The sequence below is a fragment of the Balaenoptera acutorostrata genome, chromosome 15 (assembly GCF_949987535.1).
Source record: "Balaenoptera acutorostrata chromosome 15, mBalAcu1.1, whole genome shotgun sequence".
Classification (NCBI taxonomy): domain Eukaryota; kingdom Metazoa; phylum Chordata; class Mammalia; order Artiodactyla; family Balaenopteridae; genus Balaenoptera; species Balaenoptera acutorostrata.
In genome coordinates, this window is record NC_080078.1 from 67,148,639 (window position 1) to 67,290,920 (window position 142,282).

The following is a 142,282-nucleotide window of genomic DNA, read 5'->3' on the forward strand; positions in this document are numbered from 1 at the left end:
CACCCAGTGAGGCCAAACAAACCAAAACGCTGGAGTTCGGAGCAGACAAAGATCCATTGCAGGGCCAAGCAAGGAACAATCGACCGGTGCTCAAAAGACCCAAACTCCCTGATGTCTTTCAAAGAAGGAATTTTAAAGGCAACATTTGGGGTGAGGGCTGCAGGGTGCATAACTTTCTTCTGAGAGCCTATATAAAGACTTCAGCAAGGGATCCTCTGAAGGGAGTGACACCAAGACATTTACTGCAAATAAGGGATTGTTACATAGATTCAGGAATATTTTGTACTGAAAATAGAAAAATTACTGGAGAGACTGAGTCTGCCAATGAAGAAGTGATACCAAGCAGGACCCTGTGGGGCTCCTGGGCACAAAAACCTTTCTGTGTCCCCTATATCTTTTCTTTTTTTCTTTTTTTTTGGCCACACTGCTCGGCTTGCAGGGATCTTAGTTCCCCAACCAGGGATTGAATCCTGGCTCTGACAGTGAAAGCACGGAGTCCTAACCACTGGACAGCCAGGGAATTCCCCCACCCGCGCATACCATTTCTTGGTTATAGGAAATAGGCTTCTTTCAGCCTCCATGACCTTCCTGAGTTGCAAAAGCAGATTCAAACAGTTGCTAATTAGGGAAGGGACAGTCAAAACAAACAATAATGCAGCCTTGGGGCAGGGTCCTGTTTCCCACTCAAGGGATATACATAACAATATCTTGTTATCTGCTATTTTGCAGACACTGAAACCCCCATCAGGTGGGAGAAATTAACTGTATGCTGCCCACAAGCGCGTAGATCCCAGACTGGTTGGAACCAGAAGGTTGATGATGCTGACTCCCACTTACCTCACCACCAACCAGTTAGAAGATTGTCCACGAGCTGATCACACCCTCCTTGAACCATTACGATAAAACTTCTCACTACCCCCTCCAGGTTGAGATACACAGTTTTGAGGGCATTAGCCCACTGTGGCCCTTTGCCTGGAAAAGCAATAAAGCTATTCTTTTCTACTTCACCCAAAACTCTGTCTCTGAGAATTAATTTGGTGTCAGGGTACAGAAGCTGCATTCAGCTTCAGAAGCTGTTGCCACATTTCCAGTAGAGTTGAAGAATTTGATTGAAGAGAAAGGATACCATCCGAAGCAAGTCTTCATGTGATGAAACTGGGCTTTTCTGGAAGAAGATGCCCAATAGAACCAAAAACCATCTGGGAGTTCTGGTTTTTTTTAAAGCATGAGCCACCCATTCTCCTTGCTTGGCCCTTGCAATAAAACTTTCTCTGCTCCAAACTCGGACGTTTGGGTTTGTTTGGCCTCATTGTGTGTCAGGCACACAAACTTGCATTCGGCAACAAACCTACCTTCATAGAAGTGCAAAGGAGGCACCAGGTCATAAAACATGGAAGAACAGATTAACTCTGTTACTAATTGGCAATGCTGCAGGGCATATGTTAAAGGCAGGAGTTGTGTACAGAATGAAGCATCCACAATCTCTCAGAAACAAAACCAGGAATTATCTGCCCAGTATTCTGACAACATAATCAGGTGAAAGTTATCTTGTTTATGAAATGGTTCCACCAATGCTTCTTTCCAGAAGTGAAAAACATTTGGAAAAGGAAGGGTTGGAATTTAAAATCCTATTACTAATAAGACAATGCACCTGGCCATCCTGAATCTGCTATAAAAATGAAAATGTCAAAGTTGTATTTTTACCTCAAATACAACCTCATTGCTTCTTGACAAGGCATCACTTGGTTTGTCAAGGCCACATACACCCGCCTGATATATGATCACATTTAGTCAGCAATTAATGCAGACTTTCATCTGGACATAAAGCAGTACTGGAAATCATTCGCTATTGCCAACGCAATAACATTCATCAAAGCTACAGTGAATGAATTAAAACCAGAAACTGTAAATGCCTGCTGGAAGAACTTATGAAGTCATGAATGATTTTAAAGTTTACTGAGGCTCGATGGAGAAGTTAGGAAACTCATTCACGTAGCAAGACAAGTTGGTGGAGAAGAATTTGCTGACATGCTTGATGAAGAAGTGGAAGAACATATTGAAGGCCACTGAGAAGTGTTAACAAGCGAGTTATTGGAAGAACTTGTGGAGTCATATGTGCAGAGGAAGAGGAAGGTGAAGAAATGAAGCAGAATCAGCAATGTGGACATTACTGAAACTTGCCAAAGTGTTTCGAATTTCACAATCAATTTCAAAATTATGGAATATGATCCTCAGATGAAAAGAAGCACTGTAGCCATTCATGATCACCAAAGGATTACAAACTCTGCAGCAACACTGTGATGAGTTAAAGAGACAGCAACTCCAATTACAATGTTCTTCCAAAAGCTTTCAGCAAAAAACCCTTCAACTATCTTATCGTGGATCCCCAACCATCAACATCGTCTGCTCCTGACATCCAACCATTGACATTGTCATGGCTTGATTATCCTCCTTCTGATGTATGGTCAGAAGGTAAATAGTAGCCTAATGCTATGTCACAATGCCTCACTTCATTTCATCACATAGGGGTTGTATCATCTCACATCATCTGTGAGAAGGGTGAGTACAAGACAATACAATATTTTGAGAGTGAGAGACCACCTAAATTTTATTACAGGGGACTTCCCTGGCAGTCCAGTGGTTAAGAATCCACGCTTCCAATGCAGGGGGTACGGGTTCGATCCCTGGTTGGGGAACTAGGATCCCACGTGCCGCATGGTGCGGTCAAAAAATTTTTTTAATTAAAAAAAATATAAATTTTATTACGGTATATTGTTATGATTGTTCTATTTTGTTATTGTTGCTGTTAATCTCTTAATGTGCCTAATTTATAAATTAACTTTATTGTAGGTGTGTATATATATAGGAAAAAACTTAGCACATATCGGGTTTGGTACTATCTGCAGTTTCAGGCATCCACTGGGGTCCTGGAACGTATCCCCCTCGGTTAAGGGGGGAGTACTGTAGTTTTCTTGCTGTGGAGTCTCCCTGGAGAACCTTAAACTAGAACTGCCCAGAGGGAGGGGAGTTGAGTGCTGTGTCTGGCTGGCTTCTCCCACTCTGCCGAGTTGCATCCTTAGGAAGCCCCTAAGAGCTCTTTACAGCAGCAGGCCCCAACCTTTTAGGCACCAGGGACTGGGTTCATTGAAGACAATTTTTTCCACGGACGGTGGGGGGTTGGGGGGTGAGGATGGTTCAGGCGGTACCGGTCTGCGGCCCATGGGTTAGGGACCCCTGCTTTACAGGGCATAGCATCCTCCTTTGACATGGGCCCTGAGAGGTACCCAAGGTCACATGGCACCTAGCACAGTGTTTGGCATGAGGAAAGGGCTTAGTAAGTTTCTGGTGAATGAACCAGTAACTTAAGAACTAGATATAGGACAGGGAACTCTACGCAATACTCTGTAATGACCTATATAGGAAAAGAATCTAAAAAAGAGTGTATATATGTATACGTATAACTGATTCACTGTGCTGTACAGCAGAAACTAACACAACATTGTAAATCAGCTATACTCCAATAAAAGTTAAAAAAGAAAAGAACCAGAATCCAAGACAGGGCTCCTAATTCCTAGTCCTCCATTGTATCACCTCTACTACAGCCACCAGCCACACCATCTCCTTTTTAGAGCGCAACATGAGAAATGGAATTTTTTTTCCCCAGAATGATTACATTAAGCTTAATTACACCCAAATTTAAAAAACACCAAAATGTACAGGACATACTCCCTTCCTTGAAAGAGCTTATAATTTGATCTATTATTTCTTTAGGGTTAAGTATCATTGACTAAAAGCAAGATATTCTCTTAACTAAAGTAGGGCAAATGGAAGAGTATTACCAAACATCTCAAGGGCTGCAACTGTCTATAATATTCATCAAGTGCAATTCCTGAACCAAATTTGGGGAGAGGGAAAACTAATACTGAGCACAGCCTTTTATTATATGATTTGTTAACATTTACTGAGTGCCACATGGGTTCTAGTTGACCCTCCACTCCTATCTATATGTTCTTTTTTTTTTTTTTTTAAACATCTTTATTGAAGTATAATTGCCTTACAATAGTGTGTTAGCTTCTGCTTTATAACAAAGTGAATCAGTTATACATATACAATATGTTCCCATTTCTCTTCCCTCTTGCATCTCCCTCCCTCCCACCCTCCCCATCCCACCCCTCTAGGTGGTCACAAAGCACCGAGCTGATCTCCCTGTGCTGTGCGGCTGCTTCCCACTAGTTATCTATTTTACATTTGGTAGTGTATATATGTCCATGACACTCTCTTACCCTGTCACATCTCACCCCACCCCCTCCCCATATCCTCAAGTCCATTCTCTAGTAGGTCTGTGTCTTACTATATGTTCTTGGTTAGATTATTAAGCCCCTCCATGCCTGAGTTCCTCATCTATAATGACAAAAAACAGAATTTATCTCATAAAGTTGTGGTCTGTATGTGTATAGAATGTTCAGAGCTTATTAAATATTCTTTTTCTGTGCTCTATCTTGCATAGCTGTTGAAGACACAAAAACATACTTGTTATCCTTGGGCTTAAATTCTTATCAACAAAAGATGTAATACAATGTAGTAGATAAAATGGGGCTGGAGAGGTACAATCACCTTTGGAGAGAGGTGATCTCTCCCCATTTCACAGAAAGGAAATTGAGGATAAGGATGAAGATTCACTCCAAATTCTACACTCTTTCCACTATACTATTCTGCTTCTGAGAGTAGGCAATTAACACCACTCCTCTGATTCCTAAAAGCTTTCCTTGGGTCTGTCCAGTTTCCCTTCTTGCTCTACTCTGGACAATATTATCTACTCTTAAGGCTTTAATAACTAGATATCAGTAACTTCCAAATTTTATTTCTAGTCCAGGTTTTCCTACCCAGTTTTCCACCTGTATATCCAACATTCTAGTTGACATGTTTGGCATTCCAAACAAGCTTTCCCATCTCATTATCTGCTCTATTATCCACCCCCTCCATCATATTCATACCACTGTTCTAAACTTACGTTATTTAATCTAACCCTTATAGCATCCCTGTGATATAGATTCTATCATTCCCCCAATCTTACAAATAAGAGGTTAAATAACTTTTTCTCGGTCAGTTAATACGTGGCAGTTAGGCGTTTAACACGTAGGTGACATGCCTGCTATGTTCCAGACACTGTGGACGACTCCCCACACTCATCCATTGCCAACTCCCAGCACAGGCTGTCATTCCCCACCTGATGACTACAATAGCCCAACTGGTCTCTCACACCCACACATACTTGCTTCTGTCTGTTCTCCAAACAGCAACTGGAGTGATTTTTTTTGGCTGCTGCCGCGTGGCATGCAAAATCTGAATTCCCTGACCAGGGACTGAACCCGTGCCCCCTGCAGTGGAAGTGCAGTCTTAACCACTGGACCACCAGGGAAGTCCCTGATCTTTTAAAAATAAAGCTCTGATCCCTTCTCTCCCTCTCTCAAAACCTTCCAATGACTTTCGATTATCTTTGTCTCACGTGGCTCTTACATTTCTCTCTCTCCCCTCAGACCTTTGTAAATGCTGCTCCTTTTACCTCAAATAACTGCCCTATTTAACTCCTTTCTCCTTCCCAAGTTAACTAAAACATCACTTCTGTGGACTAGGGCTCTCTTCTTGTTCCGTGTCTTCTTGTTCCCTTGTCCCCACTAGACTGTGAGCATCATGAAAGGAGGTCCCGAGTCTGTTTTTGTTCTTTGCTCTCTTCCCAGTTCCTACAACTGTGAGTGGCATACAGCAGGGGCTCTGCAAACCCATGAAAGAATAAGGAATGCAGGTCAAAGCAAGGAGATATCACCTCTCACTAACTGGTGCTTAGGCGAAGGCTTAAGACTTAGGATAATGACTGGGTATTTAAGTGAAATGGATTTTGTCCTAATAGGATCAGAGAATAAGAGACACTAACAATAAATTAGCTGGTGTTGGGCTTCCCTGGTGGCGCAGTGGTGGAGAATCTGCCTGCCAATGCAGGGGACACGGGTTCGAGCCCTGGTCTGGGAAGATCCCACATGCCGCGGAGCAAATGGGCCCGTGAGCCACAATTACTGAGCCTGCGCATCTGGAGCCTGTGCTCCGCAACAACAGAGGCCGCGACAGTGAGAGGCCCGCGCACCGCGATGAAGAGTGGCCCCCGCTCGCCGCAACTAGAGAAAGCCCTCGCACAGAAACGAAGATCCAACACAGCCATAAATAAATAAAAAAAAAAAAAAAAAAAAAAAAAAAATTAGCTGGTGTTTTACTGGTAGTTAATGCTGAGGCGTATCTCCACACTACTGTTCACTTCCAGATCCTGGCAAAGAATCCTATTTTCTGCTAAGCCTTCCCTGCCTTTTCATTTTTTTATACACTCAAAATATACACAAAGACAAGGGAAAGCTTTTAAGTATGTGCAATCTTATAATGCATATTATTAACAAATATGGAGAACAATGAAAAGAGGTACTTAACCCCTTCTTGCCATGAATCCAGGATTTAGGATGTCCACTCAATATTAAAAGCTAAAGCACACTATAGACAACAGGATATAGAGAATGAGTGGTACTTCCTTCAATTTGGACATGTTGTGATGTGATTTATGTATCCACACGATGCTAAAACACGATCCTAAAATCACCTTCAAAGCCACACTAGAAATCAGTCTCATTCCCTTTACAACCAGGACGACCCCTAAAATGTTTATCGGATTTGGCCCTGAATGACTTTGCGTTGTTTCAAAGCCTGAAAAACATCTTCACAAGAGGAAGGTTTCTCATCACAAAGGATATTTAAAAGAATGGGCCACTAGTTCTGAAGGTCATTCCAAAGCAGAAGTCTCAAGCACTTTGCACATTCTTGGAAAAAGTTTCTATAGGACATTCTTTCAGATGCATAAATTCCATCATTTTAAGAAAAAAATCGAAGTGCTTTATAGTCAGCCAGTTATCTTCAAAGGCAACAGGGCAGATGTCACAGCTTAGCCCGCTGTGCAGCTGCCGTGCACCGGGGCACTCTTCCTGTTTCTCTCCTCTGGAGCATCCTGTGGCAGAAAAGCTGCATAAGGTCACTGACAAGATTTAGAGCAACATGTGCTAGGCTGCTTCCGTAGCTGAAGCTTGAGCAGTTTTCGAGCTGGTGAAGGATCTAATTGTTGCGTGCTTCTCTTCCCTGCAGAGAAAAGGAGCCAAAAAATAAATTTCAATTGAATTCAAATACCATTTATTGAAAACTTACTGTGTGGACACTGTGCCAGACACACAGAAGGGCATTCCAACAACAAATTAGAGCACGTGCCCTCTACGAGATGGCAGTCTGGCAGGAAAGCCAGCTGCAACTACAACCACAATACCATCCAATGAATAATGAAATGAAGGTATGTATAGCACATAATTTAGGGCTGGAGGTGGTCAGGAAAAGTGGTGGATAAGTAATGTCAGTGTCACTTAGTGGATTCTTGAAGAATGAAAAGGGAAAAAAGGCAATGGGTATTTCTTAAGTCTTGGATTTACCCAAACAACACAGTTTGTGGAGATTTAATTCTCAGTCTACTGTGCTTCTGTGGAATTTACATCTACAAATTTCCCATCAACTTTGAGTACCCACAACGTAATAGTTATTGTGAGGGGAAAAGAAACCCCACCAGATATAGGCCTTACCCTCTGAGACCATATGTTTTGAAGGGCAGTGTGTATCCGAAGGGCTATGAGACATAAAACAGTACAAGCTCTGGTCCCCTTCAGACAGGCTTACCGAGCTGTACTGACACCTTCTGGAGGCACTGGGTACTTTCCTCCATAAAGGCATGCAGCTGCTTCATGGATCCCTGCAGTTCGTCCATCTGCAGACAAAAGACAGCTGTCAACTGTAAGGGTCCAGGCATCTTTGAGGCTCCTCAAACATGTCAGGAGAGCTCCTGCTCAGGAGCTTTGCTTTTGCTGTTCTTTCAACCTGGAATGCTTATGCCAGACATCCCCACTCCACTCTTCTCCACACTGCTCTATGCCCCAGCGGGCTGACCTGCACAACCTCCAACAAGATCCCATGTCCTCTGGTTTCTGGGTGGGCTTGGCCAAGAAGGAGCCAAGTGCGAGGGAGCTGAATGAGGCCAGGGTATTTTACCCAGGCCTGCTTCCAGAAGGGTCATCTTGAGTTGGCTGTGTCTCTCAACTGAACGTCATGGCTCTCTCAAAGCATCCCACTATATGACTCCCTGCCAGGTACCACAGTAACTGTTCCTTCCTCCAGCCGACAGGTAATAGCTCAGCTGCCTCTAAGCCCCAGATTACTTTTGGTTTCCTGAAACCCACGCTTTTGTACTTAGCCCCTCTGTAAACAGACTCTCCTTGAATTATCCTATATCAAATGCCATGTGCTTCCTGTTAATACTTGGGTTGATACACTACTCTTCTCCAAAATGTCCTCATGGATCATTCCTCATTTCTTTCAAGTCTTACTAAAGTAGAACCTTAGCAGGACCTTCAACCCCTCTATATAGCAACCTACAGCCCTCCCTCCACCTGATTTATTAGCACTTATCACCATTTATTCGTTTCTTTTCTTCCATTGTCTCTCCATGTTTCCCCAAGGTAGAGTTGAATATCTCTTATCTCATCTAATTACGCATATTCTCCACGTCTTTTAATTTCCAAGGATGACAAGGTAGCAAAGCTGGATAACTCAACAAAAGAAACATGACCCAACTTACCACCAACTCCATACAATCAAAGACTTTATTCTGGTTCTGTAATATTTTCTGGTAGTCAGGCTTTGTATTAAGGACTTCACTCTGGGAAGACCCAAGATATGCTGTAGGTTCCACTTCAACTTCAGTATTTTTGGTTTCAGTTGATCCTCTAAACACAAAACAAAAGAGCTTTCAAATAATTTTATAATCATTTTCTGGGGAAAACAGTAAAGATTACCTAGGGAAAAAACCTCCTAGAAGGCTTTATTAACCTGAATGAATATTCTTCCACCCCACTGAAAGTACAGGCTCTCTAACTAACAGGAGATTCTGAGATCATTATCCAATATTAATATTTTTATACCCCTGGACTCCAGGAAATGCTAGAAGGTTAGCTGACTCCACCTAACAGTAAGGTCCATTTACAAAAAGGACTACACTTGGGGTAAAGCCAAAGCCTGCTATCCTGAAGTCAACGTCTATAATCTTTTACCAAAGAGATGCTGGCCCACTTCAATTATCTAAAATAACTGAATATAGGGAATTCCCTCGAGGTCCAGTGGTTAGGACTCCGTGCTTTCATGGCCGAGGGTGTGGGTTTGATCCCTGGTTGGGGAACTAAGATCTCGTAAGCTGCACGGCGTGTGGCCAAAAAACCCCAACAACAACCACAAACTGAATATAATGGACAGTTCACGAAAACTGATGATGACTCTTTAGTAACAGCTACTACAATTTACTGAGTGCTTACTGGGTGCCAGACACAGCTAAGCACTTTCCATTTAACCTTATTTAACCCTCATAATAACCCAACGAGGTATGAACTAATATGATCCCCATTTTCAAATGAGGCACTTCAGATTGCCTAAGGTCACAGAAGTAAGGAGCAGTTAGGATTTGAATAGAGACAGTCTGCTTCCAGAAGCATTCCTCTTAACTATTAAGCTATGCCCCATCAAAAGTTTTTATTCTGAAACTGCCATCTTATACATTATCTATCTTCATAAATAGAACATTTAAAGGGTGAAGAAAGTAACTAATAACCATCAATGCTTAGACTGGGGGAGTTTTTCAAACTGTGTTCCTCAAAGCACCTCTCTACTAAGAGGCCACTTTTGCAATTACTATTTTGGCTAATGTTTTATAGTTACATTTCTAGCTAAGATTCTGTTTGGGAAAAAAAGCTTAAAATCACTGGTTTGGATGGTAAAATGAAATCAAAATCTAGCACTTACCCATTTTCTTATGCCTTCAAGACCCAGACAAAGATCCTCTCTCTCCTACACATCATCTTCCATTACCCATTTCATGTCTGTATCTCCGTGAAGGCCCTGGCCAGGGTTCTCACCCATACCTGCAGCTCAAAGGCCATGTGCTCACTGAAGTCCCTTGATACTGTTCTTGGCCCAGCCCCAGGTTGCCAGGTACAGGGCAGAAATGTGCCTGTCTACCCCAGGATGTGGAATGGCAGCCAAGGACACAGAACAGAGGCAATTCTGTTCTTTGACTGAAAATAGTGACAACTCTTCCTTCCCTTCCCCCTCACTCTCCATTTACAAAGTGCTAATATACACGTTACAGGGATTTGGTGAGTTGATTGGCCTCTAAGAATGGATTCATCGTTCAATTTGTGCTAACAGAACTGAAATCAATTCAAATCAAATTCCACAAGGTAAAAGCTTCCTATTTCCTGTCACAGATCTAACCTGGATATGATCTCTTCAGCCTCCTCCTGGTAGTGCAGCAAGAGCTGATCCCAACTCTGACGTTCTAAAGAAAACCTATAGGAACAGAAAAAAATTCAGTTAATTTTTTATCATCTCACTCTGAATCACTCAGGGCAACAATAAGTGTATTAGGTGTCTACTCTGGTTCTAAGATATGAATAAAAAGGTCATAAAAGGATGAGAAAGCATGACCAATTCAGAGGCTATTAATTTAATCAAATCAAACATGAGTTCTTAATATCAAATCCACATCTTTAGTCTCTAGACTCCATTCTATGAAACTGGCCATCAGTACAGCCCATAAAATCCCAGTGTGCAGCTGTCTAACTTCCAGTGTGGATAAACTAGTATTGACACACTGAACAGGATGTTTACTATTCCTTTTTCCCAGGTTTAGTTATTTTTCCCAGATGAATTTAGATTTTCCAACAAAGGTTCACTCATTTTCACTTACTTGGTTATATATTCCTTCATCTCAGCCACTGATGTTTCCAGAGACAAATCTGGTGCTCTTCTAGAATACAGACAGGATGATGAGATTAACACAAACCTTCCAAGAGCACTTGCTATGGACACCTTACATAATTTTAATGGCAATAAAACATGTTCAGAATTTATCTTTTTTTTTTTTTAAAACGTTTCTGAAGATTTAAATTTATTTATTTATTAAAAAAGTTTTCTTTAATTTATTTTTTTTGGCTGCGTTGGGTCTTCCTTGCTGTATGCAGGCTTTCTCTAGTACCGCTGAGCAGGGGCTTCGTTGTGGTGTGCGGGCTTCTCATTGCAGTGGCTTCTCTTGCTGCACAGCACGGGCTCTAGGCACACGGGCTCAGTAGTTGTGGTACACGGGCTCTAGAGCAGAGGCTCAGTAGTTGTGGTGCATGGGCTTAGCTGCTCTGTGCCCATGTGGGATCTTCCTGGACCAGGGCTCGAACCTGTGTCCCCTGCATTGGCAGGCAGATTCTTAACCACTGCGCCACTAGAGAAGTCCCAGAATTTATCTTTCAACAAATATTTATTCTTGGGCTCTATTTCACTTTTGCACCAGGTAACAGCTTTCTCAGTGGTCTCTTCATCATTTATTTCTCTCACCAATTCTAATTCGCACACAGCCAGATTAACCTTTCTTAAAATGTTCCTTTAATTTTTTTCCTTGCTTAAAAATTCTGTGACCCTCCACTGCATTCAGAAGAAAAGCCAAAACTCCTTAACCTGGCACTTAAGGTTCACTTAAGGTTCTGGCTCTGTCCAGCTCATTAACTTTGATTCCAATTACCCTTTATCTATTGTCTCATATAATGCCATTCAGCATCAAACATCTGAGGGTTTCAATCTCCAAAGTTTTGTTCACGCCGTTTTTTAGCCTCTTCCCTTCCCAGTAATCAAAACCTTAACATCTTTTAAGAATCAACAATACTTTTCCATATAACCATCTTGTATTTCCACTTAAACTGAAGCTACTGGTTGGATATGTTTTACTTAAACCAATGCCTCGGCTCTGCAGGGCGATTAATCCTAAAGGAAAAGCAGGAGGCATTGAAAATGCCAAAATTTTGCAGATGTACTTGGTACTCTACCTGGCAAAAGCAAATCAGTTGTGTCACAGTTCGTGTTTTTTCTACCAAGGCCTGTGAAAAACAGCCTCTATCACCTCTGGCTGAGATGCAGCAGCCTGTGGCTTAAATATACTGCATTAAGTTATGGGAATTTAAACCTTATTGCTGTTTCATTACCATGCAGAGGCCAAATATGAGCAAAAGAATAGCATCCTATATTAATCTTCCAAAGACTGGTTATGGGTAACCCAAGTGATTGTATTATAGTTTAATTAATGGAATAAGAAGGGAATAAATAGCTTCAGTGCTGCCTGATAAATGTAATTCTCTCATGGTAAGATATGTACAGTGAAGAACAATAAAGGAGCACTGATGGAAAAAAAAAAAATATATATATATTGTATTAAAAGAGAAGCTACGTTGAACTAAAATATTTTTCATTTCCTGAATAGTAATGTTAATTCTAAGGATCCACAGAAAGGTAGACCTTTGTGAAGTCAAAAGTGTAAGCCCAAGTTACATGATTTGTTACAGGCAGTGGGTAGAGGGTTGGGTGCTGCCCCTGAAGAGGAACGACCAGTTTGGGGGTGCGACTGCAAAATTTCTCCTAATATTCTTGCTTGCCAACAGCTAAAGAACATAAATTTATCTCCAACTTGCATGGCTAGCGAAGACCCGAAGAGCACTTTTCCTCTCATCTTTCCATGGCTGGTTCCTTCTCACTATCCAGGTCTCATAGGTCTCAGTGCAAAGGTCAAATCACCAGAGGACTTCTCTGAACACTCTAGCTAAAGTTGCCCACCCCTCAAGTCACTCTCATATTTACTGACTTCTTAGATTATCACTATCTGAAATCATTATTTTCTATGTATTTGTTTGACCGTCTCTCCTATTACAATGTATAAGAAGAGAGATCTTGTTTGATTATTTACCACTATTTATCTCCAGCTTCTAGAAGAGCCTGGTACATAGGGGATGCTGGATAAACGTTTGTTGAGTGCATGAACAACTGTCTAATTAAAATAAAAAGTTTTATTTCTCCAAAGAAGACATACAGATGGCCAACAGGCACATGAAAAGATGCTCAACATCGCTAATTATTAGAGAAATGCAAATCAAAACTACAATGAGGTATCACCTCATACCATCAGAATGGCCATCATTAAAAAGTCTACAGGGAGTTCCCTGGTCTCCTAGTGGTTAGGATTTCACTGCTGTGGCCTGGGTTCAATCCCTGGTTGGGGAACTGAGACCTCACAAGCCGCGTGGTGAGAAAAAAAAAGTCTACAAATAATAAATGCTGGAGAGGGTGTGTTAAAAGGGGAACCCTCCTAACACTGTTGGTGGGATGTAAGTTGGTGCAGCTACTATGGAGAACAGTATGGAGGTTCCTTAGAAAACTAAAAATAGAATTACCATATGATCCAGCAACCCCACTCCTGGGCATATGTCCAGAAAAGATGAAAACTCTAATTCAAAAAGATACATGCATCCCAATGTTCATAGCAGCACTATTTACAATAGCCAAGACATGGAACCAACCTAAGTGTCCATCGACAGATGAATAAACATGTGGCGTATGTGTATACAAACACACACACACACACACACACACACACACAATGGAGTATTTACTCAGCCATAAAAAATAATGAAATAATGCTATTTGCAGCAACATGGATGGACCTAGAGATTATCATACTAAGTAAGTCAGACAAAGAAAGACAAATTCCATATGATATCACTTATATATGGAATCTAAAATACAACACAAATGACTTATTTACAAAACAGAAACAGACTCACAGACATAGAAAACAAACTTATGGGGGACTCCCCTGGTGGTCCATTGGTAAAGAATCCGCCTTACAATGCAGGGGACGCGGGTTTGATCCCTGTTAGGGAGCTAAGATTCCACATGCCGCAGAGCAACTAAGCCCACGCACCACAACTACTGAGCCTGCGCGCCCCGGAGCCTGTGCACCACAACTAGAGAAGAGAAAACCTGCACAGCTAGAGAGAAACCCGCGTGCCCCAATGAAAGATCCTGCATGCCTCAATGAAGATCCTGCGTGCTGCAACTAAGACCCAACACAGCCAAAAAAAAAAATAATAATAATAATAATAAATGTAAAAATCTTTAAAAAAAGAAAAAAGAAAACAAACTTATGGTTACCAAAGGGGAAAGGGGGTGGGGAGAGATAAATTAGGAGTTTGGGATTAGCAGATACAAACTAGTGTATATAAAATAGATAAACAAGGTCCTACTGTATAGCACAGGGAACTATATTCAATATCCTGTAATAAACCATAATGGAAAAGAATATATGTATATGTAACTGAATCACTTTGCTGTACATCAGAAACTAATACAACATTGTAAATCAACTATACTTTAATTAAAAATTTTTTTAGGGACTTCCCTGGTGGTCCAGTGGCTAAGACTCTGCAACCCCAATGAAGGGGGCCCGGGTTCGATCCTTGGTCAGGGAACTAGATCCCACATGCCGCAACGAAGATCCACACACGGCAACAAAGATCCCGCGTGCCGCAACTAAGACCCAGTGCAGCCAAATAAATAAATATTAAAAAAACAATTTTTTTAATAAATAAATAAAAAGTCCTAATTCAATTATAATTTTGGACAGAAGGGGAATTGCTCTTACCCTTCTGAATCTTCAAAACATTTTTGTAGAGTTCCATCACTTTCCAGTCTGTCTGCAAAATGTTTCAATTCTTCAGAAAGAGAAGATGCTAGACAGAATAGAATAAAATTATATGTTATAAAATAAAGAGAATATAAATTTTCACAGTGAGCTGCTGACAAAGATATAACATACTTAATGTGGTCCCAGCTCTAGGGTCCCCTGTTACATTCTCACCCATTTAAAAAAGTGGTATAAATATGCAGGAAGATTTTATCTTTTTCCTTTGGATAGGTATAGATAAAATGAAAGACAACTCCTCTTTATAACATTTATAATAGTGTTTTTGACACTTGACTGGTGAAAAAGCAGTTAAAAAGATGTATCTGCACGGACATTTCATTCTTTTCAAGAGATTTGATCTGCTGGCACTGGGTGGAAGAACATATTACAGAAGTCAGGCAATGGGCAAGAGTGTAATGAGAAATGTTGGAGGCAAATAAAGAATTATGGGCATAATAAGGTAAAAACAGGTCTCTGCTTAAATATGGAAGAGTTCACAATTAAATTCAGGTGAGGAATGCAGAGGGGAAAAGATATGTTAAACAGCTATCAAAATAACCTGGGCATATCTACTCTAATTATGGTGGTAGTGCAGTTCTGAGATAAATAGCTTTAACTGACTAAGTAAGTTAAGTCCGAGTTCATGTATTTTCTAGGTCTTTTAAGTGGGTAACACTGAGTATTTCTGACCTGGATGATTGTGTAATGACACTGTAAGGAGAATAGCTACTTTCTGGAAAGCTGAAAACTGATTCCTGGGAAAGAATATTTGTAACTTACATCACAGACAAACAGCTAATTTCCTTAATATATAAAGAGTTCCTACAAAATCAATATAAAAGAGCCAATATCCCAATTTTCAAAAATGAACAAAGGATATGGACAGACAATACACAGAAAATAAAGCACAAATGGCTCTCCTCTAAAAATATGAAAAAATTATTATCCTCTTCAAAAGAAAAAGAAACACAGATTAGAAGTACAAAAAAATACCTTTTATCACCAATAGTAAAAAATCTAAACTTTTAGTTACAGTATAATTACACTAGTTAATTTCCAATCTAGAAATTTATCTTACTTTTACTTGAATATGTGCCAACAGGCTTGTATAAAAAGGTATTCATTATCCATTCATTGCAACAGTAGAAGACTGAAAACAACTCTAAAAGTCCATCAGTAAAAAACTGGTTAAATCAAATATGGTACATTTATAAAATGGTGTATCATGTAGCTACTAAAATGTCAAGACAGCTCTGTAAGTGTGATATAGAACTATCTGCAAGATAAATTAAGTTAAAAAAAAACACAAGGTAAAGAACAGTGTAGAGTGGTTTTACTCATTTGATTTCAATGGATAAATGTTTAGAAATGCAATAAATCTCTCTGCAAGGATACACAAGAAGCTGGTGACTGCAGTTTCCTCTGGGAGGAAAGAACTGTGATTGGGGTCACAGTGGAAGAAAGGCTCACTTTTTTCACTTTTGGACCTTCTGAACTTCATAAACATATATTCTTATTTTTTTAATGCAACTCCCCAAAAAAGGAGGGGAGCTGGTTTTGTGAGGCAGCAGTTCCTGTAAATGGGGATCCTGAGAATGGGGCTTCAATTGACCCTCATAGAAGGTACAGACCAAGGTCAAAGCTCACTTGTCTAGTCTTAGTAACTTACCTTTGGCTCTAAAACTTTCAAGACTGAAGCCCTCAGTGCCCCTTAGGAAAGGTTCAAGTTTCTGAACAGAGAACTAAATAAAAAAAAGCATTTTCAGTACAACAACCAAGATTTCCCAGGCCAGTCCCGAGTTCATGTAATTTTATGATGTTTAATAAATGTGAGTAAACATGATTTAATTCTACACCTAAGATTTTTCATATAAACAAAACAAAATGAGACAATCAAAAGGTAAGGGAAAAACTCTTTGTTGCCTAGACTATATGATTTGATTTTTGATTCAGGAAAAAAAATGGTCATTTAATTCACACAAATTACTTGCTTATCTAAACTGATGTGATCACCAGTCAGCCAGATAATACCAACTTAGAATGCAGTCAGACCTCAAACGACTGCTTAAACTTAGATTTGACCTCCACTCACTGTAAATTCCCATCGTTTGCTGCCAGTGAGCAAAATATACTAGATCGGGGAAATCTGACTGTTAAGTGCTCAGCGACAGCAGCACCGATGGGACTGGTAGAGCCTAGTCCAGAGACAGATCAGCTCCCGGGATTAAAGCTGGCTTTTAAATTAATCCCACTAGAGAGAAATATCTTTTACCCTTTACCGATAAATCACACAGTATTGATCTCTCTTTGGGGATGTCATAGTAACAGTTTAAAAAAAAAAAGAGGGCTTCCCTGGTGGCGCAGTGGTTGAGAATCTGCCTGCCAATGCAGGAGACACGGGTTCGAGACCTGGTCTGGGAGGATCCCACATGCCGCGGAGCGGCTGGGCCCGTGAGCCACAACTACTGTGCCTGCGCGTCTGGAGCCTGCGCTCCGCAACAGAGAGGCCACAGCAGTGAGAGGCCCGCGCACTGCGATGAAGTGGCCCCCGCTTGCCACAACTAGAGAAAGCCCTCGCACACAAACGAAGACCCAACACAGCCATAAATAAAATAAATAAATAAATAAAATTAAAAAAAAAAAAAGAAAATAGAAAAAGAAAGCATTTCCCAATCCTGAGACTCTCACCTGGAAACTGGAAAGCAGGAGACAGCCCAGCCGTTTCCTTTCTGCTATGTTGACACTGATGGATCTGCAGAGCTCTAACATAAAATATCACCATATTGAAGGAGATGGATACTTACACAGTTAGCAAAGTAAAAAAAACTGAAAAATTCCCTCCCCCTTGATGCGGTCCAACTTAAGAAAACCCAAGCAGCCTTCTCTAATTAAAGGGAGAATTCATATATAGTCACATCTAATTTGTTCAAGATCACCAAAGAATGACATTTACCCATCTGTGCATCCTAACTTTGAAAAGTTATAAGAACCTTTTGTGTACTACATTAAAATCTTGTCTTGCTAAACAACGTAGATTAAAAAAAAAAAATTTAACTCCTTTTATGTTTTATATTCACCATTTGAAGAAAGGAGGTGGGAATATTTCAGTATTTCTATGACAGGCACTGCAGTGTGCTTTAAATACACTGTCTTGGGACTTCCCTGGCAGTCCAGTGGTTAAAGACTCCGTGCTCCCAGTGAAGGGGGCGTGGGTTTGATCCCTGGTCGGCGAAGTAAGATTCCACATGCTGTGTGGTACAGCCATGAATGAATGAATGAATAAATACATACATACCTACATACACTGTCTTAAGAATCTTCTTATAAACTATGAGCTCCATTTTACGGATGGGGAAATTGAAGCTCAGAGGGGATATAACTTGTTTGAAGCCAGAGACTGGTGGAGCCAGAATTCAACCCCAAGTCCATCACCAAAACCTGTTTTCCCACTAATACCATGCTGCCTCTCTATAATGACCTAATGATACATTAACAGTAATTTGTTGAACATCTGCTATCTAAAAGGCATTTTATTAAACGCTATACACACCTCATTAAAACTTGAGGCAAGTATCTTATCTGGGTGAATCTTTTTTTATTTTTTTCCCCACACCGCCCGGCATGTGGGATCTTCCAAGACCAGGGATCGAACCACTGCCCGCTGCAGTGGAAACATGGAGTCTTAACCACTGGACCACCAGGGAAGCCCCAAGTATCTTATCAACTCCATTTGACAAAGGTTAGGTAATAGGTAACTTGCCCAAGGTCACACAGTGAGTCAGCCAGAACTGAACGGGCATTTTACATAATTATGCCACTGAATCCTCAAACAACTAGAAGACATAGATACTGTTTTTTCAATTATGTTCATTTAAAAACATCAACCATTATACAGCAAAGGAAATTTGCTTTGAGAATTGGGAGAGATACATGTCTTCTTGCCCTCCAGCTTCAGCTGGCTGTGTTTTTAAAGTTCTTTCGTGCCCTCTCTTGATTACTTCTCCTTGCTTTTAGTCATGAAAAACAGGATACCTTCTGCCTATAACCAAAGAAACTTGGCAAGTGGCTGGTAGTGACCAGGAGATAACAAATCTTATTATGCATCAGTAATTTTCTATTGCACAGGATTTTAGGCCCACGTGCTCTGGAACAGAGATGCAGGTTAGGGCAATCTTAGGAAACTGAAGTTTCTTGGCACGTCCATGGAGTAAAGTGCATGAGCCTAATCGTGGTAGCAATTTTCTGATATGCTACATGGCTGTTTTTACCCAGAATTCCTGCTAAACATCAGACCATCTGGAAGTGAGGTGATGTCTTTAAAATAATCACTACAGCTTAACACTTGAGCTATTTATTTACCGTGTGCCAAGTACTGTGCTCTATATCAACTCATTTAATTCTCACACAACCCCGTAAGATAGGTATTATTTCATCCCGTTTACTGATGAGGACCGTAGGCAAAGGAGGTTAAGGGACCTGCTCAAGATCACACAGCTAGTAAGGTCTTCCTGAAATGTGTTACTTTCCATATTAAATCTTGTACTTCAATGCTTACTGAGATGCTATTATTATAAATTCACACAAAATCACATTCAAATACAGCATGTCTAAAAAACTAGGTTTTTACCCTAGATATTTTTATGTGTCCTTCCCTCTGCGACATTTTCAGTTATAAAGCCTAAAATCAGGTAGCGACCCATCCACCTTCTGTTCTGCTTAAGGATATGAGGCCGAAAGCCACAGGAAGAAATCTTTACTTCTAGCAAAGGCGAATGTTGAACATTCACTTAGCAGAGGTGAATGTTGAACAACCATAAATCAGATTTTCTGTTCATGGTATAGATGACAGTGGGTAGCTAATAACATGATACAAATAGCAATGATACTGAATACTTACTAGGTGTTTGACATCAGTACTTATAATCTTAGGATACTCCTACAGATGAGGAAACTGAAGCTCAGAGAGATTTGCTCAGTCACATAGCTAGTAAGCAGCAAAGTCAAGTCTATCTGTCTGCCGTACCTCACTGCCTCTTATCTGAGCTGGAACTCCACTGTTTTATGTACATGGCACCCCACCTGTGATGCCCTGATGAAAGGGAGGCAGTGACTTCCGCCGGTTCGTTTCTTTCATACTTGCTCGCCGCCAGGACTGCCTCCTGTCTTGATGACGGGCACACTGTTCTTGGGGGGACAAATGAAGGGACCTGGAATGAAGTCCTTCCTGGTGGCTGAGATCACAACTTTCCCCTTTTTTAGGGCTAGAGCCAAGGTGAATCTGTTCCTTTGAAACGCCTTCAGTCATCTCCAGGGAGGTGGACGAATTACCACACGCTTCCGCAGGGTTGGGATCTGATTCCAATTGACGATCATGAGTCTTAGATGCCACTGGTTCCTCTTCTAGCACTTGTTATAAAAAAGTCAAAATACAGAATCAAACCCATCACAACTAAGTATCTGTGCAAAAAAGTGGAAAAAGGAAATGTATGCCCCAGATCATGGAAACACTGAGGAAGGATCTCTGCAAATACGTGAATAAGTGCTTTCAAATCCACCAGGAGCCAGGAAAGTATTTAGGTAAAGCTCAGGAACCTGAACCCAAGAGGTACTGAATTTCACTACAGTACTCACCTTCTACAGTCTCTGATCTAGAAGTCATCCTGGGTGGAGAACCCTGAAAACAGGAAAATGAGGTGATCTGTTCTCCACATTTCAGTCCCAGTCTTGCTGGGGCTTTACTACCCCAGAATCGGCCTTGTGCTTTCTAGTCTCTTTGAACTGCCCCACTTTGCCCCATCAAATTCTACCTGCCTGACAAGGCCCAGTCCAACCCCACCTCACCCACCTCCTCCAGAGAACATCTGCACAGCTCACCACCTCCTGTTCTCAATTTCTACAGAATTCATCACTAGAAATACTCACCTTAACATGTACCCCATCTTATTTCCCAATTATTTTGTGTTTAACAAGTGCCTAAGTGCATAATTCAGTTGATGGCATTATGATCTACATGGTCTTCAAAACATGAAAAAAATCACATTATCCTTGATTAATTCTACAGATCCAAAGGCCTGTTCATTCTACTTCCAACAGTCTCTAAAACTCTTCCCCGTTTCCAGTTATCGATTTAGATCAGATCTCGTAATTTCTACCACTCTCCCCCACCTCCCCCAAGAATCTAACAGTCTCTCCACTGGTTTTTCCTACATGCAGCATTGCTCCTCTCCAATCCATTCTTATTTATTTTACTTTTGGCCGCGCCGTTTGTGGGATCTTAGTTCCCCCGCCAGGGACTGAACCCTGGCCCTCACAGTGACAGCGCGGAGTCCTAACCATCGGACCGCTGGGGAATTCCCTCCAATCCATTCTTTAGACAGCAGCAGAGATTCCTCCAGTGTACTCAACACCTTCCAGACGCTAGTCCTAACTAGTACCCATTCCTGCTTTCTCCTGCCACTCCCATTCCACGCACCACTTTGCACTCTTTGCACACATTGCCTGTAAAGCTTATTCATCCTTCCCAATCGAGCTCAAGTGTGAAGCTTTCACACCACTTCTCTTTGGCAGAGTTGGCTGCTCCACCCCTAGGTCTCCCTAGCACTGGCTGTAAAGTCTGTTTACGTGTCTGCCTCCCCGGCCAGACTGTATTTCTAGAGCCTGTTACAGACAACTAACGGATTGGAAAAGGGCAGGGACATGACTGAGGCATCTCTACATCGTCCATGCTTCCCCCGCCCCCATCCCCAACAGAAATTGGTACGTTGCGGGGTGCTTAGTAAAGAGAAATGAATATATGCGAAGGGACAACATGGCAAAGATAACAAAACAACGAGGGGGAGATCGAGGATCTACATCGCCCCAGTTACGACTGTATCACTCAGATGAAAGCCTGGATAATAGCAGCAATCACTGTCGCCCGTTAAGCGCTTATTACATTCCAGGACCTGGGTGTGTATGCAAACAATTTACTTGCATCACTATCCTGTTAATCCTTTCCACAGCTCTGTAAGTACCATCATCAATTCCACGTTGCAGATAGGAGAACTGAGGTTGAGAGGGACAAAAGCCTGGCCCAAACTTGTTGTGCGACCAGCCTGGAGCAGAGGCTAAATTCCAACCCCGGCCTGCGACCCACCCCCAGCCTTCAACCACTGTTCTGGAGTTTAGACCGCTGGCTCGGCAAACAGGCCCCGACCGAGAGGCGCCTCCCGGCCTCGGGTCTCCTCTTACCCGGAGGTGGCTGCAGAGCCCCCCTAGTCCCCGTTGTCGGGGGTGACGACGGGTTGGGTCTGGGCTGGGCCGAGGTGTCCGACCCCAAAGAGGATGGTGCGCGGGTGAGCGGGGCCGCGTCCAGGGAGACGTCTGCGACTTCCTGACCTCAGAGCGACGCCCGTCCAGCCCAAAGCCTCCGTCCCCGAAAAACAAGGTCGCAGGCCACTCTCCGCGGCCCCGGGTGACCCCCGCACGCCCTGCACCAAAGCGGAGGCTCCTTCCTGGTCTGGGCCCGCTGGGCGATCCGCCACCCGCGCCAGCCCCGCCTCCGGTAAAACTCCCGCCAGACGAGGGCGCATGCGCGGCCGGCGGCCGGCGGCCTCCAGGGCTCGCGCACGCGCACGCGCAGAACGCCGGCTTCCCTCAAGGTGCATGCGCAAACTGGTGTTCAAGACGTTGCCCCGCCCGCTTTGTCCAAGTTCTTCCCACCCTAGACTTTGCCATGTTACACCTCTTCAGCTACGCCACGCCCAGGGAGTCACTAACTGGGTCCCGTCACACCAGCGTATCCTTTGCGCCCAGTATGCTTAGAGCCTTTCTAAGATGGGGAACAGAGGTCCAGAGAGGTACTTGCCAAAGGAATACAGTGCATTAGCGGGTGGGCAGTGATGCCTGCTCCGTCGCTAGGCCATGGTCACCCCTCCTTTTATCTTCTTAACGCTGAAAATGTGGACCATGACTCTCACACTTTTTCCAGTCCTGCTCTAGTACATGTTCTCCCCTTGTGGTCCCTTCTATACTTGACGAAGTTCAAGAACTCTCCTTTGTAACCTCACTGCAGGCCAGCCCCTCCCCAAACTGCTTGCCTCTCCTCTCATCATCCCCCGTTGCTTCTACTCCTTTGCTCAAGCCATTCCCTCTGCCTGGGAAGCCCTTCAAGCCTTTTGTTTTTGGCAAAATTCTCCGATTTTAAGCCTCAGCTGAGGATTCATCTCTCTCAGCCTTCTCTGAGGCGCCAAGCTGAAAAGCAGATCCCCCTTCTGTGCTCCCAGGAGCCCAGCCTGTGCCTGGTCCACTATCCCTTGCTGGCTTGGGTGCTCCCAGATAGCAGACTGCTGCTTCAGCATCCAGCATGATGCCATCAGAATGTCCCCTTGCATGTGCAGTCCTTTGGGATCTGAAACCTGCAAGTGTTGAATTACAAGCAGTCCACAGAGGCTGAAAGAAGGGTTGGTGAGCAGCAGCTGGAACGTGACTGTGGTCATCCTTCTATAGCAGCTGTGGTCCTTGGAAGAGTTTTCTGGTGGTAGGCAGAAATCTGCCTTCCTGAAATTTCCACCATGTGGTTCCAGCATGTTGGCTCCCAACAGACATCTGAAAGCAGAGATTTGCTCTTTATTCCCTGAATATCACTTTCTAGAGCCCAGTTCCTTCTCTGCTCACCCCGCTCCTTCAACTACTACTTGCTTGTCAATATCCCAAGAACAGAACACAGCCAGAACTGGCCGTCCTGGGGCACAGTGGGTATACTGCTTCATGGCATCCAGACCCAGTACATCCTCTATGTCCTTTCCCTGCTTTCAGTTCTTATGTGGCTCCCGACTGTCCACAGGATGTGGACACTCCTTCACTCATAAGGCCCTGCGTGATCTGACCCAGCCTCTTTCATCGCGCCAGTGACTTCTTTCAGTTCCCCAGTTCTGCTCTTCTTTCTACTAGGCTTTCACACATGCCGTTCCCTCCACCTGGAACATGTCCTTTCCGTCTCCTGCCTACAGCACGCCATCATCTCCTTCATCTGGTCGTCTCAACCTTAGGTATCAGTTCAGATGTCCCTCTGCAGCCTTTGCTGATTCTTCCTAGCTCCCTGAGCACCCTGGGCTCCCCCTGGCCATTGACATTTGCTTTCCTGTTTTTCAGGCCCATATATTGTTATCCTCAATGCCTAGCACAGGCCTGGCTATTGTTAGGCCCTCAAAAAAGAGGAGATCTGTGTAATTTTCATGTGGTTGCTGGCTTCCAAGATGGCCCCTAATGTTCCCCACTTCCTGGTCTTCATACCCTTGTATAATCCTCTCCCACAAGGAATAGGGCTAATCTGTATAACCAATAAGATACTGCAGAAATGACAGTGTATGATTTTCAAGGTTTAGTCATAAAAGACATTGTAACTTCTACCCTCCTTTCCCGTATATCACTTGCTCTGGGGGAAGCCAGCTGCCATGTTGTGAGGATGCTCAAGCAGCCCTATGGAGAGGGCCACCTGGGGAGGAACTGAGGCCTCTTGCCAACACTGACTTGCCAGGCATATGAGTGAGCCACCTTGTGGATCTTCCAGCCCCAATCACGCCTTCACATGATTGCAGCCTGACTGACACTTGACTGCACCCTCAGGAGACCCTGAGTCAGAACTACTCAGCTCCCGAATTCCTGACCCACAGCATCTGTGATATAATAAATGTTTGGGGATAATTAATTCTACTGTAATAGATAATTAATCCATGTCCTTTTCTATGATAAATTTTTGAAAGTCTTTTGTAGAAAGTTTCAATTCCTTTTTTTTTTTGGCCACACTGTGAGGTTTGCAGGATCCTAGTTCCCTGACCAGGGATTCAAACCTGTGCCCCCTGCAGTGGAAGCGTGGAGTCCTAACCACTGGACCTCCAGGGAATTCCCTCAATTCCATTTTTGATGACTCTGCATTTGTTTCTCAGTGGCCATATCACCCTTCATGGGAGACTCTGAGGTGTCAGCAGTCAGTAGCCAGGAACCCCTGGTGGCTCCTCCCAAGTGACCCCAAACCAGCCAGCTGGCTGTGGCATTCCCAGGGCTCCTTCATTCCCAGGCAACTGGGTGTGGGGTAGAGTCAAGTTTCCAATCTGCTGAGCACCCCACCCACCCAAAACGAGAAATCAGAGAAGAGGCCAAGTCCATGGAAACTGTTCATATGACATACTTTATTTCCAATCTACAACCATTAAAAACGCTTTGTAAGTTTACACTGTACAGTTATTCTCATGTCTGAAATAAGACACGGGGGCAAGGAGAGCTGGCGGATTGGACCATGGTTGTCCTAGCACCCAATCCATCCTGGGAAAGAGCCTTTTGAAGACAGGAGTGGGGAGGAGAAATAGCGGACAGGAGAGGTGGACAGTTTGGCCCAAGGATGCCCTTAGTCCCTTCCCTCCCAAAGGCCTTTCCCTGGGGAACCCTTAGGGCCCACAGCTGCAGGGTCCACACCAGGAAAACAGGATGGTCAGGAAGGGGGCTTCACAGTATTGGCGGGGTTTGGGGAGGGGGTCCAGGATGAGGAGGAGGGACAGCTTCTGGCTCTCTTCCCCAGCTGCTGGGGGTCGGAGCTGTTTTTTGGCACTGTCTACAAGGTCTCCCTAGAGGTGAGAGAAGGAGGAAGAGGAGCTCGCTGGGGATTTAGGAGTCTTTCTTTGAGGAGTTGTTTCTTTCCATTTGAAGAGAGGCCATAAGCCTATGGTGAGGTTCCCAAGGGATAAACGGTCAGGGTCTTTTGTCTCCCACCCCCTCCCCAGGACGCCCACCTGCTGCCTGGCTGGCACAACCCTACACAATCTTTTGTAAAACCCAGACAAGTAGGAGAAGTGGGTAAAACTGGAAACAAGCCAGGGGCAAGGAAAGGAAAAATGTATGCCTTCTCCCAGTCCCCCAGTTTCCAGGAAGAGGAGAACATAGTTTTGTTTTGCTTTGGGTAGGGGCAGGGAGGGTTCGCAATCTCTCAGGAGTCCAGATGAGATTGGTGTTTCCTGTTCCTGGTCAGGGCCAGCCTCAGTCCCTCACCAGGCCACACTATTTGCTGGTCTAGATCAGCAGGTGGCAAACTCCTGTGTATATCAGAATCACCTGGAGGGCTTGTTAAACCCCAGCTTGCTGGCCATCCCCCGCCCCCCAAGGTTCTGTTCCATAGGTCTTGAGTGGGCCCAATACTTTGCATGTCTATCAAGTGCCCAGGTGATGCTTCTGCTTCTTTGAGAACCTCCAGGCATCTCATCCTCAGCAACCTGGTTCCCCAAGACAGTGCCAGGGAGCTGGGCAACAGCTGGCAAGGCCCTGCCTTAGAGGCACCAAAATATCTGGGAAGCTGCTGGGAACAGACTTGTGGTGAGCCCCCCTGTGCGGAGAAGTAAGCTAAGGCACAGAGATCAGTGGCGGAGCTGAGAGAGGAGCCAGGATACCGGGGCCCAGTGGACAGAGGATGGTGATGCAGGACTCCAAAACATGAGGGGTGCTCTGGGGCCCTAAGGATCATCCCCGTGCTTATTATAAAATCATACAACCAGCCAAACACAGAGAAGTTAAGACATCTCCTGGGCCAGGTCTCCAGACTCCTGGCTGAGGTTCCTTTTCATGAGAGCAGTTTGAGTGGTATCAGAATGGAGAGTGACAAGGTGGCCAGGCCCTGACGACTTCAGCCCTTCAAGGATGCTTAGGGGAAACCAAAGCTCCTTTCCTTAGACCCTGGGGTCCAGGGGTCTAGTGAAGGGCAGGAAGGGAGTGGAGTAGGGCTGATGGGATACACAAGGTAGGGTCCAAGAAGAGTGCAGGAGGGGTGGGGAAGAGCCCTGGGCAGGGGACTCAGGCCCAGCATCATGTCACCAGTCCCCTTCCGTTCTTGGGTCTGTGGACTTTGCAAACACTCTTGGGAGGGGTAAGGGGTAGTGCCAGGGTGGCCTACAGGTTCTGCCAGGGCAAGCTGTTCCAGAGGCCGTGAGGTCCAGGGGAGAGTGGAGAGTATGGGGGATGTCAAATGGACAGACAGATGGACAGATGGCCAGGGAGAGAAGAACCCAAGCCAGGCTGTATCTACTTTCCAAACAAGGCCATGTGGGACTGGGCAGGATAGAGGAGGCCAAAATGGGGGATCCAAGTTCCCCCCTAATTCCCAGTGGAAAGTGTTGGGGTCTTGCTGGGAGGCTGTGGACAGAAGAAAATAGGGCTCAAGGGTGGGATGGGGGGATGTCTTTCTGGGCTTGGGGGGGTGGTCACTGGGGCCAAGTCCAGCCTGAGGCATTGGGGAAAGGTTCCCCCTTCGGTGTGAGGAAACACAAAATAAAACAGAACCCAGGGAATACAACCAGATCTGCAAGCAAACATCCAGAGTTGGGAGACCACAGACACGGGAGGATGGGTATGTGAGGCTGAGGGGACAGGGAGGGGTTTGCTGAGGTTACAGGGAAATCCACGGGAGACGCGTGGAGCTGGGGAGGCCGTTCTGGGAGGGCTGAGGGATGGGTGCTACCAGGAAGCCTGGTGCTCAGAAGAGGAAAACCTGGCCATGGGTCAGGGCCACTCAGTCTGCTGGTGGGAATCAGCTGGAGAAGAGGAGGCAGGAGGAGGGGAAGCTTTGGAGGAAGATGATAAAAGAGAGGATGGGTGGGCAGTGGGGAGCGAACAGACTGAGCCCAGAGAGAGGAAGGGGTTCAACCAAGACCACGGAATGGTAGGTGGGGGGTGTCTCACTCACCACTCGGGATGCAGAACCTGATGGGAGTCAGGAAGCCTGGGTTCTGGTCCTGATTCTGCCTTTAACCTGCTGTCTGACCTTGGGTGAGCCACTCTCTCCCTTCTCTGGGCCTGATTCCTCATCCAAAAAAGTGAGGGGGTTCGACACAAAAGGACAAATACTGTATGTATGATTCCACTTATATGAGGTGCTTAGACTAGGCAAATTCATAGAGACAGAAAGTAGAACAGAGGTTACAGGGGCTGGGGGGGAGGGATGGGGAGTTATTGTTTAGTGGGTATAGAGTTTCAGTTTGGGGTGATAAAAAGTTCTGGAAGTGGAGAGTGTATCAATACAACATTGTGAACGTATTTAAAGCCACTTAAAAATGGCTATGTCTTATGTATGTTTTGCCACAATTTTTTAAAAAGTGAGGGGGTAGGTCCAGTTTATTTTTCTTTCTATTCACTAAGACTAGTGAGGGGTGTATCACCCCTAGGGCCAGGGCACCAGGAGGCTGGTGTGGGAACAATGAGTGTGATCAGACCACTTTCCATGGGTGTAGAACCTTATGCTTTCCCAGGCGTATTCACAGGCACAGTACTGTATTTGGTCCTCAGCACAGCCATGCAAGGACATTCTCCCACTTTATAGCTGGAGGAACTGAGGTACAGACTAGCCACATGCTCCGGGGCCAAGGTCGTTCAAGTTGGTGGCCGTTTATTATTATCTTAAAAATAGTGACCTGGAAACCATCTTTGCATCTTAGGTTCACACTGCAACCGGCTTAGTGGACTTTGAAGGAAGGACACATGCTCGAAATTAGCAGCAGAAGAGTTTGTCTCCTGGGGCAACTATGGTTACATCCCATGACTGGATGATGACATGCTTCCCTTTTTACCGTGATGTGCTTCCCTTTTTACTGTGGCTGCCAGGAAACTCAAGAGTAAAATTTAATTGCAGGATTATGGGAATCACGTCAGATAGATTTGGGGAATGATAATTCCTCTTGCTTTTTGACTTTCTTTGTTTTTTTGTTTTTTGTTTTTTTTTGGCTGTGCCGCGAGGCATTCGGGATCTTAGTTCCCCAACCAGGGATCGAACCTGTAACCCCTGCAGTGGAAGCACAGAGTCTTAACCACTGGACCGCCAAGAAAGTTCCTGACTTTCTTTTTTTCTGTTGTCTTACTGATCCTTATGACTAAGATTGTAAATTGCCTCCAGTGCTTTTTGGAAATTCTCAGCATAATTAACCCAAATCAGAGCTGGCTTGAGGACCAGGTCCCCTAATTACCAGCTCAGTGCTCTTTTTAAGATATAACATCATGGTTATCTGGTTAAAAATAGATGGCCTAACGGTCAGGGCTGTGAACCTCAATGGTGTGGCCACTGGTACTCAGGATCTCCCTGGGAATTTGTTAGATACGTGGATTCCTGGCCCAGAGGCTGAGGCGGGTCCCAGGAAGCTGCATTTTGGACATGCCCTAAGAGGATTCTGATGCAGGGAGTCCCCACACCACCCTCTGGGACACACGGGTCCAGTGATTCAGAGTGGACTGGTTTTATGTCTGGGTTGGGCAGTGGCATATTCTTGGTGTCCTATACCCACACAAAGCCCCCAGTGGGGCAGTGGGTTGACACAGCAAGCAGGACAGAGTTGGGTTGGGGGATCCAGTAGACCCAGGCTCTAATCTAAACTTGATGACTTCCCAGTTAGGTGACTCAGGGATGAGACCTGCACTTCAGTTTCCTCATCTGTAAAATAGGAGCACTAACCCCTATCCTGCCGAGGTTGCCTCCCAGAGTTGGCCCTTAGAAGTCTGAAGGAGATGTGGCATGGGGAAGCAATTTCTAAATAGCAACGTGCTCTAGGAGAGGTGTACGGGGTCGGGGGGGGTGATGCTGGTGGGGCTGGAAGGCTGGCAAAGCTGGGGTGGGGAGGACCCCATTCTAGATGGGAGAGGAGAGGGAGGAAGGGCCTGGAAGTTGGATGGGCAAGAGGAGAACAGGCCGGGTGACGAAACCATGAAAGGTGCATGGGGGCAGGCAAGAGGGAGCCGTGTGGCAATTAGGGTGTAAGAGGATCAAGTCTTGGGCCCTCAACTTTGTCACCTGGGAGAGCAGCTGGTAGAAGGGCGTCCCTGGGGAGACCAAGGGGCGGGGCCATTTTGAGCAAGACCTCTTGGAGGAGTTTTTAAAATTGGTCAGCCTTTGGTGGGGAAAGAATTAGCAGGGGGCGGGGAAGGGCTGCCAGGGTGACAGGGACTCGGATACTGATGCTTTGTACATGCAGGACACTGATGCACCAAAGCGGTTCAACTTTCATTTCAAATACAGACGTCATTGCCCCCAGGAGGGTTTAATTTGGCTCTGGGAAGAGGTCAGACATAGGAAACACAAGATCGTCCAGTTTGGGGTCAACCATGCCAACTGGTCTCCCATTTCCCCTCAACCAACTCGTGCCAACACAATGGATCCAAGCCTAGGGGTCTGTAGGGAATTAGGACCCCAGGGTTCCTTGGGACTTTGGCTGCAGAGAATAGAGATGGGGAAAGGAAAAAGAAGGCTAGAGGAGGAGGAGGAAGAGAAGGAAGAAGAAGCTGCTAGGAGTAAAAAGGTAATGGGTAGCAGGAAGGGGAAGAAAGGGGGAAAGGACAGTGTCCCTTCCTGGGACCCAATGCTCCAGGGGAGTCCCCACAGAGGGCCAGGCAGTTTTCTGCTTTGGGAATGTTACCAAGACTTAAAAAGGCATTTGAAGAAACAAACTTAGAAATTACATTCCAAAAGAGTAGAGAGTTTTTACAAACCAACCCCCCACCCCAAAAAAGAAAACACAACCGTTACTAATTAAAATGCTAAAAACCAAACCAAACCAATATTTACACGTAACATTTTCAACCCCATCAAGCCCCACGTCCAGAGGCTTCTGTAGGAACAGGGATGAGTGACCTTGCACAGTGGCATGCAGGAAGCAGAAACTGGGACTTTATTGAAAACCAAGATCTGGGGTCTCTGACACTCACTGGCTGAGGGCTGGGTGGCCAGGCTCTAAGACAATGAGAATGCAAGGACAATCTTGGGTGAGAACGACGATAAGGCTGAGCGGTCCGCAGGGTTCAGGTCTCACGAGGATTTCTCCCCAAGGCTAGAAGCACAGCCTCCCTGGCCCTCTGCAGCTCTGGGAAGTGCCAGAGGCCTCTGGTGGCTTGTGGCCTTGTGTGAATCCCCTCACTTGGAGATAACCTTGGAGGGGACCCCTGACCTCTTGGGTGGGAGCAGTGGCATCCTAGAGGGGATTGGCCCATGGCTCCATCAGCCTGCCTGCTCTGCCCACACAGGTCACTATGGCATGAGGAAGTGGCTGCTTGCACTAACGTAACCCCAAGTTCTGCTGATAGGGAATGGCGATGAAGGAATTTGGGTAACTGGTCCAGGTGCCCCAGAAAGGGCAAGACCGGGAGCTGGTGGGTGGGAGCGCAGAGGCATCTCCTGAGTCCTGGGGGCAAATTAGCCAAGCTGCTGGCTTTTGGTCTTCCTGATGGCAAATTCACAGATAAGCCACTTTATCCTGGTGTTTCCACTCTGAGCCCCCAGCCTGTAACAGGCAGATGTGTGGGCATGTGTGTAAACAAAACGGGTTCACTGGCACCAAGGGGGAGGCCATCTGAGTACACCTCCCCCATCACCACACTGCAGTGAGCCAAGGTGCAATCCATCCGATGGCTCAGGCAGCTCACATGGGACATGGGGAAGGGCGGGCAGTGGAGTTGGGGCTGGGAGGCGAGCCAGGAGAGCCCATAAGGCTAAGGAGAGAGGCTGGTGAAAAAGCTGGCAGGCTGGTGTGAACTGAGGCAGGCTGGCAGACACTCTCAGATCCATGTGCAAAGCTGCAATAAACAACATTCTCGAAGTTCAGTCCTGTTTTCCTGCGAGTTCTCACTTGGGGAACTTGGAGAGATCTCCATGCTCTTGATAAAGCCTTAGTAATCCGTGTTTGACTCATTGAAACAAAAAAGGTGTCAGAGGGAGGGAGGAAAATGAGAAAGAAAATGGAGAATGTTTAGGAAGTGGTCCAGCCCTCCACCCTGTCTGTGAGCGTTTACAGACTCACGGCTGGGGGTTGGGCAAGTACCGGGTACTGAGTGTAAAGTGGTGCTCTGAGGCCAAAGGGTCAGCAGTTTTGGGGGAGCAGGCTGCAGGGCTCCCGCTTTGTTGGGGGGCCCTCCAAAGCTGACCTGGAGACCAGAGCTCGGCTGCTGAGTTGCCTCATCCACACAGAGGACCCTGCGCCTGTCCATCGTCTTAAAGCCTTGCATTGTCCCAGTGGCGAGAGTACATGTATCAACCTCCAATAAATTACCTTAGGGGCTTTGGGGTAAGTTAAATTATTAAAATAAAGTAAAACCACCTTAAATATTTATAGTAAGAAAAATTCAAATAAACAACCTAGGCAAGAAATGTGTTTCCAGGCCCCAGTCTATTGCCATGTCCTGGGGCACTGGCTTCTCAGAATGCTCCTCGGCCTGACCTGGCCATCTGGGAGTCTCTTACTGGGAACGTCTTTGCCCTCCACCAGCTGCAGGATGTAAACACAGTGGAGATGTGGTGCCCCTCCAGGGTGCCAGGGAAAGAGACCCCAGCGATCAAGGCAGTGGGCAATTAGGCATTTATTTATCTGTGCACCAGGTCTTGAGATGGACTTTACCTATTTCTGTCCTCAAGGAGTCTCCTGGGAAGGTTGGGGCCCCCCACATCACCTTGGCAAGAAAGGCAGTTCCAGTGGCTCCCCTACCCTGAGCCCCTCGTCTTCTAGTCCTTGCTGCATCCAAGCTACAGGCAGGGAGATCCAGGGCTCCAGGATTCCAAGCAGATACTTGACCCTGGTTACTGCCCTATCATATCCCCTAGAGCCACAGCAATCCAGAGCAGCAGGGCTGGGAGGAGGAGGCGGTGGAGGGAAGAAATGGACGGGGTGATGCCCATTTCAGCTCCACCAAGAACCCCAAGTTGAGCCCTAGAGCAAAGCCTGTTCTTCTCATTGGTGTTTCCTCCCCATGAAGAGGGATGTGGTTGGCAGGGAACGTCTCTGTGAGCCCTTTTCCCTGAGGGGCATGGCCGGAAGTGTATCCTTTCCTTGGCTCCTCTGAGAAGTGGGTGTGGCTAGAACCAGGCAAGGCTCTCCCTTATGACCCAGGGATCAGCTCCCAACGGATCAGCTCCCATGGGATCTCTCTGGAGATGCTTCTGAAGCCCAGTTTTGGTCTTTCTCCCACTCGCTGCCTTCCCCTGGGAAGTCAGAGATCGCCACCCAGCAGTCAGCAGGAGGCCCCGCTTTACCTGGATGGGAAAGCTCTTCTGCGGTGGTGGTGCAGCTGCTGGCCCTCCTGGGCGAGAGATGCAGGGGGCGCGGGCCCCTCACCTCGTCTCCTCTCCGCGGGTTCCCTTTGGCTGTCCAGGGACTGGGCTGGTTGAGGTGGGGAGCTCGGCTGCTCTGTCACTCGCTGGGGGGGGCTGCCCTCTCCTCCCCACCCCAGGCGCACTCTGAAGGGTGCAGCCTGCACTTGGAAGGAGAGTGGCGGACGGCAGAGCGGGATGGCCGGGCGAAGCAGGAGGCGAGAGACTGGGCGCTACAGTCACACACGGCATCCTGGGAGGAGGGAGGAAGAAGTCGGGAGGAGCCAGGAGGCACTGCCCACCCAGGGACTGGGTGGCCAGGCAAGGAATCTGGACTCAGCTGTGCCCAGGGACCAGTTCCCAGGGGCTGTAGCCCCTCTCTGGACCAATTTTTAAAAATTATTTCTCCCATTAGAGCAGTAATGAATGCTTATAAACAACCTTCCAGAAGGTAATAAATTCTGGAATATACAGAGAAGAAAGTAGACATTGTCCATGAAAGATAAATTCTCAAAACATTGCACACACATGCATTTACCCAAATGATTTCAATCCCTACAGCTTATTTTGTAATTGCAAAACATGAACACTTTTTTGTCATGTATGTCCAGATCTCCTTCTTTTTAATGGCCATATGCTATTCCACTGAATGGAAATAGCTTGATTTATTTATCCAATGAATTTTTTATGTGGATATTAGGTAGTTTCTAATTTTTTTTTACTATTACCAACACATAATGGTTAAAAGTGCTGCAGTACATTATTTACAATTGCCAAAACCTAAGTGTCCATCAACAGATGAATGGATAAAGAAGATGTGGTATATATCTACAATAGAATACTACTCAGCTATAAAAAAAGAATGAGTGTGCTGAATTAGGCGATTGGGATTGACATGTATAAAGTGATGCGTATAAAATTGATGACTGATTAAAAAAAAATTTAAAAAACAAAACAAAACAAAACAAAAAGAATGAGATTTTGCCATTTGCAGTAACATGGATAGACTTGGAGGGCATTATGCTAAGTGAAATAAGTTAGAGAAAGACAAATACTGTATGATATCATTTGTATGTGGAATCTAAAAATTACAACAAACTCGTGAATATAACAAAAAAGAAGCAGACCCACGTATATAGAGAACAAACTAGTGGTTACCAGTGGGGAGAGGGAAGGGGGGAGGGGCAATATAGAGGTAGGGGATTAAGAGGTACAAACTATCAGGTATAAAATAAGCTATTGTACAAGGATATATTTTACAGCACAGGAAATATAGCCAATACTTTATAGTAACCATAAATGAACTATATCCTTTAAAAATTATGAATCACTATATTACACACTTGTAACTTATATAATATTGTACAGCAACTGTACTTTGAAAAAAAAAGTGCTGCTGTAAAACTCAATTGCTTAGTTCAAATCCCAGCCCAACTGTCTACCAGCTGTGTGAACTTGGATAAGTTATTTAACCTCTTTGAGCCTTGATTTTTCCTGCTCTAAGATGAGGGACGTGATACCTTTGTCAAAGTAGTTGTGAGGGTCACATCAGGTATATGTGAAGCATTTGATAGTGCCTATTAAGTATTCAATAAATCTTAGCAATTTTTATTAATAATGCAATACATTTCTTTACACACGTATCTACCTCTGTGAATATTTCCATAGGCTACATTCCTAGGAGAACTACTGGGTCAACAGGTAATAAGCACATTTTACATACTGAAAAACATTTGGATCAACTATGAAACCAACATTCAAAATACGGCCAGCTTTGTACCTCTGTTTCTTGATGTAGGTGTGGTTATGTGGGTGTGATGATTAATTTCATGTGTCAGCTTGACTGGGCCACAGGTCCAGATATTTGGTCAAATATTATCCTGGGTGCCTCTGCAAGGATGCTTTTGGAAGACAGTAACATTTAAACCAGTAGACTGAGTAAAGCAGATGGCTCTCTCTAATGTGGGTGGGCCTCATCCAATCAGTCAATGTACTGAACAGACCACAAAGGCTGACTCCCCCTGAGTAAGAAAGAATTCTTCCTTCCTGATGACCTTTAGATCGGAACTACATCAGCTACATATGCTGTACTGGAGCTATACTGTTGGCTCTTCTGGTTCTCAGACTTTTGCACACAGACAGGAACTAAACCATTGGCTTTCCTGGGTCTTCAGCTTGCAATATAATAAATCGCTCGCTCTCTCTCTCTCTCTCTCTCTCTCTCTCTCTCTCTCTATATATATATATATATACACACACACACACACACACATACACACACACACATACACACGCATAACCACAAAGCCTATTGGTTTTGTTTCTCTGGAGAACTCTAATACAATGGGTGTGTTCAGTTTGTGAGAAGTCAATAAGCCATATTCTTACAATATGCTCAGTATGTATATTAACCTCAAAAAGGGTTTTCTTAAGTTAAAAAAAGAGGAATGAATATTTAAAAGGTTTTTTTTTTTTAAATGCAGCCAGAGAGTATAGGGAAGTAAGGCACTCACCATACACTCCTGGGGGTTCTAGAAATTAAACAAAGTCTTTGGAAAGACAATTTAGCAACACTTATCAAATACCTTTAACAATTTACAGTCTTTTATTCTGGAATCCCATTTCTGCAACTCAAAAGTAAGGAAATAATCTGCAATATGGAAAAATGCTTTTGTGTCAAGATGTTCACCCCAGCATTACGTATGAATAGGGAAAAACTAGAAACCAGCTAAACATACAATACGTACAAATCACATGGGTCAATCCCAGCCCATGCCACCTCTCTGTGCCCCCACCTACAACCCTCCTTCACTCCGTGCACTGCAGACCATGATACCACCCCTGACCACAGCTGACTGGACCAAGGGGTTACACTGGACTCAAGTTACACTAGTCAGTTTCTTCCTGAAATGTGGAATGCGGACACAGGGATTTGAGTCAGTCTCCCTTAGGTGCTGGAACTGGAAGATGTTATAAAAGCAGAGTAGGCAGAGCCCACCTGGACCATATTCAAATACAACAGAGACAGAGGGAGGAAGAGGACATCAGAGAAAATGAAGCTCAAGAGAGAGGAGAGGGAGACAGAGCAGCCACTGGGGCCTTTGGGTCCCTGCCCTTGGGTTCCATGAGATCCTCTGCAATTTCCCTTTCTGCAAAGCTAACTTACATGCGTTGTTTTACTCACATGCACATAATCCCTAACTAAATCTGAAATTGGTATCAGGAGTGGAGTGAGCAGCAAAAGAGTCTCAGACGAAATGGAAGCACTTAGGGATAGAGTCTTGGTGGGGTGAGGGCAGTGGTGTGCTGGTACATGTTTAATGACTAGTTTCCCAGGAGTAAGAGGAGAAGCCCTGATCTGCAGCATTTCCAATTTTCACGGAGTAAATCCTCCCATGCAGCATTTCTAATTTTCACGGAGTAAATCCTCCCCTGGTGGCCGATCTCAAGGTACTAAGGTGACATCACTAAACACAGAGATGTACACGATTGGCTCTCATGAACCAAAGGAGCTGGCTCCCGCACACCACTGGGCAGCAGGAGGGCAGTGAGCACACCTCTTCCCTGGAGGGGATGCTGGCAATCTCTGGGGTGTGGTGGCAAAGCAGGTGGGTATGCCACCATGCTCACCAGTCTCTTGTATTCAGACTGTGCGTCCATCAGGTCTGCTGTTCCAGGTCTGGGGCCTTCCAACCCCCATCCCAGAGCAGCACAAGGACCTTTTGAAATACACAAACCACATGCCTGAGTTTGAAAACCAAGAGTGGGACCTTATAAGCCAATCTCACCTCCCAAGGAAAAGGGCAGACCCCACCCACCTACCTCATTGGGAAGGACCAGGGCTCCGTCTCCATCACGAGGGACCCCATCCTTCCCCATCTGGGGAAGCATGGAAAGCCTGGCCTCCTCGCTGCCACCTGACTTGGCTGCCTTCTTGTTCAGGATCCTGGCCATGCCCTCCGGCTGGTGGTAGCTGGCGGGGGAGATGGGCTCCAGCTTCTTGGCGCCCTCCTCCCCGGGTACAGACGTGGGGCTTGGCGCCCGGCCACACACGTTGCGGAAGAATTCCTGCACGATGCCATACTTGGGAGGCTCGGGCTTGGCCCGGGCCTCGGACACGCCCAGTTTCCAGACGGACTCGGTGCTCCCGGAGTGCTCCACCACGCTGAATAGGCTGGACAGCCCATCGTTGATGTTCCTCAGCACGGGGCTGTCCCGCGTGGTGGTGGAGCGGGCCCAGGCCGAGCCGTTCTGCTTGCCCTGATGCAGGTTCCACAGGCTGCGGTCCTTGGCCCCGTCCAGCTTGGACACGGACCGCCTCTGGAGCTTGGGCGAGCCGTACTTGGGCGAGCAGCACGGCCGCTCGATGCGCGAGTGCACCTTGTCCAGGGAAGAGGAGATCTGCTTGCTGCGCACGGACACCAGCGAGGAGCTGCGGGGCGACCAGCTCTTGCCATGCAGGCTGCTGCGGGGCGGGTCGGTCTGCAGGCCCACGCTGACCGTGCGGGTGGTCTGCGTGCCCACGCTGGCCAGGCCCACCGTCTGGCTGGACGTGCTCTTCACCTTCCGCTCCAGCGAGCCCGAGCGCATGGCCTGGCGCACGCAGTTGGTGATCTCCTTCATGTCGTCGCTCATGTTGCCCGACATCTCAAAGTCGTGCAGGGCCGCTGGGAAGCCGGGCCCGGCCGCCGAGGGGCCGCCCCCGGAGCCCCCGTCCAGGCGCTGCCGGGAGAAGTTGCAGAGCCAGCGGCTGTAGGAGCTTTCCGCCAGCCCATCCGCCTCGGCCGACTCTTTGGGCTTGGCTGTGGTGAAGAGGAAGCCGGGCTCGATGATGATCTTGCCCTCCCTGTCATGGACCACAGGGACACCCAGGCGCCGGGCCACCGGGGGGCTGTAGTAGACGCGGATGCCCGTCTTGTCGGGAGCCGTGTAGCTGCGCTGCATCTGCCTCCCCGCCGGCTCCTGGCAGCCCAGGGCACCCAGGCGGTTGCAGTCACGTGGCAAGAGCCCTGGCTGTTCCGGGGCAGCCTTCTCCGGGTCCACTGGCTGGGGGCCCACAAAGGCAAAGGCAGGGCTGTTGGGCAGCTTCTTGCCCCGGGCGGCTTCCCCTGCGAGGTAGGGGGAACAGTCCAGCAAACTTTCAAACTCTGACATGGAGGAAACCGATTTGGTCCTGGGAAGAGCAGGGGAGAAAGGGCAGAGTTAGTGGAAGATGCCTCACGCGGAGCAGGTACTCTGGTCTTCCTCCCTGGTCCGTGCACTTCACGGGCAGGGGGCGGTGGGGCAGTGGGGAGACGGACCATGACGGTCCTGCTCACCTCTTGCGGAAGACGCTGTAGGTGCCCTGCCCCTCGTCCCCTCCACACTCACACCTACACACTCAACACTGCATCTCTGAGCACCTGCCATTCTCCACCGGAGGGCTTTTTTCTGTCTGCAGGAGCACACTTGGCCTCCACCCACAGGAAGCTAGAAATTCACATAGTTTATGGCCCTAGACACAGCCCTCAACAAACAGTGAGTGGGGTTTGGTGGCTTGGTACCAGCCTCCCTGCCCGCAGGTGGGAGAACTCATGTTCTGCTCTGGCTCCCAGAGGTGCTGTGAAGCTGAGCTCCAGTTGCCCACGTGTATCCCGGTTGATAACACCTCCTTCATGGTGCCTTCCCTTCCCTGTCTCACTTCCACGCTTTTCCTGGAATCCCCTCCCAAATATACCATTTGCACTCAAATCCTTGCCTCAAGGTTTACTTTTGAGGGAACCCAATCTAGGACGCCATTTAATCTCCAGCCCAGACCTGGCACGTGTGCTGCCTGATGACTGTAAGTGCCGGGCATACGTGACGACATTGCACACGTCAGACCATTCAGTCCTCCGACAACTCTAGGGGGCAGTTCCTGTTATCCCAGTAGGTAGAAATGGGAAGTACAGCCCAAGGGCACAGAGCTAGAAATGACAGTGTTGGAATTCAAATCCCACACTATGACTCCAGAGCCACCCTCCTATCCCGGGGCCCACCTGGCTTCACGCTACTCGCACGGCCCCTTGGAGGTTCTGTTACCCTGAATCTTTTCATAATGGTTTCCTAATGGTGCAGACATGGTCCTGATAGCCCTAGGGGTCTTCCTGGCTGTAGCACAGGGCTGGGCTCAGAGGACGCTGCTCACTAGTCCCAGGAATAGATGTCCGGCTGGACTCTCCCAACTCCAGGGACAGGAAGAACCCCAAGAGGAGCTAAACAGTTGCTTTCTCAGCTAGGATATTCTGGGGCCCCAGTTTTCCACGCCCAGAATCAAAAAAAGCACAGGCTACAATTGCCATCACCCAAACTTTCCCAGCTCCTAAGTGGCTTGGGTTCCATAAAAACCATATCCCAGGGGACTTCCCTGGCGGTCCAGTGGTTAAGACTTCACCTTCCAATGCAGGGGGTGCGGGTTCAATCCCTGGTCGGGGAGCTAAGATCCCACATGCCTCTGGGCCAAAAAACCAAAACATAAAACAGAAGCACTATTGTAACACTATTGTAACAAAAAGCACTATTGTAACAAATTCAGTAAAGACTAAAAAAATGGTCCACATCAAAAAAAAAAAATCTTTAGAAACCATATCCCAGTGTTCTCCCAGTTCAGCTGAGGTGCAGTGGCAGAGGAAGAGAAGAGAGGCAAAGGGGCAGGGCAGCCTGCAGGGTGGGGCTGGGGGGGCAGAGCAGGGGGAGGGGCTGCAGAGTGGAGCATGGGGAGGGGCTGCTAGCACCTCTTTAAGCCGGTTCCCCCAAGCTCAGCTTCAGAAACAGCCTCCTTGTTGTGGATCTTCTCACTGTGTGTCTGCCATGGAAGAGAGACAGGAAAGGGTCAGTCTGGCCACTAGCACACAGAGGGAAGGTAACAGGGGGTCAGTGTGGGAGCTGGCCCCGAGCCCCACGCATGAGTCTCCTCTTGTAGAGCAGGAGTGACGTCAGCACTGATCTAGAATGCTCATTGGTCAGTTTCTGGCTACAGTGTACCTAACCCCTCTCCACACACACATAGGTATGTGATCCAGGCGTGGCCAATCAGTGGTCCGAGAGAGGACCCAAGGAAAGAGACTCTATTTAGAACTTATTCTGAATGTAGTGGCAGCAACAAAGCACCCAGTGGTCGCTGCTCAGCTGAAGGTGAAAGCAGTGACCTGAGGTCCTGCTTGGGGTTTGCCCAACCCTGGTTCAGAGACCTACACCAGTTTTCTGACCCTGCATCACCAGCCCTCTTGAGCCCCTAATGAAATCCTCTCCTGCTTCACTTGCCCAGAATTGACTTTTATTGCTTCCTCAGGCTGTCATGAGCAAGGGCCCATATGTTCACTGTTTGGTTACTCGGTGTGTGGCTATACGGACAGTGCACCTGAGGCTTAGAAGCAAACTTCACTGATTGATCTCCACAACCAGGGCTGGGCTAAGGCAGAGAACGTGATTCTCATTTTACCAATGAGGCAACTGGGGACCAGAGAGGGAGAGTGACTTGCCCAGGATCACACAGCTCTTTGGAGGCTCTGCTTTTGAGAAAGGCACAACTGAAACACAGAGAAACACCTAGCCTTTGTCCCAGGCATGGAAGGATGGAGCTAACAGGGGGCTCTTTACAGGTCTCAAGGCTGGAACCATGAAGTAGAGACCTCAGGATTGAGGAGCCCAAGGGGGTGAGGGTGTGTGACCTGTGGGACAGGATTAGCATCCTCCTTGTCACATTCCCCACAAGTGAGAGACTTTCCAGTGTAGCCAGGAGCACAGCACATGGGCAGCCTGCCACCCCACTCACCTCTTTCCAGCTGTTGTCCTGCTTCTCCAGATCTGAGTGCTTCAGGACCCAAGGGTCAGCAGCCTTCTGCAGCTGGGCAAGAGTAAAGAAGATGGTCATGTGCAGGCAAAGATGGTGAGCAGGGCCCTGTTCTGTGCAGGGCCATTCCCCAGGCTCCACTCTGCAGCCCAGATGACCCAGATCATGGACTCAGAGCCACCTTCCCAGTGGGCAGCAGCTCTGAACCAACGGAGTGGGTTTGACAAATGATCATGAAACCAACCACTTACAGGCATCCTTGTAAGTGTCATTATATCAAGCACGGTAATAGTTGTTATTACCATGTTAATTCACGCTACAACGCCTGCAACAGCTACATCAGCTAAGCAGCAGCTGAATGACATCAAAGTGGTATCTCCACCTAGGTATGCTAAGCAGCAATTAAACCGAATGAGAGTGGCCTCTGCATTCTGTCATGAACAGCTCTCTATGAAACAGGCAAAGTGTAAATAATATGTAATTAGGATTCAATTAATGATTTTTAAAAATCTGAATGTAAATTTAAACAGCAAGAAAGGGAGCGAGTGGGTTGGAGTATGCTTTTGTAATATTTGAGTCTTATATAAAGACGAAGTCCTGACTTATACAACTGAAATAAAAAATAAACAAAGGAAAAAGTCACAGTGGAGCATAGCAGCTTGATAAGCTAGGTGCATGTTAACTGTAGTGGGGCTGTAATGGTCAACGACTATTTTTCCTATTTCCCCCTTTTGGTCAGAGGACTCTAATTTTCATGGGAAACCTCTTGGTTCCGAGGTTTTGGCAGGTTCTAGGTGTGGGCACGTGACTCATACCTGGCAGATCAGAGCCTTGTGGAAAAGGAAAACTCTCTTTCCACTGAAACTGCTAAGCTGTGAGGATATGAATACAACACTAACAGAGGCCATCTTTGAGAACGGCTTGCTTCAGAATAAAACACAGAGGAAAGCAAGCCTGTGAGACTGGCAGAGAGGCAGACCTGGTCCCTACTGCAGTCTCCGAGCACACAGATCCATCTCTACCTGAAGGAGTCTTCCCCCTGGTCTGTGCCTATAGCAACTTCCCCCTTGTGGCTTAAGCCGTCTTGGGCTGGGACAGACCTCACCTGGCTCAGGCGATTCTGCAGCTCCTTTACCTGCTGCTCCGCCTGCTGCTTCTCCCCCTGAAGCCGCTCCACCAGCTGCAGCTTCTCCTGGCCCCAGTTGTGCTCACTGATCCGTAGCTGCCGCGTCAGCTCCATGACCGCACTGTAGGACTCAGCCAGGAGCTGCTGCTGCTCCTCCCGCTCCCTCTGCAGGGCTGCCTTCCAGTCGGGCCCCATCCGATCTCCAGCCCCCTTCCCAGCCTTCAGCTCCATCTGCGGAAAGAAGAGCAACCTGGCTGGCTGGCACCAGGAGGCCCCTCCTCTCTGCCCTCCCTCGTCCCTCCCCGGGCATCAGCAGGGGGCAGGGGGGAGGGTGCTCTCCTCACAGGACCCCTCACCCAGGAACCTTCACTGACCTCCTCAGTTGGAACTAAACTTTTCTCACAGGCAAGGCTTGTGTAGCACAGCTTCTACACACCAAGCTCCGTGCTAAGGGCTTTTCAGGCATTATCTGTGCCCTCAAGAAAACTCAGCAAGATAACCACCATTTTCGATATTTTACAGAGGAGGAAGAGGTTCACAGAGGTTATTTGTCCCTGGTCACATAGCTACAGAATGGCAGAGCTTCCTAGTTATTGCTTCTCATGATATTTCATCAACACTTACCCATGTTTACCAGGGTTTACGGTTAGTGGGGGACATGCACAGTCACATGAAGAATGTGGGCAGGAATCACCTGAGCGTGGTGGCTGTCTTGGCCCAAATCTTCGGGGGCAGGAGGGAAACGTGCAATCTATAGAATCAATGTACCCCACACCCCCAAGCTGTGGTCAGATTCCCATGGCGGGAGGGACACCTGGAATGCCTGGGGTTGGGGGGGCAGTGGGAGCAGGGGACACTGTGGAAGGTGCAGGTGGGGCGGGAGCTGTGAGATCAGCAGGGAGGGTTGGGAGGAGAGAACGGTGGCAACAGGAAGCCAGAAGTCTGAGAACTGGGAAGAAGGTGGGATCACGGTCATGAGGAGCCAGGAGGGCAGAGGTTTGGGGAGTGAGGGTCAGGTCTGCCACTGACTAGCTGGGTGACCTTGGGAAAGAAACTTAACTCCTCTGTGCCTGTTTCGTCACTTGCCCAACAAAGATAATCAGTGTACCCACCTCTGAGGGGCCTGTGATGCCTGGGAAGGCAGACTGCAGCAGGGGCAGCGGGGAGGGAGCTGGGCCCCGCAGTGTTCTGGCATGGGGTAGGGGTTGGGGTGGTGAGAGCATTCTCTCTGAGTGGGAGGAAGCCCATCCTCTCACTTCTCAGGCCAGAGTGGGGGGCAGCACCTTGCCTCCAGGCACACAGCAGAGACCAAATATCCAGGACTCCTGGTTAAGGCTCCTTTGATCATCTGGGTTGTAAGGAGGGGAGTCTCCCAGTTTGGGTGGAGGGAGCAAAACAGAGTCAGGTAGCAGGGGGTTAAGGGGATCCTTATGAGGACAGCAGGCAGCAGAAGTGTGGGTGTGAGGATGAAGGATGTCACCAGGTGCAGACAGGCATTTAAGTGTTCCGGCCTCACCTGTGAGCTCATGGTGCGGCGGAGGCGCCTGTGATGTCCCCAGGGCTCCTTTGCCAGTCCCTCACCTGCCTCCCCTAGCCCAGGGACCTTCAGTTCCCACTGTTGCTGGTACCCTTGCTGTGTGACTCTAGGCAAGTCTCTTGACCTCTCTGGGCCACAAGGTAAGTGAAGGGGTTCCTATGCTTCTAGGAGCATGGCTTGGGCATCCTCCTCCCCAGTCTGACAGCTGAGGCCTTGGCAGAGAGGGGAACAAGGAGGGGGATGTCTCTGACAGGTGGGAGACTCACCAGGGCAGTATGGCTCTTGAGCTCTGCCCGCTCTGTCTCCCAGGTGGCCTTGGCCTTGGCAAACTGTTGCTGAAGCTCAGTCAGACCACGGCGTTCATCCCGAAGCAGCCAGCATAGCTCCTTCAGCGTCACCTTCATGTCGGCCAGTGTCTTGATGTACTCATTGGGCTGCAGATGGGGGCAAGGCCTGGGTCAGGAGCTTTCGGAGCGGCAAGGAGGAGAGGCTGGGCTGGGAACTCATCCAGAGTCCAGCCTGGGACTCTACCAGGCCTCAGGCAAGTCCCACGACCTCTTCGGGTCATCTCCCCGTAAAACAGGCATAACAAGCCCAGCCCTGGCCACCTCTTAGACTGACACATGCCCCAGTCTCACAAAAACACAAAATTCTGTAGTTACAGCAATTATTCAACCTAAATCTGAGCTGGGCCCTGGCTTCTCTGAGGCTCTGCAGCATCTAGGCCTCCGTCTTTCTCCTTGCCCAAGATCTGCCTTCTCTGACCCACCATAGGACAGATGGGGAGTCTGAACCATGGAAGCTCCCTGACTGCCTGACTTGGACCCAGTCTTCTCTCCTGGGCCCATGACCTGTTTCCCACCTGTAACCCAGCTTACTGCGGGTGCCCCTGGGAGCCTGATCCTACTGCTCTATACTACCCCATGGCTTGATTTGATGGTTCCTGATCCTAGGCCACAAGGCCCTTCTTCATACAACTCACTCTAGCCTGATGTCCTTACCCCCACTATGCACATCCCAAGCTGCAGCCAGACTCAGAATACCTTGCCACATCTCTGTATATACAGTTCTCTTGGTACAGAATGGCCATTTCCCTATTCTCTATTAGGCAAGTTCCTATTCATCCTTCGAAACCCACCACCTATGACCCCTTCTCTGTAATACCATCCTTTATACTCTAAACAGAATTAACTGCTCTCTCACCTGAGGCCCCACGGTCCATCATCTGACCCTCTGTCACTGCCCTGGGGTGACTTACATACCCCATAGCACTGAGCATCTGGGGCCAGTGACCAAGCAATAACCCTCTGCTGCTCCAGTGCCTGGTGTAGGACTGGGGTCAGAAAGCAGCAAGATGTGATTACTAAACAGACAAAGGAACAAATGGACAGGACAGGACTGGAAATGGGCTGAGAACGCACCGTGTTTTGGGTCCAGCTGTCCCCCGTGCAGGTCTTGTTATCAGAATGCTGGGCGTTTAATTCCTCTTCCTCCATTAGCAGGTACAGCTCCTTCATGCTATTTACCTGTTTTTTAAAAACCACACTCAATAGCGGGTAGGAGGGCATCATGCCTGGGGTCTGACCCTCAGGGGGAGGGGATACAGGCTAGTGGCCCAGATAGAAAGTGGGCTGCACAGCCAGGCAGGAATAAAGAATGGGGGTTTATGGACCAAAAGTGCCCCAGCTGGGCACTGATTTCCCAGATTTTAACTTTGAGCCCTGGGCACCGTCCAGGTCAAGGAGCACAGCTGGAGAGTCAGACCCTTCTGCCCCCCACACCATCTCTTCTGCCCCAAGGACCATGAGGCATCCCTGAGAGCTACTCAGAAATAGCTATGTTGTCAAGGTAGGCACTGTGGTTGGAATAAAGGGCCACAAGGCACCCTCATAATTATAGATAAGGGCAACCAGAGGCTTGGGTGGGCAGAAGGGACCCTTCCTGGGAGCGGAGGGGTTTGCTGCTGATGGATTCTGGGCAGGAGTCCAGAGCCAGCCCAGGAGACCAGGGTCTAGTTCATGATGCGAGTGAAGCAGAAGAAGTGGGTGCTCATTCACTATTCATTTCATTCATTCATTCATTCATTTGACAAATATTTATTGAACACCTACCACGCACCAGGCCCTGTGTTCAGAGCTGGGAATACATCAGTGAGCAAGACAGACAGAAGCCCTGGTCCCCTTGAGCTTCCATTCCAGTAGCAGGAAAACAAACAAATATGTGAAATATTGATACATGAAACATCATTAAATATATGGAATGTTCCATAATAATAAGTGCTATGGAGAAAAAGAGAGCTGGAAAAGGAGCCAGGATGTGCTGCACTGGGTGGTCAAGGAAGGCCTTAGAGAGAAGGTGATACTTGGGCAAAATCCTGAAGGAGGTAAAAGAATAAGCCATGTGAATACGTGCAGGTTGAGAATTCCAGGTTAAGGTCACAGCAGATGCAAAGGTCCTGAGATGGGAACACATCTATTTGAGGAAGAGGAAGAGAGCCAGGGAGGAAGTGAGAGGTACGGGGACCAAGTCTGGCTGAACAGGCTTTGTAGGGACTTCGGCTTCTACTCTGGGTGCCATGGGAGCCCGGGGGAGGATTGTGCTGAGGAGTGACACTGGCCTGACTTTCAGTTTCATGAGATCACTCTAGCTGCTGTGTTGAGATACTTTATAGGGTAGCAACAGAGCTCCATACTGCACAACACCAGGGGGCACCATCCACGTGGAGTACACGCGGCCTGGTACCTCCCTGCTTTGAATAGAAGATGCTCGGTGGAAGGGTGCAAGGGCAGAGGCAGGGAGACCAGTTAGGAGGCTACGGTGATAATCCAGGCGAGAAGTGGTGATGGCTCAGATGGGGGTGGTGAGGGGGTAGGCAGTGCAGCTGGGTCAGATTCTGTAGATTCTAGATAGATTCGCAGTGTGCAAGAAAGGCCATGTAAGCCAAGTGCCTGGACAAGCTCCCCAAGGAGGCAGGTGAAGGTCAAGGAGAGACGCGGCCTGAGAGCTGAGCCCTCGGGACTGTTACGTTAAGGGGTCAGTTCAGGGAGAAAAGGAGGGTCCAGCCAAGGAGACTGAGAAGGAGCAACCAGTGAGGTGGAAGGAAAACCAAGAGAGTGTGGTGAAATCAAATGAAGAAGGGTTTCTGGGGTTCAGGGCAGGCACTGAGGCTGGAAATATGTGGGGTGGAGCAGGGCCTGTGTGAATAAATACCCAGTTCCCTCCCTGGTCACCAGTATCTAAACATACTGACTTTTGATTATCTGTATATGTGCACAGTTCTTTCGCTGAAATTCTTTGGGCTGGGTGTGCTTGGAATTCAGAATTAATCGGGATTTAGAAAGATAATATGATACCTACACTGTATATTGTAAAACAGCCCCGTCTGGTGAGATACCCTATGCTTGTGGACACCAATATTTCCCCTTCAAACACGTGAGTTCTAACAGGAAATGGGGTAAATAAAGGTTTTGCTGCCAAATGAATGTCAGGTCAATTTTTTCCAACTGAGTTAGACCCAACAAACCACAGTTCTCAGAGCTTCTGGATTTCAGAATTGAGGACAAGGAATCAAAGATCTTTATCTGCAGTAGAATGGGGATAATAATTGTTTCCACATCATAGGGCATGTGTAAAAGTGAAATGCAATTATCCAAACAGAGCATTTATCACAGTGCCAGGACACTATAAATACTCAAAATACGAGGGTTATCATTCATATATATAGTTTTAATTCTACATGTGTGGACACACATATTCTTTAAAAGTATGAATGTAGGGCTTCCCTGGTGGCGCAGTGGTTGAGAATCTGCCTGCCAATGCAGGGGACACGGGTTCGAGCCCTGGTCTGGGAAGATCCCACATGCCGTGAGCGACTGGGCCCGTGAGCCACAATTACTGAGCCTGCGCGTCTGGAGCCTGTGCTCCGCAACAAGAGAGGCCGCGATAGTGAGAGGCCCGCGCACCGCGATGAAGAATGGCCCCCACTTGCCGCAACTGGAGAAAGCCCTCGCACAGAAACGAAGACCCAACACAGCCATAAATAAATAAATAAATAAATAAAATATTAAAAAAAAAAAAAAAAAAGTATGAATGTACATCAAGTTTGTTATTTATATGGTTATCTGTATTTTATTATGTACTTGTTTATATGTATTTTATACACATGGGCTTTATATCATTATATCTATGTATATATGTACTTTTTACAGTGTGGGTGGTTATGTTTCTTATCATGTCTATCTCAGTAAGTATGTATATTTCTATTTATTATAGGCATGTATATTATTTTATTTTCTATGGTTACACCTTATTTTTTTCCTAAAGTAAGTTTCTGTTTCTCTCTGTTATCCCAGTACGTTGAAATGGCTAGAAAGATTTTCACCAAATATGGAGAGTTTGCCTGAGACAACCTGATTTAAAATCAGGCTACGTGGCCTGAAGGCAATTCATTTTTTTTGGTGGAGGGGGGGAAACATCTTCCCTAGCAGCCAAAAGTGTGCTTCAGTTATGGAAGACAGTATAGAAGTTTCCCCCAAAATTAAAAATAGATCTCCCGGGGCTTCCCTGGTGGCGCAGTGGTTGAGAGTCTGCCTGCCAATGCAGAGGACACGGGTTCGAGCCCTGGTCTGGGAGGATCCCACATGCCACGGAGCAGCTAGGTCCGTGAGCCACAACTGCTGAGCCTGAGCGTCTGGAGCCTGTGCTCCGCAACAAGAGAGGCTGCGATAGTGAGAGGCCCGCGCACCGCGATGAAGAGTGGCCCCCACTCGCCGCAACTGGAGAAAGCCCTCACACAGAAACGAAGACCCAACACAGCCAAAAATAAACATAATAAATAAATAATAAATAAAAAATTAAAAAAAAAAAAAAAAGATCTCCCATACGATCTAGCAATCCCACTTGTGGGTATATATCCAAAGGAAATGAAATCTGGATCTCTCTATGTTCATTGTGGCATTATTCACAGTAGCCAAGATATGGAAACAACCTAAGTGTGTGTCTATGAATGAACGGGTAAAGAAAATGTGATATATACATACAAGGAGATATTATTCAGTCTTAAAAAAGAAGGAAATCCTGCCATTTGCGACAACATGGACATGGATGAACCTGGAAGACATTATGCTAAGCAAAATAAGCCAGAGACAGAAAGAGAAGTACTACAAGATCTCACTTATGTGTGGAATCTAATGAAATCAAACTCATACAAGCAGAGAGTAGAGCAGTGGTTGCCAGGGCAGGCGGAGGGGGGAATAAGGAGTGAATGGGTAAGAGTTTCAGTTTTACAAGATGAAGAGTTCTGGAGATGGACAGTGGTGATGGCTACACAACAATGTGAATGTACTTAATGCCAGTGAACTGTAAACTTAAAAATGGTTAAAATGGTAAAATTTATGTTTTGTACAATATATTTTACTATAATATAAAAAAATAAATTTTAAAAAAGTTATTAAAAAAAAACAAACTGGGCTTCATCCAGAGGCTTGTGTGGGACTTCCAAACAGGAGGGACAGTCCTAAAGCAGACAGCGGCTTCAAATAGAGTCCCCAGGTGTCACAAAGCGTAATGCTCGAGGGGCAGCCATGCTGGGCTTTCCAGGTGCTTCTCATAGGGGTGCCTCCAGGTCAGACATTCCTGGGAGAGGGCAGCAGGGAATGTGTTCATCTAAAGATGGTCAGCAACTCTCTCTAGGGGCCCTTGGGGAGGAGGCGGGCGGCCTATGAGCCCCACTGGGGGTCGGGGAGGAAACTCCTGCTACAGATTCAGGTCCAACCACCATCCCCTGCTCCTGGGACATTCAGGCTACTCTGGGGGACCCCTGACAGGAGTACATGGGGACTGCCACTGGTCCCCATTGGCTCTGGAATGAGTAGCTTGAACCAGAGAAGGGCCAAGCCTGGGCCAGGGCAGAGGTACCTGTACCTAAAAGGCCAAGGCCAAGGTGAGCAGTGCCAACTCAGGTGGGTGTGACTGAGGTATGACGTCCTTACATGCCCCCTTCTCCTAGCAATGTCAGTGTGCTGATCGTGACAGGAGGAAGGGGATTTGAGGACAAAGGGTCCTGCACAGGCTGAGGGATAAATGGGCCACGTGAGTCCTTCCCAAGCTTCACACATTCCAAAAGCTCCACTCGTCATGTTTCCTGCCACACCCAAATACTACCTGTACTATCAGTAATGCTTTTAAGTCAACCTACCCTTTCTAGTTAAATAAACATATCTAAAAAAGGAAGTTATATTACTAAAAATGGAAAGCCAGTGTCCATTATCATTGTCAAAGGTAACATTAAAAATAAAATAGGTATATCATAAGTGAAAAATAAGCAGCAATAAAGAATCAACTACTTTTATAGGTAAAATGTGGATGAATCTCAAAGAATCATATTAAGCAAAAGCCAGACACAAAAGACTGCATGCACTTGTATGAAGTTCTAGAATAGGCAAGATTAATCCATGGTGTAAGAAGTCAGAATAGTGCTGACTGCTGGGGTGGGCATATCACCTGTGGCACCCGGGAGCCTTCTGGAGCACTGCAAATGTGCTCATTGTGATCTGGGTGATGCTATACTATGTATCTGCAGGGTGTATACTATAAAACTTCATCAGCTGTACACTTAAGATGTGTGCACCTTACTGTATATAAATTGTACCTTAAAAGAGTAGAAAATATTAATATATACTATATTTGCATATAATGCAAAAGAAACGAAACCAGATCATTAAACGCATCTATATCCTATTGCCAGCTCAAGACTCAGGTTTGTTAAAAAGGGAAACCAACAAATACCGGAGAGGTGTTAAAGACCTACTGGCCCCCAAGCAGACTTCTTCCTGGGGAGGCCGGGACCGAGTCTGTCGTCTTCACCACGGTCTCCCCGGCATCTGCCACAGCACCCAGTAAAGAGCTGGTTCTCAACAAACCGATGCTGAAGGAATGAATGAATGAATGCAAGGATGGAAGCTGCAAGCTGATGCCTCGTATCTGAGCCCCAGGGCTATGTCAACTCAGGGCTATGTCCCTCCTGTCCTCTCTCCTCTACCCCACCCCACCCCAGTCCCAGTCCCAGGGGAACCATACCTCAAGGAAGTCATCCCCCTCGCTGGGCAAAACCTTGCCCTGCCGCCAGCGCTTGAGGAACCACCTGAGCTTCATGAACAGCAGGAGGAAGTTGTGCTTGAACTGCTGGGACTCCTGAACCAACATGTTCTTCTCCTGGCTCCAGAATTTCTGCTCCAGCCTCCGCTGCAGGCTCAGACTCTGCAGCTCAAACTCCCGCCGCAGGAGTGCCCTCTGCTGGTCCTCCTTCAGCTGCAAGGGGGACAAGAGCGTGAGCTACCCCAGCTGTCTAGGGGACCCTAACTCACCCCATTCCAGGCCTCACACAAGGGCCGACAGGAAATTTCAGGCAGTGCCTGGTGGTGACCCCAGGGGTGGTAGCACCCCTGGCAGTGCTAGTGGCGGTGGTTCCGCCACTAGCAGTTCATTGTGTTGAAATAAACAGTGCCTTCTGCTACTCCAGGGGAGAGAGACTCATAAAAACAGCAGCAATCACAGTAACAATCAGTGAAAGAGCTGGGATCTGAATCTGGCTCTGTCTGATTATAAAAACCATGACATCATCTAATGAGCCCATACCGGGAACCAATGTTTCACATGAACTCTCACATTCTTTGAGGCACCTGGGAGGGTGAGCAATGATGGCAGGGAGGGGTGACCCACATGCAGAGCAAAGGGCATGCTCGGGGTGAGGAAGGCTGACAGCATTAATACCTTAGTAAGCAACGCGGTGTAATGGCTCAGAGGGAGCCAATAACCTGGATTAGAATCCCAGCCCCAGGAACTTCCCTGGTGGTCCAGTGGGTAAGACTCCACGCTCCCAATGCAGGGGGCCCCAGGTTCGATCCCTGGTCGGGGAACTAGACCCCGCATGCATGCCACAACTAAGAGTTTGCATGCCGCAACTAAAGATCCTGCATGCCACAGTGAAGATCTTGCGTGTTGCAACTAAGACCTGGCACAGCCAAATAAATAACAAAAAAATATTAAAAACAAACAAACAAAAAGAATCCCAGCCCCACCTTGCCCTGCAAGTGCAACCCTGGGCAAAGCACTTCAGCTCTCTGGGCATCAATTTCCCCACCTGTAAAATGGGGACACACTTCACAGGGGAAAACATGAGGATTAAAGGACATGATGTGTGGCAAGTGCCCTGACATACAGTAAGGGCTTAATAAATGCTTTCTACTAGCAGAGCTACCATCTTGATTACCACCCAGGCCTACAGCCTTTCTAATACAGATTTTCAACTCTGACGGGGCAATATTTCATAGATGGGAAACTGAAGCCCAGAGAGGAGACAGAATGGGCTTGAGGTCACACAGACAGTCAATGACAAGCCCAGGATTCCAGCCCAGCACAGCTAATGCATAAGCACCAGTGCAGCATGGGGCGAGAAGACACAGGTTTCCCCTGACATTCCTGCCTCTGAAGACCCATGGGCCGCTAAGGTTTGGTTCAGGGAAGACAGGTTGCAGTAGGTGCAGGAGAGCCCTGGGCACCACCCACCTGCACCATTTTCTGGTTGAAGTTTTCAGCCTCCTCCTTCCGCAGCTGCCGCTCTTGGGAGAGCTGCTCTTGCAGGCCCCGGAGGCTGTCATGTGCTTCAGCCAGCACCAGCTGCAGCTCCTTGATCTGGGGTCGAGATGAGGGACACAGATAAGGAGGAGGGAGAGAGCAGGAGGAGGACAGAAGCTGCAGTCAAAGGATGAGAGTCGTAGGAGAGCAATTGCAGTAAGTCAGGCCCAAGCTGTCCTTCCTGTATAAACCGGGCACGGCAGCTGTCCCTACCTCAGTGGGTTGTCATGACGATGAAATGAAACGGTGCACATCAAATCTAGCTATTGTTATAATTTTAGCTTGATAATTTCTTGCAGAAATTTATTTGTAGAAAATAAATACTATGAAAACTCAGTTTAATTCACAAAGATGTTCGTCTTGTTTATAATTGCAGTAATTTACAAACAACTAAGATAAGTTGGGGATCAACCATATGTGTTTAATGGGTCTATACTTATGTTAAAATCCATTCAACTGCACACTTAAGGATAGTGCCCTTGGGAATTCTCTGGTGGTCCAGTGGTTAGGACTCCACACTTTTACTGCCGAGGGTGAGGGTTCGATCCCTGGTCGGGGAACTAAGATCCTGCAAGCTGCGTGGCATGACCAAAAATAAAATTAAATTAAAAAAAAAAAAGGATAGTGCCCTTTATTGTATGTATATTATTATGTTATACTTCAATAAAAAGTTAAAAATATATATACTCAATAGAAAAACATGAAGGACATGGACACACACAAACTAAATGTTCACAGTGGTTAATTATGTGATAATCTTGTGATCTTGACTTTCTTCTTTATATCCTTATGCTTAGGGACTTTATTATAGTTATTTGTTGTTTATAATGACTATATAATAAAACCTTACAAAAAAGACAATAAAACTCTACCTTTGGTGAGGGAGGGGCGGGGGGATTGGGTTTATAAGGATTTGTAGCTAAACAAGCAAAAAAAAATCTATTTTGTTAGAAGTCAGGATGGTGACTAGATGGGGAGGAGAAGGGAAGCTTCCAGGGCCAGGTCATGCTCTGTTCATTGATTTGCTTGCTGATTACACAGTAGTGTTCAGTTTATGAAAATTATTTGAGCTGTACACTTACAATATGAGTGCTTTACTGCATGTATGTTATACTGCACTTAAGATTTCTAGGAACCTAGAAAAATGGTACAGATGAACCAGGTTGCAGGGCAGAAGTTGAGACACAGAGAACAAACGTATGGACACCAAGGGGGGAAAACTGCGGTGGGGTGGGGATGGTGGTGTGCTGAATTGGGCGATTGGGATTGACATGTATAAAGTGATGTGTATAAAATTGATGACTGATTAAAAAAAAAAAGATTTCTAAAAGTATTTCTACTAATAAAGGGAAATTTTTATGCTGTCATGTTAAGCAGGAAAACAAAAAAGAGAAATGTCAGCTCCAACACCTACATAAAAGGTTTCCAGGTATGGCAAGATGTCTCTCTGTGAAAAAACCAAACACTCGTTATCTGGCCAATAATGTAAAAATTTGGCAATGGAAGGCACTCTGGCTTGAGGTATATCCTGTATGCCTGTTTTTGTTTTTTTGTTTTTAATATTTATTTGGCTGCATCAGGTCTTAGTTGCGGCACAAGGAATCTTTTGTTGTGGTGCACGCGCTTCTCTCTAGTTGTGGCGCATGGGCTCCAGAGAGCATGGGCTCAATAGCTGCGGCACATGGGCTCTCTAGTTGTGGCGTGCGGGCTTAGTTGTCCCGAGGCATGTGGGATCTTAGTTCCCCGACCAGGGATCGAACCCGCGTCCCCTGCATTGGAAGGCAGATTCTCAACCACTGGACCACCAGGGAAGTCCTGTGTATGCCTGTTTTTTATTAAAAATCCTTAAAGGGCTCAATACTACCTATCTCTGGTGCTCTTCTTAAACTCAGTGCCCAACACGGTGCCTGGCAAATTGTGACTTCTCAGTAAAGAGTGGCTGAATGAAACAATAATTGAGGGCAGGTAGGAAATTATTTTCTCTGCAGGTGAGCTGGCCTATCTCTTTTTCTCAAAAAATAAGAACTAAGTATCTCATGCTTCCTGCCCCCTCCTCTCCTCTTTTGCCATGGCTGCTAGGACACTCAGACCACTTCAAGAGTTTGATCCATCAACTTCGAGGGAGCGTCTCCCCCTTCACAGTTGCAGACTGGCCTCCCTGGGACCAAAAGTTGCCTTCCTAGGGATGCTGAGAAGAAAAGGATGCTCAGGTTGGGGCACACGAGACTCTCCATGGTTTAGGAGTCTCAGGGAGGCCCCATCCAGTCCATACGAGCCTTTACCTGCTTCAGGTTCATTATAAAGTGCTGGGGAGAGGCTCAGTAGGCTTGGGAGGGGCTCAGAACCATCCGGAATTCCTCAAGGACCAGGGAATCCTAGAAATTCTACAGCCACCACCCACTCTAATCCTCCCATATTACAGGTGAGGAAGCTGCAGCCAGAGAGTGGGAACATGCCTGAGGCCACACAGCCTGGCAGGTCTCCTGAGGCCCAGTGATGTGTCATCCTCCTCCTCCTCATCCTCACCCAACAGGGACCAGGCCTTAAGCTAAGGCTTTTCATGTATTTAATCCTTTCAACAACCCTGTGACACATTACCTTTATTTTAAAGGTGAGAAAACTGAGGATCAGAGAAGTAAAGTGACACTTGTACAATTTTACAACTAGTATATATAGATCCACAATCTGAACCCAGTCAGCCTGACTGTAGAGATTGCTGCCTTCCTGCTAAAGAAATGACTGTTTCCATTAAATGACATAAATTATTAAATTCCCTGTGGAATTCAGTAGTATAGGAGAACAAGATCAATTTTCTGGGATAAGTTTATAAACTTCCTTTCATCAGGCCCCGAGAATGGCCCAAACTTCCTTGTTTCCCTCTCAGCCCTTGCAGTCAGGAAGCTTGGAACCAAAGGAAATACTCAAAACCCATATCATCACCAGCTAAGATTCTCCACAGGTCACTTTGTTCTTGAGCGGCCTCAGCCATTATCCTCCTACCCTCCCCCCTGCCCGCTCAGGCCTATGCCCACCTCAGAGGCATAGGAATCATTGTCTTCAGCTCGGTAAGGCCTGAAGCTCCGGCTGGGGTCGGGCTTGGAGTCCAAGTCGCCGTTGCGGAAGGCCTCTCGTATCCTGGGCTCCCATTCCGGCAGGTCCCTGAGGTCAGGTGGCTGCACCTAGAGGCACAGGCAGAAGAGACTAAAGGTAACCACGGGGAGGGGGACACGGGGGTGCTAGAAACTGCACCCACCCCAGGCCTCTGGCTCTGTAAGAGGCCTCTGACTGCACACCTGAGGGCAGGGGCCTAGGTGGATTTGCCTCCGTAGCCCAGCCCCAGCCCTGGTTGGCACACTGCGACTACCCCATGAATGTCTGTTGAAAGGCTGAATGACTAGTGGTGAGTGAAAACACTGATTCTGTGAATGCCTGTCTTGTGCACAAACCTTCTGAGCCAGCTTCAACTGTCCTCCCACACATGCGGCCCCAGCTCATTCCTAACCCAAGGAGAACCAAGAGGGAGACCCAACATAGGGCAGTCTGCTTGCTTAAGAAAAGCAAGACCGAGCCAGATGCACAAGGTGCTGATTAAAGAAATTAGTTGTCAGAAAGAAAGAGCTAAACCTCTCTGTACAGACATGGGAAGACGCCCCTCCCCCATTGCTCTCAGGATGAAGATCAAACCTCCCGACACTGAGGTCCAGCCGCACTCTTTCCCTTAGTCCTTGGACACATCCTACTCCTTCTGGCCATGATGCCTTTGCACAGGCTGTTCCCTCTGCTTAGAACACTCTTCCCCTGGTAATCCATCCTTCTGATCTCAGCTCAGATCAGAGGTCCTCCCTGATCCAGGGTCTAGGTCAAGCTTCTCGTTCACAGAAGCCAGCACCTTTCCTAGCGAGCCCTCATCTCAGTTTGTGATTTCCCATTCAATGGCATGATATTTTGATTAACATCTCTTTCCCCACTAGATGATATAGGCTGGGGGGCAGGAATCATATAACTGTTTATTTGCTTACCATGGCACCTCCAGCACTAAGAACAAAAAGCATATGAACAATAAATAGAGCATCGTAAATAAATGAACAAATAGATACACTACACAAGAAAAACAAGTTGTGTGGTAGCAGGAGGTATAACATAAAACAATTTGAGGCAAAAACAAATATATGAGAGTACGTGGAGAGTAAGAGTTAGAAGGGCATGCTGTGATGATGAAATGTTCTAGATCTGCACCACTTGACACATGCAGCTACTGAGCCCTTGAAATGTGGCTGAACTGAAGAAGTGAATTGTCAATTGTATGTATCGTACTTTTTATTAATTTAATTTTAAGCAGCCCACATGTGTCTATATGACAGCAGTGCTCCAAAACCAGTGTTAATACCAAAACCTTGAAGGAGTAAGAAGCAGGGAGGAGGAGGCTTCATCTTTTTACCAGAAGCACTTCTGAAACCCTTTGAATGTTTATGGATTACTCTTGCAGTGATGCTTTTTGGGGGGACAAGTGCTTTTGCTATTTTAATTTTTCTAAGTAGTAGTTTATAGATATCAAGGCTGGAAGTTCATTACCTTTAGAAAGCCAAGTTTCTGGCCTTTGCACAGGATCTGACCAAAGCTTTTTTTTTTTTTTTAAATAATACTCGTTTTAAAATACAGCGTTGCAAAAGAAACATGAAGAGAAGAAAGGGTGACCTGGCAAAAAGATAGGGCTTTGGAATGAATCCCTTTATCAACAGTAAATGACTAAGGGAACTGTGGTATATTCACCCCATGGGATCATATTCAGTCATGAGAACACACACATTATTGCCACCTGAGACAACAAACATAATGGTGAGTGAAAAGTCAGGCACAGGTGAGTGCGTTCTGTGTGATTCAATTTATGCAAAGTTCAAAGACAGGCAAAACCGAATCGAGAGGAGGTACCCTTGGGAGTGGGGATAGTGGCTAAAAGGGGACCTGAGGAGGGGCTTCTGGGGCGCTGGTCCCGTTCTAGTTCTTGTCCTGGGTGACGCTTACACAGGTGTGCTCACTTTGGGAAAAGTCATTAAGCTGTGTACTTGTGCTTTGCGTGCCTCTCTGTATGTATGGTTCAGTAAAAAAGCCCATACCTACATATATAAAAAAAGTAATAGGGCCTGTGACTGGGACATCTTACCTGGAAGTCTGAGCCAAGGTCTTTGGCCAGAAGAATCTCCTTGGAGGGTCCCTGGGAGCCCAAGGCGGGCAGCGTCGAGAAGGGCTCGGGCTGCTCCTTGCTGGGGCCCCCGAGGACCGAGTCCGCCTTCCGCGTGAAGGCCTGGAGCTCCTGCTGGAGCAAGCTCAGCCGCACCAGGAGGGCGTGGAACAGCTTGGTGTCCCTGGGGCCCTCGCTGTTGTTGTCGGGGGCCTCGTGTAGCCGGAAGTCGGCACACTCGTTGTCCAGATACGGGCGGAGGCCGGCCGTGAAGCCGTTGGCATCGGCCACCAGGACGTCGATGGCCTTGCTGACCAGGACGGCCTGCTCCCTCAGCCCCGGCAGCGCCTCGGCCTCCCGGGCCCTGCAGAGCCGGGCGGTGTGGGGTCCGTGGGCCTCGCCTAGGGCCGCGGGCACACACTGGGCCGAGTCCCCGGCCTCGGCGTCCGTCTCCAGCATCGGCCGCGTGCTCTGGCAGGAGGCGAGGTCACAGCGCTGGAGGTTGGACAGGAGCACCCGGTTCTCGTACTGCAGCTTCTTGACCTTGCCGCTGAGCTCGCCGATCTGCAGCTTGGCGGCTGCCAGCTCCTCCTGCGAGGGCTCGCTGAGCACGGAGCAGCTGTCCTCCGACAGCGTCACATCCAGCTCGTGCTCCGAGCGGTACTTGGCCAGCTCGCTCAGCAGCAGCTTGTTCTGGTCCTCCAGCTCGGCTGAGGAGCGCCGGAGCAGCTCGGCCTCCTCCTCCACGAACTGCAGGTGTCGCCGCAGCTCCGCCAAGCTCTCCCCGCACTCGCCGCCGCCGCCCAGAGCGGAGAAAGCCAGGCGGGCCTCGGGGCCCCCGCAGCCGCCGCCGTGATCCTTCATGTCGTCCATCTCGGCCCGCAGGCCGCGGTTTTCCACCTCCAGCTCCACGATGCGGCGGCTCAGCAGGTTGGCTTCCTCCTCCACCAGCTTCAGATGAACCTTGAGCTCCGTCTCCCGCGAGTGGGGTGCGTCCGCCAGCTCCTCGGCCGACAGGGCGCCATCCAGGTCCCCGTAGAGCGAGCGGTACTTGAGCAGCTCCTCCTTCATGCTGTCATTCTCCTTGGCCAGCTTGGTGAGCTTCTTGCACATGAGGGCCGACTCCTCCTTTGCAAAGTGCAGCTGGCACTTCAGGTCGGCACTGTCCTCCTGGGGCCCGAGGGGGAACAGGGACAGGCACGACCCAGCAAGGTTAGTGTTGGGAGGCTCAGCCACAGCATTTCAGGGAGCACTAACTAAGTGCTGGGAACACAGCCCTGACCCTCAAGGAGCTCTGGGTCCAGAGGGGAAGCAGAGAGGGGGACATACATATTGCAGCACAGATGGGGCACCGCATGTAGCCTGGGGAGTCCAGGAGGGCTTCCTGGAGTAGGCAACATTCTGCCAGGGTCAGTGTTGCTGCTACTACTACTACCATTACTACTACAGTTTTCCCATCTGTAAAATGGGGCAATAACATTCCCTCCCTCACAGACCATGAAAAAAATTAAATGAGACAATATATAAAAAGTGCCTGACACCCTGACCATCCAGGACCACTAGAAACGAACTATATTCTATGCCTGACCTGTGCTACATATAGCACTTTCTCTAGCAGAGCATGTGAGAACCATGGGCTCAGGGTGTAGTTTGGGGAAGTAAAGTACACAGCGAAGCTAAGAAAGTGAACAAGGGGAGGATGGAGTAGAAACTGGGGCAGGGTGGGCACCTCTGGGGACTCCCCGAGCCACACGGAGTTAGGCCTGGGGCCTTCAGACTGAAAGCTACTGCTGGGGGCTGCACAGAGGCTGTGGAGGCTGACGGGAGGTACCTGCATGGAAGGTTTCTTGTCCGTCTTCCCAAGGGAGCGGGTTCCTCTTTTCTTCAAGGAATGCTGGAGCGAGATTAAAAAAAACTGAACTGAAAGCTCACAAGGGTGATGCACATCCAAAGAGCAGTCACAGTGCCTAGGGTTCCGCTGAGGGCCCCTGCCCTCCCTGGCCAGCGCAGCCCAGCCACGTCCAGCCTGGACCAGCATCAACTGCTGAGCCAGAGGAGTCTCAAGACCACCCAATGGGCTGCAAATGGGGAACAGGCCAGAAGCACTTGAGACGATTCTGAACCCACCTGCCCAGGGTTCCTCCCCTCTCTCCCACCCCGAAATTGTGATCCAGTTGGGTTGAGCCCGAGACCCAGAAATCTGGGTTTCTGTCCTTGTTTGTCTTTCATTCATTCACCAAAGACTCCCTGAGCACCTATCACGTGCCAGGCATAGTTAGGCATGGAGAATACAGCAGGGACCATGACAGACAGGGTACCTGAGGGGGATGCTGGAGTGTTATGCCTACATCCTCCCTTTAGGACTGGGGCACGCATTCCCCTGGCTAAGACCTCAAAGTTGAGTCCCTCTCCCAGCGATGGCCATTGGCTGAGGGCAACCACCTCATCCAAGGTCATGTGCCCTCCCTGGGTGGGGGTGCTGGGGGGGCGGGGAACCCACATCCAGTGACTGGTCCATGCCCCCTTCCCACTCCAGCTCCAGAGCTCCCCATGGGATCAGCTGAGGCCATTGGTGTGAATGCTCTGCAGCTCAGCTTCTCCCTCTGCTTCGATCCCTGATGGTGTTATTCCAAGGGGACATTTCCAGAAGCCTCTTGTATGCACATCTCCATCTCAGGGGGAGTCCTGAGCTCATGGAACTGACATTCTAGTGAGGACTTTAATTCAGCATGGATACTAATAAACAAAATGAATATGGTAAAACAGATCATAACTGTACAAGAGGCTTAGAAATGATGAGGAACTGATCAGTTTTTACAATTTAAATGGTAGGTTTTCATGCAGATTAAAGCAAAATAAGCCTATAATAATCATCATGATTCAAAACTACAGAAGCAATAGGGGAAGAAATTGATACATTTGCTTAGATAAGCAAATTCTACATGGAAAAAAAATACCCTAAGGAAAGTAAAAATAGAAATGATTAACTGGGAAAAAATACTTGCAATGTATTACACTGACAAAGGGTTAATATCTTAAATATGTAAAGAGATTCACAAAATAGAGGAAAAAGTCCAACAAACCTATAGAAAAATGGGCTAGAGATATGAAAACCAGTTCACATGCAAAAAAAGATAGATGGCTCCAACCATAGGAAGATGCTCAACCCTATTCATGGTAGAGAAATGTGAATTAAAACTATACTGAGATACAATTTCTCACCTATCAGATTGGCAAAAATCCAAACACCTGACAACACATTCTATTGATGAAACTAAGAAGAAACAGGATCACTCATATTTCACTGGCAAGAATGCAAAATGGCACAAGCCCAATGGAGGGGAATTTGAGGAATTGTTATAAAAATCATTTCTGAACTTTCTCCATGTTTAAAAAAGTCACTCAGTTAGATGCATGAGTCCATTGAACACTTCTTCCCATGAGAGGGGTGCTTCATGTTAGTGGCATATAAAATCACCCTTGGGTTACATTTGACTTTTCAAGTGAGGCAGGTAATTTTCGAGCATGCTCCCAGGTAGTCTGAATACATGGGCTCCCGGTCCCCCACCTCTCACACCCAATCCCTGAAGGTGAGAACCACTGATCTAATCCAAGCCCCCAGTTTACTGAAGGCTAGAGAGAGGTCCCACAGCAAAACCAGAGCTGACCTGGAACCAGTTCTTTTTTTCTTTTTAAGTCTTTATTGAATTTGTTACTATATTGCTTCTGTTTTATGTTTTGGTTTTTTGGCCATGAGGCATGTGGGATCTTAGCTCCCGGACCAGGGATCGAACTGGCACCTCCTGCATTGGAAGGTGAAGTCTTAACCACTGGACCGCCAGGAAAGTCCCTGGGACCAGTTCTTGACAGAGTTCTTGTTCTAGCTCCAAAGACCTGGAAGGAGAAAATGTGCCTTCTTGGACAAGGGACAGAGTGGAGCCAGCACAGTGGTTCTCAATCTGGGTGCACATCAGAATTACCTAGGGAAACTTAAAAAGAAAAAAAAAGATGCCCAAGGTCCCCACCCCAGAGATTCTCACATCATTGGTCTGGGTAGGTCCCAGGCATCAGTATTTTTAAATAGCTTCCAAGGTAATTCTAATGTGCAGCTAAGCTTGGAACCACAGAGCCAGGGAGACAGGCTCTTAAGTTCATCTTAGAGCCCAATCAATTCCTAAAGAGACCTTTTGAAATGCAAATGAGGCAAGAAGGCAGAGGCTGATATTTCAGACGCTGGGCGCCAAGAGCAGGGAGCCAGTATTTGAGAAGGACTGATGGGGGATCTTTCCAAGGCAAGGAGGAAAGAGTAGGGAAGGCGGGGGTGAGGGCCACAAAACAAGTCCTTCCCCAAAGACCCCCTCCTACAAAAGGGGCCTGGGAAGGTGGTGCTCAGAGACCCCTCCTGGAGTGGTGAGGTGGGGGCCCGGGAGTCAGGTGGTCAGGCTTGCAGATCTGGGCCCGCCCATCACAAGCTGATAGGAGGGGCTGTGAACTCAGCTGGGACCCCCTCAACACGGAGTTGATGATCCTGGGTGAACCCCTTCCTCTCTCTGAAACTCCATTTCATCATCTATCAATACAAAACTGAGCCACGGATTAGGTGACCACTGTAGACTTTCTGGAGGAGGGAAGTGGGGTGACAGTAAGGGGAACCAGGGGTCTCCAGGGGCACTGAGAGGTCCCAGCTATCACACATAAAGGAGTGAGATAACACAAAGCCTAAAGCCATGAAAAAGGACAGAGGGAGAGTGAGATTCACTGACATGGTAAAATCTCTGAGACAGCTTGGTATGGGAAAGAAGGAAACTGCAAAACAAAACCTGCAACCCAAATGTCCACCAACTGATGAATGGATGAACAAAACGTGGCATAGCCACACAGGGCAATATTAGCCACGGAAAAGAATGAAGCCTTGCTCAATGCTACAACATGCTTGAAAACATCATGCTGAGTGAAAGAAGCCTGTCACAAAAAGCCACATAGTGTATGAATCCATTTACATGAAGTGTTGAGAATAGGCAAATCCACAAAGGCAGAAAGTAGATTAGTGGTTGCCAGGGAGGAAGAGGAAGAGGGAGTGGGGAGTGACTTGGGGTTTTCTTTCTAGGGCGATGAAAATGTTCTGGAATTAGAGTGGTGACGGCTGTACAACTCTGAATATTCTAAAAACCACTGAACTGTATCCTTTAAAAAGCAAACTATATGGTATGTGAATTATATCTCAATAAAGCTGTTATTAAAAACAAAACTAGAACGTTACCATTTTTATAAAAATAAGACGTGTGTGTGTGTGTGTGTGTGTGTGTGTGTGTGTGTGTGCATACACGTGTACATGTGCATGGTGGGGGAATATGGTCTAAGAATATGCACCAGGCTGATAATGATGAGAGTACAGGGAACTTGCACTTTGCACTTTTCTTCCCCCACATTTTTTCAGGAGGGAAGACATAGTCCTCCAGCGTTTTCTCTTTAAATTTTTAAAAATTATACAATATTTTAAAAAATAAATTAATATATAAAGACACATTCTCACTGTAAATCTGTACTGTTCTGACGAAGCAGAAGCCCCCCTGTTTACACCCCCATCCCTTCTCCTGCTGAGGGTGACCACAGCTGAGGGTCAGCTGGAGCTCCTTCTAGATCTCTGGCTCTGTGTTTAAAATACTGAAATAGATGGTGTTCTTTTAGACTCTCCTTCCTATGTTTACTCAACTCTGTGATCTTTGACTTTTATAATAAGCACCTTAAGCAGAAGAAAACCCCAAAACATCCAGCATTTAAAAAGACAGTCTGTGGTCACGCTATACTATTCTGTATGTTACAGAAACTGTGCATGTAACATAATCCCATCTTAATGAAAAAAAAATACATAGAGGAATATACATCATATAAGCATAGAGAAAGGCCTGAAAAGACACAAACCAAACCAAACCAAATCACAGGTTAGGCTGAGTCAGGCGTCGAATTGAGGGAAGTGGTTAGGGGAGCCTTTCTTTTATCTTACGTATCATTATTATTATTTCTTACATTTTGGAGAACACACTCACATACTTCAAACTTCAAAAAACCCAAAAAGGAATACAGTGAACCCTGTACCCAGCTCTCTTGCCTGAGGCAACCAATGCAACCAGAGTCTGACGTGTCCACCCTTAGAGGTATGCTAGGCATGCATTTATATGTTTTTGTAATGAAATTTTTGCTTCACTGAGCTTATATTACTTTTTTAGTAAAAAAAATGCATATATACATTTCAATATGTGTGTGCGCATACATATAAAAACATATGGGAAGTATAACATATTGGGAAGTACTCCCACCCAAATAGTAATTTGGTAATTACTCGGAGGAATTCCCTCTGAATATTGGATTACAGGTGAAACTTCTTCTTATGGCTTACTTGTAGTTCCTAGTCTTTCTCTACTACGCATATATTACCTGCTGGGTGGGAGGAGAAAGTTATAGTAAAATGTTTTTTAAATGTACTTCCCCAAGAAAAGTCATGAACACCATTCCAACACATTTTCAGAGGGTGAGTTCTGAGTGCCCACCAGAAAGGGAGGGCAGTGGGCAGAGAAGAGGGGCTGAAGCAGCAAACCTTTTCAGGACCAAAGTAGTTCCAGCCTTTTCTGGATGGAACTGCCCCTGTCCCTGCCCCCCACCTCATCTAAGCCATTTGGGCTTCCACACTGCTCTGCGGCTCTGGAGGGAAAACAAGGCAGGCTCACAGAGCATAAAGACCTTCCTCCTCTCTGCAGGGCAGCAGCTGGCCAGGCGGCCTGGGGGACTGCGGTGCCCCTCCAGGGAGCCACGGCCCGTCAGAGGCCCTCTGTCGAGCCCCCAGGGGCAGATGTTCTGGCTCTGGGCCTCAGGTGGGCGGGCTGGGGCAGGGCAGGACAGCACCCGGGCACCAACAAGAATGCCAGTCACAAGTGCCGGACCCCGAGGGCACAATCCTTGGCCTGGCACGAAGCAGGGGCTTCCCCACCCACCAGCAACTCACAAGGCCGCTTTTGAGCAGCCAGGGTGGTGTCTCTAAGCTTCCTTGGTCTAACGGCTCCTAGTAGGAGCAGGAGCTCTGCCCTCCCTTGCCCTTCTCCAGGAGATTAGAAGAGGGTACCTCCGCCCCTCCAGCCCACACGGAGAGGCTGCCTGAGCACAGATCTGGAGAGGCCCCCTGTCTTCTAACACCTTCCACGCTTCCATGCTGCCAGGAAACAAAGACCAACCTTCAAGGAATAAAATGAGCCTTCTGCCAAAACAGTTGGGTAGATTTTCATCCAACTTAGTGGGGATGTTTGAAAAGGTCTCACTGAAAACACAGACTGTGCTGTGTGTACCAAATTTACTCCAGGGGGGGAGCCTGGGGTAGGGGTGCATCTCAAAGACTGAGGCATTCTTCCTCCAAAGCGGCTGAAGCAGCTGGAGAGGCGGTGTGGCTCTGGGCTGGGGGAGGCCGTTTGGGTGGAGGAAACAGAGTGGTTTGACATGGACCCCAAATCAAAGTACAGGGGCAGATGCTGCCAACAGCAGGCGTTGATTTGCTACCTAACTGCTCCTTCCATGGGCAACTGGCAGTTTGATATGGAGAGCTCCTTGCTAGAGGCAGCAGAAGGATATTTATTGAACTAAGGTAAATGCTCCTCCAGGCCCACAGCCATTGTAGAGGTTGTGAGGGTGGTGATACTGATAATCAGTATTTACCGAGCTCTTATTCTCCACTAAGCATTTTACCTGCTTGTCTTGATTAATTCTCACAAACACCTTTGAGATCTAGGGATTCACGTTCCCATTTTTAAAAAATTTATTATTTATTTATCTTGGCTGTGCCGGGTCTTAGTTGCGGCACGCGGGATCTTTAGTTGCAGCATGCGGACTCTTAGTCGCGGTATGCGTGCGGGATCCAGTTCCCCGACCAGGGATCAAACCTGGGGCCCCCTGCATTGGGAGCGTGGAGTCTTACCCACAGACCACCAGGGAAGTCCCCATATTCCCATTTTATAAATGAACAAACTGAACACTGGAGTAGTAACATGATTTGCCCAATGCTACAGTTATTTGCAAATAAGTGGCAAAGCCAGGATTCAAACTCAGGCCCGTGTGACTCCAAGTTCGAGTTTGCCCTGCAGCACACAGGCCACGGCTAGGCTGCATCAGATGACGCCGCCAGCAGAACTGAGATTTGAACCCAGGTGAACTGATGCTATGGTGAGTGCCCTTCCTACCCCATGAGAGTGGGAATCAGGCCAAGAAGCCTGGGCCAGAGAAGGAAGTACTCGTTGGAGTGAGTGGCCTCTTCAGAGGTTCCGAAACACAGCCGGGTTCTAGGAAGGCCCCTGGATGGGGCAAGGAGGGCACGGGCATCGCCGTAAGAGTTAGTGTGGCTTTGGGAGATGGAGAGTCCTGGGTTAGGATCCCATCCTTGTCTTTCCCCTGTTCCATCTATATACAGCAAGTCCACGCTTTCACTGCCGAGGGCCTGGGTTCAATCCCTGGTCCCGCAAGCTGTGTGGCGCAGCCAGAAAAATAAATAAACAAAATAAAATAAAATGGGGACAAAAATCACTATGTACCTTGGGAGGCTGCTGGCTACACAACGTGAAGACACACACGAAATGCTTAGTGCAGTGCCTGGTACAGAGCAAGCACTCAGACACAGCAGCTATGTTATAATAAATCCCATCAACACTGATATTGGCTTTCTGCCTAAAATGCAAAGACGGGGAATGATACTGGATTGGGGGTGGCGGTGGCTCGTGTTACGATTTTTGAGCTGCAGCCCAGCTGGCAACGGTGCCACTGCAGAACACAGCTGGGGCAGGCCACCCTCCCTCCTCTCTAGCAAAGAGCCATCTCCATAGCAACCACATCAGCTCAGGCCAGGGGCTCCTGTTCCCAGCCGGGTGACAGCATCGCCACAGCAACCTGTCAGGATGGCAAAGGCAGATCTCGATGATGGGACTGGAACAACTCTGGCAGAAGAATTGCTAAGGGACCCTCGTCTCCATAGAAACCGTATCAGGAAGGAGAGGGAGGAGAGAGGGCAATCAGCAAATAAACACAGCGCCACACCTCCTTCCGCAGGTCCTAAGACACCGAGGGCCACATCAGGGAGGGCTAGGCCAGCCTCACTGACATCGCCTTCAAGAGGAAGCGAACCAGTGTTTCCTGAGCACCAACTGGGTGCCAGGCACCACAAAGGGCTCTTTACATGCTTGACTTTATTTAAAATTTCACTTATAATAACCACGCCCCCCCCAAAAACCCCTAAATACAGCAATCATAGAATAAAAAGCAAAAGCCATTGCCTACCATACTCCCACCATTTCTAATGCCTCAGTTCAGTGGGTTTTCCTCCAGACTTTCCTCCAGGCTATTCATTTGCACATATAGACACATGCTTCAAAATCAGTTCGTTCTGTATGGCTTTCCAAAATAATTAGTGGGATTGCACAATATGTATGGTTCTATAGCTTTCTCTTCCTGCTTAAAAATGTACCTTAGAGATCTTTCCACATCAGTACATATGTATCTGCCTTTTTTCTTAAATCGTGGGATAGTACACCTAATATAAAATTTACTATTTTAACCATTTTTTTCTTTTTTATGGCAGTAAAATATACATAAGATCTGCTATTTTTAGCCATTTTCAAGTGTATAATCCAGTGGCATCATCACTATTCACCTCCAGAACTTTGTCATCATCTCAAACTGAAATGCTGTACCTATTAAACAATATCTCCCTATACCCTCCTCCCTCCAGGCTCTGGTAACCTCTAACCTACTTTCTGTCTCTATGAATTTGACTACTCTCTGTATCTCAGCTGAGTGGAATCATATAATACTCGTCCTGTTGTGTCTGGCTTATTTTACTGAGCACAGTGTCCTCGAGGTTCACCCACGTTGTAGCCTGTTTCAGAATCACATTCCCTCTTAAGATTATACATACATTGTAAGTATATACTACATTTTTGTTCATCGATGGACATTTGGGTTGCTTACACCTTCTGGCTACTGTGAATAATGCTGCTATGAACATGAGGGTACAAATATCTGTTCGTGTCCCTGCTTTCAATTTTGGTATATACCCAGAAGTGGAATTGGCTTATTTGGTAATTCTGTTTAATTTTCTCAGGAACCGCTATACTACCTTATTCTTTTTAACTTCTTCACAGGGTTCTATGGTTACCCAATCTTATGAATGATCATGAACAACCTCATAAACTGGGTACTGTTATTATCCTGATGTCACAGATGAAGAAACTGAAACTTAGGGGAGGTGGCTTCAGGGTCTCAGCCCCATCTCAGCCAAGGAAAGGCTGGGTGAACTCAGGCAGGCTCGCCCTCTCGGACCTCTGTTCCCTCTCCTTTACAATGGGAACAGGCTGACATCCGAGGCACCTTCTGAAACTGTCTCTCCTTTTCACTCTCAAGGGTGGCAGCAATGAGATGTGTGAAGATGGTCCCCTGTTATCGGCCAGGCCATGGAGGGCAGGAGGCTGCCTGAGGGAGGGGGCCTCCCACGCAGCCCTGGGCAGCCCTGAGTAGCAAACACCTCCCACCTCCACACCGAGAAGCCTTTGGCACGTCACACCAGCACACCCAGCGGGGAGGGCAGCAGAAGGATTGTTATGGCCTCAGGGCCGTGGTGTCTGTCCTGGAATGCTGGCACGCCTGCCCTTGGGAAGGTGACAACTGTGCCCCAGAACAACGTTCGATCGTAGCATGCCTCATGAGCAGCCAGACAGCTGAGGCCCAGCTGTGCCTCTGGGGGCAGAAGGCACCCGGGCCGCCTGGGACACAGACCCCTGGATTCTGGAGGATTCCAGCCCTTAGGCATCACCTGGGCTGATGGTTTCCAATCTGTACAGCCCACTGGGCCCTACGTGACCTGGAGGACATCGCTCCCTCCCTCAGGGCTGTGTTTTCATCCATAAAACTGGTACAATCACAACCTCATCGGGCCTTTCTGAAAATCATGGGAAGTGTCTAGCATGGTGCTTAACATGCTGTACACCTAACACACAGCAGAAGGAAGAATGGGATGCCAGGTGGCGGGACTCTCATGATCAAAGACAGAGAGGCTGGTGCCTGGGGTCACACTCAAGAAGCATCTGTGTGCTGGAAATGTGTTGCAACACCAGCCAGAGGCCCAGACCCGGCAGTGACTTTATACCGAGTGGCAGTGCCGGGCAGTCCCTAAAGCATGTCCACAAAATCTATACCACTTAGTCCTTCCAATGACTCGAAGTATTACTATCCCATTTTATAGATGAGGAAACTGAGGCACAGAGGGCTGGGTCCCTTGCTCAGCACTGTTGCATGTTTTCTCAGGCAATCCTCTCCCAGCTGTGGTCCTTTGATGGCTGACTGTCTCCTTCGTTAGCCTGTGGGCTCCTCGAGGACAGGAACCAGGTGTCTCTCATGCACCCCTGTGTCCTTAGTAACCAGCACACAGTGAACACAGGAGGTGCTCAGGGAGCGTGTGCTGGAGCAGTGAATGAATAGACAGCTCTGCCAGGGAGGCATAACTGTGCAGAGACAGAGGTTCAGAGACACTGGCTGGATGGGGTTGGCACATGCCTGCCCGGCCCAGGCCTGGCCCTGCCGGGGTGGACGGGGCCCTCACCTCTCTCGGCCGCTCCAGCTCCGTCTGCAGCACCTGCTTGGCCAGCTCGGTCTCAATGAGCCGCTGCCGAAGCTCCTCATTCTCCTCCTCCAGCCTCGCCCGTTTCTTCTCCACCGCCTCGAGCTCTTTATGCAGCCGCACGGAGATGTCCTTAGAGACCTGAGCAAAGGTGGGTGATGAGCAGGGCATGAGCAGGCCATCCCACCTCTACCACAGAGCAACCCCAGTGTAGGCAGGTACTCTCATCACCCCCACTTAGAGAAGAAGAAACTGAGGCACAGAGAGGTCAAGTAACTCACCAAGGGTCGCACAGCCAGGAAGTGGTAGAACCAAAACCCAAACCCAGGCACCCTGTGTTTCCTATGTCCACATCATAGTTCAGCTCCCAGAAAGCTATAGAGGCAGTGCCTGTTCTTAGCAATGCCTTTACTTTTATCTGGGCCTTTTAATGCTTCCAAAAGCCTCTCCTGTCTACCCTCTTGCCCAGTCCTCACCAGAGCTTATGACAGGACCAGAAGCTCATTTTATTTATTTTTTTTAAATTTAATTTTATTTATTTATTTTTATACAGCAGGTTCTTATTAGTTATCTACTTTATACAAATTAGTGTATATATGTCAGTCCCTATCTCCCAGTTCATCCCACCACCACTACCCCCCAAGAAGCTCAGTTTAAAGAGAGGGGAAACCCAGAGCAAGATGGGCATCCCCAGAGCCACTTGAACCCCATCTCTGCCAGTGACCAGCATACGTTCCTGGGCAAATTATTTCCCTACTCTGGGTCTCAGTCTCCTTAACTACAAAATGGGTGCAATAATAACAGCACCAACCTCATGGGCTGACAGGAGGACTGAATCAGCGATTGCACAAAGGCTTGGCTGAGCGCCTGCACAGTGCGCACTGGGTAAGTGGTGGTTGCTGCTGGGAGGCGCTGAGCCCAGAGGGGGCATGACTTGCGGAGGGTCACAATGTGACACAGACCCTGAGGCCTATTTCCAGTTGTCTGGGATACAGAACATACCCCCAGTGACAAAGGCTGGGCAGATGTCCAAGTCATCCCTACAGAAGGAGCTAATGGAGCTGCAAACTCCAATCCCGGTTCCAGGACTCTGCTGCAACAGCACCCCGTTTCCTTGAGGACCCCTCTGTCCTGTCCCCTGCTGGCTGGGGTGAAAGGTAGGAAAGGGGGTCTCTTCTCTGGGGATGAGGAAGGCCCTTCTGAGCTGGTAAATCACAACTAGCCTCCATCCCCAAGTGGACTAAGTACTAGCATTTGTTGAATACCTGCTATGTGCCAGATTCATTCCTCTTCACCCCAACTCTGCCCCCATTTTACTGGCAAGGAAACTGAGGCTCAGAGGGCAAATGACTTGCTCAGAGTCAAAGAGAGCTAGTGTGGGCCAAGCTGGAGGGAGCTCAGGGGCTTTGGCTGAAGGGCCAGCCCACAAGGGGTATGAGGGCTTTGCCAGCAAGAGGTATGTGTGGGGCAGACAGCCCAGTGCCTCGTGCCTGCCAGTCTCGGAAATGGCCATGGCACCTCCTCCCTGCCGGAAGGGAAGAGGGCCCTCCCTGGCTCTGCCTTCTGCCTGGGCCCAGGCCCAACTCGGCACGGACCCCTTGGCAGTGTGCAAGGCAGGCCAGGAAAAACAACGGCCAGAAAGGAAATCGAGCCCTGCCTCCCCCTCCTCCCTCCGTTGCCCACTGCCTCTCTCAGCCCCCTGAAGATCTCCTAGGACAGCTGGAAGCTGGCCCACGAGGCTCCTCCCACAGTCTCTCTAGGCCACCAAACCTTCCTCATCCACAAAGTGGGGGGAGCAATCCCTCACTAGCAGAACGAGGACTTTGCAGGTGGGAAAACTAGATTCAAGCCTGATTCCAGCCCTCACTGGGTGTGTGACCCAGGACAGGTTACTTAACCATTTGAAGTCTCGGTTTGGTCATCAGTAAAAGGGGGTTGATATAGCCTAGTCACGAGGCCTGCTGTGAGGAATAAAAGACATAGTGCTTGGAATCCCACTCCTGGGCATATACCCAGAGAAAACCATAATTCAAAAAGACACAGGCACCCCAATGTTCACTGCAGCACTATTTACAGTAGCGAGGTCATGGAAGCAACCTAAACACCCATTGACAGACGAATGGATAAAGAAGATGTGGTACATATATTACAATGGAATATTACTCAGCCATAAAAAGGAATGAAATTGGGTCATTTGTAGAGACATGGATGGATCTAGAGACTGTCATACAGAGTGAAGTAAGTCAGAAAGAGAAAAACAAATATCGTATATTAATGCATATATGTGGAACCTAGAAAAATGGCACAGATGAACCGGTTTGCAGGGCAGAAATAGAGACACAGATGTAGAGAACAAACGTATGGACACCGAGGGGGGAAAGCGGCGGTGGGTGGGGTGGTGGTGGGATGAATTGGGAGACTGGGATTGACATGTATACACTAATATGTGTAAAATAGATAACTAATAAGAACCTGCTGTAAAAAAAATAAATAAAATAAAATTCAAAAATTCAAAAAAAAAAAAAGACATAGTGCTTGGGCTGGTGGCTGGAACATAGCAGGTGCTCAAAAGTATAATGATTTTTAATGCATTGTCAAGATTACTGCTTCACCTCTGTGCACTGACTTTATCCAGGTTGGCCCAATACCCCACAACCTCACTCTTAGAGTTTAGTGTCCGGGTGTTCAGCCCCAGGTCCCAAGTTTTAGGCTATTAGGTTACCCAGTGAGTCCCTGTCCTGATCAATACTCCATTCATTCATTCATTTATTCATTCATTCATCTGCTTAGCCCCTGGGGGCAGGAGTGGTGGAGCACAGAGGTCCAGGCCCCAGGCCATGCCGGGGCTCCTTCATATCTCTGTGTCCCGGTAGCAGCGCAGGGTCTGGCACACACTAAGTGCCTAATAAATGCTTGTTGGATGAACAAACGAATCCAAGACCCCAGCAAGCAAAAAGGGAGGGAAATGAAGGAGTGAATGACTGAAACATGGGGAGCTGCACATGCCCTAGCTTGGCTGGGGATGCTCCCCCCAACTGCCCACACCCCCAAATGTCCAGAGAGGGCTGTGTCCTTGACTGGGATGGGGGATCAGCTGTTGGTTGGACTGGGGGCTCCTCTCCCAACTATGCTCCCACCTGGGCCAGCTCCTCTCCACCTGGGGTTCACTCCATCCCCACCATGGCCTTGACCTGGGCAGGTGACCCACTCCCCACCAAGAAGTCATGATTCATGTGGATTCCTGGATCCTCTTGGGTTCATAAGTGACTCTATGGATTTCATCCCTTCCTTGAGTCCCCATTTGCCTTCTTCCCCATTCTCCATGGAACCCCCTTCTCTATCTGCTCTCTACCCCCAGGAGTGCTTTGTTAAGAAGGCCTAGCCCCAGGCAGCTTACAGAATTCCAGTGTGGACAAAAGAGCCCTTAATCTCAGATCCCCACAGAGCCCTGTGCCCCTGACGGAGGCCCACAGGAGCAAAGAGCATGCCTGCCTGGGGGGCAGGAGCCTGGTTGCCTGGGTCTCTCCCTTTCTCTCTCTGAGCCTCAGTGGTCCTGGGCCCCCTGGCTCTCACAGGTAGTCAGGCAGAATCAGCTGTTGCTCCCTGAGCACCCACCACATGCCTTTCATCCCCTGGGAATGTGCTTTGAATATCATCCCCACTCTGAGGCTCAGAAAGAAAAGGTCATTTGCCCAAGGCCACACAGCTAGGAGGCTACAGAACCAAGATCTGAAAGCAGGTGGGTCAACTCTGGAGTCTTGCTCTCAATCTGAGCCACTGTTGGCCTGAAGCTTGAAGACACATTATATTAATATCAATAATAGGAGTATTAAAAATAAGCGCAACAGTGGGCTCACTGTGTCAGGGGCTCACGGGGCCCCACCTGCTTGTCTCATTTGATCCTCTCATGATCCTTCCAACTATCCCCAAGGTTGGGGGGCTGAGATACTACAGGAGGTGAAGCAGCTGCAGCTTCTGGAAACCAGGGCAAATCCCCAAAGCACAAACAAATGCTCTCAGCCATGAGGTCACTGTTACAGCGCTGGGGCCTGGCTCCTGCCAAATGCAACCAGCAGCCTCCAGCCCACAGACACCTCGCTCATCGGCCCCTCAGCTCCTGGGCCTAAGGCTTTAAGGGGTCTCTGTCACTCTGAATCCCCAGGGTGTGGGATAGGAACCCTCACTAAGGAGCACCCCCTGTCTAGGCAGCATCTGGGTTCTGTGTGGCTAAATCCTCCCAGGAATCCCGGGAGGGTGGGAATGTCACCCCCATTGTACAGATGAGGAAACTGAGGATCAAAGAGAGAAAGTAACCTGCTCAGGTCACCCAGGGATTAAACCCAAAGCCAGAACTTTTTCTCCAGCAACATCTGTTTCTAAGAATTGTTTTACTGGTGTGTCCTCGGGCCTCCCACAAGAGTCCCTTCAGGTGGGAATTCATCCCTGATTCCCAGGACCTGACGCTCTCCTACAGGATCCCAAGCCCTGAGGGTGGGGCCTGGGAATCTCCATGGTGAACAAACCTCCAGGCTATACTTATCTACCCAGGGAGGCAGAGATTCTGGCCTCCTTCTCCACCCTGGTCCAGCCATTTGTCCCACTAGTGCCTTTTAAGTTCTTCTCCTGAACAGTAACACCCCAGGCAACATGTGCTCACTTGCTGAGGGAGCATCCCGAGCCAGACTTTGTGCTCAGCACGCTCTTTACTTGAGCTATTTCATTTCATCCTCACAAAAGTCTCTACAGGTAGAGACTTGTTGCATCTCCATTTTCCACATGGGAAAACTGAGGCTCAGGGCTGTCAAGGAGCTTTCCCAAAGCCACACAGCAAGCAAGTGGTAGAGCAGGTCTCCGCCCCCTCCACCCCTGCCCTCCTCATGCTGAACAATGTTCCTGCTGAGCTTCTGTGGGTCCTGCCAGCTGTGAGAACCAGCAGAGAGTGAGAGAGCCTGGGGGTGGGGGTGAGGGAGAGGGAGGGCCAAGGCCTGAGGTTTCTTTCATGGCACCCTCACCAGTAATCTACCTGCTTGCTTAAACCACTGGGGCTGCAAAAGCCCTGAAGATTCAGCTGCTCTAAGCCCTCCTTTTAACAGAAGGGGAAACTGAGACTCCAAGAGGTGGCCTCACGCCAGTCTACTCTTGCTGGCAGAGCAAGTCAGAGGGCCCCCGGGGATACCCTCCCAGGCAACATCCAGTTCCCTCCACACTTGGGTCTCTCAAGCCTTCCCAGGCGATGCCAGGGAAGTCAGCACTCTGAAAGCCTCCAAAAAATGCCCCAGAACATCCCCAGCACCTGGGACACAGAGAGGCGGCCAAAGCTGTCCAGCCCAGGCCAGTGCGGATGAGCTCAGCGCTCCAGCTGCAGGCGCAGGGAGAGGAGGGAGGGAAGGGGCCAAGCCACTTGCTGATTGGCTAGTTCAAATCCCAACAGAAGGGGCCGCTCCCCTCCGCCCAGACTCCAGAGGGCCTCCCCCCCCTCCCCATTCTACACACACACACCAGCTGCTCTCAGCTCCTCCCACAGAGGCAAGCCAGCCAGTCTGCTCCCAGCTCCAGCCTTCCTCCACCCCTTCCTCATCTAAGGCTGACTTTTCGGTGTCTTCGCCCCAAAGCCCCAGCTACCTGGACCCAAACTCAGATTCCTCTAAGCTTCCAGGGCTCTCCCTCACCCCACACCCTCTCAATCTGGTACCTGGAATTTGAATATTTGTATAACAATTTATCCCGAGAGCTGCCTTCTCAGGTACAGGTGCACTTTGGCCTTGGTGGAGATATAACCTTTCTGAGCTGTTTCCTCACTTGTACAGCAGACCTACAATCCCACTGTGCCCACGGCATATGCAAGAAAATGGGAGACGCAAAGGCCGGTGTGGGTCTGTTGCTCACTCTTCACCTCCCCTTACAGGGGCCCTCTTCCTTCAACATCCCTTCTTCCACCTCAGGCCTCACCTCAGAGGTCACCCCTGCAGGAAGACTCCACAGGCGTCCAGGCTGTGCCAGACGCCCCTACCCCCAGCTCCTACGTCCCTGGATAACACTGGGCTGAATTCTGAGAGCAGGGTGCTGGGCCGGCCCCTGGAGTTCTCAGCCCCCAGACCAGGGCTCATACAGACAGGCAGGGCAGACTTCTCTTCTGGAAGCCCCATCTGCCAGCCTCCAGGCCGTCCCTTTCCTGCTCTCTGAGGCCAAGAGCAGCAAGGTCAGGCAGCAAGCATGGGAGGCTGATGAGTCTGAGCCCTGCCAGCTACACGGAGGGTCACTTGACCTTGGACAGGTACTTCCTTTCTCTGAGACTCACTTTCCTTATCCGAAAAATGAGAATAATAATAATAATTATTAGCTAACCTTTTCGAGTGCCTACAGTGACCTCTTACCTACCTGATGTCATTTGATCCTCATAGAACCCTGTGAGGCAGGGGCTGCCGTTACACGTGTTTTACAGATGAGGAAACTGAAACTTAGGTGACTTGCTCAAAATCATAAAATTAGGGCATATTGAAGCCAAGATTTAAATCAGCCTTATTCAACTCCAGACCTTCACTACTCTCCATCAGCGCAAGGAAGAAACCTCCATGGAACTATGCACGGATAACTTGGAGCCCAGCACCAGGTGTGTGGCTCATACTCACACAGCAGCTGCTGTTCGTAGGTATCATCTTATGATACCACTTTGGGACAACCGTGGTAGATGGCCTATCAGTTCCTAGGGATCCCCATTTTACAGATGAGGATGTTGAGGCCCAAAGAGATGATGGAACTTGCCCAAGGACACATGAGGAGTGAGCTGACCTGGGCACTCAGGCTCATGGTCCTACCCCCCAGCAAGGGCACCTGTGAGGGTTGGGAGGGCCCTGGGCTTACCTTGACGTCCTGCTCCAGGCCACGGATGAGCTCGCCGTCCACCTGGCCAGTCTGGGCAGCGCGGAGGCTGCGGCGCTCAGCCTTGCGCAGCCGGTACTGCAGGATGCGACAGGTCTTGCTGGCCTGGTCCAGCTGCTGCCGCAGCTCCTGCAGCTGATACACATCCTCCTCCATATAGACGTCCCGCATCTCCAGCATCTCTGCCCGCAGCTCCTCAATCTCGTCCTGCAGAGGGAAGGAGAGGTCAGGTCGCTGGGCCCTATGGCAGTGGCCAGGGTACTTGAGTGCAGGGCACACTCGATGCTGCCCTAGGCACACCTCGGGGGTTCTGGGTGTGGCAGACTGCGTAATGGCCCCCCAAGATGCCCACGTCCTAATTCCCAGAATCTGTGAATATGTTACCTTACATGGCAAAGGGATTTTGCAAATGTGATTAAGGATCTTGAGATTGGGAAATTTTGCTGGATTATCTGGGTGGGCCCAGTGTAATTACAAGCATCCGTATAAGAGGGAGGCAAGGGGCTCAGAGTGGGAGAAGGCGATGTGGCAGAGGTTGGGGTGATGTATGTTGAAGATGGAGAAAGGGCCATGAACCAGGGAATACAGGCAGCCTCTAGAAGCAGGAAAGGGAATGGATTCTCCCCAGAGCCTTTACTGGGATGGAGCCCTGACAACACCTTGGCTTTCAGACTTCTGACCTCCAGAATTATAAGACAATAATCTGGGATTGTTTTAAGTCAAATTCGCAGTAACTTATAGCAGCAATAGGAAAGTAATACACTAGGGAAGCAGAAGAGGCTCATTCAACAAGCATTTATGAGCACCAACTGTGTACCAGGCTCTGTGCAGGCACAGGGGGTGGGGAAGGAGAGTGGTGACCAAGACAAACGTGGCCCTTTCTGTATTGTCTGCATGGAGCCCCAAGTCTCATTGGCAAGACACAGAGTAAACGGAAAGATAAAAAAAACCCCTCAGATACTGTTAAGAGCCGTGAAGACAAAAAATCATAAAACCAGAACCAAAACACCTGGGTAATATGAAAGAGTAATGGGGGAGGGTGTTATGTTAGAGGACAAGGTCGGGGAGGCGGCCTCTAAAGGGACATTTGAGCTGAGGCAAGAAGGAACAGCCATGCAGAGAGAGAGGCAGGGAGCAGTGTGTGCAAAGGCCCAGAGGCAGGGAAGAGCTCAGTGTGTCAAGATACAGCAAGGCAGCCAGCGTAGCTACAGGGGTAAGGTGAGGCTGGGGAAACTGACAGGGGTCAGCCATCCAGGGCCTTGAAGGGTTGAGTAAAGAATCTGAGTCTGGGTTTTAAGTGGAGGGGGTTGAGGGGGATGACCTCACTTCCTCAGGGCAGCTCCTGACCACCTCAGTCATCAACTCCCAGATGTCCTTCACTTCCCCTTTGTCATCATGGGTATATCAGCAATTCTTCATTTAAGAGTTTGTCTCCCAGAGAGACCGTGAGTGCCTGGGGGGCTTCCCCACGTCTACCTCACTCCCCGCTGTATGCCCCACACCCAGCACAGGGCCCAGCATCCTGCAGGCTCCCAACAAATACTGAGTGCATGAAGGCATGTCTTGTTAGGTAAACAATCACAAAAAGACATACCAACGTGAAACAATCATTAGACACAAAGTGTAGGGGGATGAGCAGGGAGACCCAGGAGAAGAAATGGATGATTACTATGTCTAACAGCAGATGTGAAAGCTGAGTCACAAATGGAAATAATAATATCTGCCCTTAGTGTGACTGAACGGATTAAATAAGATTGTACACTAAAAAGAGAAACCGAGTCACAGGAGATGAATGACCTGCCAAAGGCATCCCAGAGGAGTCACAGAAAGCACCTAGAAATGGTGCTGATGGGAAAGCGGGGTGGGTCCAAGAAGCAAACAAACAAACAAACCACTGTGCAGGCCCTGGAGAGGGACCGCAATCTGGAGAGCTGGGTTCACCAGCCCTCTGAGCCTCCCTTTCCCCAAAGAAAATGGGTGGCTCCCTAGGGCGGAATGGCCTGGGGTTCCCAGCGCCCCTGAGACTGGATGTGTTGGTTTAATTCAGGGTTAGGAAGTGGCACCTTCAGGCTGGTTCTTAGTATGAAAGTTCATGGAGGTTTTTATATCCATCTGTACCCAGCTACTCCTGGGACTCTTTCTCAAATGGTTCTGAACACAGGAAAGGAAGACAGAGGGGGCGACAGGGTATCTGCTTCTCTCAACCCCAACAGATACTGTCCCATTCCCACCTGGCACCACAGCCTCGCTCCTGGTTGGGGGGGTGGGTTCAGCAGCACCCCACAAAGTGAATGATTCTGCCTGCATCAAGCTGCAGAGGAATGGTCACCTCATCAGGACCCTCACCTCTACCCCAATATATACACAGACTCAACCTCCCCCCCATGTCAAGCAGACAGAACTAAAAGTGGAGAAGGAGGAAGTGGGACAGTCAATGATCACACCAGTTAAAGAAATGAGGAAGTGAGGGGTCCACACTCATTTCAGCTGGCAAGATTAAGGAAGCATAAAGGAAACAGCACTCAGGAAGTGTGGGCCAGTTGGCTAAATCCAAGCTAAACCAGCCTCCAGATGGGCCTGTGTTCAAATCCTCACCATAGTATTTACAGAACATGTTGACAGGGAGGACTTGGGGGTCGGAGTGGACCCAAAGTGCAGGGTGAGCCAAAGGGAAGTGCAGGGGATGCACAAGCTAATGATGCTGGGCTACATTAAAAGATGTATGACATTTAAATCATGGGAGGTGACATCCCACAACACAGGACCACACCCAGGGCACTGGAGTCATTTTGGGGGACCACTTACTTTTCTAACTTTTAAACAACTGATTTTTTCGGGACTTCCCTGGTGGTCCAGTGGTTAAGAAGCCGCCTTCCAATGCAGGGGATGCGGGTTCGATCCCTGGTTGGGGAACTAAGATCTCACATGCCACGGGGCAATTAAGACCACGTGCCACAATTAGAGAGCCCGCACACCGCAACTACTGAGGCCGCGCACTCTAGAGCCTGAGTGCCACAACTAGAGAGAAGCCCACGTGCCGCAACGAAGAGCCCGCATGAGCAACAAAAAAAAGATTCCGCATGCTGCAACGAGGATCCCGCGTGCCGCAACTAAGACCCAATGCAGCCAAATAAATAAATATTTTTTTTAAAAAACTGACTTTTCTGTTTATAAAAGTAAATGACGGGACTTCCCTGGTGGCGCAGTGGTTAAGAATCTGCCTCCGGGGCTTCCCTGGTGGTGCAGTGGTTGAGAATCTGCCTGCCAGTGCAGGGGACACGGGTTCGAGCCCTGGTCTGGGAGGATCCCACATGCCGCGGAGCAACTAGGCCCGTGAGCCACAACTACTGAGCCTGCGCGTCTGGAGCCTGTGCTCCGCAACAAGAGAGGCCGCAATAGTGAGAGGCCCGCGCACCGCGATGAAGAGTGGCCCCCACTTGCCGCAACTGGAGAAAGCCCTCGCACAGAAACGAAGACCCAACACAGCCATAAATAAATAAATAAATAATTATTAGAAGAAAAAAAAAATCCACACTGCTAAATTAAAAAAAAAGAAAAAGAAAAGAAAAAGAATCTGCCTCCAATGCAAGGGGCATGGGTTAGAGCCCTAGTCCGGGAAGATCTCACATGCCGCGGAGCAACTAAGCCCGTGCACCACAGCTACTGAGCCTGCACTCTAGAGCCCGTGAGCCACAGCTACTGAGCCCACATGCCACAACTACTGAAGCCCGCACGCCTGGAGCCCGTTCTCCGCAACAAGAGAAGCCACCGCAATGTGAAGCCCGTGCACCGCAACGAAGAGTAGCCCCCGCTTGCTGCAACTAGAGAAAGCCTGCATGCAGCAACAAAGACCCAACGCAGCCAAAAATAAATAAATAAATAAATTTTAAAAAATGTTAATCATAAAAAAAATTATTAAAAAAAGTAAATGACGATCATGAAGACAGTTTTGAAAACAGAAAACATAAACCACTCATCATTCCTCCACCTGGTCTTGAATCACAGTGGTTCTCAAAGTGTGGTCCCTGGACCAGCAGCATTAGCAACACTGGGGGGGTAACTTGTCAGAAATCCTCATGCCCTGACTGAGAACTACTGAATCAGAAACCCTGGAAATGGGGGCCCCCGAGTGACTCTAATGCAGGGTGTTTCCTTCCAGTCTTTTTTTTTTTTTTTTAATGGTGAAGGGCAGGCCTTTTTTGGCTGCATTGGGTCTTCATTGCTGCGCGCAGGCTTTCTCTAGTTGCACGGCCTTCGGTAGTTGTGGCTCACAGGCTCTAGAGCTCAGTCTCAGTAGTTGTGGCGCACGGGCTTAGTTGTTCCACAGTGTGTGGGATCTTCCCGGACCAGGGCTCGAACCCGTGTCCCTTGCATTGGCAGGTGGATTCTTAACCACTGTGCCACCAGGGAAGTCCCTTCCTTCCAGTCTCTTTCCTTAAATGCGCAAGAGTCACGTGTCTCAGCACACAAGTCCTCAGCCCAGAGCCTGGCACAGAGCAGGGTCTCAATAAGCATCTATTGAAGAAGTGAATGAATGAATGACCTTTCTCACATGAGCAGCTGTCTCTCCAGGCCTGCCCTTCACCACAGTCCATTTCTGAAGATGCAGGATGTTGCATTCATGCCAGCTCCGTCTCTCCGTGGTGGCCAAGGGGGGCCCAGGCCCCCCGGGGGCTTGTCCCAGCTGCAGGCAGAATGTGGTCAGCCCCTCCTGGCACCATCCACGTGAGAGGGTGAGTCCACAAAGGCTGAATTGTGGCCCGCACGGCTGGGTCTGCTGGGATGTGTGCAGCAGAAGCTGAGCTTTCGGGGTCTGAGGTGGGGGCTGGGAAAGGGGCTGCTGGGACATGGGGAGGGGGCCGAGGGTAGGACTCTGTTTCCCTCCAGAGGTTCTTGGACCTCACCGAGCCTCCCAGTCTCCCGGGACTTCATCCAGGGACTGTCTGATCCAACCGAGGGAGCTGGCAGGGAATCGCCGGCGGGTGGGGGGTGGGGAGCTCAGGCTTCCCTTCAAAGACAGCTCAGTGCGGCTTCCCTGGTGGCGCAATGGCTAAGAATCTGCCTGCCAATGCAGGGAACATGGGTTCGAGCCCTGGTCCAGGAAGATCCTACATGCCGCAGAGCAGCTAAGCCCGTGCGCCACAGCTACTAAGCCTGCGCTCTAGAGCCTGCGAGCCACAACTACTGAGCCCGTGTGCCACAACTACTGAAGCCCATGCGCCTAGAGCCTGTGCTCCACAACAAGAGAAGCCACTGCAATGAGAAGCCCACGCATGGCAACAGAGTAGCCCTCGCTCACCGCAACTAGAGAAAAGCCCATGCTCAGCAACAAAGACCAAACGCAGCCAAAAATTTTTAAAAAATAAATTAATTAAAAAAAAAGTTTCCTCCTTAAAAAAAAAAAAAAAAAGACATTTCAGTGTCCACTGAGCCTCTCACCCCAGCCGCGGGGAAATGCGGAGAGAGGGGGCCAACACCACTGAACTAAGCCAGCCCAGTGGCTATACAACAAGGTTGTTGGAGACCCCCCCAACGTCGGTGGGGAAACCCAGACTTCATCCCCCACTGCAGACAGGAAGAGGCCACACTGCCCAGCAGTACCCACCTCAGAGCCCAGGGGCCCCCGATTCTCAAACCGCCCCCCGCCCCACCCCCCCACCCCCCCAGTCAGAAAGTCCGGACTAAAGAAGCTGAGCAAAGGTGCTCAGATCAGGCACAGCCTGCCAGGCCTCCAAACCCATCCCCTCCGGCCGCTCCTTCAAGGTAACCTCTCCTCCCCTCGAAGCTTAACCTGATTATTTAACCTGGACTGAGAACAGGGAGTGAAGCGGGGAGGACGGGGGACAGGATCCGGCACCCACGCTGCTGCCGGGGTAGTCAGCCTTTCCCTTTACAGAGAATGTTTATTTTGCTCTGATTATAGAGGTAATACCTGTTTATTGGAAAAAACTTGGAAAAAAAAAAACAGATCGCTTTCTATCTCCTCCACTAGTTCCCACTGGTCTCTGCGTTAGGTCCAAGCTTCTTACCCTGGAATCTGAGCACACCCCTCTCCCACCGCCCCCCCACCCACCCCGGGTCTCCTCCCCACTTCTGTCTTGCCTCTGCCCTCCATGTCCAGGTACACCACGACCAAGAAATAGCCACCACCTATCGGGAAGCTCACTAATTACCAGGCCCAGTCCAAGCACAGTACGTGCACAATAGTTTGACCCTTACCAGTTCTGTGAGGTAGGTAGGGAAAATGTTCCCACTTTGCAGATGAGGAAACTGAGGCTCAGAAGTTTCCCAGAGCTGCTCAAGCAAAGGAGCAGTGGAGTTGGAATCCAAACAAGCCCTGTAACCCTGGGCCAGTGCATCTTAACTGTGTGTTCTACTCCCAGGGTTGCTTGGGCTATTCCCTCTGCTTGAGAGCCTTTGCCAGGCTAACTGTTAACTTTCTCATCCTTCCAGAGTATTCCCTCCTCCCTCAATCTGATTCAAACCCCACGCTCTGAACTCCATTCTTCTTGTGCTAACAACTTTAGGTCGCATTTGCTCGTCTTCAAGTCTATCTTCCCAATAGCTGGCGGGGAGGGCAGGTGCTGGGTCTGACTCGTGTCTGGTCCCCAGCACAGCCCTGGACAGGACATGGGACGGAGCAGGCACCCATCACTGTCTATGGGTGGGTAGATGAATGAATGAAAGGAGTATGGCTTCTGCCCTGCCCAGCCTCTCTCACAGCCCAAAGAGGGCAGGCCCTCCTGATCCCAGCCCCAGGTCAGCTACAAAGAGTCAGGGAGAGCCTAGGGTGCTCCAGGGCTGGCCTCGGACCCCCATGCCACCTCAGGAGGATGGGCAGGGTCTCTCGAACCTCAGCTCACCCACCCACTCCCTGCCCACAAGTACACCTCTGTCCATCCTCCCTCACATCCCCTAATGACCCATGAGGTCAGCCTGCAGGAATCAGCCTCTCAGGGGCAGACCCGCTCCCCGAAACGGATTGGTTCCCAGGAATCCTGAGGGAATTGGCCAGGAAGAGTCTTTTGGTCCACACTGAGCCGGAGGGCCAAACATGAGCTCACACTACCGCTAATAATAGCATGGCATTGCATGGCAGCACGGGGCTTCACAGTTTACAAAGACATTCCATGTGAATCATCTCATGGGTCCTCACAGAAGCCCCACGGACAGGCAGGACAGGAATCACCACCTCTGTTCTAGAGGCAAAGAGCGGCAGAGGAGCACAGGGGAGGTGGGCTGTGTCCAGGGTCACACAGAGACACCTCCAAGCGGGTCTCGGGCTGCAGACTTCAGGCTCTTTCATCTGCACCAGAACGCAGGGAGTCCATGAACTTGGATGGGAAGGGGAAAAAAAAAATCACGTCTTTACTTTCACTAATGCTAACTAAAAATTAACATTTCCTTCTATTCTGGACAAGCCACGGTTGTATCAGCAGTACTTACAGCTTTGGCACCAAAAGAAACCACAGATATTTTCATATCCCATAACAGTTGTTGCAGAAACATCAAAATATTGTATACACTCATCAGTACTTTGAAATTACAGTAGTTAACAGACCTGTTTCCAGATCTTATGAGTTAATAAACACACATATTACTATATCATAATTTAAAAAATATACTTTGATAACTATATTTCAATATGCTTGCTTTCCTTTATATTTTGTTTTAAACATTTAAAAACATCATTCTGAGAATTACTCTCAGCACAAAATAAGATGGAGTCTGTGTTCCCCCTGGAGCCGCCTCATCTGTGGGGTCTGGGTCGCCACCCCAGACTCTCGCTCTCCACCATCAGGGCATAAAGCTGGAGAAGCAGAGCTCTGCTTTCACGCCACATTTAAAATGTTCCAGGAGGGACTTCCCTGGTGGCGCAGTGGTTAAGAATCCGCCTGCCAATGCAGGGGACACGGGTTCGATCCCTGGTCTGGGAAGATCCCACATGCCACGGGGCAACTAAACCCGTGCGCCACAACCACTGAGCCTGCGCTCTAGAGCCCGTGAGCCACAACTACTGAGCCCCAGAGCCACAACTACTGAAGCCCGCACACCTGGAGCCCATGCTCCGCAACAAGAGAAGCCCCCGCAATGAGAAGCCCGCGCACCGCAACAAAGAGTAGCCCCCGCTCGCCACAGCTAGAGGAAAGCCCGCATGCGGCAACAAAGACCTAACGCAGCCAAAATAAATAAATAAAAATAAATTTTAAATAAATTAATTAATAAATAAAATGTTCCAGGGAATTCCCTGGCGGTCCAGTGGTTAGGACTCGGTGCTTCCACTGCTGTGGACCCGGGTTCGATCCCAGGTGGGGGAACTAAGCTCCTGCAAGCCGATCGGTGCGGCCAAAGCAAAATAAATGTTCCAGGAAAGAATGCTTTCTGCAGGAAACCTACAGGAATGTAAGATGATTAATCTCTGCACAATGAGGACAGAAGTGGGGGTGAGATGTGGGGCTACTGGAACACTCGCATTGACTCCAGATGCCTGGGTCTGATGCAACTGGTCTGGAAAAAGTAGATGGTGAGACGGTCTCCCGACCCATGGGGCTGGAGGTGAAAGTGACCAAACACGAAGCCCCTCTGCAGAAACACAGCAAGCAGCAATGGGTGGGTGAGCCTCAGCAACAGCTCCCAGCTGGCCCACAGGGGACAGGGAAGGAACCAGGGGGACAGGAGGCTCCTGAAGGCACAAGGAGGCAGCCTTTTACCAGCCACCAAGGAAGAGACTGTTCCAGTGCAGAGGTCCCCTGGCCAACTCCCACTCAAGAGAATCAGCCCCCACAGGGCTAGGGTGGACCCTGGGAGGGGCCTGTTCATCCAGTGTCCCCAGGGAACTCTGATCTGGGCCCTGCACAACACATTCTAGAAACCCTGGGATACTAAGGTTGGGTCGGGAGCAGGGAGCCGGGGTCTCAGCCCACCCAGCTCTGACAGGGACTCTGCACTGCCTGGGCCTCCTTCCATTCTGCATCTGTCTCCCACCTCCTCACTGCTCCACCACAAATGCCACCTCCACCAAGAAGCCTCCCTGGCTACCTCAGAGCACAGCCGTTTTGTATGAACAATTAGTGAGTAACTATGGTGGGCCAGATTCATCACCAAATCACTGGATTTAGTCCCCATGATGGTCAGTCTGCTCCCCACTAATCTGTTCTTCGCTTAGTACATGGAGTGATTTTTTGTAAACTGCTACTCTTCTGTTTAAAACCCTCCAATGATCGCCAAAATCTGGAAACAACCTAAATGTCCCTCAACTGGTGAATGGCTAAACAGTGGTACATCCATATGATGGAATACTACTCAGAAATAAAAAGGAAGGAAATGCCAATACCCACAACCACGTGGTTGGAGCCCAAATGCATTATACTAAGTGAAAGAAGTCAGACTCCGTTGGCTACGTACTGTATTAAGCCATTTCCATGACACTCTGGAACAGGCAAGACTATAGGGACAGAAAACAGATCAGTGGTTGCAAGGGGCTGAGGGAGGAGGGAGGAACTGACTACAAAGGGACACGGGGGAATTTTGGGGGTCAATGGTTCTGTCTTGATTGTGGTGGTGGTTAACAGAGCTGTGTGCATTTGTCAAAACTCATTTTATGGTATGTAAATCACCGGACCTGAAAGCAAAACAGAAGCCTGATCCTGCCTACCTGTCCATCTTCATGTCTCCCCATTCCTCCTCTTGTTGGCTACACTCTAGCCACTCGGGTCTTCTCCCAGCATCCAGAAGACACCTTGCCTGTCCTACCTCTAAGCCTCTGCCTGGATTCCCCTCCCCTGCATCTCCCACTACCGGCTCCCCGTCCTACTTGAAGCCTCCAATTAAATGTCACCTCCTCAGAGAAGCCTTCCAGACCCTTCTAAGCCCATTGTGTCCATCTCAACCCTGTGTTTCTTTCAAGGAGCGTATCACAGGTCCCAGCCCAACTGCGTCCCTGCCCAATTTCAAACCTTACCCAAATTTATCACCTCCTGCCCAGGTTCTAGGGACCCAGCCCATCAATGGGCAACAGACCCAGGAAGAATGACTGCTGAGCTAAGGGACCCAGAACCTTCACTCTGCGGGAGCCTCTGCCTGGCCCGCCTTCTCCCACACCACCCTGCCCCCCACGGTCCCTCCCTCAGGCCAAAGCCCAGGCTGCCTGCCCATCTGCCACCCTGGCTCTGGCCCGGGCCACTCACCCTAGCCCGGAAGGGCTGACCTGCAGTTTGGGCCAGCAGTGGCCACAAGGGCGGCATGCCAGCCCCCCGAGAGGCCAGGACAGCCATCTGCTGTCCCTTCTGCCTGTCCTCCAGGGTCTGTCAAGGCTCCAGATGAGATCCTCACACTTGGACCCCAAGGAGGGCAGAAGGCTCTGCAGAGCTCCACTTCCCTCCCAGCTCAAAAGCCAAGACTGTGGGAGTAGCAGCAGGCGGAGGGGAACCCAGAGACTCCATCCCTTCATAAGCAGGGACACTGAGCCTAGAGAGGGACTGGGGACAACCCCATAGTCCCCCAGACTGAACAGAGTCAAGCAGGGAGGGACTCTGGGCTCCCGCCTCCCAGCTTAGCCTCCTTGCCTGGAGGCTCGGCTCTAGTTTTAGGGGAGTCAGGGTGAAAGGTCCTGGAAGAGGAGGGCCAGGATCCCAGACAGGCACAGCCATGCTACACAATGTCCCCTCCCACTGGCATGGAGGCTGCCTGGTCCCAGTGACCCACAGGGTCATGAGGGAAGACAGGTCCTGAACTTACCTCTCAGACAGCAATAAACAGTAACAGGCACTGAGCTCGCTGAGCACTCCCTCCGTGCCAGGCACGTGCCAGGTAGCACACACTATCTCACTGTATCCCCAGCCACCCCACTGACTGGTGAGGAACTGAGGTCAGAAAGGTCAACTCAAAGTCACAGTTCAATGGCACAGCCAGGATTTGACTCCAATTTGAGCTCTAGTAAACTAGACTAGACAGTCTCTATAATGGGACAATAGTGAGAATCATAATAGCTAACATTTACAAGGATTTACCATGTGCCAGACACCGGGCTGAGCTCTGAATGGATGTCTGTTATCTCAATGACAGTCCCTTTGAGGAAAGTGCTATTACTTTATGCCCATTTTACAGATAAGCAAACAGAGGCTCAGGAAGATGAAGCCTCCAAAGGCAATCTGGAGTGAGCCTCCCAGATGTGGCACAGCTCTGTGCATGAGACCACAGACACTCTCTCTGGTGGGGAGCTGTGTGTGTGTGTGCGTGCGTGGAGGGGGTGGGCAGGGAGGAGATGCCCAGAGACCACTGCCCACCAAGGCCAGGCCTGGCTTGTCACTGCCCCATTCCAGGCCTCACGCGCCAGAGCAGGGAGACCTCCGCAGTCCCTGATGCCTCTGGGGGGCACTCACAGCGGGGACACCTGACAGTGTCCCTCCTGTCCTTTCTCTGTTGACAGGAAGGAAGGCAGCTTTTGGATCTGGATGTGTTTAAAACATCCCCCAAAGGGCTTCTGGGCTACAGCCAAATCTCTGAGCAAAGACCATCACGAGACCCCAGTCCTTCTGCCTCTTGCCACTTGTAGGCTGTGTGACCTTTGGCAAGCCCTTTAACCTCTCTGAGCCTCTTACACTTGTGTGAAAGGAAGGGGTTAAGTCCCACCCTGGTAAGAACCCTGCCCTCATGCAGAGCACACAGGGGGAGGGGCTGGAGTGAAACCTGTAATTATCCCATTAATAATCTAATTACTGTAGAGGTAAATGCCCCAAAGGAGCCTATAGGAAGCCCCTACGTGTCTAACACAGGAGCCTGGCCTGGAGCTGAACACATGAAGGTGGAGGAGGAAACCAAGGGAGGCGGGAGGGAACTACAGTACAAAGGCCCCAGCAGTGGGAAGAATGCAGGGATAGAGGCTTGGGGTGCATGGAGCACTCAGAACTTGGGTGAAGCAGGGGTGAGGTGAGGCTGAGAAAGGCAGGACCACACAGGCCACCCAGGCACTTGGGCAGGGCCCAGGATGGGTGTGGAGGGGAGAGGCTGATGCAACTGACCCAGAAGATCCCATGTGGATCTGGGGCAAAACCAGGCAAGAGATGTTTAACTGGTCCAGCCTAGCCACAGGACCCAAAACAGTTTTTCTATTGGAGCCCGAGCTTCTCTTTGCGGTGCAGGCAATGGGAGATTATTCACCCCAGTCTTAGAATGTGGGACCCCAAAGGCAACCCTCCATCAGCAAAGGAGGATCAGCATCCCCATTTTACAGATGAAGAGACTGAGGCTTATAAAGGCAAAGCTCATAGAGGAAAAGGCAGAACCAGGATTCAAGCCCAGGTGGGCTCGGCTCTAGACCACAGTGCTCTTCACCACCTTGGACCCCAGAGAAGGGAAAGGCTGGCCTGCTGCTCCCACCTTCTCTGACTCCCTGCCATTCCTCAGGGAGGCCAGTGCCATCTGCTGACCTGTGGGTCTCCAGTGAATGCCAGGGCCAGCCTGGCCCAGAACACCCCAGAGTCTCTAGCTCTTTCCTCACCCCAGCTCCAAGTTCCTTCTGGCACCAGAAGGAAGAGAATGTGACTGCAGATGAGGTCACGCCTATGGGGCACCCGGGGCAATGACCTTAGTAATAAGCTTGGCTGCTGGTCAGGCCTCTGCTTAGAACTTAGCCAAGCCCCTCCCCTGCGGAACTCTCTCTGCCCCAGAGGCTACACAGGACATGGGGCTCCCTCCCTTCCGCTGTGCCCAGGACAGTGCTGGATGTGCCATATACTTGAATACTAACCCTCCCAAGTGCTCTGCAAGAAAGGGATTAAGTTCCCATTTTACAGATAGGGAGACTGAGGCTTGATGAGGGGGCCTTGCACATGGGGTTCATGTACAGGGAGGCGGTGACAAAGCAAGGTTTGGTCCCAGACCTGATCCCAAAGGTGGAATTTGTCCACCTCCCTCCCGAGAGGCCCTGGGGCCTTGTGTCCGGTGCTACAGACATGGAAAGGAGGCAGCTCCTAGCTCTGCTATAGGTCAACACGGCCCCCTCCCAGCAAGGTGTTCACAATGCCTCAGCTCAGTTCGGCCTTCAGTGCCCTTCCCGAGCAGGCCCAACTCCCCTTCCCAGCCTCTCCCTCACCACTGCCCCCTCCCACAACTCCCTCCAGCTCTTCTGTTTTAAGCCTGCAGCCGGCCTGCAGCCCACCTGCAGACCCTGATCACTGCCTTTCATTCAACCATGCAACAAATATTTATTGAGTCCCTACGATGTGCCAGGCACGGTCCCAGCAGCTGGACACAGAGGCAGTCATTCAAGGCTAACTCCTCAACTCTAATGCCTCCTCCTCCAGGAAGTCTTCCAGGTCCCTCCTCTGAGTGCTCACATGTCCTCCAACCTTCTCTATCCTGGCCTCCTTTTCCCAGGCAGAATCAGGCACCCTTTAGGGATGGCAGTGGCATGGTCCTCCACAGTCCCCAGCAAAGGGGGAGGGGGGAGGAGGCGGGAGATGAGGGCAAGCAGGAAATTCCGAGGAAATTAGAAGGGAGTTGCCCCTGGGCGCTGGCAGGCCTGACAATTGCTCCATTTCACTCAGCTCATTGGGCCCAGGCCCAAGTGCTGGGTGTCCGGGGCCTGAGGGCCTTTGGTGCATCTTCTCCACCTTGGTGACCTGCCAGCCCCTTATCTGCCTACATACCACTCAGCCCCAGCCAGGCTCCTAGGACCCCCAGATCCAGAAGACTGCAAAATCAAGCCCCTGCCACACTCCTCACTGTTCCCAGCAGCCTAGTGGAAGGAAGCCTCATGGAGGAGCTGAAAACAGTAGTTTGTACACATGAGCTCCAGGGAGACACGGGCCAGGATTTCCTGTGTTTCTGTGTAGCTGAAATGTCACAGCCAGTTTGTGTGTGTGTGTGTGTGTGTGTCTGGGTAACCTGGTCTGTGGGTCTTTGGCTCCTGTTAGCAAATGCTACAGGTCTGACATCTGAGTGCTCTGTGCTCGTGTCCTGCTTCTATGTACATAGCTACATGTCTTGCTCACGTGTGTCTCTTGGGTGTGTGTCTATGAGCCCCGGGCGTGCAAGGACCTCTGCTGCTTGCTCTCTTTGTGGAAGAGGCAGCATGGGTGGCTGGGTGATGAGCTGTGTCTGAGCCCGCTTGGCAGGGGCGTATCTGTGGATCTCCGTGGATGCGAGCACCTGTGTGTAATGACTCTGGGTGGGTTTGTGTGTGCGTCCGCATACACACGTGTGCTTCTGATATGTCTGACGGTGTCTCCAGGGTGTGTCCATCTCTGGGACATGGCCAAGTGTGTCTGGGGGCGTGTAAGTGTGTGTTTCTGAGCCAGCAGTCTCCTAGATGGTGTGAGTCTCTGTTGTGTCTGTTTGGTAACTGCGGGTGTGATGAGACAGGAGGTGGTGTATCTTGCATGGGTTTGTGTACTTCTCTGAGCCAGTCTCCTCCCTAATAAGTCTGGAGGTGTGCTTCTGCAAACAGACAGCACAAGCATGTCCCTGGATGTGTATGTGAGACATGTGTGAGTGGTCGCGGATCTCTGAGCACACGCTGTGAATATGTGTACATGTGTCTGTGTGTGCAAGAAAGAGTGTGCCCAGGGACACAGGCCAAACCCCTCTGTAAGGAATGCTGGGAGCCCTGGTAGCTTCGTGGTCCCCCTAAGGCCTCAGCAGCAGCCGTCTCACCTTCTGCAGCTCATTCTCCATCTCGCTGGAGCTGCCCCCCTCCCCCCATGACAGGCGACCAGCTGAGGATCCTTAAAGACCCAGTTCTCAGAGCAGCTTCTTTCAGGCCACCTCTCAGCTGCCACAGGGAGGGCTGGGACTCACGGCAGGGACTAGCCAGGAGCTTTGCTGACCATGGTGACCACTCCTCTCCCCGCCACAGTGACAGATATACTGGAGTCCTCCCCCTACAGCTCCCAGGAACTGAGAGCTTCACAACTTGTGGGTTACTGCCCCAGACACCTGGCACAGGGCCTGGTACCTAGGAGGCACTTGGAAAATATGTGTTGAATGAATGAATGAATGAATGAATGAATGAATGTCTGGAGAAGCAGGTATGGGAATGGTGACAACCAGGACAGGCACTAACATTTACTGTGCACTAGATCTATATCATCACTCAGAAAAGGGTCCCCATGACCCTGGGGCAGGCATGCTTATCGCCCATTTTTCAGAAGGAAAAACAGACTCTGAAAGACTGAGAATCTCACCCAGAGTCACACAGCTTATAACTGGCAAAACCAGACGAGAACCCTGCTCTGGGAAACTTGGAGGCACAAGCTGCCTCCTGCATGGGAGAGGGTGGAAGAGAGACTGGGGAAGGGAGCTCCTTGGGGTTGTCTAGTGAGGTTCCCAAGTATATCAGCTGTGCAATCTTGGGCACATTACATAACCTCTCGGTTTCCTCATCTGTCAAATGGGTCTGATATCAGAACCCTCCACACAGGATTGCTGTGAGGAGTAAAGGACTTACTTAACCCAGAGCCTGGCACACTGGAAATGATCTAATAGCTGATAGCATTTGTGAGCAAGAACCACAGAAGGCCGGAGATCAGTGGTCTGGGGGTCTCCTGGCCAGCTCTAACATTCCAGCACTCTGGATTCCAACCTAACCATTATCTAACCCTTAAGTCTTGATCCAAACCCCCACCACTTCCTCCAAGACCTCAGATCCCTGGTCCCAATCACACTTTCTACTGGTGCAGGGTACATATTCATGTACACACACGCAGGCACATGTCCCCAACACACCGCCTGCAGGCTCCAGGTTCTCGGCCCCAGCAGATGTCATTCTCTACTTGGTCCCAACAAGTCTTAGCCTGGAGCCCTGCACACAACAGAATTCCTCTCAACAACCTATGTCCCAGACTAGACATGCTGTTAGCAACCACAAGCTCATGCTCCAGTCGGACTGTAGAAAGAACAGGACCCAGAGTTAGACCAACCAGGTTTGGAATCCTGGCTGTGTGACCAGGAGCCTCCATTTACCCAACTGTATAATGGGAACTGGAGGGGAATTAGATGCTTCCTCTGGGCCCTTCTGGCTGACATCTAGATTGGCTACACTTCAAACACTCACATGTAGAACCTCCAAGGAGGTGGGGAGGCCTCGCTTCATGAAGCCCACACAGCATGGAATGTGATCACTCCTTCCTGTCCTCCTCGGAGCAGTTCCTGATTTATCAACATCCTAAAGCTAGGGGGATCCCCCCTCCTGGCTTCTCCCAGTTCCCTCAAGAATGAAGGCTTTGACATCCTATCTGCTCATTGGCTAACAATAATAACAATTCCCTAAAAGATGAGGGATTTCACTGCTTGCAAAATGTCTTATCTATTCACACCTCCCTGATTCCTGAAAACAATCCTATGAAGTTGCCCAGGCAGGTTCCATCATCTTCATTTTATAGATGGAAAAAAAAAAAAAAAAAAAGAGCTCAGAGAGGCCAAGTGACTTGCTCATGGCCACACAGTAAATGGCAGGTCTCTAGACCAGGTCTTTGGGATCCAACGCTCAGATTCTTCCATCCACACCAGGTGGGTTCCCAGCATGTCCTCAAAAGATGCATGGGCAACAGTTAGTGGTGATGGGGAGATGGAAGACTTCAGACCACCAGGGTTTTGAAGGTCAAACAGTCCATGTGTCTGCCCTGCAGCCAAAGCTGTCTCTTAGAATCCTGGAACCTTAAAAGTTAATAACCTGCAGACTTCCTTGGCTGAGGTCAGGCAACTCAACTACAGCCTCCACATAAATATCCTCCTCAAGTAATCACAACCACCACATTTTGTGTCGTTTACCAGCTGCTTTCCACAAACCCCATGTCTTTATCCAACATGCAAGGTTGAATAACTGAATAACTCAACGGACAGCAAGCTCACTCCCTTCTCTGTAGCAGCTCCTTCTATCGTCTCACTGAGAGAGAGCTGCCCCATTTCCACTTTTTCCACTCGGGTCCCAGAGTAAGCCTCATGCCACAGGAGATCTGCCGTCACCCGCAAGGTCTTCCCCAGTTGATGGTTCCCAGTGCCGCCCACCAGCTGGGAGGTGAGCTCAAGCAGGGCCCCACTGGACTCAGTGGGACTCAACCCAAGGCAGCACGAGGCCTGCTGGGAACACACTGGGGATCTGAAGTCCTTCTCCTGGTAACTCAGATCCTGCATCTTAGAAGCAAAGTGGCCCAGAGGGGCAGGAAACACGTCAAGAGTACAAGGTACTCTTACTCCAAGCCTGGCTGCCTGGAGAACTGGCTCTGGGACCTGGAACAAGTCCCCTCCCCGCTGTGGCCACAGTTTACCCATCTGTAGAATGAACAAAACAACACCTCCTGTAATAGCCTCTGCATCTATGGCCCACATCCATGGCCTCTAGATTTTCATCTTGCCTCTGTGAGGCTGGCAGCTGGAGAGAAGTTCAGGGACTGACCCATGTATACACAGTGGTAACCGCACAATCTGGTCCTGCTCACCTCTCCATCCAATCTCCTTCCTCTCTCCAGCCTTGGCACTGATCCTCGAAATCCACGAGCTTTTTCCTACTTCCCTTGGCCTGGAATGGTCTTACTCCAGCTTCTTATTCAGCTGGCTCCATCTCATCCTTCAGCCCCTGGCCTCCCTTAGCACCCCTAGCCCCAGCTTCATGTGCTCTCAGCACACTGTGTCCCTCCCCACCCTTATCATGATCTGTACTGTGACGTAGTGTATGACTATTGTTTAATCTCAGTCTCCCCCACTAGACGAACAGCTCCATGAAAACAGACACTTCATCCTCTCCCATGGCTGTATCCTCAGATCTGCGCTAGTGTCTGGTACACAGTAGGCCTTAAATAAGTAGTTGGTGAATGAATGAACGAGGGGCTGGGACGGCTTCAGGTGGGGAGGAGGATCTATTCTGCCCCCATGGAGTCCACAAGAGAACATGATAAGCGCCCACGGAAATGTGTCACATACCACTTGAGAATAGCAGTGATGGAAATTACCCTCATCTGAGGCTCGCTACATGCCAGGCGCTCTAGTGGTGTTTGCACACATAACTCATTTAACCCTTAAGGCTGGAAGATGTGTGATGTCCCTTTATACAACGAGGAAACTGAGGTCCAGAGACATTAAGTAACTGGCCCAAGATCACACAGCCAGGAAGGCACAGACCCCAGATCTAACAGTGGCCTAAGGCCTGCACGTGAAGCCAGAAACACTGCATGAATGGGGGAAATTGAGGCTGCACCCTGACCCAGGCAGTGGGAGGTCCCCAGCCTGGCCCTGGCCCCTGTGAGACCTTAGGCTCAATCCCCAACCTTCTGGAACTATTTTCCATCTTAACAGTCACGGGTGGCTCACAGGGACTCCAGAGCTCTGCCTGCTGACTTCCTGGAATGAACAGGAGCCCCAGGGGTGGGTGCGTGAGACCCTAAAGCAAAGCTCTATGGCCCATCTTCCCTTGCCAGGGGGAGCAGTTGGGGCCAGGAGGCAGGAGTGAGGAGCTCGGGGTCCGAGTTTAGAGCAGCTCAGGCAAGGAGTACTGGAAGCAGCTCAGAGCACCAACTGGGCAGGGCCAGGCCTCCTTCTGGCTTGTCTCCCTCCTCTTACCCACCCTCCACTTGTCTTCTCCTCACCACTGGCTTTTGAATACTATAGGAGCTGACTGAACCCCTGACTGTCAACAGCGAATGGGGTCTTTAGGAAGGCTTACCCTCCCACTTAACAGATGAGAAAACTAAGCCCTGGCCTGAGGAAAGGTTAGAGGCTAAAGGGGTAGATTATTCTGATTCAGACAGACCCTGTCCTTCTATTCTACAACAGTTACTAAACGTACGCTGGAGAGCAGATGCTGGGGAAAATAGGGAGGGGGAGACACAGTTAAGTAAGACCTTACAAACTCTAATGAGAGAGAAACCCTTTTGGCCAGAAGAGCTACAGTGCAAAGCTAAGTGTTGCTGGGCAGACATAAACTAGCAGAGTGCCGTGAACTCGGTGGCTCTTGGCCAGGGGTGCTCTGGGTATTGTGCCAGGACATCAACTAATAAAAGTAGGTACATTTCAGCCTCTTCCAAACCATGCCCAGACAGTGGTGGCAGAACCCATGAAGCTTCCCAGGCCAATATCGACACACAGGGCTGGGCTGTCCCTAAAGCTGCCTCGGTGCCAGGCAGCGGGCAGACAGAGCCTGGCCTGCACCCAGCAGGTGCTTATGTCCACCGAAAGCGTGAAGGCCAAGCCTGCTCTCCCGGGGAAGCTCTCAGGTCCCCACCACCCCCAGCCAAAGGAAAGGCCCCTTTCAGATGTCAGTTTCCCTCCTCTCACTGGGAACTTGGGAAGGAGATGGGCACTGCCGTGGGGCACCAATGCAGCTGCTGTGTGTACAGGGCCTGTCCCAAACTGGGCAGAAGATAATACGCTGGGATTTAGGAAGCTGCCTCTGAACCGGTTCTCCCACGACATCATCCTCCCAGGCTGTGGGACCGTTAGGGCGGAAGTCGGACTCTAGCCAAGGGGATGTTCCCAGATGTCAATGCTTTCAAACCGGACCCGCCCTGAAAGGCAGGCAGGGACAGGCCTGAGCCAGGAAAGCCCTGGGTAAAGACTCAGGATGGTGTTCTGGCCTCTCCTTGGCAGGGGATGGCCACAGGTCTCCCTGGCAGCACGGCACACCAGTGCCTGTCCCAGAAAGGAGAGCCGCCAAAGGCCTGGTCTCTGGCTTGGGGGTGGAGGCTCTGAGCAGCTGAATCAGAGGTCCAGCCCCTCACTGAGCACCCACCCCCATCCCAAGTACCGCATCTAGGCATCCTCCAAAGTACTTTTCTCAAGCCCCCCTTCCCAAATCAGGGTCCTTTGGGCAGTCTCCTCTTCCAGGTTCCTTCCTCAGGAGAAGGTGTCCCAGATACAATGGGAAGCGGGATGTGAGGGAGCCCCTGAGGGTTTAGGCCCCTTTCCCAGCTCGTGCGGTGGGACAGCGGGCCGGCTGGTGCCTCAGGCCGGTGGGGCTGACACCCGCGCCTCCCCGCGGCCTCCCTTTCCCGCACCAGCGCCCTCACCTTGAGATAGTCGTTTTCTGAGCGCAGCTCCTCCAGCTCTCGCACGAAGCCGCCGGGCCCGCAGTCCAGCATCTCCTCGGTGAGGTCGGAGAAGGCGAGCGAGGCACTGAGTGGCAGGCGGCTGCTCCCCACCGACGACGCGGCCACCGACGGCTCCTCGGGGGAGGCGGGGGGCCGCGGAGGCTGTTGTGCGGACGGCGCGGGCTGGGACGGCTGCCCGGTGCGGGCGCCCCCCGGGCCCCCGGCCGCTGACTCGGCGTCGCTGCTCAGCGCCAGCTCCAGGCCCAGCAGGCGCGCCTCCTCCGACGCGCAGTCCGACACCTCCGAGCTGCTGTCGGTGAGGCTGGGCGGCGGTGGTGGCGGTCGCGGCCCGGTCCCCGGACGCGGACGGCCCTTGGCGCGGACCCCGGTGCGGACACCGGCCACCCGGGTCCCTGAGCCCCGCGCCCCGGACGCCACCGCACGCCCCTTCTTGTCGGGCCGCGCCGAGGACGCGGCGCTGCAGGCGGCGGCTGCGCCCGGGCCTGGGCCGCGGCGGCCCTTGGCCAGCGACCAGCCGGCCACGTCCTTGGGCCGGGCCGGCGACGGCGCGCGGTGGCTCTTCTTCCTCTCCGGAGCGGGAGCGGGCGGGGGGCCGCAGCCCCGAGCCGGGGACTCCCCCGCCGGCACCTCCATCGCGGCCTCCCTCGGCCTCAGCGAGCGGCGCTCATGGCCTGGGCCCGCCCGGCCTCCGCACCCCGTGGGAGGCTCCTGACGCCCCTCCGGCCGCTGGGGCCGCGGCTCCTCTCGGCCCACCTCAGCCCCCCGGCTGCGCTCTGGCCCCGACCCCCGCCGCACGGTCTCTCCGCTGCCCTGGGCTCGGAGAGAGCGGCCCGATCGCCTCCAGGCGCCCCGGCTCCGGCTCCGGCTCCGCCCGGCGCCCGCCCCTTCGGCCTCGCCGCGCCCCCGGAGCGCGCCCGGGCCCCGGCTGCCTGCACGCCGATCGCTCTCTCGGGCTCCGAGTCCGGCTGCGGCCCGGGCCCCGGCTCCGCCCGGCGCGGCCCGCCCCCCGCGCAGCCCCGCCAGCTCCCCGCCCCGCCGCCTCGGCTCGGGGGCGCGCGGCTCCGCGAACAAAAGGCGGACGCGGCGGGAGCGGCAGGGAGGGACACAGGCAGCGAGCGAGGGAGGGATCTGCGAAGCAACAGCGACCCCCTCGAGGGTCAGGCGGGCCGGGGCTGCCGTGGCCCGGGCTCCCTTCCCCTCCGCTCCGCCGCCGCCCCCTCCCCTGCTGGCCTGGGGAACGCACCCGGCGGAGGCGACCCTGTTCCCCTCGTCCGCGCAGGAGTCGCGCGAGCGGCGAGAGGGGGGACTCCTAGGTAGAGGCCGGGTGGACCTCAGATCGCGGGAGCCAGCATCCATATACACGCCGAGCACCTCGCCCCTCGAGGCTGTGCAGAGCGTGCGCGAACTCCGCCCCCCTGAACCTCGCAGAGCAAGACCGATTATCCCAATGTACAGATGGGTAAACTGAAGCCTAGGGAAGACAGGCGATCAGCCCACGGTTAGCGGCAGAGCCGGGATGGAAGCCAGACCTCGCGCCTCCAGGGCGTGCTCCGCATCTTCTGGCTTGGCTTCCCTCTCACAGTCGTGGGGAGCGTCGGGCCCTGGGTGCATGCCCGGCTCTGCACGCCGTGACCGGCTTGTGATCCCAGGCATACTCCCTCCTCCCCTGACCCCGGTCTCAGGTTCTGCAGGGCTAAAATGGAGGCGACCCGTTCTCAGGAGTCAGACCAGCGGATGCTTTGGGAATAGGTTTTGGCTCCCGTGGGGGCTGGTCCGAGCTGGACATGGTTGCCCTGATCCCCACGCGTCCCACACAGGAACAACTCCGGATAACCCCGGAGCCCCGGCTCTGGTGGGTGTCGTTTCTTTCCTTCCAGAACTGTGCTCCTGTGTTGTTGATTTTCGCTTGTGTCTGTCACGTCTTCCCCGCCCCCGCTCCTCGCTGCTACTCCCTATCGCCACCGAGCCGCTGCTGGGCAGAGCCACTTGAAGTCCTTTGGCTGCCCGGCTGGCAGGCGCTCACTCTCAGGGTAGCACCCCCTGGCGGGCGTGGGGGGCAAGGCTGGTGTTTACCGGTCTGCAGCCTCTTCTTCCTCCCTCTATTCCCCTTCCTTTCCTTTTCCTCCTCCTTCTCCCCCTTTCCTCCTTTCTTTTCCATTTCTCTCTTTCCCTCCTCTTCCTCTTCCCCCAAACCTGTTGCTTCACCTCCTCCTGCCCTTGACACACAGCTGGCCCAGGTCCACTCTGTTTCTGTGCCACCTGCCCCGCAGCGGTGAATACACTCCCGGGGTATGCCCTCTCCCGGTGAGGCACGGCTTCATCCCCATCTAGGTGTGTCTAGGTGTGTAAGTGCCCCCTCTATCCTCGGATCCTTCCTCTGGGTGCCCCCCACGGAGCCAGGTAAGGAGCAGGGCCACTCAGCAGGTTCTCTGCAAACACTTCTTCAGGGGCATTTCCACCCCCGTCCTGGCAAGGCACCTGCTCCCCTGCCCCCACTGACTGTCCACTCACCCAGTCCACAGGCACCAGGTGGGACCCTGAGGGACACAGTGGTGGACTTGTCAATGGTGAGTTCCTGACCTCATGGGGCACACGGTAAAGGGAGGAGATGAGCCACAAAAGACTCACCACAAACAGGATGGCATGGCATTTCACAGGGGCAAGGGCCAGGGTAAGCCCTCCTGCTTCCCGGGCCTCAGAAGACCCCACTTGGTTTAGTCTGATGTAACAGATGACAGGGTCCTTCTAGCTCTGATGTCCCCATTTCTTGTAGACTGGTTCTGGCCTGGCACAGAGAGATGCTGTGTGGCTCTCAGAAATTGTTTACCCTCTCTGAACTTCAGTTTCTCCATCTATGCAGAATGTGGGCTTGGAGATGTTGGATGGTGAGAATCCCGGCAGGGGACATGCTACATAGAGCAGGCTGCTCAGCCACTCCTGACACACCCAGGGCCACACCAGCGGTGGCCTGGATCTCCCCATGTGGGCCTGGGCCCGAGTCCTGGCTCTACCACAAACCCTGTCTGGGTCCCAACACTCATGGCTGAGCAGGGCGCTGATGGCCATTCCTGCTTTGAAGGTCTTTGGATTTGGGGAGCCATGAATCTACATTGCGGCCCCAGAAGAGCCTGGGGAGCAGCAAGGCCCTGGTGGGGAGGGGCCCAGGGCTTGGGTCAAGGTGGGGGTCTGGACTCAGGTCACACCAGGGAAACAGCGAAAGGAGTGAGACTAGCCAGGGGCCCAGAATTGGCTCCATGCAGGTGGGGAGGCCCCCTGGGGTTTCCTGAGCCCTGGGCACTCATGCCAGGCTCTGTGCTCAACACTTCAGCAGAGGATCTCAGAAAGGTTAGGAACTTCTTGTGGCTGATTATATTTTCCAAAGACAGGCTCAGCAATATATAGCTCATCCCAATTACTCTTTTTTACAGTGTGGCAGTGACACTCTTCCAGTTGAGTGACGTGGTCTATGTTCCCTCTCCTTGAACCTGAGCAGACTTTTGTAACTGCCTCAACCAATAGAGAATGGCAAAAGCAACAGTGTGAAGCTAGGTCATAAAAGGCAATATGGCTCTTACAGCTCAATTTCTCTCTGCCTCTGTTTCTCTGTGTCTCTCAGTCTCTGTCTCTCTCTCTCAATCCACTCTCCCTTGGGACGCAGCCACCATGTTGGGAGGAAACCCAGGCCTCATGCAGAGGCCACGTGAAGGTGCTCCAGCCAACAACTCCAGCTCCAGTCCCCGCTAAGCCCCGGACATGTGAGAGAAGGAACTTTCAGATGATTCAGCCCCCAGCCTTGGAGCTGCCCCAGCTGATGCCAAGTGGAACAGAAATGAGCTGTCCCAAACTGCAAAATATTGTTGTTCTAAGCCACTAATTTCGGGGGTAGTTTGTTACGCAGCAATGGATAACTGGAATGCTTGTTCAAGGTCATACAGCTTGGAAGCGGCAGGGCTGGGGTTGATTGGAACCCAGGGCCATCCAGCTTCAGAGCCTGTTGTGCTGCACTGTTGGGTGGTGTCCAGCTCAGGCACACAGTGTGTACCATATAAAGCTCTACTCCAGAAGGCACGAAATGTTAAGTGATTCTAAGAATTATATATCAGATTGTACGAAATGAAGATGCTGATCACCCAGCGGAAGAACAGTTTATGTTCTCCCATTCAAGTGGCTAAATTGACCAACATGATGGAAACTGAATGGAGAGTAGGAAGGCTCCAAAAAGGAGGTGATTTTTTTTTTTTAAATAAAGGTTCTGTTCCTTATACAAACCACTGGCTGAAGGAGGAGAATTAGAAGAATTAGTAGGGAAACCTGCTTTTGTTGTTGTTGTTGCTGTTTTTGGCCGCACCACGTGGCATGCGGGAAGGATCTTAGTTCCCTGACCAGGGTTCGAACCCATGCCCTCTGCAGTGGAAGCATGGATTCTTAACCACTGGGCCACCAGGGAAGTCCCCGAACCTGCTTTAAATAGGGTAGTCAGGGAGGCCTCTCTTAGGAGGTGACATTTAAACTGAGTTATTCAGTTTAAATGAGCCAGAATAAGAGAATGCCAGGCAGAGAGAACAGCAAGGGCAAAGGCTGAAGGAGGAACAAGCTTGATAGATGTTCAAGGAAGTAAGAAGGTCAGAGTGACCGGCACCTGATGGGTGATAGAAGAAGGACAAGACAGAGCAGGACTGGACGGTGGGAGCCACAGCAGCCCTGGGCAGGGCTTTATTGTTTGTTTGTTTGTTTGTTTTTAAAATATCTTATATATATATTTTAAATTTATTTATTTTTGGCTGCATTGAGGCTTCGTTGCTATGCGGCTTTCTCTAGTTGCGGCGAACGGGGGCTACTCTTCCTTGCAGCAGGTGGGCTTCTCACTGAGGTGGCTTCTCCTCTTGCAGAGCACGGGCTCTAAGTGCGCGGGCTTCAGTAGTTGTGGCACGCGGGCTCAGTAGTTGTGGCTCATGGGCTCTAGAGCACAGGCTCAGTAGTTGGGGCACACGGGCTTAGTTGCTCTGCGGCATGTGGGATCTTCCTGGACCAGGGCTCGAACCCACGTACCCTGCATTGGCAGGCAGATTCTTAACCACTGCGCCACCGGGGAAGCCCGGGGCTTTATTGTTGATGCAGTGACAAGCCACTGGGGACTTGGGAGTAAGCAGGGGTGAGATGTAATCTAATTTGTGCTTTAAATAGATCACTCTAGCTGATGGCAAAAAGATTCTAGAAGATGGGTAAAGGGCCTACTGAACCAGCCTCTGAGAGGTAACGGTGGCTTGGATGAGGGTGGAGGCAGTGGAGAGGGAAGAAGAGGGGTAGTTTTGAGATCTGTTCTGGAGCTTTGAAGAGTTAGACACGCTTGGTTGGAGGTGAGGGATCAGAGAAATGAAGTCAAGTTCAACTCCCAGGTTACTGGCTTTCGTTACAGGATGAGTGACGGTGCATTTAACAAGACAGGGAAAACAGCTTAAATGTGGTCGGGGGTAGAGAGACCAGGTTTAGAGGGGGAAATGGAAAGTTCTTTCTGGACCCAATCAGTTTGAGATGTCTGTGGAGACAGCCAAGTCATATAGGTAAGAGACCTATGAGTGTGGAGCCCAGGGTAGCAGTTGGTCCGGAGTCATGAAGAGTCATCCGCATTTAGACAATATTTAAATCCATGAGACCAGATAGGGTCACATAGAGAGAGGGTCTACAGAGAGAAGAAAAACCAGGAAGTTAAGAATTCCTGGTTCTACAAAATTGGGTCATTTGTAGAGACATGGATGGACCTAGAGCCTGTCATACAGAGTGAAGTAAGTCAGAAAGAGAAAAACAAATATCGTATATTAACACATGTATGTGGGATCTAGAAAAATGGTACAGATGAACTGGTTTGCAAGGCAGAAGTAGAGACACAAATGTAGAGAACAAATGTATGGACACCAAGGGGGGAAAGCGGGCGGGGGGGTGGTGGTAGGATGAACTGGGAGATTGGGATTGACATATATACACTAATATGTATAAAATAGATAACTAATAAGAACCTGCTGTATAAAAAAATAAAATAAAATAAAATATTGAAAATAAATAAAATAAAAAAGAATTCCTGGTTCTATCACAGATACAGAGAACCAACTAGTGGTTACCAGTGGGGAGAGGGAAGGAGGGAGGGGCAACATAGGGGTAGGGGAGTATGAGGTACAAACTATTCTGTATAAAATAAGCTACAAGGACATATTGTACAATACAGGGAATATAGCCAATATTTTATAATAACTATAAATGGAGTATAACCTTTAAAAATTGTGAATCACTATTCTGTACACCTGTAACTTATATAATGTTGTAATCAAGTATACTTCAATTTAAAAAATAAAAAATAAAATAAAATTTAAAAATTCAAAAAAAAAAAAGATTGATAGCTGTTACCTCCAGGAGTGGATGAGATTGGGAGAGGACAGATGAAGAGGGCCTTCAATAATTGCTCCCAAAACATCTATCATGAATTGTTTGAATCTTATTAAATAAAACTGTATCCATATATTATTTCTTTCATAAGGTAGAAAATTGAAAAAAAAAAAAAAAGGAGAATTCCTGGTTCTAGAAAGTGGTTAAGAGAGGAGAAGCCAGCCACAAAAGACAGAGAGGGAGTGGCCGATGAGGGAGGAGGGAAATGAAGACAGCGTGTCGTCAGGGAGAATCGCTCTGTCAAGCGGCATAGGAGCTGGAGGAAGATGAGAGCAGCGTCCCCTTCCTAGGGCGACACGGAAGCTGCTGGGGACCTTGCAAGAGCAGGCGTGGTAGGGACAGATGCCAAAGGCCGGGGGTTGAAGAGTGAAGAAGAGGTAGAGGTGGAGTGTAGGGAGAAGAGGGGGGAGCAGCCGTGGAGGGGACGGTTGTGTCGAGAGGGGCAAGCGAGAGATGGGTGAGGCCGATAGAAGCCGGGCAGGAGAAGCGGAGAGCGACAGAGCCAGGGAGGCCCAGGGGACCGGCTTTCGAAAGCAGCAGGGGCCCTTCCTCTGTTGTCCTGGACAGAAGGCGGAAGAGATGGGTGAGATGCAGGTGGGTCTGTCGGGAAGCTGAGGGAGTGACTGATGGCTTCTGTTTTCTCAGTGAAGAATAAAGTTGCCGGCTGAGTGAGGAACCAAAGGCGTGGAGCTTGTGTGAGGAGGGCAAAGACCGTCTGTCACAGGGAGCAGAGAAGAAATCAGACCTCCCAGGATGTGTGAAGGGGTATGTCATGCACCCATCCGAGGGTCAGAGTGAAGCCAGTCGACTCAGCAAACCACAGAGCTGAAACTGTGCCGCATATCCAGTTTTATATGCGGCTTTTTTCACTTTACAGAGTAGCAGAAACATTTCCCCGTGCATTTATGAACTCTTGGCAAACATCACTTTTAATACTTAGAAATAATCCACAGAGGGGATAGTCCATGGGTCGCTTAAACTTTCCCCCTTCTACTGGACATTGAAATTGTTTCCTGGCTGTGACTGTTGCAGTTCTCAAAGAGGCGGCCTGTGGTCTGGTGGAGAAAGGACAAGACAGGCTGCAAGGCAGAGCTGGGACATTCAACACTCTGGTGCCTAGAATCTCATCGTGGAAGCTTTTTAGGGGCCAATTACATGGCAAGTGGCTTTCCTGCCAGGTCACATCCCTAGACTTGAGGATAAAGAATGGGACAGCAAGGCACATCTCACTGGCCTCCCAAAGTGCCCAAAGGTTCAGGAATTGAGCATGGAGGAAATAGATTTGGGAGAGGGGCCCTGACAGCAGGGAAGGCCAGACGTGTGACCCCCGAGCTGTTGACAGCTCAAACACATATAGCAACAACCATGTTTGAGGTGGCAACAGGGCTCCTCACTTGAATGTTTTCCCCATAATACAAGTCCTTTTGGTATCCCACCTTCCCGGAGCGGGCATTGCCCCAGGAGACCTGGTCATGGGGAGAGGATCTGGGGACCCGAGTCTTTTCCACCAAGGCCAGAAGGAGGGGGTCTCTTTCAGGTCTGTGAAGATGGAGTGAGCCACCCGAGAGAGTGGGCTTACCCACCCAACACGCTGGGGGACCCTTGGTGGGCATATTTTTTCAGGAGTTTCTTCCCTGGGTGGAGGCCGCTTGTTCTGGGACTGGCTGAAGCCCCTTCCAAATTTGAGGTTCTGTGTTTCAACAACAGCATTCACTGAAGTCCCCCTATGAGCCAGGGATAGAGAAGTACCCCACTGACAGTGTGCCTACTGTATGCCAGACGCTGGGCTTCCTGGACATGATCTCACCCCATGGCACGACAGGCCAATGAGGAAAGAATCAGCACCCCATGTGAGAGTGGCAAACCAGCAGGGCTGCCTCCCCTCACCTCCCAGCCCCGGGCCTCCCCTGCAGCACAGGGTGATTGGTGGGGGCCCCACGGAAGGACCCTTTCCTGGACATTTGCACCCCTTAAGGAAGCGCTTTATGTGATGGGCTTCAGGCACCACGTGGCACCTAGTAGCTGTGGGTGAGAGGCTCCAGGTTAGAGCCAAGGAGCTGAGTAAACCCCACCTCTTTGGGCTGGTGGTGGCAGAGCTGGGGGCCTGAGGTGACAAGGTCTTGTTTGTGGGATTTGAGTTTCTGATGGATGACAATGACTGCCAGGCCTTTCCAGCTGGAACCGGAGCAGGCTCGGGGCCAAGGCCTGCCACCCTCTGGGCAGGTATAAGAGCTGGGAGGAGGGCTGGAGCCCGGCTGGGGCAGAGGTGCCAGCTGCCCGCTGGGGGACCAGGGTGCAGAGCTAAAACTGCTTTGTACAGACCGCCAGGTGGACAGGGTCAGTTCTGGAAGTGGCCCCTTCTCTGTGGGAACCAGGAGATGCACTAGGGAAGCCATCCGGCTGGACAGGCTGGAGGAGGTCACCTGAGGCTGAGACTCGGCAGGGTGAGTACGTTCTTCCACGGTTCCTGCCTTTCCCTTCTCCACTGAGCTACTCACCCCTGCAAGTGACTGAGTGACTCTCTGTCCCAGAGGTGCCCAGGTGGAGACTGAGTGGCCATTTGTCAGGGACTTGAGCCCTGAATCTCTCAAAGGGGCAATGTGGCGGGGGGGTAGCTGTCATTTGTCCAGTGCTCACCAAACACCAGGAACCGTGAACAGGAAGATGGAGGCCTGGCTCAGCATCCTAGTTCTTCAGGCATTATCTTCATTTACTCTTACAACAGCCCTATCAGGTAGATAGGTATTAGTATTTTACAGATAGGGAGACGGAAGCACAAGGATGTTAAGTAACTTGCCCAAGGTCACACAGCAAGGAAGTGGCAAAAACCAGGAATTAAACTCCCTGACTCCAGAGTCTGTGCTCTTAATGACTGTGTTATTCTATCACGTGGCTGTGGTTAGTCCCTTCTACTTTCTGAGTGGCAGTTTCCTTATCTGCAATTTAAGGGTGTAAAACATGATGATCAGAAATATATTGTCCTGAGATTCCTGAAAGATATCTGGACATGGATCAGCCTTAAGCACTGGGAAGCCGTGTTGGAACATTTATCAAGAATGTGTGAATGGGGACTGCCCTGGTGGTCCAGTGGTTGGGACTCCGTGCTTCCAGTACAGGGGGTGCAGGTTTGATCCCTGGTCAGGGAACTAAGATCCCACATGCTGCGTGGTGGGGGGTGGGGTGGGGGGGGAAGAATATGTGAATGCCCTTTGATCCATTATTCAACTTTTGAAATTTATCATAAAGGATATCATCAGATTTATGAACAAGGAGGTTCATTACGGTTTTGCTAATAATCACAGAAAATTAGAAGCAAACAAAATGTCAGATATTTGAGAAATGATGTACATCCTGTGATGAAATAATATGCAGCCATTAAAAATCCTGTGTTCAGGGCTTCCCTGGTGGCGCAGTTCTTGAGAGTCTGCCTGCCGATGCAGGGGACACGGGTTCGTGCCCTGGTCTGGGAAGATCCCACATGCCGCGGAGCAACTGGGCCCGTGGGCTGCAATTACTGAGCCTGTGCATCTGGAGCCTGTGCTCCACAACAAGAGAGGCCGCGATGGTGACAGGCCCGTGCACCGCGATGAAGAGTGGCCCCCGCTTGCCGCAACTGGAGAAAGCCCTCGCACAGAAACGAAGACTCAACACAGCCATAAATAAATTAAAAAAAAAAATTATTGGGCTTCCCTGGTGGCGCAGTGGTTGAGAATCTGCCTGCTAATGCAGGGGACACGGGTTCGAGCCCTGGTCTGGGAAGATCCCACATGCCACGGAGCAGCTGGGCCCGTGAGCCACAATTGCTGAGCCTGCGCGTCTGGAGCCTGTGCCCCGCGACGGGAGGGGCCGCGATAGAGAAAGGCCCGCGCACCGCGATGAAGGGCGGTCCCCGCACCGCGATGAAGAGTGGCCCCCGCTTGCCGCAACTGGAGAAAGCCCTCGCACGAACCGAAGACCCAACACAGCCAAAAATAAATAAATAAATAAAAAAAAAAAAAAAAAAAATTATTAAAAAAAAAAAAATCCTGTGTTCAAAGGGTACTGAATGTAACTGGAAATTTTTCATTTGTTAAGTTTGAAAAAGCACTTTATAAAATGATACACAGTATGATCTATTTATAAATGTGTGTATATACTTATATATGAAATAAATATAAAAGATGGGAAAAAATACCCTTAGGGGTTGAGAGTTTATCTCTGAGAGGTGGAATTATGAATATTTTTGTATTTTTCTTTATTCTTTTCTAAATTCCTCAAATTTTCTATAGTAAACATGTATTGCTTTTTTAATTAGAAAAGTGACTTTTTTTGTTTTCAACATCTGTTCTTTTGGTCTAGGTTGGCCCCTTTCAAGCTTTGAGAGGAAACTGAATTGCAGGCTGTCAGTCTTGTAGGGCCTCTGAAATAATCTGGTCTCAGAGAAACCAGAGGGGAAACTGTAATATGTTACATGTGGGGAAACATGTAACAGTGCTACATGTTACATGTGGGGAAACCCAGTTACATGTGGGGAAACCCAGGGGTGCAAGGGACTTATGCAAGGTCATACAGGGAACCAGAGGCCCCAGACCCCCAGTCTGGGGGCTCAGGCATCTGCCCAAAGGCTACAGTCCATGGGCCAGGCTGCCAGAAGGGCAAGGAGGTAGAAGGGAATCACAGCTAGAATTTACGGCTAACGTGTTAATTGCTAACTACAAGTGCGGCCTTGAATGCCCAGCGTAGCTGACCTCACAGACCCACCCAGTGACATACTGGCCTGGGAATGACAGGTGAATGACAGGTGAGAGGGAGCAAAGAGTAGGCGGGTGGGCGTGGAGCTGGCCCGGTGTGCCCCAGGTTTCTCCCTCTCATCTTTAGGCCTCAACGAGCGGCGCTGCCTCCCCCAGCAAGGCTGAGGGCTCGCTTACTGCCCTCTGCTGGGCTCGGACAGAAGAATGAAAGGTCTCCGCTGGCGCTACACTCGGCTGGTAAGGGGCCAGCTTGGGCTGGGGGTTGGTCAGGAAAGGCGGGGGAGAGGGGGTCTGGGCCAGGATTGGATACAGGCCGGTGTCCCCCTTCCAAGCCCCTCCCCAGCTGGCCCAGGGTTCAGAGCAAGGACTCAGGAACCTGGGGCCTTAGCGCCCAGCCCCATGTTCCCAAGACCCTCAAGGAGCACAGACCACTGTCTCCATCCCTTCCTCCCAGGAGTGGGTGCCAGATGGAGCTCTATCCAGAAGCCCGCACAGCTAGGACCCCCTCCCTAGGCCTGAACCTGGGGAACAGGAAAGCAGTGTCCTGTCCTTCTCTCCTTCTCGAGGAAGTCTGTCTTTTTTTTTTTTTTTCCTTTAATGGAGTACCCCGCGCTGTTTTTTAAAATTAATTCATTAATTAATTAATTTTTGGCTGCGTTGGGTCTTCGTTGCTGTGTGCGGGCTTTCTCTAGTTGGCAGCAAGCAGGGGCTACTCTTCGTTGCGGTGCGCAGGCTTCTCATTGCGGTGGCTTCTCCTGTTGCGGAGTGCAGGCTCTAGGCACGCAGGCTCAGTAGTTGTGGCACGTGGGCTTCAGTAGTTGTGGCTCGTGAGCTCTAGAGCGCAGGCTCAGTAGTTGTGGCACGTGGGCTTCAGTAGTTGTGGCTCGTGGGCTCTAGAGCGCAGGCTCAGTAGTTGTGGCGCACGGGCTTAGTTGCTCCGTGGCATGTGGGATCTTCCTGGACCAGGGCTCGAACCCATGTCCCCTGCATTGGCAGGTGGATTCTTAACCACTGCGCCAGCAGGGAAGTCCTTGAGGAAGTCTCTCCTGATGAAAAGCCCCGACGTCATTGTGTGCAGGCGTGCATACACACACACACACACACACACACACACACATATACACACTCTGGTACAGAGTAGGAGCTCAATGGAGTGAATGAATGAATGAAGACACCACCATACATGCCCACTGACACACACATATATTTACACAATCCCAACTCACACTCACAAACACATTGACAGGTAACACACGAAGTTGCACTCAACACCTTCTCACACTGATTTGCCTACACAACTCTATTTTAAGCCAACACACCACACACATTCACACAGACAATGTGCATTTTATACTAATCTGCGAACCTGCACGCTGTCTCACCTATGACTACATGTGTTGTTTCACTGGCTGAAAAGGGCTTCTTTCTTCCTTTGTAAAATGGGGGTAGTAAGAAGCACATTCTGGGGAGTTCCCTGGCAGTCCAGTGGCTAGGACTTGGCGCTATCACTGCCGTGGCCCGGGTTCAATCCCTGGTCGGGGAACTGAGATCCCAGAAGCCACAGAGTGCACGGCCAAAAGGAAAAAAAAAAAAAAAAAAAAAAGCAGCACATTCTTAGAATTCTTGGGAAAATTCAGAGAGATCACGCACAGCAAGCATTTCACACAGGCCTAGTCAAGTGTGTGCTGTATATTGTATATGTCGGCCACTACTGTTGTTATTATTATTATCGTTATTTCATGTACAAAGGCACAGCTGCGGCTCCCAGAGTTGGGCTGTCATCTGCCCTTCTCTCCTGCCCACAAGCTTAGAACGCAAGCCCTGGCATCCACTCTGGATCCAGAGAAACCAGGCAGACAAACCGCAGGGCCCACGGCCACATCTGATGGGCATGGCTGGCAGGGGCCAGGGGGGGAGCTGGCTGGAGGCGGGGGCAGGGTCTGGTCTGTCGCTGATGCTTGCTTCCTCTGGCTGGGCTGGTGGCTGCAGGGGCCTGGGCAGGGGGGATGAGGTGGCCGAGGCCCTCAGGCTCCGGACGTGTGGAAGCTGGTGTCTCCTTGCCCCTCCACTCACCAGGCCTCTTTGTGTCTTCACAGCCCAGCCAGGTGGAGGACGTTCTGTCTGGGGAGGAGGGTGAGGAAGAGGAAGAGGAACGGGAGGAGGAGACAGCCCCAGCCCCAGCTCCTGCTCCTGAAGAGCCAGTGGCGCCCCAGCTGGCAGAAGCCAGCCAGGTTCTGGGAGCCTCGGAGATGAGGCAGGTTCGGGCACAGTCCATGGTGCAGAGATTTCAGCCCTGAGCCTAAGGGTCCCACGCTCCTGCCCCACCCCAGCCAGGCCCAAGGACACCCAGGGTCACTCCTGCTCTGTCCTCTGCTCACTGTGTCACCTTGGGCAAATCACTTCTCCTCTCTGGGCTTTTCTTCCTTTCTTGTAAAATGATCCAGTAATCCTAGCACCGCCTTCTTCCCTGGGCCAGGAGGTTAAGGATATAGTGAACTAATCGAGTCCTTGGGAATTGACACCAAAGCTGGGGTGGGGGTGGGAGGATGAGGTGGGGGAATTAGGAGGAGGGGTTCAGCATCTCATCTATTCTCTGGCTGCTAGGGGCCAAGGTGACCCCTCTGACCTGGGTTCAAATCCTGGCTCTGCCACTTACTCCCCATGTGGGCTTCAGGCAGGTTGCTTCACCTCCCTGAGCCTCAGCTTCCTCATCTATAAAATGGGAATACTAATCCCTCTCTTTGAGGGTTCCTGCTAATTGGCGTGAAAGTCCCCTGGAAACAGTAAAGTACTCTGTAACCTGCAAAGCACCATGCTTGGGTGAGTGGTGGCTGTTCAACCTCAGTCCTCCTGGGACCCGAAGGATACGGGGCGAGGAGGGTGGGAGGACCGGGAACCCTCACTCACCTCCAGTCCTGTCCCCAGCTCAGCCTCCACCTCCCCCCGAGAGTCGCTGGACACTCCTGGAGTCTGGCCTTTTGCACGTCAAGGGACGGCTTCAGTCTGCAGAGCCTGTACAGGCGGATGGAGGGCCACAGTGGGCCGGTGCTGCTGGTGCTGAGGGACCAGGATGGCCAGGTGAGCCGTGCTGGGAGTGTTAGTGGAAGCGATGCATGTCGTTGGGCCCCGAGGGCCTCTCCATCCCCCAGCTCTGCCCCAGGCTCCCCGGGAGCCTCTCTAGGACGGGCCTATGTTACGAAGCCCGAAGGGTGGTGCTGCCAGTGGACCTCCAGCTCCCTTCCAGCTACAAACTGCAAACTCTTCTTTCCAGATGTTTGGGGCCTTCTCCTCCTCGGCTATTCGACTCAGCAAAGGCTTCTACGGTACTGGCGAGACGTTCCTCTTCTCCTTCTCTCCACAGCTGAAGGTGATGTTCTTAACCTTCCAGGAGGGGAGTGGGATCTATGGCAGGACAAAGAACCTGGGGTCCCAGTGGCCCCCAGCTCCATCCCCCGTGCTGGGTGCCTGGTGTCCTTCCATCTTTCCACAGAGGGAGTACAGCAGGGCAGTGGCAGGCAGAGCATCCCCCTTCATTTAAAAAGTGCTCAGTTCCTGGCAACCACTGACTGGCTTGAGAGGAGGTTTGTCGCTCAGCAGATACAGGCCGGAAAGACAAAACTGGTCCAAGTGCAGGTAGCCATGTGGGTGTGGGGGTATATTTTCTTAGGCAGTGTCGGGTAAAGCCATCAGATAAGGGTGGGGATGGAGAGGAGGGTGTGAAGGTTGAGGGGAGAGGAGGTATGGCAGGAGTAGAAAGGGAAGCTGCTGGAGAAAACTGGAGAAACAGAAGGGCAGCTAGGCAGGGCTGACTGGAGGTCCGAGACTGTGAATGTAAAGGCCACTTACTTTGGTGTGTGCTTTTCTCTAGCAAAATTCAGCTCCTCAGGTTCAGGCACGGAGAGCGCGATGGGAGGGTTCAACCACGACTGGGGTTTTGCCAAGCTGCTTTACTAGAGGGAGACAGGGAAAAGGGAGTTGAATGGAGTGGAAACACAAAATAGATGAAGCACTAGTTGCAGGTGCACTGGTTTGCCATTAGAAACCCCTGTCCCATGCACAGAGCAAGACACCTACAGATACATGCAACAACATAGGCATCTGGTTGCATGACAAGGAGGTCACAAGCTTGGACTGACTGCCTTGCTGAAGGCAAAACACACCATATCTGCTGCGTTGCCTCCATCGCCAGCCTGGAAATCTTATCAGGGAAGAGGAGAGGGGACAGTTGTTTACAATAAACCCATGCTGGATACTAGTCCTCACCGCTGGCCTTCCAGGGTTCACGTACTAGAATCCCCAAGTTGTACAAGGTTCCTCCTACTGCTCCGACAGCTCCTTGGCAGAATCCTTTGCTGGTTCCTCCTCATCTCCCCAACCTTTTAACGTCATGGGGTCCTAAAGCTCAGGTTTTGGTTGTCATCTCTTCTCTGACTACCCTCTTTTCCTTCGAGGTCTCATCCATTCTCACAGCTTTCCATGCCATCCAGGTGCTGATGGCCTCTCCTCTGGACTCCACACTCACATACATCCAATCACTACCCAGTATCTCCAGTTGGATCTAAATGGCATTTCAAGCCTCACATGTTCAAAGCTGAGCTCCTGACTTTCTCCCAGAAAACCAGTTCCCCCTGCCATCTTCCCTGACAAAGTTAACGGCACCTCTATCTTTTCTGCCATCAAGACCAAAAATTTTGGAGCCCTTCTTAACGCCTCTTTCACACCCTACATCTGAGCTGTCAACGAATCCTGATGGCTCTTCCTCCTCTTTCTATCGCTATCCAGAATCCACCACTTTTCACCATGTCCTTTGCTGTCACCCTGGTTCAAGCCACCATCATTACTTGCCTGTGTTCCTGCTATAGCCTCCTAATGCTTCCACCTTCAGTCATCACAGTACCTGGAGTGAGCCTTTTAAAATATAAGTCAGGGCACGTCACTCCTGGGCTCCAAGCTGCCGATGGCTTCCTTTCTCCCTCAGAGAAAAGCCAAAGTCTTTACAGTAACCTACAAGTCCCTACGTCTCTTGGCCTCTCTCTGATGTCATTTCTTGCTACTTTCCCTCTCCTTCACTCTGCTGTAGGCACACAGACCTGTCGGTTTGTTCTTAAACAGGCAGGCCTGTTCCTACCTCAGGGCCTTTGCACACGCTGCTCTACCTAGTGTACCCTCCACAGGATCTCCATGTGGGTCGGTTCTCACTTCCTTCAGGACCCTGCTCAGATGTTACCCTCTCGGCAAGGCCCTCCCTGGCCACCTGCTTTAAATTTGTAACACTCCAGCCCCTAGAAATTCTTATTGCCCTTCTCTACTTCTTTCTCCTTAGCTTTTGTCACTACCTAATATACCATTTATTTTACTTACTTACCCGCCTCCTGCCGCTAGAGTGGGAATTCCAAGAGGCAGGAATTTTTGTCTGTTATGTTTGCTGTTCTCTCCAGTGACTAAACAGTACCTGGTGCTAAGTGCCAAAAAAATTCTTCAAAGGAACTTATGATTTTTTTCAGGGGATCACTACAGTCTTCCCAGGATACTGTTATGGAATCTCATCCTTCCAAAAATTGGTTAATTTTTGCCTGTCTTTGGTCTTCTGGCACCTCTTGTGTTCTTCATGAATTCCCAGCCGTTCCTTGACTGCTCTTCCAAGAAGCACCATGAACATGGCCTTAATTTTTTCTGCAGCAATGTTTATCTTCCTCCTTCAAGTCTGAAGGTCATGTTCCTTGAGGAAAGTAGAGGAGGAGCTGAATGGTTCTGTCTTCTCGTGGCCACTTGTTAGTATTATCTCACCTCTTCTGAGCCTAGGGCTTATCTTTTATTAGTCCATTTTCTTGCTTAACACCCTTTGGTTGCTCAGAGCATTTTTGGCAACTAATTACAGGCAATAATATGCTATACTTTTGCAGCCTTTAAAAAATCTTATTAGCTAAATTGACCCTTGAATAATTTGTTTATTCAACAAACATCTATACCATGTCTCAGGAATACTGCCGGAATCGAGGCAGCTTTCACAGAGCTTACCTGTTAGCTGGGCAGGCAGTGGCATATTGCCACATGAACAGGGCCTGGGAGGAAGGGCTACTTTCAATTTCTCTGGGATGACATTTGGGCTGAAAGATGAGAAGTGGGCCATTTGAGGATCTGGGGGAAGAGCATCCTGGGCAGAGGGATCAGCAAGCGTGAAGATCCTAGAGCAGCAATAGCTTCAGGTGTCCCAGGGACAGAAGGGCCAGGGTAGATGAAGTGCAGTCGTCAAGGGGGAAAAGAGGTCGGAGAGAAAATCGGGGGCACAGCAGGCTGGGCTTTCGGCTGTTGTAAGCGGTTGGATTTTATTTCCAGGGCCACTGGAGGGCTTTAGCAGAGGAGGGCTAATACCTGATTGGATTTTGAATACGTCACTGACCGCAGTGCGGACATGGGCTCTGGGCAGGAGACAGTGGAAGCAGAGACCCATTAGGAGGCTGTGATCCAGGGAGGAGTGACTGGCGGGGACGGATGGGACAGAAATGGTGGTAGTCAGGGTGTCTCTTTGGGGTGGGGCCCACAACACTTGCTGAGCAACTGGGTGTGAGGCAGCACTGGGGAGTGTGCAGGCTTGGTGTTGCCTCCAGTGAGGGGAGGAAACAGTTAGTAATGGTAGAATCAGGGCCCCGCTCCTGACCTGGACTTTCTGCCTCCTCTCTCCAGCTTTGGAAGCAGGAAGCCTCAGAGGGCTCTGGTCTATTCCTAGAACAGAAGGGCTTTGGGGCTGTGGGAATTCAGACTGGAGGGCAAGAGGAGGTGCACTCCAGGGAGACTGGAGAGAAACTGCAAGAGTTAGGAGCCCAAAGTAGTTCCTGCGCCTTCGTTGGGGCCTGGAGGTTCTGTTTCCTCCACAACACTGCCGCCCAGTGGTGTAGAGTCAAAGTGCAAGGGCAGGACTCGCCCAGTAACCGCAGGTTTCTCCTATCATCACAGGTCTTCAAGTGGACAGGAAACAACTCTTTCTTTGTGAAAGGAGACTTGGATTCACTGATGATGGGCTGTGGCAGGTGCGTGTCTCAGTTCTCCCCGAGTCTCGAGTGTCGGGGTGGTCTGTGCTCGGATCCCTTCTCCCGTCCGGAAATGCTGAGCTAGGCTGCCCCAGACAAGATGGGGAGGCTGCTGGTTAACCTTCAAGCCTCTCCCTTCAGCAGCTCCTGGGGCCTGCTAAGTCCCCTAGCCAACCCCCTAAACCCTGCTCTAAGTCAATATTGAGAGGAGAGGGTGGCGTGGACTCTCCCCCAAAGTGTTTCGTTGGTGACAGCTTAGGCTGAATTTGTGTGTAACTTTGGGAACACCATTCCATATGGTTGGATGAGGCTAGATTCAAGGGATGGGCAAGCCTCAAATTTACCTGTCAGCTCCATGATCGTAGGAACATAACTCACTGGAGGAAGGCAGGCATCTGCCTGGAACCCGGCATGCGTGCGTGCGTGCATGCGTGTGTACGCACGCACGTGCCTGTTGGGGGTGGGAGATGGAGTGCGTTAGGAAGACAAGGTTAGTCTCGCCTCTGGTATGACTTGAAAATTCAGGCAGAATAACTCTTATCCTGAGGATACAGATGAAAGCATGGCTTGCTTAGTACCAGGCAAGTTCTTTGCTCTCCCAACTGCCTGAAAAGCCTCCACTGAGAGGCAGATTGACACAGAACGCACCAGCCATGGCTGATTTGCAGTAAGCCACTTCCCAGCTCCAGCCTAGGTTTTCTGTCAAACGAGGGGATTAGAATGGATGCCCTCTGACGTGTTTTGGGCTCAGAGTCCACGCTTGCGAGAGTCCCTCCTTTGGTTAAGCATTGCCGTCTTTAACGTTCTGAATGTTCTAAAACTGGATTGTGGTGATGGTTGCACCACTGTATATATTTATCAAAATCATCGAACTTTAAAAAAAAAAAAATGCTCCTGTGGGGAACAACATGCGAGCCCCTAACAATCAGGATAAACTGGTTTAAGGGGAGATGAGACAAAGGCGAAGTGGGGCTGCGGTCGCAGTATGGCCAAGCACCGCTGGTGCAGGTCCGAAAGGTGTCAGCACCCAGGAGGGAGCGATGCCAAGACTCTCCTCTCTCTTTAGTGGCCACTTTGGGCTGTGGTTGGATGGAGACTTGTATCACGGGGGAAGCCACCCCTGTGCAACCTTCAACAACGAGGTGCTGGCCCGGCAGGAGCAGTTCTGCATCAAGGAGCTAGAGGCCTGGGTCCTGAGCTGATGCCCCGGTGGGCAGCTTCCTGAGGCAACAGGGGCTTGGATCTGCCCCCGGATGCCGACGAGGCCTCCCGCACCCCGGGCAGTCCATTCTGTCCGAAGCACAGATGGCGAAGTGTCCCAGTGTGGACTGTGGCCGTGAGCCAGCCTCCCATCGCCCGAGGACCAAGACAGGCATGGGCACAGGCCATGTTCTCCTGGAGAGGGGACTTTGAAGGAGTGAAAGCACTTATACCTCACCCGAGCAGCACAAAGCCCCTCAGGAAAATGATCTTTTTAGAGAGTATACAGTTAATACATGTTTATTGTAGAAAAACCAGAAGATATAAAAGAATTAAAGTTGCTTAAAATTCAACCACCCCCCAAAACACTAACATTTCATGTATATCCTTCCAGATAATTTTCCAAGGAGATATATATATATATATCTTACAAAATGGAATTCTACTCTATATGTTTTGGACATTATTTTAACTTAAAGAATATTGTCAAACCACAGACACCAGTACTCAACCAGTGAAATTAATAAAGACTCCAGTAGCACCCTTCTTTTCCCAGAACATTGAGGGCTTTCTGTCTGCCACCAGTGTGCCACCGGGTGCTTGCAAATCTCTTATTTAATTCCACGAGGAAAATATGAAAGCAGCAAATGAACAATATGCATATTTGGGTAAAGAATTTGAAATTCTGTAGATGGGAACCTCAGGGAGGTTAGAAAGGAGGAAGGGTATGTTTTCTGGCAAAACAGGAGCTCAGAAAAACTAAAAAAAAAGAAATCCATATCCCTCCCCATGCTAGTGCCTGTCTCCTGCCAGAAGATTCTTTATCAGGCCATTACTTGCCATTATTGAATAAGGAAAACCAAGTAACATAGGCCCTGTTAATACCATCCCCTCTCGAAGACCCAACACAGTGCTGAGGTATAAAGAAACATCTGGGCGCATTCCTAGACCAAACACAGTTCTTTTGCACAAAAGGGTCAAAACTGGGCACACAAGTGTGAGAGAAAGTCGTCAAGGAAGACACGGCCGGTTTCAAGACAGAGATACAGTCATGAGGTTTTATTGCAGCTGTTTCCTTCACCCAGATGAAATAACCAGTCACTTGAACTTGCAGTTCTATTTACATTCTCAATGTGACAATGCTCAGTAACTCTAGAGGCCAAGCTGTTAAAGTCTCCGTTTTTACACAAACAGTGAAGATGTTTCTTAAGAAAAATTTAACCTTGTCAGTGGCACATCGTTCCCATAATTAAAACAGTTGCAAAGAGCATAAAGTGCAGCTGCCTGGTACGTAACAAAAGATGCAAACAAAATAGATCCAAGTTGCTTCTCAGAGAGCACAACGATACAACGCTGAGACCACAAAATTGCAGAGTAAAACAATGACTTAAAGGTAGGAGGTGCAAAAATAAAACACTCTTGGCAGAGAAACATTACATTCTTGACCTTGGGTCCGCGCACATGAAGTCTGGGACGGATGCTTCTCCCTACTGAACATTTCAGAGGCACCTTGGTTAAAATGGACATGACCCAGTACCACGGACCACTTTCCTTGTGCTTCTATGAGCCCATGTGTGACCACATCCCCACCACACAGCATCGTGGTGGGAGAGGAGAAGGGTTCTAACTACTCTATGAATTAGGGTCAACTCTTGATTATCTACTGAGGGATGGGGGAGGGGTGATTGTGCACAATGGCAGACATTCCAAACAACTGTCACCCTAGTGTCTACAGCAGAGAGCCTGGTTACACAGTGGAAGGTGCAGCACTCCTAAGGCCCTGTGGATAATCCACTGGCCTGCGGTCTGAGTTCCTCCCCACTCCCTCTTGCTCTTGCCCAGGGCCAGGGCTGGCTCCCCAGGCCCAGCCTGCCAGGGAATGTCAGGCTTTTGTAAGGGAGTGTCGAAGCACAAGATGTTAGGGGCTCATGACTACACTCCCCACTGCCCTGCCTGTGGCAGCCACCAGCTTTGGCTCTAACTCCAGACTTTGCTCTTGGTGAATTTCTGTAGCACTGGGGATGTGCGTATGGGGGGAGAGCCCTCAGTTCAGGAGCGCTGCTCAACCACAGTGGTGTAGAGACACAGAGGGGAACCTGGAGTTCACTGGGCAATCACTTCATCTCTGCACGGGCAGCTACCAGCAAAAATGAAGTCCCAGCTCTGAGGAGCCCTGAGGATGGATGGTTCCTGTCATGACCTCTGATCAGCACCCAAGCAAGATGCAGAGAGCAAGTGGGAGGGAAGCTGCCTTCTCCAGGCTGGGCAATGGTAGAACCCTCAGGGCTTGGGCAGTGAGCACTCAGGAGAGAAAGAAACCAACATGGGCTAGAGCCACAGCTGACCCAGAGAACAGCCTGGTTTGGGGGAATCCCTCTGCCACTGGGGCTAGGGGTCTCCTATAAGGTAGTTTTATGCCCCACTTCGGAGGAGGCCAGAGCCCTCAGATCTTTTCAGCAAATCAATCAGGCCTCTCATCAAAATGCTGGAGCCCCTCCTGGCCCTCATCTACTGTTGATCCCACATGGCAGCTTACAGGGGGCTACAAGGGTGAGGGTAGGTGCCTTTCACTAATGTTCCAGTCACTCAAGGAGAGCTCTCTTCAAATTTGGGGTGTTGGGCACCTCCTCAGGGGCGCAGGATTTTACGTTTTGCTTTTAACTGCGGCTGTTCGTGACAATCCCAAATGCAAATTCCAGTGTGCACCTTTGTCTAATTTCCAAATTTTTAAAAAAACAATCATATGTCCTAAGAGTTCAAAGTACATAAAAGAGTGGTTATTCTAAGAAAACAGGCTGCTAAAGGAGAAAGGCTTTGATTAATATTAAAAATAGGCAAGGCAGTGCTTTCCACAGCTCATGTAATAAGGTTTGCCTAATACCTGTTCCTCTAAATAAAAATGACTTAGCATGTGCGTACATTCAAAATATAAAATAAAAAGCACTAGTTGTCAATACATTTGTAGAACTCTGTAATCAAATTCCGTAAATTAATTGTGTTGGGGGGAGGAGGGAGAGGCTTTTTGTAAACAACTGATTGCAGACATTCACACTGAGTCATCTGAAAAAAGGTGGACTATGCATTTGGATGCTTCTCGGGTGTGAGCTGGACTCTGGGCTGAATCTGTGTTCTTCCACTCCAATTTTCGAGGTGTTATAAGTGGGGCTACAATATCACCATCCTGTGAAAAAGAGAGAAACTAGAAATACAGAAAAGCCAGTTTTCATGGTTTTGAGCGAAAGCCTCAGGTACACATATCTTTGTCCTGCAGACAGATTGCTTCTGGACAGACTTACTCTTGGGAAACCCCAGATTGTATATATGCTCAGTGCATGGGCTGAATTAGAAACACCACGGTCCTAGGAAGGGAAGAGCCCTCAGAGCAAAAGCCACCAGACCTATTCTTTTCACATGGCTAGGTTTTACGGCCCTCTCCCTTCACACACTTCCATAGAACACACTCTGTCCTGGTTTTCCAGGAGAAAGAGGGGCCGCACTGGACCCTTGCTCCTCTCTTTCCTAGTCTCCCCTGTAATAAATGTCCCAGGTCTGTAAGACGGCAAAGGGGGTAAGGACAGTGTGCGCCTGCAGAACTTGAGCTTTGCTCCACAATTAAGGCTATAACTTTGGCCCCATCAGCATTGACTCCAGCCAAAACAAGCAATGGTGTCAAAGTGAAGTGACACTACGACTTGAAAACAAAGAGTGTAAGAAGCTAGGCCCTCTAACACCTGACTCTATCCTGAATTGTTCTTGAACTTGTGGATGGATTCTCGAGGTTATATGAGGGTACAGGATCTGTGAGAGCCTTTATTGCACTAGGAAGAGAATGCTTGTGATAGAATATCGTGGCCTTCATTTGCCTACTTGCTCTCAGATCCACTCTTCGCCTCCCTCTGCTGTGCTCTGTGTCACAGGAGCTGCTCTTGTGAACTACGTTCCCCAGCTCCCGTGTCTACTGGCCTCCGGTCAGGTTTGGCCGATGGGAGGCACTGGTGGGAGGCTGGAAGAGAGGGGGGCAGAGAAGCCAGGGTGTCTCTCCCCTAACCCCTCTGGCTGGGTACAGTGGCTGTGATTCTGCTGTGGTTCTAGCTTCTGCAGGTGGCCCAGCACCTGGACTCCCACCTCCTTCCCTAGAGGTGGCAGCAGCTCCCTCCTGTTGTCTCACTGTCCTGTTTGCCCATTTAGCTCTTCTAAAGCTTTCGGATCTCATGCCCCGTATCACATTTCTTCTGCTGACCTACGCTGGATCTGACTTGATAGAGCTATTATTAAAAGCAGCCACACTATTGCCATGACACTCATATTTGGAAGACCCGTACCTCAAGTCAACATTACTTGTTTTCAAACTTGTCTCTATTTCTACCAAACATCCTTATTTCTACCCATTCTAATTTCAACTCTAGTGAATTTTTTGAACGCCGACTTGACTATGTCACTTTCCTGCTTACACACCCCAATGGCTCCCACTGCTCTGGTGCTCTTGGCTTACAGGACTATGCACAGTGCCCCGCTCCCGTCCCTAAATGCACCCTGTTCTCTCCCACCTTCCGGCCTCCCCCATCCCCCTTTACCCAGCTGACTCGTCATCCATTCTTCAGGTCTCAAGCTTCCAAGTCCCTCTTTAAATAAGCCTTCCCCAACAAACCAGACTTAAACTCGTCTCCTTTTTGCTCCTCTAAGACTGTCCACACTGCCCCTGACCCCAAAGCACTTACCACACCATTGTGATTGTTATTTACTCATGGGTCTGTTATCCCCAAATAGAGCGAAACCCGTGGGAACTGTCTCAGGTACCGTTCCATCCCTGGCCCCTCACATAGAGCCTGGTGAAAACACTCATTCCCTGACTGAATGTATCTGGATTTAAGGTCACTATCACCACATGGCTGAACTTGAATAGCCTCTTGTTTCTCTGCTTCCAGTCTCTCCACGTTCCAATCCATCTGCTGCTAGAGTTTTCCTTCTTCATCAGGGGTTTAGTCTCCTTAGGAGCTACAGTACATAAGACAGACATACTTCCTTATTTCCACTGGTCTCACTCTAGCTGGAGACAAAACCCAGAAGTAAATAATAATTACAGCAGCATGGTAAGTCTTGAATACTCTCGACAATTCCCTGCCCACTGTACGTAACAATAAATCCTTAGCTGATTACCCACGCTTCTCCACAATCCAGCCGACTCTTCCGTTTCCCCTGTCACCTCAACAATAAGACTTTTCTCCTCCAGTCAGACGGGTCTCCTCATGGCCCCCAAACACACCCAACTTGTTCCAGTTTCATTTTTGTGTAGCTCCCATTTCTCTCTGCTACTCATCCAAACACAATCCAGCCTTCTGGATGTAGTAGAATCCTCCCTCCTGCCTAAGACTTTTTTTTTTTAAACATCTTTATTGGAGTATAATTGCTTTACAATGGCGTTAGTTTCTGCTTTATAACAAAGTGAATTAGCTATACATATATCCCCATATCTCCTCACTCTTGCGTCTCCCTCCCACCCTCCCTACCCCATCCCTCTAGGTGGTCACAAAGCACCGAGCTGATCTCCCTGTGCTATGTGGCTGCTTCCCACTAGCTATCTATTTTACATTTGGTAGTGTATATATGTCCATGACGCTCTCTCACTTCGTCCCAGCTTACCCTTCCCCCTCCCCGTGTCCTCAAGTCCATTCTCTACATCTGAATCTTTATTCCTGTCCTGCCCCTAGGTTCTTCAGAACCATTTTTTTTTTTTTAAGATTCCACATATATGTGTTAGCATACGGTATTTGTTTTTCTCTTTCTTACTTCACTCTGTATGACAGACTCTAGGTCCATCCACCTCACTACAAATAACTCAATTTCGTTTCCTTTTATGGCTGAGTAATATTGCATTGTATATATGTGCCACATCTTCTTTATCCATTCATCTGTCGATGGACACTTAGGTTGCTTCCATGTCCTGGCTATTGTAAATAGTGCTGCAGTGAACATTGTGGTACATGACTCTTTTTGAATTATGGTTTTCTCAAGGTATATGCCCAGTAGTGGGATTGCTGGGTCGTATGGTAGTTCTATTTTTAGTTTTTTAGGAACCTCCATACTGTTCTCCATAGTGGCTGTATCAATTTACATTACCACCAACAGTGCAAGAGGGTTCCCTTTTCTCCACACCCTCTCCAGCATTTATTGTTTGTAGATTTTTCGATGATGGCCATTCTGACCAGCGTGAGGTGATACCTCATTATAGTTTTGATTTGCATTTCTCTAATGATTAGTGATGTTGAGCATCCTTTCATGTGTTTGTTGGTAATCTGTATATCTTCTCTGGAGAAATGTCTATTTAGGTCTTCTGCCCATTTTTGGATTGGGTTGTTTTGATATTGAGCTGCGTGAGCTGCTTGTATATTTTGGAATTCAGCACCACCAAACCAGCTCTACAACAAATAATAAAGGAACTTCTCTAAGGCTTTTCTGACAGCTCTCCCAAAGCTCTGAGTCCTAACAGACTCACCTGTGTCCCTCCCTCTGGCATCTGACAAAGAGCCGATGTACTGGGCTACTCTTTCACGTCTAACCTTTGGTTTTTGTTTCCTTCAGCACCCAACACAAGGGGGTGGGGGTGGGAAGCAGCTAAGGTGTTGTGAGAGACAGCACTAGGCCAGGAAGTAGAACTCTGTTTCCCACCTGCCTGCCAATCATATTCATTCAGTCAACAAATATCAACTGGTCACATTCTCTGTGCCAGGCACCCACCATGTGCAGGTCAATAAGGGACAATTTCAACAACATTCTCTATGGGATTGGCAACTAGAGAATTTAAATAGGTTACAGGTTTGGGAATGCTGAGTTTGGAATAAGTTAGAAAACTTATTATCAGTTATATGTGGCCTTAAATAAGTTAAAACTCAGCTTTGGTAACCTTCTCTTCAAGATGAGGGCACATACCTTATGACAAAACTTCCAGTTATAAAATACATGCAGATAAGTCCTGGGGATGTAATGCATGGCATGGTGACTATGGTTAACAATACTGCATGGTATAATGGTATATTTGAAAGTTGTTAAGAGAGTAGGTCGTAAAAAAAAAAAAAAAAAAAAAAGATGAGGACACAATATCTCACCCGCCAGGGTCACTGGGAGGACTGGGTGAGACAAATGGTGAGAACACTGTCAAGTACTGTTCACATGTTCACCATCTTAAACTTTTATTATTAGGACAATATTGATAAACAGAGCGCACCCACTCACAATTGCTGTAGGAAGAAACTGCTGGTGGACACAGGTTCAGGCATTTGAAAAGGAAAGCTTAATGTGGAAAAACGTTTTTTTCCCAAACGAAAACCAAATGACATTTATTTATTTATTTATTTATTTACTTTAAACTTTTTATTTCATATTGGAGTATAATTGATTAACAATGTTGTGTTAGTTTCAGGTGTACAGCAAAGTGATTCAGTTATACATACACATGTATCTATTCTTATTCAAATTCTTTTCCCATTTAAGTTATTACATAATATTCAGCAGAGTTCCCTGTGCCATACAAGGTCCTTGTTGGTTACCCATTTTAAATACAGCAGTGTGTACATGTCATTCCCAAACTCCCCAACTATTCCTCCCCACTACCGTTCCCCCCAGTAACCGTAAGTTCGTTCTCTAAGTCTGTGAGTCTGTTTCTGTTTTGTAAATAAGTTCATCAAATGACTATATTTAAATGAGAACTTTTCAGAGGGATGTAAGGATTGCTTGTGTTTTTTACTTAAAAATTTGTGCAACGTATGTGAATAATGTCACCCACCTGTGGCTTGGTGAAGTCATTGATTAAACACCAGTGAACAAAATGCTGTTGTGCAGCATGCAGACTCCTTTTATCCGTCTTCTTACAATAAACTCGAATCAGCTGCTCAGCAAATACCTCTGGCAAAAACTGTGAAACCTTTTTAAAGAAGGAAAGATTTCACTGTCACCTTGAATTCACACACTGAAGAGAAATCAGTTGTTCCTAAGCTCCATGCTTGATGTTATATTAAAAGCACCATGTTGTTTTGCTATTTTATCCCAATGATAATCCAGAGAAAAGAATTCTAGGCAGCTGTCATATTGCAAAATGTCCCGCAATTTTATGTCCATTAATAGAAGATGAAAGGTTTGTATGATATAATTACATGAAGACTACAGACTCTCACACAGAAGATATGCAAATACGCACATTTAACTTAGATGACTTCAACCATATGACACTCCCTTCCCACCAGACTTATAAGCTAGCCTCTAAACCAAAAAACAGAGCTTTCTTCTGTGTTTCGCAAACAGGAAAAACTGGCTGTTAAGATGGTCTAGGCTACACAAAATCAGGTATACTTGAATTTTAAAGATATGCTTCTGCTTCTTTTTTTTTTAACGGTACACATTGACTTTAGGACTCAACCTGAAAGTAAAATGCAATTTACTGTAAAGATCCAAATGCCACTGTAGTATATTTGTTTTACCTAAGTAGTTACCTGATTTTTAGTAATCATGATTGCCTGGCTGGGCTCACTCTTACAATAGAAGCGAACATGATCAATAGGATTCTTGTCTTCCATCCCATAATCCATGTTGATAACCTTAATACAAGCAATAAATAAGCGATCATGTACATATTAGCAATGAGAGTTCAATTCAGGGTTGTGGGGCATCACAGGAAACGAAGCAGAGCTCTCTGGAGGTTGAGAAGTAGGAGCCCTGGTAGGGTGGCTCATAGAGGAATAAAAGTAGCTCTGGTGCATGACCCATAGGGAATTGGTCTTTGAAATCTGGGTGGGGTGGGAGGGGTATTTGTGCTTTCAACATAAGTAGGATGTAACATCAATACCTACTATGTGATAGACACGTGGCAGGCACTGTTGTGTAGAGATACAAGGACCCTTGATAAAATCCTAGCCCCCACAGACCACATGGCCTAGACTGAGGTAGAACAAATAATTTAAAAAGTAACTATCAGGAATTCCCTGGTGGTCCAGTGGTTAGGACTTGGTGCTCTCACTGCCAGGGGCCCCGATTCCATCCCTGGTCAGGGAACTAAGATGCTGCAAGCTGTACAGCCTGGCCAAAAAAAAGTAATTATCTAACCCCATTTGTTATGAGAGCTACCAAGGAAAAGCAAATGGTACTGTGAAACTTTGTAACCTGGGAACCTAGTAGTCTGGGGCACCTAGGCAGTGACTGGAAATGTTTTCCTAGGAAAGTGACTTTACTAATAAGTGAGCAGGAATTAACCAGGCCTAGGTAGGAAAGAAAAGAATTCCAGGCAGAAGAAACAGCTCTGAAGCAGAGAGGACTGAAACTTGTCTGCTGGTTTTAGTAACACTGAAGTCACTGCTGATCTTAGTGAGAGTAGTTTTAATACAGGCAGACGTCAGAGATATTGCAATACATGCAAAGTGCAATAAAATGACTTGCAATAGAATGAAATGTAGCTGTATAGTGATGGTGACAGAGAAAAGGTTCAGAAGTAGATGAGAAGGGACTTCCCTGGCGGTCCGGTGGTTAAGACTCTGCGCAGGGGGCACGGATTCGACCCCTGTTCGGGGAACGAAGATCCCGAAAGCCACGTGGCGTGGCCAAAACAAAGAAACAAACAAAAAACAAAGCAAAACAAAAAAGAAGTAGACGAGAAATGAGAGAGAAGACAACTTTTGGAAGTTTGGCTGTTAAGAGAGGCAAGAGGGGAGAATATGAAGCAGACCGTGGTACCCAGGAAAGGTAAGGGGACACAACTTTTCAATGAGTTTAACCCTGAAGAAGAGAAGATGGGTAAAGAGGAGTGCAGGGTTTGTTATTTTCTTAAGATGAAAGTCTGTTTAACTGCTGATGGGAAAGTCAAAGAGAGAGAGGAGAGAATGCATACTGTGTGGTTCTGCAGACGTTCTGAGACAAACTGCTCTCTGGCTGCACTGCCCAATGGGGTAACCACTGGCTATGTGTGGCTTTTTACATGTCAAGTCATTAACATTAAATATAAGAATAAAATTAGTTCTTCAACTGCAGCAGCCACATTTCAGTGCTCAATAGACGTGTGTGGCTAGTCACTACTGAAATGGACAGCACAGATACAGACCATTTCCATCACCACAGGAAGTTCTATTGGACAGCCCTGGCCTGGAACACAATTAGAAGGGTTACCCTTAGCCTTTTGATAGGAAGAGAGACATTTCCCCACTGTACCAGAGCGAAGTCTGAACACAGCTGCACATGGAGGCAGGCTTGCTTATTTGACGGTGTAGGTGGAGAGAGTTCCTATCTAATAACCTATATTTTATCTCTGAAATAAGACCTGAAGTGGGGTTAGTCACTGAGAGTGAATACAGTTGGGGTTGGGAAGCAGGGCTGGAGATTTGGGAGGAGTGAAGATGGTTTGAAATAGTCACTATGGAGACTAGGAGAATTGCACTAAGCTTGCCAGAAAGTCCAGAGGGCCCACCTAGGGTTGGTGACCATGAACTGCCATTCAGTGTTTTGCGAGGGAGTTGAGGGTAACTGCAGAAAATGACTGGATTAATGGAAACACGATCTAAGTTAGATTGGGAGAGAAATGAAGATAGAAGATCACTAACAAGCTGGAAGAAAGTCAGGAGACAGTAAACTGGAGCTCCCGATGAGCTAGGAACAAGCAAGTAAGGAAGAAAGGGGTTTATGGACAGAGATGGGATGCTTCAGTTAGTGATTTTTAGAGGGAGGGCATTTTCAAATGTTGATAAGGTTCAGAGTGTAATCTGCCGAGCATGTTGGCTGAGGTGGAGGGGATAAGGTCACTGAGGGTGAAGGTGAGGAAATCAGAGCTGGCGCCATGTGGACTATGAAGCCACTAAAGATGACGGCAGGAGCTGGAGTAGAGTGGAGGGCTCTACACCATGCCAAAATCTTCAACCAAGAGGACAGGAGATGGTTTAAGGATGTCAGTCTCAGAGGAACAGGGATCTTGCATGGGGTCTTGAAGTGGTACTAGGGAACAAGAGGACTGATGAACAGGAAGGTCTCCTGACCCTGAGGAATGTGCTTTTCCTGAAAGAGCTGCAGGGGAATCAGGCTCTCAGGGGACAGCCAGGCTGCAACAAACGCAAAAAGATAGTCAGCGAAGAGGCTAAAGATAGAGGGGAGTTAGTTAATTATGGAGTGGAAATTCCAAAGGGCTCCACGGACCGGTTTGGGACAAGGGAAGAGACTGGAAGTGAAGTAAGGGAAGAAATAGAGTAATGTGGTGATGAAGGTACAGAAAAGAACAGATGATAAAAGGGGCTTATCCTGTGAGTGGTGACTGAAGAAAACCGGTATATGAGCTTTGCTGTCTATGCTGCCAGTGGCCTGTGAGACAAAGGTGGACATCTGAGATTCAGCCATGGTCCAGAAGTGAGACCAGGGGTCTGCAGTACATGGCCAGCCCTCCCACTCTGCACGGTCTACTGGCTTTGATAGCTGCATCCCTTTATCTGTGAGGGAGCATTGCTCAATCCTCCCCACGATCCCAGTGCTGGTGCTGTCACAGGTCTCTCTCCTGGGTGTTGTTTCATAAGGGAGGGACCTGATGCAGCATTGACATTTTACCCATCGTGGCAAGGCATGAACACTAATCAAATTTTCAACAATTTAAGTGCCACTACCTCTTCGGTATTTATTTCCTTGGCTTTAGAATAGTAATAAAAGGCAATCCCTATTTTCTTCATAATGCATAACTGTAAATTCCTCCTTAAAGCAGATTTGATAAAACAGTTACTTTCCAGAAGTGCAATGTTATACAGAGATCCCATTCTTAAGCAAGGACTCAAGAGTAAAAAAGTAGCTACAGACCAACAACAATGAATCTTTCATTCTAAATAGTAAATTATGTTTTATAGCCCATTACATAATCATAAAAGTTACTACATACAGTCCCCAAAGGGGCCATGTATGGTAAGATGCACCACGTAAATATATTACACTGTCAAGCTAAAACTAGATGCTAATTCATGATAAGACATTTAATTAGCAATTTTACTTGCTTTCTCAGAATACAGATGGGCTTTACCCATCTTAAAATGGAAAGAGTTTCAGATTATGAAACTCTTGTACCATACTCACTGTAAAAAAAAAAAAAAAAAAAAAATCACCTGCAATTCCACCACTCAGGTAGAAACAATGTTAACATTTTACTATTAATATATCCAAAATTTTTTCAATATGTTCATTGCACACACACATTTAAATGTAATGTATATACATTTAAAGAAACAAAAAGAAAATCATTCTGTATGTACTTTTTTTCACTTATTATAAACACCTTTCGATGTTAAAAACAACTTTTAATGTTTGCATTATTCCACTGAATTTCCTATTGAGAGACATATATAGGGACTTCCCTGGTGGTCCATTGCTTAAGATTCCATGCTTTCAATGCAAGGGGCGCGGGTTCGATCCCTGGTTGGGGAACTAAGATCCCACATGCCGTGTGGCATGGCCAAAAAAAGACATACACATTTTTCCCCTAATTTCACACTATAATAAAGCTACAATAAATATGTTTGTGCTTTTTTTGAAAAACTGATCACCTCCTTTGGACAAATCCCCAGAATGAAACTGCTGGGTCAGTTAAAATTGACCCTAGTTTGGTCTCTTGTATCAATTTACACTCCCATTTTCACATACCTTTATTATCACAAAATCTTATAAAAATGTTCTTATCTTACACGTCTGATAATCAAAAAACTCGTTGCATCAATTTGCCTATAGGTTAACAAGAAAGTTAAACTTCTTTCATGTCTACTGGCCATGTGTATGTCATCTTCTCCTATGCATGGCAGCCACTTGAAGTACCTCTGATCCTCTATCCATTGGGAGATGGGGAGGTGGGGGACTGACTAGGAGTAATGCCTGCACTGAGGGCAAGGGCAGACACGTGGGAGCCCAGGGATAACATTCTGGAGAGTGAAGCCTTTCAGAGCCTCAGGAAGTCAGGATGTGAGATCCCTTTATTCTGGTGGAACCTCATCTAATGAAACGGAAACTGCAGCCTGATCTGCAGATCTGAGGCACTTCAACACACAGTCAAGCGAATAGAGAGAGAGTCCAAGGGCAGTTCACTCACTGTGTCCCTCAGCAAAGAATGGTTATGGAGAGATTGCCTTTTGCTCAAAGATGCGTCAGCAAGAGAATAGCAAATGAGAGGCTTACGGAAAAAATACACAGAGAACACTGTCCTGAGATTTCAGAGGAGTAGAACTCTGAAAAGAATTTCTTAGAGGAAACAGAAGAAAATGTGAGAAAGCCATTTGGCATTCTCATTAGGATACAAGAAGACACTACATCCTCTATGAAAATAGGAGTCAAAAAGTCTTAACTTTTTCCTTTGTGTGTATGTGTGCAATTAAAATATTATTGGTATGTATTACTTTTTTGATCAAGAAAACATTCAAAAATCACTATATACAACGTTCTATTAATGACATGACCACAATTACATAAAAATATTTACAATATTGACATAAAAATGTCAAAGAAGATTTTAAAACTGCTTAATGTTAGTTTTTTTCTGTGATATCACAGGTGATTCTCTTTCTTCCATCTTTCTGTATTTTCCAAATTTTCTATAATGAACATGTACTACTGTTATAGTGGGGGTGGTAGTGGTGCTTTATTTTAAATAAATTCTTTGCTTAGTATGTTATTGGACTAACTACTTACATCCACTATGAAATCTTCAGCCTTCAGTTCAGGTTCTAGCACCATGTCACTGGGTTTAGCACTGGCAACCCCTTTCGGAAGGCTTTCGTAGTTTTCCTAGAAAAGACAAGGCTCCTCATGTTAGAACTCCAGTCCTTCATTCTACAGTGTTTGTATCACGAAGAGGTTCCCTCTCTAAAAACGGCACTTTACCAAAAAAAGTGGGTAGAGATTTCCCTAACAAATATATGGCTTCTGCCTATGCCATCTTTTAATCAAATCACAACAATGCAATTTTCATAACAGAATTTCACATTGAAAAAAAGGTGGCATTAACGTATTGGTAAAACAAGAAGTAAAGTGTGACCCAAGGAAGTATCATGAGGCAGGGTGTGGTTATCCGTGTGGCTTTTGTTATGGGCTTTCTGGCAAAGAGAAAACCCTTCAACAAGCAGGAGAGATAACTGATAACTGAACTAAAGAAGGCAGGCAAGCACCATCTGCGAGAACCTGATAATCTGTGAAAGAACGAAGTAGTTAAAGCAGGTCCTTAGAGTGTCAAAGAAGCTCATGCAGATACCTCATTTTGAGGCCCCTTTTTTCTTACATTCATTTTCTTGCCTTTGGATCTAGACAAAATTTGAGGCCCCCCTCTCACTTCTGAAATGAGAGAGTAAAGGTTCTGGAGTAAATGAGACTTGGCTTTGAATCCTGGCTCACTAACTGTGCTTCCATAGGCAAATTATTTAATCTCTCCCAAGCCTCAGTTTCTTCATCTGCAGGGCAGGCCTCAGAAGACTGATGTGAAGATTAAATGAGAACGTGTAAAGGGCTTAGAATACAGTCATGGTATTGTGATGGGCTAATGGTTTCCTCTTGGGGGTCAGAGGACCTTTCAACTTACCCTTTTAATCTTTATTTGTCCAATAGGCTGAGTCTCACCCACAAACTTGTAGAGGTTACGGCATTCAATTTTCTTTAAAATCGCTCGTGCAGCATCCAATTTGGGATCAGCAGAGTATAAAATCTCCAGAAAAATGTTATCTGCCAATTTGATGAAATTTCAGTTACATTAAAATGAAAAAACAAGATTTTAAAAGACTCATACGTTGCTGTATGACTCATACATCGTCTGAAATGATTTCAAGCAGTTTACAAACGTAGGTACACAATGATTATAACAATGTGAAAAAAAATTTCTAAGCCTGAAGTGAAAAAACCTTTGTAAAAGTGTTGCAGTCAATGTCTCAGATTTGCTTCAAGGTAATCTAATGAGTGGGAAAGGGGAGAGCTGAGACAAGACTGCACTGGAGTTGATGACTTGAGACTGGGTTTTAGGTACAAAGGTGTATTAATTTAGGTGTATTAATTTATTGTTATGTTGGTTTTTAAAAAATATTTATTTATTTATTTTTATTTATTTGGCTGTGCCAGGTCTTAGTTGCAGCATGCAAGCTCTTAGTTGCAGCATGCAGGATCTAGTTCCCTGACCAGGGATGGAACCCAGGCCCCTGGCACTGGGAGCTCGGAGTCTTAACCACTGGACCACCAGGGAAGTCCCTATATTATGTTTTTTTAAAGAGAATGATACTTAAGGATTACAAAATTATGTCTGAGATCTGCTTCAAAATGGCCCAGGGTCTGATGGGGTGAAGGTATGAAGCAAAGTTGTCATGCGTTGATAATTGCTGCAGCTAAGTGATGAGGCTAAGTGATGTAAATTTCCTTAATAAAAAGTTTTTAAGGGAATTCCCTGGCAGTCCAGTGGTTAGGACTCTGTGCTTTCACGGCCAGGGCCTGGGTTCAATCCCTGGTCAGGGAACTAAGATCCTGCAAGCCTCGTGGTACGGCCAAAAAAAAGAAAAAAAAAGTTTTTAAAAGTTTCATTCCCTGATGATAGAAGGTAGTTTATTTTCCTTCTTTCTTTCTCTTCCAACTTTTTATTTTGGAAATTTCAAAATAAAATACCCTTCACTGAAATTTATCCACTGTTAACATTTTCCCACATATGCAAACACTCTCTCCGTGTGTGTGCACACATAAATTTTTGAGGAAACATTTGAAAATTACAGACATCAATACCTTTCACTCCTAAATACTTCAGCATGTACCTCCCAAGAACAAGAACGTCCCCCAACATAACCACAATCATGCCAAGAAACTTAATACTGATATAAAAATATCTGAGGGCTTCCCGGGTGGCGCAGTGGTTGAGAATCCGCCTGCCAATGCAGGGGATACGGGTTCGAGCCCTGGTCTGGGAGGATCCCACATGCCGCGGAGCAACTGGGCCCGTGAGCCACAATTGCTGAGCCTGCGCGTCTGGAGCCTGTGCTCCGCAACAAGAGAGGCCATGATGGTGAGAGGCCCGCGCACCGTGATGAAGAGTGGCCCCCGCTCGCCGCAACTGGAGAGAGCCCTCGCACAGAAACGAAGACCCAACACAGCCATAAATAAATAAGTAAAATTAAAAAAAAAAAAAATTTTTAAAAGAATCAGAGTCTCTGTCCAAAGTGGCCCTGAATGATTAAAAAAAAAAAAAAATCTGACATACAATCTATATTTGAATTTGCTTAATTGTTCCAATAATGCAATTTAGGAATTTTTGTTGCTGTTTAGAGAAACCAATCAAATATTATGGATGACATTAGTTGTTGTGTTTTATAGTCTCCTCCCATCTAGAACTAGGATAATTCCCCTGACTTCTTTCATTATGTTGACATTTTAGAAAAGTTCAGGCAGTCATTATGTAAAATGTCCCAGACTTTGAACTTGTTCGACTGCTTCTTCACCATTAGATTCAAGGAAAACACTGTTGTCGAGAACACTGTATAAGTGTTACAACATCTAAGAACACTATATAAGAGCTTGGCTCAGTGCATCACATCACAAGTCACTTAACAAGCTTTGTTATATTTACGGGTTATGTTAAGTTCCAACAGTTGGTTAAAGCAATAACCACCACCCCGCCCCGAATTTCTCTGTTATAAATGTATCTTTCCCTTTGTAATTAACAATCTGCAGGGTAATATTTTGAGAGAGACTGACTATCCCAATAAGTTGTCAACCAATGGTTTAGCATTCATTGATAATCCTTGATTGAAGCAATCACCACATTTTGCAAAGTGAGTTTTATTAAAATGCCTTTTCTTGGCAAAATAAAATATTAGTAGTCTATGTCATTCACGTCACCCACATGTATATGTACCAATCCATGGTTAACACATTCCTCACCCTCTCAGTGATGCTGTCTACAAACCCATCTCTCCATCTTTAGTTTTCATTATCTCTTTACACATTATGCGCACAGTTTGAAAAACAGAACAATTTTATTTTAACATAAACAAGACCAGGGGTGGGATGAACTGGGAGATTGGGATTGACGTATATACACTAATACGTATAAAACAGATAACTAATGAGAACCTGCTGTACAGCACAGGGAATTCCACTTCGTTGTACAGTAGAAACTAACAACATTGTAAAACAACTCTACCCCAATAAAAAACAACAGCAACGACAACAACAACAAAAACAAGACCACGCTTTTCTTATCCATGCTTTTACCTACCCTATTCCCAGGTGAATTAAAGAAATGCTTTTCCCCATGACAGAATCTCACTTCCTGAAGGCCTGTCTAATCCCTGAGGTTCATCTCAAAAGGCACCTGATTGTGAAACCTTCCCTAATTCTTCCAAACCAGAGATGTAATTCCTCTTTGAACCCCATGGAACTCAACTGATACTCTTCTTATGCCTTTCATCTTATTCTACCAGGTACAGGTTTTGGGGTGGACTTATATTTTCATTTCTGTTGGCTAAATGGGTAAAAGAAGGATTACTAGATCACAGGATACATATATGTTTAAAAGAAAATGCTCAACTTTTCCCAAGTGGCTGTACCACCTGCATTCCCACCAGCCATGTATGAGAGTTCTATTTGTTCTATATACATGTTTTCAGAAGAGTCATGTACAAAAGTAAACTGCTTGTCTATTAAATTTAATGACTAAAATATCACTAAAATAGTGTAAACAACATTCAACTTGGGAGTCAGAAGACTTGGTTTGAGTTCAGCTTTGCCATTTTTTAGGATAAGCTGCTTTCCCTCATTTGGCCTGTTTCCTCATTTGAGGGGTTTTAAGCGGATGGTCTCTAAGGTTCTTTTGAATTTAACATTCTAAAACCTCAATTTAATTAAGGGATTTGGGGGTAGGGTCTTGCAGGGGAAGGGAGGGAAGGGGTAAGGTCCACCTATTGCTTAGGAATATTGTGGGATAAAGACCAAGGTTTAGCATTGGTATTTACTAAATGTATTAGGATTTAGAAAATGGTTACCTAAGACAGTGGTCATAACATTTGCAATGCTTAAGATAGCTACATCCAGATAAGCTGAAACATCCATCAGAAATAGAAATTTAGGAAGCAGAGAGAACAGATAAAGAAACAGCATATTCATACGATAGACTACTACTCAGCAATAAAAAGGAATGAACTACCAGTACATGCAATCTGGATAAATCTGAAATACATAATGCTGAGTGAAAGATACCTTACACAGAAGAATACATACGGTATGATTCCATTGCTATAAAAGTCTAGCACAGGCAAAAAGTGGTTGCTTCTCGGGGTGAGGTAGGGACAGGAATTGACTGGGACGGGGCATGGGGGAATTTTCTAAGGAGAAGATAAGGTTCTGTGTCCTGCATTTGTTTAGCAAATGTTACACTTAAAATTTTTGCATTTATACAAATTGCATGTAACTTTTACATCAAAAGAAAAAAATCTATAAACAATTAGTGAACTTTAGTTAATCTGTATGCTGAAGGAGTTAGGGTAAAGTATACTGATGTCTGAAATTTATTTTAAAATGTATCAAACTTTAGATAGATTAATAAGTGGATAGAGGGATGGTAGGTAATAAATATGTGATAAAGCAAGTCCAGTAAATGCTAGAATTTAGGTGGTGAGTATACAGGTTTTAACTGTAAAATTCTTTCAACACTGCTGTATATTTTCAACACTTACCCCCAAAATGTGAAAAAACATTCTAAAAAATTTGAAAATAAGAAGTGGAGATTTGCGACTGCCCTGGTGGCACAGTGGATAAGACTCCGAGCTCCCAGTGAAGGGGTCCCGGGTTCGATCCCTGGTCAGGGAACTAGATCCCACATGCATGCCGCAAATAAGGAGCCTGCCTGCCACAACTAAGACCTGGTGCAACCAAATAAATAAATAAATAACTAAAAGCAAATTGATTTAAAAAAAGAAGTGGAGATTTTTAAAATAAAGATAAGGTGAGTTGCTTTTGGAAATGCAGCAAAAGTAAGGAAGGCTCTCACATGGTCCTATTCCTTCAAGGTCATGTAGTTAAGGAGAATAAGGATTATATGACTGCTCAGAATCATATGCAAGAAAAGTAAGTACAATGATCCCTGTCTCAAATGATGAAAGCTGGAAAGGCTATATGCTTGTTCTCCAATACCCTGGCAGATAAAGCACAAAAATGTAACCTAATTTCTTGTCTGCGATTTTTGACGTTGTTATAACATCCAAGTATGTGATCAGTGAACTCATCTCACCGAATGGGGTAAAAACCAGTTTGGGTGTTCTAGAACTTTCATGGTGAGCAAGAGCTATATATAGTCATGAGCACTTAAGACCTCATTAAAATGTATGATATTTTAATGGTTTGTCAGTTAACCCCAAAGTGTATAAAAAGCAGAATTCATTTCTTTTCACCAAAAGATAATTTAAATGTAATATAATGTTACAGGATGAATGGTTGGGACTGGTCTGTGAGGAAAATTGAAGATGATTTTTTTAAAACACAGCATCATTTGCTCCATTATGAGCAAAAGTTAAAGATAAATATCCAGGGAGGTGCCTTCAAGATGGCAGAGGAATAAGATGTGGAGATCACCTTCCTCCCCACAAATACAACAAAACTACATCTACATGTGGAACAACTCCTACAGAACACCTACTGAATGCTGGCAGAGGACCTCAGATTTCCCAAAAGGCAAGAAACTCCCCAAATACCTGGCTGTGTGGCTGACAGGGTCTGGTGCTCTGGCTGGGTGTCAGGCCTGAGCCTCTGAGGTGGGAGAGCCAAGTTCAGGACAGTGGTCCACCAGAGACCTCCTGGCCCCACGTAATATCAAATGGCAAAACCTCTCCCAGAGATCTCCATCTCAGTGGTAAGACCCAGCTCCACCCAACGACCAGCAAGCTACAGTGATGGACACCCTCTGCCAAACAACTAGCAAGACAGGAACACAACCCCACCCATTAGCAGAGAGGCTGCCTAAAATCATAATAAGGTCACAGACACCCCAAAACACACCATCGGATGTGGTCCTGCCTACCAGAAAGACAAGATCCAGCCTCATCCACCAGAACACTGGCACCAGTCCACTTCACCAGGAAGCCTACACAACCCACTGAAGCAAACTTACCCACTGGGAGCAGACAGCAAAAACAACGGGAACTACGAACCTGCAGCCTGTGAAAAGGAGACCGCAAACACAGTAACTTAAGCAAAATGAGAAGACAGAGAAATACACAGCAGATGAAGAAGCAAGGTAAAAACCCACCAGACCAAACAAATGAAGAGGAAATGCGCAGTCTACCTGAAAAAGAATTCAGAGTAATGATAGCACAGATGATCCAAAATCCTGGGAACAGAATGGAGAAAATACAAGAAACTTTTAACAAGGACCTAAAAGAACTAAAGAGCAAACAAACAATGATGAACAACACAATAAATGAAATTAAAAATTCTCTAGAAGGAATCAATAGCAGAATAACTGAGGCAGAAGAACGGATGAGTGACCTGGAAGATAAAATAGTTGAAATAACTACCACAGAGCAGAATAAAGAAAAAGGAATGAAAAGAATTAAGGACAATCTCAGAGACCTCTGGGACAACATTAAATGCACCAACATTCAAATTATAGGGGTCCCAGAAGAAGAGAAAAAGAAAGGGACTGAGAAAATATTTGAAGAGATTATAGTTGAAAACTTCCCTAATATGGGTAAGCAAATAGTCAATCAAGTCCAGGAAGCACAGAGAGTCCCATACAGGATAAATCCAAGGAGAAACACTCCAAGACACATATTAATCAAACGATCAAAAATTAAATACAAAGAAAAATATTAAAAGCAGCAAGGGAAAAGCAACAAATAACATACAAGGGAATCCCCATAAGGTTAACAGCTGATCTTTCAGCAGAAACTCTGCAAGTCGGAAGGGAGGCAGGACATATTTAAAGTGATGAAAGGGAAAAACCTACAACCAAGATTACTCTACCCAGCAAGGTTCTCATTCAGATTCGATGGAGAAATTAAAACCTTTACAGACAAGCAAGAGCTAAGAGAATTCAGCACCACCAAACCAGCTTTACAACAAATGCTAAAGGAACTTCCCTAGGCAGGAAACACAAGAGAAGGAAAAGACCTACAAAAACAAACCCAAAACAATTAAGAAAATGGTCATAGGAACATACATATCAATAGCTACTTTAAATGTAAATGGATTAAATGCTCCAACCAAAAGACACAGACTGGATGAATGGATACAAAAACATAACCCATATATATGCTGTCTACAAGAGACCCACTTCAGACCTACAGACACATACAGACTGAAAGTGAGGGGATGGAAAAAGATATTCCATGCAAATGGAAATCAAAAGAAAGCTGGAGTAGCAATTCTCCCATCAGATAAAATAGACTTTAAAATAAAGATTATCACAAGAGACAAAGAAGAACACTACATAATGATCAAGGGATCAATCCAAGAAGAAGATATAACAATTGTAAATATTTATGCACTCAACACAGGAGCACCTCAATACATAAGGCAAATGCTAACAGCCATAAAAGGGGAAATTGACAGCAACACAATAATAGTAGGGGACTTTAACACCCCACTTTCACCAATACACAGATCATCCAAAATGAAAATAAATAAGGAAACACAAGCTTTAAATGATACATTAAAAAAGATGGACTTAATTGAAATTTATAGGACATCCCACTCCAAAACTACAGAATACACTTTCTTCTCAAGTGCTCATGGAACATTCTCTAGGATAGATCATATCTTGGGTCACAAATCAAGCCTTGCTAAATTTAAGAAAATTGAAATCGTATCAAGTATCTTTTCCGACCACAACGCTATGAGACTAGATATCAATTACAGGAAAAAATCTGTAAAAAATACAAACACATGGAGGCTAAACAATATACTGCTAAATAACCAAGAGATCACTGAAGAAATCAAAGAGGTAATCAAAAAATACCTAGAAACAAATGACAATGAAAACACGATGAACCAAAACCTATGGGATGCAGCAAAAGCAGTTCTAAGAGGAAAGTTTATAGCAATACAATCCTACCTCAAGAAACAAGAAACACCTCAAATAAACAACCTAACCTTACACCTAAAGTAAGTAGAGAAAGAAGAACAAACAAAACCCAAAGTTAGCAGAAGGAAAGAAATCATAAAGATCAGATCAGAAATAAATGAAATAGAAATGAAGGAAATGATAGCAAAGATCAATAAAACTAAAAGCTGGTTCTTTCAGAAGATAAACAAAATTGATAAACCATTAGCCAGACTCATCAAGAGAAAAAGGGAGAAGACTCAGATCAATAGAATTAGAAATGAAAAAGGAGAAGTAACAACCGACACTGCAGAAATACAAAGGATCATGAGAGATTATTACAAGCAACTATATGCCAATAAAATGGACAACCTGGAAGAAATGGACAAACTCTTAGAAAAGCACAACCTTCTGAGACTGAACCAGGAAGAAACAGAAAATATAAACAGACCAATCACAAGCACTGAAATTGAAACTCTGATTAAAAATCTTCCAACAAACAAAAGCCCAGGACCAGATGGCTTCACAGGCAAATTCTATCAAACGTTTAGAGAAGAGCTAACACCCATACTTCTCAAACTCTTCCAAAATATAGCAAAGGGAGGAACACTCCCAAACTCATTCCACAAGGCCACTGTCACCCTGATACCAAAACCAGACAAAGATGTCACAAAAAAGAAAACTACAGGCCAATATCACTGATGAACATAGATGAAAAAATTCTCAACAAAATACTAGCAAACAGAATCCAACAGCACATTAAAAGGATCATACACCATGATCAAGTGGGGTTTATCCCAGGAATGCAAGGATTCTTCAATATATGCAAATCAATCAATGTGATAAACCATATTAACAAATAGAAGGAGAAAAACCATATGATCATCTCAATAGATGCAGAAAAAGCTTTAGACAAAATTCAACACTTATGATAAAAACCCTCCAGAGAGTAGGCATAAAGGGAACTTACCTCAACATAATAAAGGTCATATATGACAAACCCACAGCCAACATCATTCTCAATGGTGAAAAACTGAAACCATTTTCACTAAGATCAGGAACAAGACAAGGTTGCCCACTCTCACCACTATTATTCAACATAGTTTTGGAAGTTTTAGCCACAGCAATCAGAGAAGAAAAAGAAATAAAAGGAATCCAAATTGGAAAAGAAGAACTAAAACTGTCACTGTTTGCAGATGACATGATACTATACATAGAGAATCCTAAAGATGCTACCAGAAAACTACTAGAGCTAATCAATGAATTTGGTAAAGTAGCAGGATACAAAATTAATGCACAGAAATCTCTTGCATTCCTATACACTAATGATGAAAAATCTGAAAGAGAAATTAAAGAAACGCTCCCATTTACCACTACAACAAAAAGAATAAAATATCTAGGAACAAACCTACCTAAAGAGACAAAAGAACTGTATGCAGAAAACTATAAGACACTGATGAAAGAAATTAAAGATGATACAAACTGATGGAGAGATATATCATGTTCGTGAATTGGAAGAATCAATATTGTGAAAATGACTATACTACCCCAAGCAATCTACAGATTCAATGCAATCCCTATCAAACTACCAATGGCATTTTTCACAGAACTAGAACAAAAAATTTCACAATTCATATGGAAACACAAAAGACCCCGAATAGCCAAAGCACTCTTGAGAACAAAAAACGGAGCTGGAGGAATCAGGCTCCCTGACTTCAGACTATACTACAAAGCTACAGTAATGAAGACAGTATGGTACTGGCACAAAAACAGAAATATAGATCAGTGTAACAGGATAGAAAGCCCAGAGATAAACCCATGCACATATGGTCACCTTATCTTTGATAAAGGAGGCAAGAATATACAATGGAGAAAAGACAGCCTCTTCAATAAGTGGTGCTGGGAAAACTGGACAGTTACATGTAAAAGAATGAAATTAGAACACTCCCTAACACCATACACAAAAATAAACTCAAAATGGATTAAAGACCTAAATGTAAGGCCAGACACTATAAAACTCTTAGAGGAAAACATAGGCAGAACACTCCATGATATAAATCACAGCAAGATCCTTTCTGACCCACCTCCCAGAGTAATGGAAATAAAAACAAAAATAAACAAATGGGACCTAATGAAACTTAAAAGCTTTTGCATAGCAAAGGAAACTATAAACAAGACGAAAAGACAACCCTCAGAATGGGAGAAGATATTTGCAAACGAATCAATGGACAAAGGATTAATCTCCAAAATATATAAACAGCTCATGCAGCTGAATATTAAAAAAACAAACAACCCAATCCAAAAATGGGCAGAAGACCTAAATAGACATTTCTCCAGAGAAGATATACAGATTGTCAACAAACACATGAAATGACACTCAACATCACTAATCATTAGAGACATGTAAATCAAAACTACAGTGAGGTATCACCTCACACCAGTCAGAATGGTCATCATCAAAAAATCTACAAACAATAAATGCTGGAGAGGGTGTGGAGAAAAGGGAACCCTCTTGCACTGTTGGTGGGAATGTAAATTGATACAGCCACTATGGAGAACAGTATGGAGGTTCCTAAAAAACTAAAAATAGAACTACCATATGACCCAGCAATCCCACTACTGGGCATATACCCTGAGAAAACCATAATTCAAAAAGAGTCATGTACCACAATGTTCACTGAAGCTCTATTTACCATAGCCAGGACACGGAAGCAAACTAAGTGTCCATCGACAGATGAATGGATAAAGAAGATGTGGCACATATATACAATGGAATATTACTCAGCCGTCAAAGAAACAAAATTGAGTTATTTGTAGTGAGGTGGATGGACCGAGAGTCTGTCATACAGAGTGAAGTAAGTCAGAAAGAGAAAAACAAATACTGTATGCTAACACATATATATGGGATCTTAAAAAAAAAAAAAAAAAGGTTCTGAAGAACCTAGGGGCAGGACAGGAATAAAGACGCAGACATAGAGAATGGACTTGAGGACACAGGGAGGGGGAAGGGTAAGCTGGGACAAAGTGAGAGAGTGGCATGGACTTATATACACTACCAAATGTAAAATAGATAGCTAGTGGGAAGCAGCCACATAGCACAGGGAGATCAGCTCGGTGCTTTGTGACCACCTAGAGGGGTGGGATAGGGAGGGTGGGAGGGAGATGCAAGAGGGAGGAGATATGGGGACATATGTATAGCTGATTCACTTTGTTATACAGAAGAAACTAACACACCACTGTAAAGCAATTATACTCCAATAAAGATGTTAAAATAAATAAATAAATAAATAAATAAATAAATATCCACAGCTTGCTCACATTGTCTTATAATCTCTTCCTCCATTCCTATCCACACAACAATGGGAGACTAGTATACCTGCTATGATGTTATTAAAACAAAACACAGAAACAATTTAGATACATTATCCCCTATATGTAACTTTGTCATCAATCCAACCCAGATTAATTAACAAGCAAAAAGCAAACTCACTTGTCACATTATAAACTGTAAGTACTGATGTACAGTGTTCTCAGTGTACACAGACATTTGATACAGGGAATCACCATTTCACTTCTAATCTTTGGTTTAGCTATGATTGGAAAATGACTAAAAATTTACAAGTGTAATGGGGACTCTCTATGTTATATGTATATAAAATAAAATCTAGCAGAGATGGAGCAGGAAGTTGATCTTGGTTGTGTCTGAGGCCACTCAGTTTCTGTTGTTCTTGCTTGGTTCAGAACCTCCAGCCTTTCCACTGATTCTGTCATGTTGTTTTTAGTTAAGCAGAGACAGTTTTAGGATTTGCAACTAAGAACTCTGACTGGTACATGCTTTTTGGTTTACCTCTTTTGCTTTACTGATCTTTATTTCTCAGTCTACACTCTCCCACATTAAAGAATCAGCTGCAACCCCTCACCTCTCTTCCTTCACACCCTAAGCCGCAGAGTTTGTTTCTGCTGACGTGAGGGGAAATGTTTCTCACATCCTGTGTTTTGCAACAAAGATCATGTTAAAAGGGCAAGTCAAAAAAAAAAAAAAAAGGCAAGTCAGCTTTTTGATACTGGTATGGTATTAGTCCAGCTGTATTATAAGTTAAATAATAATTAATATTGAGTACTTATGTGCCAAGTACTATTCTAGGTGCTATATGCCTCATTGAAGCATCACAACAAAACTATATGCTAGGTGTCATTACTCCCATTTTAGATGAGGAAACTAAGGTTCAGAGAGGTTAAATAACTTTATCAAGGTTACCCTGTTAGTACAAAGCAGAGATAAAACTCAAATCCAATAGTATACAATCACTTTAGAAGCTAAATACATTGGAATGTTTGGAAAATAACTCATCTGCAATCCAGGGAAAGCTTATACTTTATCTGAGATGGACCACCTATGTTACCTTCTAGTCCTTACCTGTCAGCTTAGTGAAGGCTTCCATGTCATCAATTGCTGTAGAAATGTGATACTTTTTTCCTTCAGAACCTGTTATCTCTATGTAAGGGTCTGCTTTGAGGAAGGCATCTGTAATCCTAAAGATCATTTTATAAACATTTATGTTTATGAGAAAATTTGAATATTTGCTTTATGCCTTGCTTAAAGTTAAGGAAATCTTTTTACTTTAGGGAAATAAAATCTTGAGACACAATGTTCTAAAGACAACTGCTTCTCAGACTTACAGATATAGAGAACAAACTAGTGGTTATCAGTGGGGAGAGGGAAGTGGGGAGGGGCAATATAGGGGTAGGGGATTAAGAGGTATAAACTATTAGGTATAAAATAAGCTACAAGGATATATTGTACAATGAGGAATACAGCTAATATTTTATAATAGCTATAAATGGAATACAACCTTTAAAAGTTGTGAATCACTATATTGTACACCTGCAACTTATAATTTTTTAAAAAGCCAGAAAAAAAACACAACTGCTTCTCAATCATGCTAAATAAATCCATGGTGATTTGTGAACTACTACATTTACTGTGTTCCAGGCATTATAACAGAGCTTTAAATACATCATCTTATTTAATCTTTCCAACTATAAGATAGGTGTAATCAGCCTCAATTTTACAGATGTAGAAATTAAGGAATTTTCATTTAATCAAGTTAGGAAGAAGCGGTACCAGGCTTTGTACCTACATCTCTCTGATTCTCCACATTAAAAACAAAGAAAACAACAAAATCTCTTACCAAAGTGACAACCATACAAATAGGAGAAAGAATTCTAACTAG

General features: G+C 48.0%; 4 protein-coding genes across 13 annotated transcripts in view; 1 reads left to right on the plus strand and 3 right to left on the minus strand.

The window, feature by feature from the left end:
• Nucleotides 1-6,410: 6,410 nt before the first annotated feature.
• On the minus strand, nucleotides 6,411-22,789 carry DSN1 (DSN1 component of MIS12 kinetochore complex). 4 transcript variants are annotated; one of them, XM_057529461.1, is made up of 11 exons: nucleotides 21,908-22,789; nucleotides 20,309-20,351; nucleotides 19,757-20,077; nucleotides 17,366-17,439; nucleotides 16,347-16,419; nucleotides 14,636-14,723; nucleotides 10,868-10,927; nucleotides 10,393-10,467; nucleotides 8,708-8,855; nucleotides 7,753-7,840; nucleotides 6,411-7,170 (listed from the first exon to the last, which is right to left on the minus strand). In XM_057529461.1, exons 2-11 carry the CDS (start codon nucleotides 20,334-20,336, stop codon nucleotides 7,067-7,069), a joined length of 1,059 nt encoding a protein of 352 aa, XP_057385444.1. In that variant the 5' UTR covers nucleotides 20,337-20,351; nucleotides 21,908-22,789; the 3' UTR covers nucleotides 6,411-7,066. The 4 variants fall into 4 exon arrangements, with proteins under 4 accessions (XP_057385444.1, XP_007193229.2, XP_007193230.2 ...); XM_007193167.3 differs by having other exon boundaries at nucleotides 19,757-20,083; nucleotides 21,908-22,786; XM_007193168.2 differs by lacking the exon at nucleotides 19,757-20,077 and having other exon boundaries at nucleotides 21,908-22,787.
• A 2,037-nt stretch (nucleotides 22,790-24,826) lies between these two features.
• On the minus strand, nucleotides 24,827-96,981 carry SOGA1 (suppressor of glucose, autophagy associated 1). Of its 4 annotated transcripts, none has more exons than XM_007193165.3 (15): nucleotides 95,566-96,980; nucleotides 75,548-75,772; nucleotides 68,669-68,827; nucleotides 58,874-58,936; nucleotides 57,025-58,212; nucleotides 54,896-55,042; nucleotides 51,795-51,920; nucleotides 50,307-50,537; nucleotides 44,651-44,755; nucleotides 43,496-43,663; nucleotides 41,702-41,923; nucleotides 40,549-40,620; nucleotides 39,509-39,579; nucleotides 36,579-37,929; nucleotides 24,827-33,009 (listed from the first exon to the last, which is right to left on the minus strand). In XM_007193165.3, exons 1-15 carry the CDS (start codon nucleotides 96,961-96,963, stop codon nucleotides 32,857-32,859), a joined length of 5,679 nt encoding a protein of 1,892 aa, XP_007193227.2. In that variant the 5' UTR covers nucleotides 96,964-96,980; the 3' UTR covers nucleotides 24,827-32,856. The 4 variants fall into 4 exon arrangements, with proteins under 4 accessions (XP_007193227.2, XP_007193228.2, XP_057384420.1 ...); XM_007193166.2 differs by having other exon boundaries at nucleotides 41,672-41,923; XM_057528436.1 differs by lacking the exon at nucleotides 24,827-33,009 and adding an exon at nucleotides 34,982-36,475 and having other exon boundaries at nucleotides 41,672-41,923; nucleotides 95,566-96,981.
• Nucleotides 96,982-102,300: 5,319 nt separating this feature from the next.
• On the plus strand, nucleotides 102,301-115,491 carry TLDC2 (TBC/LysM-associated domain containing 2). Of its 2 annotated transcripts, XM_007193164.2 has the most exons (8): nucleotides 102,301-102,377; nucleotides 102,691-102,810; nucleotides 106,903-107,012; nucleotides 108,872-109,033; nucleotides 109,701-109,853; nucleotides 110,047-110,142; nucleotides 113,730-113,803; nucleotides 114,870-115,491. In XM_007193164.2, exons 3-8 carry the CDS (start codon nucleotides 106,980-106,982, stop codon nucleotides 115,003-115,005), a joined length of 654 nt encoding a protein of 217 aa, XP_007193226.1. In that variant the 5' UTR covers nucleotides 102,301-102,377; nucleotides 102,691-102,810; nucleotides 106,903-106,979; the 3' UTR covers nucleotides 115,006-115,491. The 2 variants fall into 2 exon arrangements, with proteins under 2 accessions (XP_007193226.1, XP_057386170.1); XM_057530187.1 differs by lacking the exons at nucleotides 102,301-102,377; nucleotides 102,691-102,810; nucleotides 106,903-107,012 and having other exon boundaries at nucleotides 108,722-109,033.
• A 556-nt stretch (nucleotides 115,492-116,047) lies between these two features.
• Nucleotides 116,048-142,282, minus strand: part of SAMHD1 (SAM and HD domain containing deoxynucleoside triphosphate triphosphohydrolase 1) — a 64,026-nt gene continuing 37,791 nt past the window's right edge. The window contains exons 11-16 of one of the 3 annotated variants that reach the window (XM_007193161.3): nucleotides 141,466-141,581; nucleotides 129,564-129,703; nucleotides 128,681-128,776; nucleotides 123,487-123,591; nucleotides 122,784-122,921; nucleotides 116,048-118,184 (exon numbers count right to left, since the gene is read on the minus strand). In XM_007193161.3, the coding sequence (XP_007193223.2) occupies nucleotides 118,050-118,184; nucleotides 122,784-122,921; nucleotides 123,487-123,591; nucleotides 128,681-128,776; nucleotides 129,564-129,703; nucleotides 141,466-141,581 (730 nt within the window). In that variant the 3' untranslated portion in view covers nucleotides 116,048-118,049. The other 2 variants (XM_007193162.3, XM_057530185.1) reach the window with 2 other exon arrangements.

Excerpts from the sequence above, each read along its gene's own strand:
- TLDC2 (XM_057530187.1), top strand. The coding sequence starts at position 108,782 with ATGAGGTGGCCGAGGCCCTCAGGCTCCGGACGTGTGGAAGCTGGTGTC. Across the intron at positions 109,034-109,700 it reads GAGCCTCGGAGATGAGGCAG|CTCAGCCTCCACCTCCCCCC; the intron begins GTTCGGGCACAG and ends TCCTGTCCCCAG. Across the intron at positions 110,143-113,729 it reads CCTTCTCTCCACAGCTGAAG|GTCTTCAAGTGGACAGGAAA; the intron begins GTGATGTTCTTA and ends CTATCATCACAG.
- SOGA1 (XM_007193166.2), bottom strand. The coding sequence starts at position 96,963 with ATGGATGCTGGCTCCCGCGATCTGAGGTCCACCCGGCCTCTACCTAGG. Across the intron at positions 58,937-68,668 it reads AGCTGGAGCGGCCGAGAGAG|CATTCCTTGAAGAAAAGAGG; the intron begins GTGAGGGCCCCG and ends ATCTCGCTCCAG. Across the intron at positions 33,010-36,578 it reads CCCTGGTCCTTCCCAATGAG|GATGCCGTGTGTGACTGTAG; the intron begins GTAGGTGGGTGG and ends CCCTCCTCCCAG.
- DSN1 (XM_007193167.3), bottom strand. The coding sequence starts at position 20,336 with ATGACTTCTAGATCAGAGACTGTAGAAG. Across the intron at positions 14,724-16,346 it reads TGAAAGTTTTAGAGCCAAAG|CATCTTCTCTTTCTGAAGAA; the intron begins GTAAGTTACTAA and ends TATTCTGTCTAG. Across the intron at positions 8,856-10,392 it reads GCTGAAGAGATCATATCCAG|AGGATCAACTGAAACCAAAA; the intron begins GTTAGATCTGTG and ends TTTTGTGTTTAG.